This window comes from Vulpes lagopus, chromosome 5 (genome assembly GCF_018345385.1).
Source record: "Vulpes lagopus strain Blue_001 chromosome 5, ASM1834538v1, whole genome shotgun sequence".
In the NCBI taxonomy this organism is placed as follows: Eukaryota; Metazoa; Chordata; class Mammalia; order Carnivora; family Canidae; genus Vulpes; species Vulpes lagopus.
This window is the reverse complement of record NC_054828.1, coordinates 120,938,859-121,083,037: the sequence shown is the minus strand read 5'-3', so window position 1 is coordinate 121,083,037 and position 144,179 is coordinate 120,938,859. Positions and strand designations below refer to the sequence as shown.

At 37.6% G+C, this 144,179-nt stretch overlaps 1 long non-coding RNA gene across 2 annotated transcripts; it reads left to right on the top strand.

The window, feature by feature from the left end:
* The first annotated feature begins 36,186 nt into the window (after positions 1–36,186).
* LOC121490459 lies at positions 36,187–130,074 on the top strand. 2 transcript variants are annotated; one of them, XR_005987686.1, is made up of 4 exons: positions 36,196–36,291; positions 114,585–114,645; positions 129,282–129,365; positions 129,935–130,074. It is a non-coding gene; the product is annotated as an uncharacterized LOC121490459 (long non-coding RNA). The 2 variants fall into 2 exon arrangements; XR_005987685.1 differs by lacking the exon at positions 114,585–114,645 and having other exon boundaries at positions 36,187–36,291.
* Positions 130,075–144,179: the final 14,105 nt, after the last annotated feature.

Genomic DNA, 144,179 nt, shown 5'->3' with positions numbered 1-144,179 from the left:
ATAGTCATCATTTCTTCCTTGTTTCTGAGAAAAAGGAAGTATTTTTTTAATTGCTAGAAGAATGTATAGATTCTACAAACACAATGACTGAGGTCTATATCCTGAAACTCCCATTTGACACTTAGTTGTCTTAAGGTGAATGCTTTGAGGATATAGTTCTCTCTCTAGTGGATGAGACTTTTTACATTTAGATGTTATTTTTCTTTTAGAGAGTTAAGAGAGAGTGGAGATTAATGACTGACAGGCCAAGTCCTCAAAATTGAAGAGGTACATTCAGTCCAGGTGATTTGCTCAAACTCCCATCAAACATACTTCATTCAAACCTGTTCCCACCTCACCCGCAGATAACCTACCTTCTCTCTCTCCTGCCAAAAACTCAAACCACATCAAAGTTTGTTCTACCCCAAACTTTAATTACATAATCTTTTCCAGAACTGCATGTTATTATTTGTCCCTCCCATTTAGGTAAGTATTTTATTTTACCTGTCTCATCTTCATAACAAGATAAGAAAAACCCAGAGATCTGGTGGTATACCTTCATCATTTTCAATGTCCCAAGACAACCTTCCATTCATTTATTAGTGAATATGCATAATCATTGTCCCTTAATAGGCACTGAGATAAGCCTAGACAATGAAAAATATTATAGAGTATCCTCTCCTGGTCAGGGGCTTACATAACAGAGCTCATAATATTATGGGTCAAGTTCGACTCTAGATGCTGGGGAGTTGGCAGTGAACACAAGATATAAAATCCCTACTCCTGTACAGTTTATATCATAGTGAAAAGCTTTAAAAATAAATTATACAGTATTTTAGAAAATATTAAGTTCTATGGAGAAAAAAAAAGGGAGGGAAGCCAGAAGAGTACAAACTTAAATAAGACCTGGAGAATGAAGCTTCATTGATGTGGTCACGTTGAAGCAAATATCTAAAAGGAGAGCAAGCTAAGGGGATCTGCAGGTAAAGAGTGTTTTGGGAAGAGAAAACATTGAGTGCAAAGGCCCTGAGGCTGGAGCATAATTAGTGCATTTGATGAACAAAAAGAGAGCCAGTGGGGCTGCATCAGAGTGAGCCAAGGAAGAGAACAGATTACGTATGGTTTTTAGTCATTACAAGTGACTTTTAGACTAAGATGAGGCTTCACTGGGATAATTTGAGCAGAGGAGTAGCAAGATCTGTCCTTGGCTTTGAAAGGCTCACTTCAGTTGCTCTGCTGAGTAGAAACTATAGGGCAGGGGTAAAAGCAGAAAGTGTTTAGGAGAGGATTGCAACAATCTAGGCAAGTGGGGATAAAGGCCAGGATTTGAATTAAATGGAGGTAGAGAGAAATAAATTCTGGATATATTTTGCAGATAGAACCAACATGATTTCAATATAGATCGGATGTGGAGTGTGAGAAGAAAAGGAAGAGTCAAGGATGACTCTGAGCGTTTGGCCTGAGCCAGTAGAAAGATGGTATTTACATTTACTGAGATGACACAGCTTGTAAGCAGAGCATCTTGGGTGGGGATGGGGGAAGATCAGGAGTTCCATTTTGGATTTGTTACTCATCCTGATGGAAATGTCAAGTAGGCAATTGGACAGGCTGAGTTCAGGGGAGAGGTCTGGGCTGAAGAGATACATTTAGAAGTTGTTGGCATTTGGATGGAATTTAAGGACGTGAATCTTGATGATATCATGGGAGTGAGCATACTTAAGAAAGGACGTGTCCAGCTCCAGGAGCTGCACTGCCTCTGAGATGTATATACATGTATATGTTTGTGTGTTTGTGTGTGTATCTATTTATATCTTATGTTCTATATATATATATATATATATGTTTCTAACATATATATTATGTTCTAATCCATTGCAAACTGATATTTTGCTAAAAACAAATAAAAGAAAATTACTAGAAAAGGGAAACCAAGTAAAAATAAAGGCATACATAACACAAGCCTATAGTTCGTTAGATTAAAAAAAAAAGAGTATATTTCAATAATATAATCAGAAAAAAACGCAATCAATAAAAATTGACCAAAACTACCCACTGCTCATTGAAATTATGCATATAGTGATTAATAGGAGCATTGCATTTGTAACTTTTTATCCTTTTGCAATTATAGTTAAACAAAACATGAATTAAATACTGATTCCCCATTTTCAAAGTCTGAACATATACTGCAGATATGATACCTAACTTTTCAAAATGATAAATGAGCTTGTTTCTTGCTTGCTGATTTATCCACTCGGATGGATTGATGACAAGAGCACTTATTCAGGGTAATATATACCTAAACTGTTTACATATTACTTATGGTAGATAGGCGGGCTGATGGGAATGGAAAAAAAAATTTTAAAGCACTCTCTGGGTCTCAGAATATTCTTTTTTTTTTTTTTTTTTACTTTTACACAAAATGAAATAAAGGACATCATATTTTTAACATTCATCTTCAATCCTTCATTAGTAGTCACTTTCAACAATTTATCTGATGTTTCAATGATTTAAATTATCTTTCCATAAAAGAAGTAAATTCAGATTTTATGAAGTTTTCAGTTGACCAATTAAACTTAAAATACCACACGTTGCAATGTGATCCTATTGTTCATACCTAGGATTCAGATTGCATCAGCTGTGACTTACTACTTGAGACCAACAATGCTGAAACTATCCCCTATTAGGTGGTGAACAATGAGACAAGTCGATGACTGCAGCTATAGATGTAACAACAATGTCACATTGTTCTAAATGTTTCTAGATGTGTTCTGTCAATATCTGTCCTAATCTTAGCATGAACTAGTAAGAGTGTACAGACCAACATCGCACACTCTATGATCATGCTACAGTACATACTGGTCTATGTGACTAGCTGGGCACTGCACAACTCCAAGGAGTACTGAGGATATGGAGATCTCTGTGAAAGCGCCCTCTGGTGTTCATCGGTGTAGCACCTAACAAAACTAAGAACCAAACACTGGTAGAGGATAGTGTTTAGAGCTCAGGTTGATGAGAAAGAACTCCATGAAGCAGAGCAACATATGTAGGATGAGTCAATCCAGGAGACTATTGTGTCCTAGAAGGCAAGTAATCTACTAGGTCAAATGCTACTGATAGGTCAAGTAGGACAAGCCCAGAAATGATATATAGAATTTGCATCATGGTCATTGATGACCTAATAAAAGATGCACAGTATGATTAGGAAGCTCAGAGAAGGGCACCACCAACAAGATCAGTTCCACACTATATTCTTCAACAGAAGCTATTTACATGGACTTTAGGAACCTTCACTATTTTGACAATGGAGGGATGAAAAACCTCCCAAAAGGAAGTAACATCATGTCATCATGTCCAAGGCTACAAAGACACAGAACATAGACAGCCTACTCAATCCCTAGTTTGCACTGATCACCAGGCTCAGATTTCACTCTCCATCATTGTCCTCTGCAGTGAGGGTTTTCACTGCCAACATGCCACTGGCTCACAGGTACCCTGCAATGTTCTTATTTTGAGACAATGAGAGTGCTGTTCTATCACTGCACCCAGCATGGAGCTTGGCATCTAGCATCTATTTAATTTATATCGACTTCCATGATGATACAACCATATGTATTGTGGGGGGTTGTTTTTGCTTTTAATTATCAGGATAAGGACAACTATTTGAAATGAAGTTAATTGGGAGAATACCTCTCTGAAATAGAAACGGCTCTGGGGAATTAAGCTCTTTCAATCACAGTGTTACACCCACCTATTAATCATGTTCAAACATTCCTGTGTGTAAGCATCCATTGTCTCATCTTGCTACTTCTCCACCCTCTCAAAACTCCTAGCTGCTGCTGCTGCCACTGCCGCATGAAAAAAGAAATCCAGAAAACAGTTCATTGATTGAGTCAGGTCTCCTGGTTCACTAGAAACACAGTGAAGGCCTTCCTAGAAGAGTGTGCCTGCCTGAAGGGTGCTGCTCTCCACGACCCACTTCAAGATGGCTTTAAACAGCTGTATGTTATCTTGCTACCTCCCACCAGCAAGAAGTGAATTAGGGTGTGTCTGGTTTGACAGGACCCAAGACAGTGTGTCCTCAAGACTCAACATCCTTTCATCTTAGCAGATGGAAGATGTAAGAATATTTTGAAAATAAAACAAATTAAGATTGACGGTTTCATGAAGATAAGATGTTGAGTATGAGTGCTTATTGGTCCTAGATGTTACCTCATGAGAGGTCATTGGGAGCTGACATATGGAGCCATGCAACCCAGCACTGCCCCCTCTCTGCTCTTCACCTATGAAAGATGTAGGCTGGACTCCATGGCCCTGAAGGTCCCTTGCAGCATGGGCAGTGGTGATGGCTCATTTCTGTCCTTTACATAATTATTTATGGGGGTGTGGGCTCGATTATCCTGACATTTAAATGCTGAGTAATTTTCTCAAAATACACACACTCTCTGAGGGATGCAGGCAGTTTGTGTTGTGTTCTAGACAGCAGTGTAAATGAGGTAACAACAGCATGTGGGGGCCTGGACTGGGTATGAGGGAGGTCTGGGAGGCCTCTGGGGCCTCAGAAGGCAAAGGTCAATAGCTCCTTTGATAAATTCAAATGTTTTGTGAACCCCAAAGTGAGAAAACTGGAGATCATTCCTTGGTGGAACCTGAAGAGAGAATAAGCAGAAAGGTTCTGAAGGGAGCAGGGCTGTCAGGAGAGCCCCCTAGGAAAACCTATCACTGCCTTGAATGAAGGAGAAGGAGGGCAAGCAAATGTCTCTCTGTTCTGGATTCTGAAGTTAAACACAAACCCATCTGTTTGACTTGAGAAGTGTGTCTTGTTTTCAAGAAAAAGTAGAAAACAGCAGTCTCACTGACAAGACTTCTCAGCAGCCCTAACCCTGGTGCCTGCCCAAGCCTGCTGGAACTAGTATAAGAGTCAGCGTCAAGGCTGACTGCTAGAAACACAACCCTGAAAGAGCACAGTGTTGGAGGAATGGACGTGTCCTTGCAGCAGCAAGTCTGGACACGGCTATGCTTGGAGTAGTCAGCCATCTCACCATCATGCCAGGGGCTAGAAGTGAAGGACAGGAGAAGATGGTGCTGCAGTGCCTTAAGATCACTTTGCATCTGAATCAGGGGGAGGGATTTCAACGAAGTCAGAGTTCTAATCAACTGGGAGCATGGAAAGAAAACAGGCACCAGAAAGTGTCCCACATTGTTGAAGAAATCCTTATCATGCAAGTCTGGGAGTTCACCTTGAAGAGCTCAATGAAATCTAGTGGGAGAGGCTTCTAGAAAGAACAAGTCTGTTCAACTCAGGGCTCATTGTCAGATTTGGGTTTGTATTACAGGAACCAGCCAACTCTGGGGAACCAAAATGGCATCTAGTGGAATCTTCCAAAGGTTCCTCTTATTTACCCACATAATCTGCCTAGACGTCTTCACAGGGAAATAGCTACCAGCATTCCCTGGTGATTTCAAAGGTTCTGATTTGTTGTGATGCCTTGTGATTTTATTTGAAATGCCTTTGTCAATATAGTTAGACAATAGGACAAATTAATTCCATTATTTTCTTCCAAGTAGGTAAGCACTTTATCTCCCAAACAATGACTCCATAGAAGGCACCAGGTCAGACACTAATGACATCAATGACTGAGACTTAGGGATGCCTGTGGAGACTTCAGTCAAGTGCAGGAGAGAGAAACAGATATGAAGACGGTCTTCAGTGTGCATCATGTTAACTACAATGCTAGAGGGATCTACGTGGTACTCTGTGAGCTTCGAGGAAGTAATGAACTGTCCTTGAGGAGGACAAATGTGCAAGAATGCACAGAGAAGGAAATATGTGAGCTGGATCTTGAGGCAAGAGGAAGATTTCACCGGGTACTGAATTGGGAAAAGAGGGCATGGAGTTGGGAGAAAATTCTATGCATAGGGATTTGCACATGCAAAGTAACATTGGCCTGAGATCTTAATATTTACCTGTGCTCATTAAAAAGAAGTAACTACCATGAGCTCCGATTGATCAATTGTCAATCAGCAGGAACCAGGGTTCTAGCTCCTCAGAAATGACAAAACAAAAGGAGTGAATGGGAGCAGCTAGGCTCCAGGCCTAGAATCCACTTGTGTCTTCACTGTCAATCCTCCAGTCCACAAATCCCCCTTCTGGACAGTAGGGGCAAGAATAGAGAAGTATAAATAACCAAGGACATCAAAAACAGAAACATTTTTCATCCTGATGTAAATTATAGACTGATTACATTCCAGAGGATCTGAATTGCTACTTTGCTTTTGGTAAATCTATAAGAGGAAATGAAACACTTATGGATTGGAGAGATGAGAATAAGAAAAAAAAAGATACTTGGCTTTTCTCAAGCCATAGAGCACACAGCCCAGAGTGAGGGGCTTGGCAGAAAATGAAGTTGGAGGCATAAGCTAAAGCCAGATTAAGGCTGAATGTTCTATGCTAAGGAGCACAGACTTCACACTGTACAACTGAGAGCTTTTGAAGAATTTTAAGCAAGGAATTGGCATTACCACCTTTGTGTTTCAGGAAGATTACCTTGGCTTCAGTGCAGTTGGATGGATATGAGGGCAAAGACTGAAATCAATAAAATGAGACTGCTCAGTGTTGTTTCTATAATCCAGGCAAGGCACAACTGGTAGTTAAAAGAGGAATGGGGACTTTGAAAGGCAAAATTTGGTGCCTGACCTGATGTCTGGGGTGAACATGAAGAAATCATGGGTGCTTCTGAGGTTTCTGGACTGAGCAACTGGATACAAGCTGGCGTCATCCACTGAGCTAAGGAGCACAGGAGGAGGAGAAGGTGTGGTAAGGCAATGTGCCATGGACAAGAGCAGGTCAGTCATGTTGATTTGAGAGACCCATGTGGTATTCATGTTGGAAGTCCAGATGTCCAGAGTTAGACACATGTGGCTGGTGCTCAGAAGAGACATGTGGAGTGAACAAAGGAGATTTGGGAGAAGTCAGAAGATGGAATAGTGACAGCACCAAGTGAAGAGGCGATCATGTAAGATATCACGGTAAGGAGAACAGCAGAGAAGAACCCAAAGTGTTGCCCAGAAGTGAAGGAGGAGTTAGGTTTGGGACTCTGGGAGTGGTTCAAAGTATCAAGAGTAGCAGCAAGGATAGGAAGGCTAGAGGTGAAAAGTGCTGTTGGCAAAGCTATGGTTATCTCTGACCTTGGTATGGGAAGTCTGAACCAGGCTGTGAGGACAGGAGAGCCAGACTGAAGTAAACTGAGGAGTGACCAGGAGGGGAGGGACTCTGAGGGAGGGAAGACATGGAGCTGTGACTAGTGCCAGCTGTTGAGCTGCAGGAGACATTGGTGACTATTGCTCCTCTTTTTTTTAAGTGGGAGAGATTTGTGCATATTAACAGATATAACAGACATATTAACATATAAATAGGTCATATTTGTGGACTTTCTTAGGTGGAGCTTTGGACAGATCCAAGTCCTGCAGGAGCATATTCCAGAGTACAGGCAGGGAGACTTCCCTTGTGAGGGAGAGAAGGAAGAGAAGGATGGCCATGTGTACTGGTAGTTGAGTTTAGCAAAGTGGGAGACAGAAGGCTGAGGGATGCACAGCCTGATTTTCTTGAATTTTTAAATTAGTCACAAATTTGCCATATAATGAAAAGGTTTCATTTCCCACTAACTTTTATTTTTTGAAGATTTTATTTATTTATTCATGAGAGACACAGAGAGAAAGAGGCAGAGACACAGGCAGAGGGAGAAGCAGGTTCCATGCAGGGAGCCCAATGTGGGACTCAATCCCAGGACTCTGGGATCACACCCTAAGCCGAAGGCTGAAGCTCAACCATTGAGCCACCCAGGCATCCCTTTCCCACTAACTTTTATCCAGATCTTATAAAAGTATCACAAAATGTCACAAAACCTTTGCAATCTACTTTTTATTTAATTGTATTTGAGGAGGTCTTGTCATGAATAGCAAGTTGGTATGAGTAAGTAAAAGAAATATTTCAGGTATTTGAGAAAGCCAAACTCCATACCCTAATATCAACCCAAAGCAAACACATGCACACACACACAACTCTAAGACACTGCAGAAACTACAGGAATCATAGTTAAGTGATAAGAACTACCAACCACTATCAAAAATGAATCTGATCATACCAATGCAGTCCCCATTCACGCAGAGCCTTAGCCTGTGGCTCTCTCAAAACCTCTTCCCGTTAACAGGGAATAAGTAAAAATCAAAAAACGAGAAAAGAGTCCAGCAGAGCCTTTCCTATGCCAGAAGTATGTCTTTTCCTTTCCCTCATTCCAGGGGCAACACAACATGAATGTGCTTTTTGATGTTCATTTACTAAAGAATGAATAATTTATAAAACTGGTTTTCTACCAATGCAGCTAAGAAATGATAAAGTCTATTTAGGTGAAGAAGTGGCCACAAATTTCAGAAATATTGAAGAAAAGATAGAGCAATATATATATATATATATATATATATATATCATAATATATATATATATTAACGTAGGCCCCACGGTGGGGCTTGAACTCACATCCCTGAGATCAAGACCTGAGCTGAGATCAAGAGTCAGATGCTTAACTGACTAAGCCCCCTAAGCACCTCAGGAGAATTGATATTCTGGGGACATTTTCCAGCTCAGGATGTTTGAAGTACTCCGAATGTATGCTGTATGGTTACAAAATCCAAGGACATAATAACATTCCATAAGCCAGCATGAACCCTTCCAGCAATGGCAAGCTCATTACCTCATAAAGCAGTTCATTTCCTTAAGTGAGACAACACACTGCCTTCCAATGACATCCTTTAATTCATAAATCTAGAAACATTAAACAAAAAAAGACCATACATTTTTAAGAATTAAAGTTAATTGTTCCATCAAAAGACTATTTCTGGAGTACAAGTCAAAGACAGTAACTCCAACAGCATTGATTTGAAGTTTACATGTGTAATTATTTATTCAATATGTCTCCTTCATAAGACTGCAGAACCTCTGTCTAAATTGGTAGATCTCATGCATCTCTCTTTTTTAATCATAATTCAAAAATTAAATATCAGTCACAACCAGAATTCCAAGAGTAACATTACAAAAATCTTTTCTAAGGTATTTTAGAGCAAGAGTATCATAGTAGATACGGATATGAATTCATTTTAATATGTTTGATATGATGAAAGATTGGAGCCTCCAAAAATAAGAAAGTCCAGCATGTAAGGGAGCCCTTAAAATGCTCTGGGTAGAAGGAGGTTCTATTCTTTGTTCATCAACAATGTCCACACAAATTGGTGTGACCTTCAGAAGTCAATATTGGGTGAGAACAGAACAATCAGAAAAACTTAGCCTGAGTTTTTTTTTCCTGGCTGAGGGAAAAGCTCATGATGTCCAGAAGCAGAAAACAAAGGCACCCCAGCTATATAAAGGCTGGTGAGGACCCAGGGGGAGGAGAAGCCCAGCACGGTGCCTGATAATTTGCCCCAAACCTTATGGCTACAGCATGAGTTAAGTCTGACTGTTGTTGGGAGGGTGACATTCTCCTCAATTATTTGTTTTTTCATGGAAATTTAAGATAAATATATCCATGCAGCTACTGTTCATTTATTGTACACACTACGTGCCAGATAACATGCTGAGTATGGCATATTATTTGTTCCCACATAGAATTTACAGTTTGAGAGGATACAGAGTATAAGGAAGTCCACAAATAATCCCACAGTTCATTGTGGTGAGGGTTCTGAAGGTAATAAACCCAGTACAGTAATAGAAAATATGCAGTGTCAGGTAAAACATTTCCAAGGAAGAGATACCTAAGATGAGAAGCAAACAGCCATAAAAGCAGGCAGAGTGGCCTGGACAAGAGGGGCCATCTGGCATAAGAACTTCTGCTCTAGAACCCAAAAGCAGCCGAATGGGCAAGGCAGGCAGAGGTCAGATCACTGAGACCTTGGCAGGAAATTTGAACTTTATTCAAAGTACAGCAGGAGACTGTGTCTCTCTTGCACATAAGTTGTCACTCAATAAGTATTTGTTAAATGATGATCACATTAATGAAGTTGTTTTCTTGACCTCTATTAGCTACCCCCCAAAAAATGGGACTTGGTCCATGTCTCAGAAGCCTGCAAGGAATGGAGAAGGCAAAACAAAACATCTGGATGTGGAGCAATCACGTTGGGCACCAATATAAAGCACTAGGAGTGAAGAATCAACAGTCCAGGAACAAAAAGGCAGCTTATAAGGCCCTCATAAAGGGAGGGCTACTCACATTTATGGACACCCTCTCTTCATGACTCTTCTAAACACAACTTCCATGAACATATTCAATTATCACAACAACTATGATAGGTAGGTATTATGGTATCCATATGTTACTAAGGCTTAAAGAATTTATGTAATGTCACTGTCAGGATTTGAAGCCAGGATCATCAGCTTCTAACCACTTGATCTTCCCATGCACCAGAGAAAATTAATGAATATGGAACAAAGTCATCAAGAGGTAAAGGACAGCTTAGAGCAGGTTTGACAAGACCAGGCATTAATAATGACTACCACTGAGTGCGTTTTATGTACTAGGCCCTGTTCTATGGGCTTCATATGTATTCACTCAATTAATTATTATAACAGCACAGTAGAGCCCTGGAATGTAAGTGCTGTTATTACTCCCTTTTTATAGGTGAGGAAATTGAGGCACAGGCAGGATAAATAACTTTAAGGCTACAGAGCTGGAAAATGATGGATCAGGATTTGAGCACAGACTGTTTATGCCAGAGCATGTACTCTCCACCATGACGCAACACTCCTTTTAGTAAGTACCTACTGACAGCTAGTTTGTAGACACATCTGTTATACCAGGAGAGCTTTCTAATTTATATTTCAGTAAACTCCAAACATTCATACTCAAATATGAACCTAAGAAGATATTCCCCAAATCAACAAACTATGTCAAAAGAGTTTGATAAAAGGATGCCATGTCTCTGCGTGATCCATCTGCCCAGAAACTCCAGCCAAGAAATAAATCATGGCCATGACATTAATCTACTCTAAGAAAAACTTTTGTTCCAAATGCTATGCCATTTGTTAGTCAAATATTCACAAGAAAATGGTCCATTCCTCAGTGATGGGAACATTAATATCCTCTGGTTTTTCTTTAGGGTTGAGATTTTCACTAAAACGAATCACAATTGTCCTGTGAGAATGAAGAATTCAACGGTACTTATTAATGAATATTGGTGCCTCAGCTTTTCTGAGAAACATAAACATTTAACACAGTTAAAAAAAAGAGATAGTCAAGGGCAGAGGATTCAGAGCGCCCACATCAACCATCTAAGCAAGGGAGATGCTAAGTGGATAAACCCAGAGAAAGGGAGAAGCCCCCCTTTCTTCTATAAATCATCACATTCATGTCCTGAACCACAGATTTTATAGGACATTAAACATAATCAATAGGACTCCAGAACAAATTTTTATTTACCATAAACTATAGGAGCAAAATACATGTTTTCACCATTCCTACCCATCTTCAATCCCTACCCATGTTCCCATAATTAGTTTCATAAAATTACTGCCTGGGTGTAAAACGAATTTTGTCCATTTCCTGGTGAGAACAGCTGAGATTTGCTATAAACATTCTTATCACAAAAATATATCTAGATGTTTCATTAATAAACAATAAGGAAGTATAAAGATCATAAACTGCATATAAATCATAACATCCGTCAGCAGCCTCAAATTTCAAAACTCATTTCCCTGACTCATTCTCATTAAAATTTACTTATTTTTCCTAGAAGTGGAGATTCTAGAGAGCAGCTTCTCAGATTTTCTATGCCAGTGCGATGCTGATCCTTAGAAGTTAGAATATTTTTCTCAGTACCACTGCAGTTCAATGACTACCTTATCTGTGGCAACTTCATTACATATCATAATCTTTATTCTGGAAAACTTTACATGTATAAATAACCATTTCCCATGTACCCATCACCACCTGATCATTGTTGTCTAAGTTAGCTCAGATTGCAATAACAAATTCCCATAGACTGGGTGGCTTAAACAATAAGCATTTATTTCTTTAAAGTCCCTCAAATCTCTTCCTCTAAGGTTTTGATCCCATTCACACAATCCAGCCTCATGACTTAATTGCTTTCCGAAGGCCTCACCTCCTAGTACCCTCACTCTAGGGGTTAAGATTTCAGCATGTCAATTTGAGGGCACACAAACATTCAGACTATAGAAATTATAAATTTATTTTTCAATCTTATCACCCCTGCCTGTCCCCTCTGTATTAGTGTGAAGCAAATTCCAGATTGCTTTAACAAAAGAAATACTATGAAACGTAGCCACAATACCAGTAGCATAGTATAAAACATCAACAGTTCTTCAATACCATCTAATATTTTCAGTTCAAATTCCCAATTGCCTCACAAATGTCATACATTTATTTTAAAGTTTGTTTGCAAAAGGATCTAAATTTGGATCCACATATTACGATTGGGTTATACAAACTTTAAATCTCTTGTACTCTGTTTCTTTTCCATCTCTGTCTTTCTTCTTCCTTATAATTATTTTCTGGAATAAATCAAGTCATTGATCCTGCAGTCACCTGTTCAGATTTTATTGATTGTATTCCTGATTAGTTTAACACATTCCTCCTTTCTTTGATTTCTTGTAATTAGGATTAGGATCTCAAGACTTATTCATAATCAGTATCCATTTTATGGTAAAACAGATAGCAGTATGTTCTTCCACTAGAAGGAAGATAATTGTTGGCTCTCTTTCAGTGATATTAGCAGCCATTGATGTGCAATGTCTAGCTCCATTAATTATGGCACAAGTTCTTACAGCATTAGCTGGAGAAAGTGTAGGGAGAAACTTCCTTTATCTGCTATTTGGTTGGCCAATAGTGTAATTTACATAGAAAAACAGGATAAACATTTTACTCTTTTCCTTTTTTTATTCAATTTGATGCTATCAAAAATCCTTTTTTTTTTTTTTTTTAAAAAATCCTTTTTAAGGAGAACTTAATGACTTCTTCTTGTGGTTGCCATCCTGTTTCTTTTGCCATTTTGCTTTTCCTGCCTAGACTAAAAAGTCATTTTCTATCTTCATGAGGTTATGCAGCACTTTTGCTAAATCATTCCCACATCCTTCCCCCTTTCTATTGAAACTCTGTGTTATTATTGTACACCTGTATCACAGTCTTATTTGACCATGCTGGTGTTAGAAATAAGAGGCCACAGTGCATTTCCTTTTTCCTTCAATTCTAAGACATTGTAACATTATAAATATCACTGAAAGAGAGAGACTATGAAAGAAAGTATGCAGTGCCCAAGATAGTTGAAATAAACAAGTCTAGTCTATTTTGTTTGTCTAAAACAAAGAAACTGCAATTTCTTTGTCTTTAAGGAAATCAAATTTATTGTATTTAATAGAATAGAATGTAAAAAAATGACTGCTATTTGCATTGTCTGTGAAAAGCAGGGGTCCTATGTTTTGGTTGGCATCGCTGACTTCCCTGGATGCTTCTTCTGTCACTAGGCAGCTACTCACAGTTGGTTGCCCCATTGTCTAAGATAGAGCCAATTCTGGTATCAGAGTGAACTCAAGGGAAATGTTTTACATAAACCCAATTTAAAATTTCAGCTTTATCCTGTGGTTTGAAATTGTCGCTATTTAAAATCTGAGTATTCTCTTCTGTAGAATGAGAAATAACACATGCTTTCAAAGATATTATCAAGATTAAATGAGATAATAATGGTACAATGCCATTAAGTACTTATCAAGAGCTGCCATTAAGCAGTAGTTGTAAATACTATTGTATTCCTAGCTTGTAAAAAAGTAAACGTTTCAGAAAGCAGATAAAATATTCACTTCCCTTAGGTCTTTAAGATCCAGTGAATATAATAATCATTCACTTTGCTGAAACAAATTCTAAAATCTCTCCTACAGAGGACACTCACTAGGCTGAAGACTCCTCCCTCAGATTGTAAACTTCCTGAAGACAGGCACTCTTTGTATCTTTGAGTCCTAAACTTATGGCACCTGACATATGCCACATGTTCCATGAGTAGCTTTGAACTGAAGTAATCCAGCTTTAATGACAATACTAGAGTGCCTCACAAAGCTACAGCATTAGATAAATATAATATCCCTTTCCTTGGAAGGTTATGAGAATTCTAGAAGACGTCTTATGGGACCCTGCTCTATTTCACATAGCTAACATATGGTGGGCACTCAAACAACGCCAGCGGTCATTCTGAGAGTTTCATGAATTCTAGCTCCTGCTCTCATCCCACCTTCAGGCCATAGGAATTCAGCATGCTTCTGCCTGCCTGTCCTCAATAGGATAAAATGCTTCATCTGTCCTAATCTAACTACAAGGCCATAAAAATCTGTGACTTCTCTCTCCAAACTTATCACCAAATCCGGAACCAATTCATCCTGGTTTGCCTGGGATAGTCTTGGTTATGCCTGTTACTCATTGCATTTATTCATGGTGCTTCTTTCATTCTCAAAAATGCCCTAATTCGATCATCCTAATGACAATTGGTGAGGCATGCCCTGGGTCTCCGTGGTATCCCCAGGTGCATGATTTACTCTCAACAGATGTTTTCTGGTTGAAACAAAGATAGTGCTTTGCTAACCAGTCTAAGAAGAAGCAGGTGTTCCCATCTCTGTGTGCATTTTCCCCAAAGAAATTCTGAATGGAATTTCTTCTCCAAAAGACTTTATTTTTGACATATTAATAATGCTTCCTTTGCCCCTAAATAATTGATGGGTTTAAAAATATCAGTCAATAAAAACAGAGTGATCTGGAGTGGAAGAAAACTGAACATTCTGGCAGGAAAATAAAAGCTGCATTACTGAGTATATGAAGTAAACTTCACTAATGGGACTTATTGGCATTTTCACAGAATTTTCATTTTCTTTGTTACCAGAACCAATAAATCCATCACATGACTGGTCCAACTGCATATTCAAGACTGACACTAAGATTCCTATAGAAATTCATGCTTCTTCAACTTGTGCTGGCAGGAATGTGGGTGACATGGACTGCCTCAGAAAAGAATGCAGAGCATGAGGGCACCTGGGTAGCTCAGTGGTTGAGCATCTGCTTTTAGCTCCGGTCATGATCCCAGGGTCCTGGGATGAAGTCCTACATCAGCCCCTCCTCAGGGAGCCTGCTTCTCCCTCTGCCTATGTCTCCACCTCTCCCTCTGTGTCTCTCATGAAAAAATAAATAAAATCTTAAAAAAAAAAAAAAGAATGCTGAGCATGGCAAGACTCAGCCATCACTGGACAGGAAAGCTTTCTAAATGAATTGGCCTCGATTATAGCCACACAGAGAAAAGTGTATTTCCTAATGCTCACTGGCCTGTTTTTATCACTTGCAAGGGATTCAGCTACTTAGCATAGCTACTTCTTTTTTTTTTTTTTTTTTTTTAGTTTTTATTTATTTATGATAGTCACAGAGAGAGAGAGAGAGAGGCAGAGACACAGGCAGAGGGAGAAGCAGGCTCCATGCACCGGGAGCCCGATGTGGGATTCGATCCCGGATCTCCAGGATCGCGCCCTGGGCCAAAGGCAGGCGCCAAACCGCTGCGCCACCCAGGGATCCCAGCATAGCTACTTCTTAATGAAGAGTCAAGGAGAGACTCAATCAAGTCAAGAACTAATTGCAAGCAATTTCATTTTATCATAAACATCAATCATGTTGACTAAAACTCTAGTATTCAAAGTATGAGAATATTGCTATTATTGACATAACAAAATGCTGTCTCATACAGTACAATATTAGTGGATCTCTTCTGGGAGGGATTTCTCTCCCCATGGACATTTGACAACAACGTCCAGAAACAAATTCTAATGCCATGACTGGGCCTCTGGCATGCAGTAATCAGAGGCCAGACACATATGCTCCTAACCATTCTATAATGCGAAAGATAGCCCCTAAAACAAAAGAATTATTCCACTCAAAATATCAATAGTATCATTATTGAGAAACCCTGGTCTTTATCAATGAAAACACATGGTATTAGAGAGGGGACAATCATATTCAATGGCCACTTACTAAGAAACTAAGTTTGTCTTAGATTCTGATAGAGATAAACAGAACACAGTTCTGAGAGATCCTACTCTGGCAATTAGAGATCTGGAAAGCCTCCTGTAATACAATTATGGGAATTCTCCAGGTACTATTAAGAATATTCTTGTAAAAAATGGAATGGGGCTATAAGGGGAAAAAAAGAATTCTGTTCTTGTCAAGAAGTCAGAATACTGAGACCAAGAAGGGAGCCACAGACTGCACCACCTCTCATCCTGAGAGTTAATGGAATTCTGTGTGTACTGAGCTTCTGCAAACTTGGGGAAAGGGGCAACAGTTCTGCCTTTTGAATCGTATCAGTGTTTTATATATTCAGAAAATAAAATTAGCTGTACAAGAAGAAAATGCAAACCCTAAAAATGAAAACAAGTAGAAACAGAAGTATATCAAATACATAAGAGTATATCAAACTAATAACAAAATTCACAAATAAACATTTCAGGTGATTTTGAAAATGAAACTACATTCTTAGGGGGATATATGTTATAAGCAAAATAACTTAAAAATCTTAAACAATGATCAGTGATTTATTTCTGCTGGTAGAAATGTCAGTCGTGTTCATATTAAGACTATTTTATGTGTTGCAGTTAGAGGTTGCCCAGGAAACAAAAAGTACATTGTAGGATACAGAAAATTAAACAATGTTCAAGCTATTAGGAATCAAATGTGCACTGTAAGAGAATAGGAAATATAATTTAAGAAATCTGATAAAGGGTGCCTAAGGTGAACTTGAATTGAGAATATCAATACAAGCACATGATCCTTAAAAATGCCTTTATTACTTTCCTCCAAAAGGGGCTAGAAGCCATGATACCCTGACAGCATTAAATACAAGTTATTTTATCAGAACCCAGCAGGGGAGCCATGAACAGGAGAGAAAACAAAATTGGAGTGCCCTGTGTGAGCTGGGACTACAGAGGGATGTCTGGAGAGAGCCGAAGTCATGATGAGAGGCCACCACCATTAGAAGGGGCAGAACAAGAGGGAGGTGAGTCCTGGTTTCATGCTGCCTTGCCCTCTCGCCTTCCAACAGTCCCTCCTCCTGGCTGACCTTCCCTGGAGGCCACTTGGTAAGGAAGCCTGGGAAATTGAGTTCATCGTACACTACAGTGAAGATCAGAGCAAAGGAATGGTTGGAGAAGGCATATGATGAGCACCGTAACACTTGCCTCCATTGGAGATAACTCTTAGACCAACTCCTTACTCCGAAAATCAGTAGATAGAGGGAAAGAATTATCCTGTCTTCGTAAGAGAATCTGTAGTTGATCCTCGGTTATAAAGCTCTTCTTTACAAAAGAATGCCAAGTAAATAATGAAAGAAACCAATAAAATCAATCAATTACCATTTTTGCCACATTCAATGAATATTTGATTTTGACTAGATTCGTGAGTAAATGTTAAAATCATTAACTACGATGTTGGGAAACAGAATTTTTACACAGTGGCAAAACATCACAACACAGAACACTTGCTCTTTGTTAAAGGGAAAATGTTCTCTGACAACAGAGCCACACTCCTGTTGGTAATAACCATACAATAATCACCACTTTAATCAAGTGATCACACTCAGCACTACCTAAGATCAGCAGCCTTAACTGTGCTTCTTGAAATAAGATGAAATACAAAACATTGCCTTTGGAATATTATTGCCAAAAATAACCTACATACTAAAATCTTTAGGCATAATATCCAATTTACAGGAAATTCAAGGAAGCAGTTAACCACCATAAAGATATAATCAGGTTAATTCAGAAAATGAGATATTTTATTAGACTACTACACTCTATGAGAAAAAATGGAATATAATAAAACAAAAGAGACATATCTCTTTTTTAAAATATTTTTTAAATTTATTTATTCATGAGAGACACGAGAGAGACAGAGAGAGAGGCAGAGACACAGGCAGAGGGAGAAGCAGGCTCCATGCAGGGAGCCCCATGTGGGACTCAATCCCGGGACTCCAGGATCACGCCCTGGGCTGAAGGCGGTGCTAAACCGCTGAGCCACCCAGGCACCCCAAAAGAGATATATCTCAATAAAAAGCATGAACATTGATTTGAACCTGGCTTTCAAAAAGTTATTGAATAATGCCATGTAATTACTGTGAATTCTCATGTGTGACATAATAGAGTTGCAGTAATATAAAATAATATCTTTATTCTTGGGAGATTATGTTGAAATATATAGGGATGAATCACCATGATATCTGCAACTTGCTTTCAGATACATGAAAACACATATATGTATGTAAATATGTACGTGTGTGCAAATATATATGTGTAAGCAAATGTGTGTATGTATGTGAGGTCAATTGTAAATAATTACTGAACATAAGAAGTGAGTATATGACTGTTATTGTAAATGTTTCAAACTTTTCTTTGTTTGAAGCTATCATAGTAAAAATGTGCAAAACCCACCACATATTAACATTTATAAAGGACAGTGTAATCACTAGCACATACTTAGGCTTTTATAATTATCATATTTTTAAAAAGAGATTTACTAAAGAGTAAACTAACCCTCAGAATGTGACCTTACATGCCTATATTACAGGGTGAACTGTTCCCCTGGCTGAGAAATCATCAATGGCAAACCTGCTTTTTCTGTTTTCTACACATTAACAGGTTAAAATACTGCTCTGCAATTGAAAGCTTCTCCCTTATTGCTTCTTAGAAGCTAAAAGCAACTACTTCTGCATTCCTTTGTTGTGGAATCTTTTTTTTTTAATTTTTATTTATTTATGATAGTCACAGAGAGAGAGAGAGAGACAGAGACACAGGCAGAGGGAGAGGGAGAAGCAGGCTCCATGCACCGGGAGCCCGATGTGGGATTCGATCCCAGGTCTCCAGGATTGCGTCCTGGGCCAAAGGCAGGCGCCAAACCGCTGGGCCACCCAGGGATCCCTGTTGTGGAATCTTAAACTGTTAGTTAAGACTTTAGATATTAATTTTTTCCAGGAACTGGTTTTATGACTATTTTTAGAAATCAAACCAGAAAAAATAAAATTCATTTTAGTATTCACATGATAGTAAGTCATCATTCTGGAATTCTTGCCTAGCCAAGGGCATATTCTAGAATAGTTTTTGTATCTGCAGCTATCTCCTAGAATCTCACTCTTAACAAATTCTCAGGAAATAGTGAGTAAGTGTCTGAGTCAGTATGAATTGAGGAATGAGTCTGCTAAGCTTATTTACTTACTTACTTATTTGCCACCTGACAAGTTAGGCAATTATTTGTAATCCTTTTTTATTTTTAATAAGCTACCATTTTAATGTGCAGGGGAAATCAGTATTTTCTTTGCTGTTTGTCTCTTTGAAATTGAAATAATTATATTTGGTAGCTGTTCTATTTTCACATCACGCCATCTTAAATAATAATTTGATTTTATTAAGAAAATTTTGTGTTATTTTTATGGATACGTGTGAGATGTGAGAAAGCACTAATACATGCATTAAAATGTTAAGTAGTAACTATCAAACTAGATATTTTTATTCCTCAGAATCTTTTTTTATTGAAGTACAACTGACCTGTAATTATTTCTATTGTTCTATTTGTTCCATGAGTACAACATAGTGATTCAACATTTGTACACATTGCAAACCAATTACCCCAATAGTCTAGTTACCACGTGTCACCATATTGATTGTATTCCCTGTACTATATATCACAAAATTACAATTTTTATACTATGCAAAAATATCTTTCAAAAATTAGAATAAAACAAAAACATTTTCAATTAAAAAAATAAGATATTAACTCTGAATAGTGTCAACTAAGGGAATTTCTTTTTTTTTAGCAACATGAATTTTCATAGTTTTATTTAGAAACAAGGAAATAGCAAATTGTCTGATTTGAAGTATAGAGCTCCTACTTCAATAGTCATTAGGCAGGGATTTCATGTTCACATACAAGGTTGTTAGTGAAGCTAACCTGGCTCTTCCAGCTAACCTAGAAGGTTTTAAACTTTAGCTAAAGCCCTTAGTCACGTGATTGATTAAATAATCTTCCTTTATCTATAGATCATGCATTGTTTCTTAGAGCACTCTTGCATGTCACAAAATAGGAAACAACCATGGGAATTTCTAAAGGATGAGTGAAAATAACCACAGAGGGAATAAATGAAAAAATGAATAAAATGAATTACACTTCTAGATTTTTATGCATAAAATATAGTCTTAAAACATAAAAAGCAAAAGTCAACAGGATTATACAAGGAAATTGTATATGATAAAATAAGCATATGATAAAATCCTAATTTTGGAATAATTATTAGATAAGCATATGATAAAATCCTAATTTTGGAATAATTAGTAGAAAAAACTAAGACTATAATAGATTTCTATATGTTTAACAACATTGGCCTAATGGATAAATGCTGAATATTTCACAATACTATGCACCAACATTCAAATAACCACAAAGCCTGAAAGAAAAAATATATTTTAAAAAAGATAACATTAAAACTATGCCGTCTATTCTCTGATGAGTAGGTCATTAAAAAAATAAATAATACAAAGATGACTAGAAAATGTTACACTTATTTTTTTATATATTAGAAATAATTCATGGGTTAGAAAACATTAATTATTGTGGTATTAAGAATTTTTTTAACTGAATTATTGTTAAATATGAGAGCTTGTGTAATGAACCCAAAACAGTATTTTGAGGGAAAATGATAGCTTTAAATTCCTCACGTGAGAAAAGAATGACTGAATAATTAACAAGCTAAGAATTCATCTACAAAATGTAGAAAAGGAACAGCGAAACAAATCCAAAAAAAAAAAAATAAAATGGAAATAATTTGACAAAACCAAAAGTATTTATTTAAAAAGAGTAATAAATTGGCTGTTTATAAGACAGATGAAGAAACAAAGGAAGGTACAAAAATAGCATTATGACAAAAGAGACATATCTAAGATCCAGAAAATTTTTGAAATGATAAAGAGGATACTGTGAACAATTTAGAGACATTCTATGCTGATTAGGAGACGTTGGTTGTATAAGATCTCTCCATTCCACTTTATCCATTCATCTTTCGATGGACACCGAGGCTCCTTCCACAGTTTGGCTATTGTGGCCATTGCTGATAGAAACATCGGGGTGCAGGTGTCCCGACGTTTCACTGCATCTGAATCTTTGGGGTAAATGGATAAAGAGGATGTGGTTTATGTATACAATGGAATATTACTCAGCAATTAGAAACGACAAATACCCACCATTTGCTTCTACGTGGATGGAACTGGAGGGTATTATGCTGAGTGAAATAAGTCAATCGGAGAAGGACAAACAGTGTATGTTCTCATTCATTTGGGGAATATGAATAATAGTGAAAGGGAATATAAAGGAAGGGAAAAGAAATGTTGGGAAATATCAGGAAGGGAGACAGAACATAAAGACTCCTAACTCGGGGAAATGAACTAGGGGTGGTGGAAGGGGAGGAGGGCGGGTGTTGGAGGGGAATGGGTGACGGGCACTGAGGTGGACACTTGATGGGATGAGCACTGGGTGTTTTTCTGTATGTTGGTAAATTGAACACCAATAAAAATTAATTTAAAAAAAAATAAAAAAAATAAAAAAAAAAAAGATCTCTCCATTCCAATCATGAGATCTCATCATTCCTCCCATGTACTTAATTCTATCCCTGGCTCTATCTATTTGTTGCCCACCACTATGATTTGTCTTTTTTTTTTTTTTAAGATTTTATTTATTTATTCAGGAGAGACACACACAGAGAGAGGCAGAGCCACAGGTAGAGGGAGAAGCAGGCTCCATGCAGGGGGCCCAATGTGAGACTGGGTCCTGGGACTCTGGGATCACCCTGAAGCCAAAGGCAGGTGCTCAACTGCTGAGCCACCCAGGCGTCCCATGTCTCATCTTTAGGTCGCTAATTCCTCATTTGGTTTCAGAAAACAGTGTAAAATATGGAAGAGTATTTTGTCAAATATCAACCTTGGCACGTGAAGTCCCTGGTCCCACTTGCAAACAAACACTTGCTTAAGGGACAAATTAATCTTCCAGGAAAAGCCCGAGATGAATGTACATTTCAGACAGAGCTAAGGAACATATTTAAACAAGTGAAATCAGACTATACTCACTATTTAGAAACTCTTTTCACATAAATTATCATTTACAGGAATGTTCATCTTACTAAATTAGGTCGATCTCCTTTCGTATGAGCATAATGTTAACAAACATGTCACAGTTGGGACTGTTTACATTCTGTGGACACAGTGTGTGTGTACATGTATGTAGATGTATGATTCCTCTGTTATGCTCTCGCATGGCATTCTACACTTCAAGGAACCAACACTCATGGTTTAATTGTGCACGACATTTGGCTATTGGGATTCTTATTTAATATCTGTCTGGCCAAGGAAAGCAGAGTACTGATAAGATAAGCAATTTATTTTGACCACTATTGTATACCTTTTAGACCAGTGCCTAGTACAAGGTGCATATTTGACTCTTTCAAAGTAAATTCTAAAACTGTAAATGCTAGATTAAAATATATTATGCACTTAAATTGTTAGATACTGTGAAATTGCCTTCTAAAGGTTTTATTCCAAGTTAAAGTTTAATAATAGAGGATGAGTGAGTCATATTTTATTTTTTATGTGAACTTTCTGTTCATATACTTTTTTTTACCCTATCTAATCCTTTTTGCATGAGGATTAGAATTTGTCGTTTCAAACTACGTTTTTGAATTACTTAGCAATAATGGTTCATAATATTCTCTTTTCATCTTTTTAATTCCTCTAGGATTTGCATTTTCCCATATTGGTAGTTTCTGCTTTCTCTTTTTCTCTCTTATTTTTTTCTTAATTAATCTGGCCTAAAGTTTATCTATTTTATTGATCCTTCAAAAAGCCATCTTTTATATTGTTCATCGAGTCTTTCTCTTGTTTTGTTTTTTGTTTTTTTGTTTTTTTCTATTTTCTATCTAGTTGATTGGATTCCCTCTTCCTGTAATACAAGCTGGAAACTCTTTAGATGATAAGATGGTCAATTGTGGGTCTCCCCTTGCTTATTTTCCTTTTCTCAGGGATCATAGTCTTGTACTGCCTGTTCAATATCTAAGAATATTTTTCTATATATTTTGTCCAGGAATTTAGTTATTAAAGGTAGAAAGGTAATTCAGTACCTTTTAATCCATTATGAGAAAAAGTGAGAAATCTTTTTGTTTTGTTTTAAATTTAAAAAAAATTATACTTTTCTCCTTCTGAGTGCAAATTATATTAACAGATTTCCTGAAGTTTAAATATCTTAGCATTGCTGACATGGCTTAGTTGTTCAATTATATTTATGTCACTTTAAGGCCCTGTTAAACAACATGCAAATTCACTGCCAAATAATATTTTATGTACATATTTGAATCTATATTCAAATTATAAGTAGTCTAAAAACTTTCCCCTTTTGTTAATCTACTTTGAGTATCAAAAGGTTATAGCTTGGGCTCTATTTAATAAAATGAGAAGTTCATCTTTTTTTCATGCATGGAACAAATTTAAACATATATGTTTATAATATTTCCCAGTAGTCAACCTTAAAAAAACCCTGGGCTGCATTTATTTATGAGGGATAGATCTTTTGAAAAACACTGCAATTTTTTTAAACCAGGTAATACTGTTTTGTATGACTTCTTGGGTTAATTTATATTTTCCTAAAAAACACTGATTTTATCTACATTTTCCAACATATTGTATGATATCATACAAAATATTCTACTTTATTTTTATTCCCTAACTGTAAGTATACTATCTTCCTTATTCCTGATACTGTTATTTATGTTTTCTTTTTTTTTTTTTTAGACTTGCCAGCTTTTAGTTACTTTATTGGTATTATTGATGAAGTTTTGAAATATAGGTGAGGTCTGTAGCCCATGACCAAAAAAAGGATTCTTGAGATGTCTTTGATGCAAAATGGTGGTTTTATTAAAGCAGGAGGACAGGACCAAGGGCAGGAAGAGCTGCTACCCCGGGCTTGTGAGGGATGGCTGATTGTATACCTGTAGAGTAGAGGGAGGTAAGGAAAAGGGAGGTTTCAAAAGGATTTTCATATGCTAAGGAAAACCTACAAGATACTAGAGGCCTTGCTATTGTCAAGTTAAAGATTGTTTTTCCCTCTAGCAAGACATTAAGACAATTGGAAACTTTCTGAAGATGATACAAATCCCACCCCACACAGGGGTCCTTTGTAGGATATCAGCTGTGCTTTGTTCTCAGCTAGCCCTCTATTCCCCATCATTATCAAATAATTGGCTTTGATTTTATTTTTCTTAAACCGTATTATTTTATATTACTCTTACTCATTTCTTTGTACATAGTCTTTGTTGCTATTTTTCTTTTCCTTAGTACAGTATCCAGGATGCTTTGAATTTTTCTGTTAACTGCATGAAAGCACTTTACATTCTTAATGTAAATTTCCTCTAAGTACTGCCTTGGCCACAGCATGAATTCTTTAAATGAATTCTATTTGTTAGGAAACCCTGATAGAAACATTTAACAAAGCATTAAGCTGATAATTCAAATGACAACATAAACAAATCTATTCATTTTCTGACTGCTCGGTTCAGCAATTCTTTCCTATTATCTGCACTTCTACTAGGCATTAGGTGCAAACATGGACTCAAAAAAATTGTTTAAAAGCTACCATAATAGATCATTACCCACAGAGGTCTCTTACAATACTAGTTACTCTAGATCCTGTATCTGATCCCTGCTTCACTCTTGCAGCCTTTGTTTTTGTTGGTTTGGTTTCATAGTACAACTTATTTTTTAATTGATTTGTTAATTTAAATTTTAGGCAGTTATCATACAGTGCAATATTGGTTTCTGGAATAGAATTCAGAGATGCATCACTTACATCCAATACCTAGTGCTCATCATAACAAGTGTCCTCCTTAATCCCCATCACCCATCTTGCAGCCTTTCATTTCTGATTTGACAATAGACTAATGTTACCCACTCAGATGTGGAGCTCCAGTTGAGCAGTATTATGGCCTGGGTTGAGTCAATGAGTTTGCTTTGGCTTCTTTCTCTGGCATCTTGTCAATGATATCTTGACAGTAAATCCTTAGCCTGCTTCTAAAATTTTCTGTGCAACCCCTGTCTTCATTACAGATTATACAGCCTTCCACTTGGTTACACAGCCTTAAACACACACGCGCCACTGATTTCAAAATTACCACTACATTTAACTAAACTTTGCTGAGAGCTAGACCCCAAGCCTACCAGAGGCTGTTTTTATAAACGTCTTCCCATGCCCAGAGTTTGGCTTGCACAGCCAAACCTGGCTCAGTAAATCCCTCATCCATTTCCTAACTCCTTTCTGTGTAACAGAGGAACAACATTCTTAAAGTTCTGCTACATTTTGATTAAGTCTCTCTAGTCTCTCCTGGGTTTGCACTATGAAAATGTTATTCCTGCCCTACAATCTCATTTACTTCTCTTCTTTACACTTATGTTCTCTTCTTTTAAATGTTCAAAAATTATTAAAGTCATACTTTAACAGTAAATGTTATTTGAAAACATTCATAACAGATGAGTAATGGATATGTATTTATAATGGAGGACTGTACTCTAAATAAACAACTTTTATATTGTTTAGAATATCCCTTTTCATTTCTCTGTACGTTCATTTTTTTCTTATGGGTCTCTGAATAATACTGTGTAATATATTACCTGAGGTAAAAATTATAGGCAAAAATATGGATATTTTAAGGCTCAATCCATAGTACTACATACTTCCACTGAAATGTCACAGTATTTACAGCAACAATTATATATGTTATATTCCTCTTTTTGTTTTTTTGTTTGTTTGTTTGTTTTATTTATGATGGTCACACAGAGAGAGAGAGGCAGAGGCATAGGCAGAGGGAGAAGCAGGCTCCATGCACCAGGAGCCCGACGTGGGATTCGATCCCGGGTCTCCAGGATCGTGCCCTGGGCAAAAGGCAGGCGCCAAACTGCTGCGCCACCCAGGGATCCCTGTTACATTCCACTTATTGCACTTTTAAAATCATTGCTCTCTTTTTTACTTCTTCTGTTAAATAAGTAAAAGTAGTATCATTTCTTTTAAATTTGCATCTGTAATAACTAACAATTTTGTAGATTTTTAATTGTGCTTATTATCAACTTGTATTTCTCCTTCAGGAAATTTTTTGATATACTTTTTTTTTTAGTTTTAGTTCTTATTAGTTCGTAACAATGCTTCACAAAATGTATCGACTTTCATTTTATGCGATACAATTATTTTTAATATATTAAAGTTAAATTTTAATGTAGTCAAATACATCAGGCTTTGCCTTTTTTTTTACCGTTTATATCCTTTTGCTAATTGTTTATATCCTTATGCAGTTCATGTTCTTTGCAAAATAAATTAATAATCATGTATATATTTTACAGCTTATAATTTCACCTTGTTAAAAACACTTTTACAACTGAAATTAATTATGGTGCATTATAAATTATAATGACTTGTGGAGAATTTTTTTCCACTAATCAAACTCTTTTAATATAATTTGTTGAATAATTTTCATAATACCCATGGGTTTGTGACTCCATAGTTTAATTGGTCAAAATGATTCACTCAAACAATTTTTAGTCTAGATTTGGTCATATTTTCAAGTATATACCTGAAGAATGGATAACTGAATTCTTTTATGGATTCCCATGGATAGTTTTGCTATTATTTTCCAAAATTCAACATTTCATAAAATGAGGAATACATGCTCCCCAGTCTTTTTTCTATATTCAGAATTCAAAAAAATAAGAGAAATTCATTGAACATCTCTTCTACTCTCAAATTCCAAAAAATAAAATAAAATTCCAAATTCTCTAGAGATGAGAATTTGAGTAAGTTGTAGTTGAATTCTCAATCTCCACCTCCCAATTAAGAGTCTTGTATTTGATAGATTTTGAATGCATAATGCCCCAAATACTGTCATTAGAGCTATGGTGGGTTTATAAACTTAGCTTCTCTATGACTTTGATGAAGTTTTGGAATATAGGTGAGGTCCAGAGCTAACAACCAATAATGAATTCTTGAGACATCTTTGGTGCAAAATGGTGGTTTTATTAAAGCACAGGGACAGGACCCGTGGGCAGGACCTGCTGACCTGGGCCTGTGAGGGGTGGCTGATTATATACCTGGGAGTTGGGAGAGGTTTGAGGATAGCACACTCTCTAAGGAATTTTAAGCAAGGTTTCCAGGACCTTGAGGGGGCTAGCTATTGTTGGGAAGAGGTCACTTATTACCATCTAATAAAACCTGAGTCATGAGAGGTGCCTGGGTGGCTCAGCGGTTGAATGTCTGCCTTAAGCTCAGGGCACGATCCCGCGGTCCTGGAATTGCGTCCCACATTGGCTCCCTGCATGGAGCCTGCTTCTCCCTCTGCCTGTGTCTCTGACTCTCCCTCTCTGTGTGTTTCTCATGAATAAATAAATAAAATCTTAAAAAAAAAACCTGAGTCATGAGACCCTTCAGATGTGTATCAGTGGGCCATGTGCTTGGAGGATGATTACTAACATGTATCTTGGGGGTTTAGAGATAAAGGAAATTTCTAAAGGAATTTTTATATGTTAAAGTAGACTTACAGCCTCCTGGAGGTTGGGCTAAGATTACCTTCTGCCCTTAGCAAAGTATGAACATCGAGGCAGTTGAGTCCGTAGAGGAATGTCCCTTTGCCTGTTTCAAGGACTTGTCAATATGGTGACCCATGCTCATGCCTTGCCCTCAGCTAGCCTTGTGCTCTCCCATTAACTTGAATCATGGAGTAAGAGATTTTTATCTCTCATCAATAGAGACTGGGAACAATGAACCCATAATATTTTTCGTGTTACTCCACCCAAACCCTCCCCGATGCCATCTTCAGAGCAACAGTACACTATCTTATAAGATCAAGGTACCAATACAACCAAAAGTAAGTGATCTAGCCTCCACCTCAGCTCTCACCAGTAGACTGGAAAAAAAAGTTTCATTTATTGATCAGAATAGCTATAATTTTGAAGTATATATTTTAAGTTTTCAAGTTGTAAAATATGTGCATATGCAATTATATTGTAAAAGATCCCATGGACACCAAAGGGAGGAGCTTTTTAGTTTAATTAATCTTTTTAAATTAATTAATCTTTTTAGATTAATTCCTGTTTGTTTGTTTTTTCCTAATCCAAACTACCATTCTTAGACTGATTGAAAGGATCTATTGGATGAAGAGAATTCACATAAAAACTCAATGGCCTTCTACATGATTATTTTACATTCTACAGAAAGGAGGGACCTAAACATAATTACATTTTCCACTGATTTTGTAGGTCTATCTTTCACTTTCATGCTCTTTAAGACAAATGCACATGTATGTTCCTGAGCTTCAAAGTTATTATGTACGGGATCTTGCAAACAAACTTCACACTATGTCACTATAAAGGAAAATCTAGACTCCTTAGGATGTCAATTACCTAGTCTGATACTGGCATCCTGGAGATTTATGAAGGCCAGATGGAAATTTGAACATTTTTGTTCATTTGCCTTCATATTTCATTCCTGTTTTGCCATCACTGTCAAAGCATATGGTATCTAAATGTACAAAGCCTGGTCTTTTTGTAGGCCAGTGAGTTGGTGAGTTGTTTAGTTAGTTGCCAAGTTTCATGGAGCAAATTACATTCCTCACACTCCCCAAAGTGATAAAGTATCAGAATTTACATTGATATCAGCTCTGCTCTCCTATCCATAAATGCTTGTCTTATGAGGCAGCATTTCCAACCAACATGTTTACATATATAGCTGACATCATATTGAGGAGCAATAAAAGTGTTTGCTTTGCAATTGCAGGCATGCCCAAGGTGAAAACATGGTGGTCATTGGCTAGTCCTGCTCCCAACACACATTAAAATTAGGAGAAGGAAGACTGGTTAGATTAGCCAGAGTCAAATTGCCCATATATGAGATGAGGTTATATATCTGGACCCTCATGTCTCCATTCTATCTCCTCACTGCTTTTATCCTGAATTATAAATCCAGACTCTCATCTGGTAACTTAATCTCAATTCTAGATTATGCTCTTTGCTGCTTGTAAGATTCAACCTTATCTGGTCCTGACCCTGGGCTCTGCAGTAGACTAATCTCCTTACCCTACAAATCAATTATATTATATCTAGTATGTTCCAAAAAGTTAATCAGAATGCTATTTTGCTTCCAACAGAATCTCTTGTAAACAATAAAATAGCACAAAGATTGATTTGATCAATATTTTGAGTTAGAATGAGCTGTCAGAGTGCTCAACACTATTTTCAGTCTTCTTATTTTCATTAATTTTAAGGAAGATAAATCATATTAACTAAATATGCTGTTCTAAATTGGATGGTGTTATAGACTAGGGAGAAAGGACTCAAAGAATGCAATTGGAAATGACTGGGTAGCAGTGGTAAACAAAACACACAGGATTCATCTCAGAAAAGAAAAACAAACCTCCTAAAAGAGAGTTTATCTGTGTATTTTGGCTGCACTTTAAAGAGAAACTACACAAATATAGTAGACCCAGAAACTGACATTGGTGAACCTATAATTTACACAGCCTACCAAAGGGAAGCGACAATTTGGAAGGAAAAACTCAGTTCATTAAATCCATCAAATCATGTTTGATCATCGGCTCTCCAAATTGTAGTACTTAGAAAATGGGGAAACTCAGGTGTGAACAATTCAAGTAACTGTGTTAGACACACTGTTCATGCTCAAGTTCACTACTCTGGGCCCCAGGAAACATGTCACTTCGCCAGTTACTATCTGTGTGACTTTGGGGAGGTACAGGTACTCAAATTCTCTAAATTGCAAATGCCTTATCTGTACAATGAGGATAATACTAATTTCTACTTTATAGGGTTAAGAATTAGATTTAAAAGTGCATGTAGGGGATCCCTGGGTGGCGCAGCGGTTTGGCGCCTGCCTTTGGCCCAGGGAGCGATCCTGGAGACCCGGGATCGAATCCCACGTCGGGCTCCCGGTGCATGGAGCCTGCTTCTCCCTCTGCCTGTGTCTCTGCCTCTCTCTCTCTCTCTGTGACTATCATAAATAAATAAAAATTTAAAAAAAATAAAAATAAAAGTGCATGTAAAAGCCTGAAACTTTTCTTGTTATTTAGTAAGTGCTTGATATCTGTTCATAATTTTTAAAGGCTTGGGAGTTTTGGTTTTTTGTTCTGTTTTATTTTGTTTACCAGGCCCCACAAGTTGTGTATGGTGCTGTTTGAAGGTAAGAAAAATATACTATTAAAAATGATAAGAAATATATAGACAAAATAAGATCTAAATCTGTCAATGCAGATGTAACACTATAAATCTACACAGCATGAAGGGTGAAGAGGCCATGTCATAGGCAAAGAGGACTAGAAAAATAAGAATACCTGACCTCTACAAGTTCACAGACTAGAGAAAAATACAATTAAGTATAAGGAAATACATCGATTTCAACAACAGAAACACATGTTAAGTGCTATGAAATTCCCAGGGAACCTATCACTAAATCTGTATTGAGGAATTAGAAAAGCTTTCAGAGGGGAAATAACATTTGAGTTGTTGCTTTAAAGATGAGTAGGAGTTTTGCAAGTGGAGAACAGTATTGGAGCATCTTGAAGATTGGGAGCAATGTTTCTGAGGCCAGAAAATTAAAAAAAGAAAAAAAGGCAAAAAAGGCATGGGTGAGTTGTTTGATACAGCTAACACAGAGAGAAGTAAAGCAAGAAGTAGAAGGAAGAGAAAGAAAAGATTCAGCAGAGATAAAGAGAAGTCCAGTTGGCCAAAAACAGAGTGACATGCTAGGAGTTTAGACATCATCCTGAAGATGATGGTGAGTTGGAGGACAAGACATTACTCTAGGGAAAGATAAGTCTTCGGGTGCAACCATGAAAAGGACTGCAAGAAACCTGTAGGGCAGAAATGAGGTGGATGTTTATCCTGGTCAAGAATATCTCCAAAGGAAGAAAATCTCCACAGAAGATACGTAAATGTTCAATTGGGAGCATCACAGTTCCTGGAGCTAGGCTCTGAGGAAAGAGAGAGAACCTACCAATGACAGATCCTAGAGTTTATTGTGCTGTATTCTTTGAGAATTTGTCCAGATAAGAGGCCTACTTGTTATAGTGAAAGGCTGACTCTCTGATCCATTGGTCAAGAAGAGTTTGTATAGAGTTTTCCAAGGATCCACAAAGCCAGGGCCACTATGGTCTAGGAGCTGAATCACTCTTGAAAGATCAAAGTTGCTGAGAAGTAACTTTGGAAAGGAAAACTAGAGCCAGTAAGAAGTACTGCCTTTATGACCCACAGAAGAGTTCTCTTTCTTGAAAAATGTCTGCGAGGGGTTCATGAGGAAAAGGAAAAACACATCTATCCAGGACCAAGTTTGGAAGGACTAAGCTTGGATAGGCAGGACAACAAAAATGGGCTTTGCATACTTAATACTTGACCCTGAACTCCAACTCCATTATTGAGTGACTATATGATATTGAATCCATTATTTAAATTGTCTTAGGTTCTGGTTCCTCAGCAGTAATGTTGGGATCATGGCTGCCCATACCACAAGGCTGTTGTGATGATGAAGCATGACAGAGTATGTCAGGCACGTAGCAATAAAAGATGCATACACCGAAGCCCAGACACATTAGTTCCTCTCCCTCACCTCCACCCCCGACCAACGCTAGCAGCCTGCAGGTATCAAACACACGTATCTTGATAACTTTATCCCAGCTCTTGGCAACATTCAAAAGCACAGGAGAATTGAGGCATCTAGGCCTCAGACATGAAGAAGATCACCCAAACTTGCCCTGGTTCTCTCAGTTGCCCTTCTAGTGGTTTTGTTTTGATCATTATTTTCTGTATCTTTAGAAGAAGAGTTTGTGCTTATGTTTAGTGCAAGTGCTTTTTGATTAGCTGCTAATTCCATGGGGCTCATCATCTATGGCTTTAAAGGAGCAACAGTATAATATAGATTCAAAAATTACTCTCTGGTTGTTTTATTAAAACAATACTGGTAGGGGCACTGAGGTGGCTCAGTGGTTGAGCATCTGCTTTCGACTCAGGTTGTGATCCCAGGGTCCTGGGATCGAGTCCTACATCTGGCTCCCCAAGAGTAGCTTCTCCCTCTTCCTGTGTCTCTGCCTTTCTGTGTCTCTCATGAATAAATAAATAAAATCTTTAAAAATAAATAAATAAATAAATAAAACCATATTGGTAATGGATAGCTACAGTCTTGCTTGATAGCCTTTGACCATCAGATTTCTCAAGGGGCAGTTCAAGCAAGTATATGAATAATCCATTTTAGTCAACAGGTATTGGGAAATTGCAGCACCATTTAAAAGCCACTGGAAAAACAAAACTCACTGTCATTATTTCCTGAGTTCCAGACTATACTATCAATAAGAGATGAGTAATTTTCCACCTCTATTGGACCTCAACTATACCCTGATTTCCCATCAGCTTATTAGCCTAGCATTCTTAATAAGAAAAAAGGTGTTATCATCTAAATTTTCAGAATTTATCTAATATCTTCTAGAACACAGACCTGTGGCATTATGAAGATTCATAAATTATTAAAATTAAACTATGGTCAAGTCTTGATTTGCTCGCTGAATACATAATAAAAGTGCTCTCATCGTTATTAAGGGGACTGAAAATGCTTTAATGCAAAGAGCTGATAAGAGTCAAGTGAGTTGGGCTCTTTGTTAGTTTCTCTGGGGCTTTGAAAAAAGTCACTTCACCCTCCATTGCCTCAGCTTACCCGCCATAAAGCCAGAGAGATGGTTGCCCTGGTAACACTCTGAATTCTTGAGAATATATTTTTTAAAATGTTATTGAAAATTATAACACACAATGTAAAAGTCTGCTGGAATTATTGGTATTGGAAATGGTACAATTTATGTTGAATTTTAAACTGTCAGTTTATCAAAGACTTGTTTCCAGCATTGAGTTCACTAATGCCTGACTCTCTCTAAAAATAACCAGCAATTTCAGTAAATTGTGAAAGGGGAACATTTGCACGGCTTCCTGTCAGTAAAGACCATTTATGTGCTTGAAAGAAATGCCATTTAGATATGACAAATATAAACCCTGAAATTCTTTATAACTAACCTTGCTCAGCAGAGAGAATATTCCCTTAGAAACTTACCATGTCAACAGGATCTCCTGGCAAAAGGGAGACTTTATTCCAACATGGTGATGTTGAAGACAGTTTATAATGCTCACTATAGTTTTAAAACTTTTCTTCAAAGTCTATTTATTACTACCTTTTAATTTATAAATGTTATCCATATGGTGATGATTCCTCAAACTATTCTGGTGACTCTATTGACCTTAAGCTCCATTCATTCAATAGCCAACCAGACATTTTATGCTCAACATATTCTTGACTCAACATTTCAGCCTCTACATTAAACCTGGTCTTTCTCCATTCATCATATGGTCATGACTGATTTCCTTTTGCACATGTCAAAACCTGTTCAGCCAACTGAACCAAGGTTCTATGCCACCCAGAACCTGATTGACCTTTATACATAAAACATCCATCTTTCATACTGTGTCTAATTCCAGATGTGCCTAAAACTATTTTGCTCCACCATTTCCACACTCTAGGTAGAGAAAGAGCATGGAGTAGGGAAATAGAAAAGAGGCCGGCAATATTTTTGCTTGATCCTAGGACTAAGAAGTTATGTTTGATACGTGTACAGATGTTGAATTTGACTGTCTTTCCTGGCATTGAGAGAAGAGATTTATCTTATTATTATTTTTTTATTGGAGTTCAATTTGCCAACATATAGCATAACACCCAGTTCTCATCACATCAAGTGCCCCCCTCAGTGCCCGTCACCCAGTCACCCCCACCCCCTGCCCACCTCCCTTTCCACAACCCCTTGTTCGTTTCCCAGAGTTAGGAGTCTGAGAGAATAGATTTAAACTGAGTTCAGGGGGATCCCTAGGGGGCTCAGAGGTTTAACGCCTGCCTTCGGCCCAGGGCCTGGTCCTGGAGTCCCAGGATGGAGTCCCACATCGGGTTCCCTGCATGGAGCGTGCTTCTCCCTCTGCCTGTGTCTCTGCCTCTCTCTGTGTGTCTGTCATGAATAAGTGAATACAATATTTAAACAAACAAACAAAGAGTTCAAATGCTGACTCATCACTTACTAGCTTATTACCAGGAGAAGGAGAAGGTCATTTGGCCTATCTGACTTCATGTCTGCTATAACCTATCAACCAAACAAATGAGCATATCCATCTATGTCTGTATCTCCACCCAGTTCCAGGACTCTCATCAAAGCCACTATAATGAGTGGTACCAACTACCATAAACACCTTCTAAGTTGTCTCCTTTCTATCACTTTTCCCCACTTCAACCCATTATCCCCAGAACAAAGCGACCATTTCAAAGATCTGCTACATGTCATTCCTTTTCTAGGTTATAGCTTATAAGTAGCTCCCCATTATTGAAACTGAAATCCAGATCTGGGGAAGGCCTGCCAGACCTCACTTTTTGTGCATCAACACTCTTTTTCACTACGCTGCAGGAGCACTGACTTTCTCCTTGTCCTCTAGGCATAAACACTTTCTTCCCACAGGTGCTTTGATTAAGTACCCTTTCTACCTGGAATGCCATTGAATGGATGGCTCCTTCTCCACAGCCAAGGTTTCACAGTAGATATATTTTTTCTAGAGAGAACTTACTTCTCTGATCACCCAGTATAAAACAGGTGCTAGTCAATAGGTTTGTTTTATACCTTCTCATTAGAATGCAAAGTCTAAGAGGATATAGACTTCATCTATTTTTGTAGACAAACACCTATCCAACACATGTGCATTCTCTGTTTTGAATGCAGGTATCAGCATCATGATAATTATATGTTTTTGCTCATTTGCCTTGTTTATTTGTTTAAAGGAACTATCTGTTCCTCCAATTTTGTTTATTAGCTGTGAGTTTTAAAATGATATTACATTTAGATGTAGAAGAACCTCGGTTTTAAATAAGTTACAGTTTTTTGTTTTTCTCACAATTCATTAGTGATTTCTTTATGATATAATATATTTGTTTATAAATATACAGAGAGAGACAGAGGGAGATGAACTAAAATGGCAGATATTTATCTAGTGCTATCTTTGGATTCTATATTTTTATTTTTTTAAAAAAATGTTGAACTAGCCTCATAAAATGATCTGGGTTGCTCTCCATCTTATTCTATATCTGTCCTGGATGTAGACAGTCTATCCATTTATTTCGTGGGAATTTTATATTTTGAAAGGTGTCCTGTGATCATCCACAAAATCTTTAATACCTGCTGCACTCTCTCATAGTTTTAGAAGCCTATTCTTTTTTTTACAGATATTGGTCGAGTTGAGCTTCTGCATTTTTTTCTCCATCGAGGTAAATTTTACATAATGTTCCCAGTTAAAAATACACTCGTTATTAAGATATAATGTTAATACATTGAAAACTACAGTTTCTAATGTACAGTTCTACAAATTTTGACAAATGCATACAGTTGTGTGACCACCATGACTAGAACATAGCATAGTCCCAGCCCAAGGAACTCCTCTGCCCAGTGTTGCCAAGTTCTCCCCTAGTCCCCAGTTCTGAGCAACCACTGATGTGTTTTCTATATCCGGAGTCTTGCCCTTTGCAGAGTGTCAAATAAATGGAGTAATACAATACGCATCCTCTTGAATCTGGCTTCCTTAGCAAAAACTTTTTAAATGTATTCCTGTTGTTGTGTGTTTATCAATTCATTTCTTCTTATTTTCTGAGTAACATTCCATTGCATGGATTTATTACATTGTATTTATTCATTCACCAATTATGGCAGGCAAATTAGTGACCTCTAAAAGTAACCATGCACCTAATCCTTAAAAACTGAGTATGTTGTGTTAGGTGGTAAAAAGAGACTTTGCTAATGCGATTAAGTTACAGGCCTTGAGATGGGAAGATAATCCTGGGACAAAATATCACATGGATTGGAGAGACAGCAGTGTCAGAAGGATCTGCTGCCCTTTTGCAGGCTCTGGAACGCAGGGTCCAAAGGCCTTTAGGAACTAAAGTGGAACCCAGCTGACTGCCAGCAAGAAAACTAGACCCAGTCTTATATCACATGGAGCTGGGTTCTGCCAACACCTGAATAACTAAGGAAATACATTTTCACCTAGAATCTCCAGAAAGGAATATAGCACTGCCAACACTTTGATCTTAGCCTGAAGGACAGGTAAGCAGACACCAGAAGTATAAGATGATCAATCTGTGTTATTTTAGGTCACTAAGACTTTGGCAATTTTTTTTGCAGCACCAGTAGAAACCTAATAGACCAGCTGAAGGACATTTGGGTTTTTTTTTTTTTTTCCAGTTTTTGGTAATATTGAGAAAGCCACTATTAACCATGGAGTACAGTTTTTTATGTAAACTTAAGCTTTCATTTCCTTTGAGTAGAATTTCTGGGTCCTATGATAAGCACACAATTATTAGAAATTGCAAAACTGCTCTCCAAGTGACTAAATCATTTTTCATTTTCACAATCAATGTATGAGTGTTCCCACTGTTCTGAGCCTTCACCACCACTTGGTATTTATAGGAAGTTTCTCATTTGTTGGTTTGATAAATATTTGGTGGTAACTCCTTCACTGGTGATTTTAATTTGCATTCTTAATGATTAGTGATGTTGACTTTAGTAGAGTATTTGTTCAAATCTTTTGCCAAACTTTAATTGGGTTATTTTATTATTGGGTTTTGTGCATTTTTCATATATTATAGTGTATTAATTTCCTAGTGCTGTGTATATTACTACTAACTTGGTGACAACACCCATTTATTACCACTCAGTTTCTATGTGTCAAAAGTCTGGGTTCTCTGATCATAGTCTTACAGGTTAATTCAAGGTGTCAGCTACTGCATTCTAATCTGGTCTCATCTAGAGCTCAGGATCAACCTCCAAGCTCATTCAGGTTGTTGGCAAAATTCAGTTTCTTGCTGCTGTAAGTGGGGCTGAGATCCTGGTTCTCTGCTGGCTCCTCGCTGGAGTTCCCTCAGCTCCTAAAAGCCACTCTGAAGCAGGATCCTAACAACCTGGCTGCTTACTCAGAATCCCTCTCTATTCTCTGTAATGGGTTCTTAGCCCTAAAGTGATTCTCCTATCACATTTCCCTTATAATGTCATCTAATCCAAGAGTGTTCCATTATATTAAGAGGCTCTACCCAAGGTACCTGGGTGGCTCAGCTAAGCATCTGCCTTCAGCTCAGGTCATGATCTCAGGGTCCTGGATAGAGCCCTGCATTGGGCTCTCTGCTCAGTTGGGAGTCTGCTTCTCCCTCCTCCTTCCCCTCTCCCTGCTTGTGCTTTCTCTCCCTCATTCTCACTCTCTCTCAAATAAATAAATAAAATCTTTAAAAATATAAATAAATAAATAAATAAATAAATAAATAAATAAATAACTCTTCCCATACTGAAGGGAAGGGATTATATAGTGCAAGACATCTTGGGACCATCTTAGAATTTTGCCTACTACATCTGAATATAGATCTGCCTTAGATTTTTGCCTACTACATCTGAATATAGCAGAATATGTGTTTTACAAATGTTTTCTTTTGGTCTTTCACTTCTCATTCTCTTTTAAAAATATTTTTTGAAGAATAGAAGTGTTTAATAATGAAGAAGCCAGGGATGCCTGGGTGGCGCAGCGGTTTGGCGCCTGCCTTTGGCCCAGGGTGCGATCCTGGATACCTGGGATTGAATCCCACATCGGGCTCCCGGTGCATGGAGCCTGCTTCTCCCTCTGCCTGTGTCTCTGCCTCTCTCTCTCTCTCTCTCTGTGACTATCATAAGTAAATAAAAATTTAAAAAAAAAATAAAATAATGAAGAAGCCAATTTTTTTATTTTTTTCCTTTTCATGTATTGTGGTTTTGGTGGCGTACCTAAGAAAGCTTTACCTAACCCAAGGCACAATGATTTTTCTCCTATTTTCTTCTTGAAGCTTTATACTTTTCCATTTTCCATTTGAATATATGATCGATCTTGAGTTAATTTTTGCATATGGTACATGGGTATGGGTCAACATTTTGTGGGTTTTTTTCCTCTTTTTTTGCATATCAATATGTAATTAATACCATTTGTGAAAACATCATCTTCTCTCTATTGAGTCTCCTTTGCACCTTTGTCAAATACCACACACACACATACACACACATATATGTCTGTTTCTGGACTCCGTATTTGCCACTGTTTTGGATTACTGCAGCTTTATACTGAGTTTTAAAATCAGAGTGAAGCCTCTAAATTTGTTCTCCTTCAAAACATTGTGACTTTACATTTTGTATTATGTTATATTTATAAGACAGAATATATTGCCCTACCAGATACATTTTAGAATCAGGTTGTCAGTTTCAACAGTAACAAAAAAATCTTGCTGGGATTTTGGTTGTGTTGAATCTACAAATAAGCTTGAGGAAAACTGATATAGTAACAGTAATGAGCCTTCTATAAATACACATGATATACCTCAACATCTATTTAGATATTCTTTCATTCCTTTTCCAGGGTTTTGTAGTTATCAGTATATAACCCCTACATGTATTTTGTTAGATATATACCTGAGTATTTCATGTTCATTGGTGCTTTGTAAATGATATTTTCAAAATTCAATTTCTGATTGCTCATTACTAGTATATAGAATGACCTACAGGTTGACTTTCTGGCTTGAAACCTTACATTTGTTAGTTCTTGTAGATCTTTGAGAATTCTTTGGGATTTTTCTATATAGATAATCATGTCTATGGAATTTTTTATTAATCTATTTAATTTAATATCCACTATTGGTTTCATTTCATACATTTTTAAATGCTTTAGTTGTTGCCCTTGAGTTTATGTCATCAGTTAGTCATAATAACTTCAAATAATAATCATTTCAGTCTATATAATTATAAGAACTTTACAATACAATGATTCTGTCTTGCCTTTTGGGATGCTTTTATCCTATATTTTGCTTCTGAATATAGCATAAATCCAAATACATTTCTATTATTTTTCCTTTGGAGAGAATCATTGTTAAAGCAAGTACAAAGAAAGAAAGAAAGAAAGAAAGAAAGAAAGAAAGAAAGAAAGAAAAAGAAAAAAAGAAAGAAAGAAAGAAAGAAAGAAAGAAAGAAAGAAAGAAAGAAGAAAGAAAGAAATCAAGTACAAATAAGAACAAAAAAACATTCGCTCTTATTTTAATTATTTATGGGGAACTTTGTAACTTTTCTATAGAGACAGGTTTCTATGTATTACTGTATTCTTCTGCCTAAACAATTTCTTTTAATATGTCTTCTAGTGTAGGTCTGTTGATCAAGAATTATATCTTTTTTAGGTCCTATCTGTGGAAGATATTTTCATTGGATGTAGGAATCTGTGTTGGCCTTTTTCTTCTCAGTACTTTGAAGACATCCCTTCTTGTCTTCTAGTTTGCATAATTTTTAATGAAAAGTCTATCATATTTCTATCTTTGCTCTTTGTGTATGTTTTGGTTTTGGAAGGTTGTGTTTGTTATCGCTTTTTTTTTTGAGCTTCCTTAAGGATTGCCTCTTTTCTTTGGTTTTTAGCAATTTGAATATGAATGATGTGTGTGTGTGTGTGTGTGTGTGTTGATTTTATCACACTTGGTGTTCAAATTTTCTAGATTTGGGGCTTATTTTTTATGTTATTTTTAGAAAATTATCAATCATTATATCTTCAAGTAATTCTTAAGTTTCATTATCTCTCTTCTTGCATTCTAGTATTCAAATCACACATATAATACTTAGACCTTTGGATGATATTCTATAGTGCTTGTATGCTTTGTCTTGTTTCTATTTTTCTATCTTTTCTTATTATGTTTCATTTGATTTCAATGGACCAATTCATTGATGTTTATATTCCTTAGGATTGTTTTGTCTACTAATGAATTAGTCAATACCATGCTTCAGTTTTGTTACTATATTTTATTCTAGCCTCCAATATAATCCTTTTTTTATAGTTTTCCCCTCTCTGCTGAAATTGCCCATGTGTTCATACATGTTTTCCACAAGATTTTTAAACATATTAATTATAGTAATTTTTAATTCCCTGTTTCATAGTTCTAATATCTGGTTCTTACCTGAGTCTGGTTCTGTGGACTATTTTGCCTCTTAATAGTGGGGGTTGGTTTGTGTTTCTTTTTTCCCTGACTTTGTGTGTGTGTGTGTGTGTGTGATAGATAGTCTTTGTTGGAAAGCCACACATAAGGTATGGGACAGTAGACACTGAAGTAAACAGCATTTATGCCTGACATATGAATCAGAACCTCTTATTCTGTTTGGTCATTAGTTAAAAGTGTTTGTGTCTTCCAGGCCTGCACTGCAAGGTAGGCTTTCTATGATCCCTTGCCCAGTGGTTAATGTTTTCCATGATTTCTTGGTGAAAATCCAGGAAGAAGGACCTATGAAAGATTGAACTTTGTGAACCAGTGTCCTTTGTGAACTTTGTGAACTTTGTGTCCAGAACTCCAGAAACCTTGCATTATCCTATATAGAGACTAACAATTCATTAAACATGTTAGCTAAATTTTTCCTTCCCACTTAAATGAAGGACCAGTCTTCCTCCCCTGCTTTGTAAAGGTTAGTCATTTCCTGTTCTATTTCTCCTTGAATATACATGCCTTTCCTTAGGTCTAAGGCTAGGTGCTTACTTTGTAACTTCACCTCTTTGAATTTGATAAAATTATGATTATTTTAATATGACCTCGGTTTTCCTTGTTGTGATGGGAGTAATCATCTATCTAACATTCTGTACCCTAAGTGAAAGTTAGAAGTCCGCAATTTCTTAAGACAAGAAAAAATCATGTGTATTTGCACTACATACTAATCAAACCAATCCAGAAATCAATGGGAACATTAGTTGTAATAAATGAATTCACCTTAAATGATTCTAGAAATTAAAATGTGTCCAAGTCAATTAAGGAATTACAAGTAAGAGTCAAAATCCATTCATGTTTTTAAAGAGCTTACAATCTATTGGGAGAGAATAGAATGATAAGGAGAAAAGTATAAAAATTCACTGTCAAATTCTTTCTGCTATTCCCTTCTATTACCTTTAAACAATAATGATAAAATGAGTTTTCTGCTATCAAAAATTGAGGTCTGGGTCTAATCTCATGAGAACTCGGACAGCCATCTCTGAGAGGCATTAAGAAGATTGTGGGGAGCACAGAGCCACCTGACTATAAGTGTCTTGTCTTAATAAATCACTGTAACAACTGACTATACAAAACTTGAGAGAGTAGGTTAAGATAATTTAGAATTAAATGTGGCTCAGAAGCAATGCTGAGGTGTGCCTGGGTGGCTCAGTCTGTTAAGTGTCTGCCTTGAGCTCAGGTCATGATCCCAGGATCCTGGGATTTAGCCCCCACTACAGACTGGGGACTCCCCACAGGGAACCTGCTTCTCTCACTCTGCCACTCCCCCTGCTTTGTTCTCTTGCTCTCTCTCTCTATCAAATAAATAAATAAATAAATAAAATCTTTTTAAAAAATGCTGAAAATGATAGTCTGATCCCTATTTGTCTTCTTTGATGGCATTTGTATATATTTTCGCAATTAATTACTACTTTTCATTGATCATGCCAAGGTGGGAAAAAAAGATAAAAAGGAAGTAGAAGTAGATAGGAACAAGGAAAGTGTGAAATCATAAGAACCCAAGGGGTAGTTCATATTCAAATATATATATGGAAATAGAGTTTTAAAATCCTCTGCAAAACCAATCTTAATCTTGGGTTATATAACATGGTATAAGGACAAACTTGGCTTTTGAAGCAGAGCAAAGAAGAGAATAGAATCAACCAGATGTTCAGACAAATTGCTGAGGCCTCACAGCAGTTTTACTTAATGCCACCCTATCATCCGCTTTAGACAATTTAAGATCGAGAGCACAGTCAGACTGACAAATACATTTGCTCAAGACCTTCTCCATTATAATTCCATTAATATCTCTGGGCCCAGAGCCAGAGAAAAACATCTGGTAGGGATTATATTTTTGCAGAGATAAACTTGCAGATGTTCAAAATCATTTTTAAGAAAATTTATCTATAAAATATTGTGATAGACAAGATGAAAAAAATGGCAAAAATGAGATTGGGAATTATATATTATAGAAGTATTTTGGAGTCTTAAAATATTTTAATATAATAAAATCAATATATTCACACATTAAAAGTAAATCCATAAAGATAAGAGAGTATTTAAAATATTTCACTCCAATTCCTTACACTGTCACTCCCTATTTAATTTCCCTTACAACAGTCTTTATTTTGATAAAGATGATAGCTCTCACAATTACAAAGAGTATACTCAGTCAGCGCCCATTCTTAAGCTAGAAGAATTGTTTAAATATTGGCTGCCTATGTAAAATGGGAAAAAACTAGTTTATTTCATATTATTCCTCCTCTATCTACTCTTCATATTTATGTTACTAATTTAAATCTTCCAGTTATTATTTCACAGTTAAAAATAAAATCCTTGGAGGACACCTGGGTGGTTCAGTAGGTTAAGTGTCGGACTCTTGGTTTCAGCTCAGATCATGATCTCAGTGTCCTGGGATCCAGCCCTGAGTTGGGCTCCACATTCAGTGGGGAGTCTGCTTGAGGTTTTTTTTTTCCTCTCTCCCTCTCCCTCTACCCCTCCCCTTGCTTGCACTCTCTATCTCTCTCAAATAAATAAATAAATCTTTAGGGAAAAAATAAAAAATAAACAAAATTCTTAAACTTATATTTCTTCATCCGTTATATCATTAGCTATTAGATTAAATATAATACCTTTCTAGTGCATAGAACAAGGAAAGGAAAGTCCTTTACTTCTTCTCCCACGCTAGTTCCACTTGCTAGCTATTGTAAGCTCTAATATTATTCCTATATTCACGCATTTATAACATTCAAATTCTGCTTCCTGACTATTGTTAAGATATCCAGGTATTATCTGTAAGAGAATAATAATATTGAAAACTGAATAATTTAAAATATTATAATTTTTAAATATTATATACTACATATTCAGTAGTGATTGATTCCTGGAGAAAGACATGGAAGCCTATTTTAAACTCTTGCCACTCAAAGACTTCATGCTTCAAGGTTAAAAGATTCTTAATTTTTTTTTTCTACAGCAATTGATAAAATACATGGCACAATTCTATTTTGTCCATAATTGGATGACTTTTTATGTAGTGTCATGGGTTACTATTTAAATAAATCATCCTTTACATTTTTAATTATGATTATTAAAATTCTCTATTGATTTGTTTCTGGAGCCTGAGATTTTCATTGCCCAAGAGGGGAGGAAAAAAGAGTTCACAATATGAGTGTTTTATTTTTTTAATCTTAAAGACAAGCTTTTAAGCTTATTTGAGGAAAAACAGTTGTTTATGAGAATTTCATACCCCAAATCTTTATTTTATGAGAGTAGAAAAAAATATTAGTGAATAGGAAGAAATAGTAGCCTAAAATAGTGCCCTTTGCCAAAACATGAGGTCATGAAGGTGCAGAAGTTGCCAGACAGGTCAAAAGAACTGAGAGACTGAAAGAGGTACAGCAATGAGACAGGGAGTGAAAGAGCAACCACAGCAAAGAGGCAGCAGCTGCCTCTTCTAGCACATCTCCTGAAACAGTTTTCACACATTGCATCACAAATGACATGGCTGACACCCAAAAACCAGATAGGATGAGGTATCTCAGTGAAAGGCCATTGAGAATACATTGGATAACAAGTGGATCTGAGTAATTAGTAAGAAGTAGGAAAAAAAAATGACTATAGGAAATTTTAAAAATGCAGCATGACTTGACCTGATGCATTTAGAGCACAATGCACAAAACAACTATTAAACACATTTCCTTTTTAAGTGCATATACCAAGAGAGTCCATATGTTAACCCATTAATTATAAATATATTTCAAAAATTAAAATCTTACAAGCAGAGCACTTGGATAGCTCAGTCAATTATCTGACTTTTGATTTCAGCTCAGGTCACAATCTCAGGATCATGAGATTGAGCCCCTAGTCAAACTCTGCGTTGGTTGGGGAGCCTGCCTCAGATTCTCTCTCTCCTTTCCCCTTCCACCCTCCACCATTAAAAGGAAAAAAAAAATCTTACAAAGCATATAGTGTGAATACATCAGCATTAAATGAGAAGCCAATATAAATAAGATATATTTTAAAAGTCCACACATTTAGAAGTTGAACACACTTCTAAGGAACCATGATGAAAATAGTAATTTAAACTGAAAAAATAAAAATAAACATATCAAAATTTGTAGATACAGCTAGCAGATTTCAGTGGGAAATTTATAAATGAAATGCTTGTATTAGAAAAGAGAAAAGATTTGTAAAAAAATTTTTCATTTTAAGAAGCTAGAGAAAAACAAATTAACCCTAAAGGAGGAAGGGAGGAATTAAAAGACGTGGTAATTAATGAACTAGAAAACAAAGAATAACAAGATATAAACAAATAATAACAAGATTATTAAATAACAATATATAAAATATATTCCTAAATCTCAGCAAGACAGATTAGGATTAATAAAAATGAAAAAATACAAGTTATTAATGACCAGGGGATAGTAACATATAATTGTAGCTATAAAGAGACCTTAAAAGGATTGTAGAGGCTATTATGAATAATTTTATGCCAATAAATTTTATATCTTGAGTAAAATAATCTTTTTTAAACAGATTTGATTATTTATTCATGAGAGAGAGGCAGAGACATAGGCAGAGGAAGAAGCAGGCTCCCTGTAGGGAGCCTGATGTGGGACTTGATCCCAGGACCCTGGGATCATGACCTGAGCCAAAGGCGGGTGCTCAACCATTGAGCCACCCAAATGCCCCCTTAAATAAAATAATCAAATTAGTAAACAATTTATAAGAAGCAATAGAAAATATAAATAGCACTAGATTTAATAAAAAGTTTAAATTTATAATAACTTTCTCATGAAGAAAAATTCAGGCCCTGATGTTGTCCTGGTTAAACTCTATAATACTTAAGGAAAAAAAAATACCAAATACTTAAGAAAATATCCCAAGAAATATAGAAACTTTCATCCTAATAAATAAATTTAGCAATGTCAAATGATAAAAGGAAAAAATTAAAAATTCACTGTATTTACATATTCAAGTATCAATTTGAAAATGAATTTTAGAACAATTTAAACATCAGAAAAACATATAAAACCTCTAATACAAACTATACAATGTTACAAGAAATGGAAGAAGATTGAAGTATGTTGAGGGATATACTATTCTCATAAATTAAAAAATTCAATGTTACCAAAGTGTCCACAGATTCAGCAAAACCTCAGTTGTCTTTTTGGTACAAACTGGCTATTCTGAAATTTCCATGGAAATCAAAAGTATTTACCTTAGACAAAATAATATTTTAAAAGAAGAATACATTTAGAGGACTCACTCTTTAGTGTTAAAATTTACTGTAAAGTTACATTATCAAGACAATGTGATATGGTTAAAAGGTAGAGAAAAAGCTCAATGGAACAGAAAAGAGTCTAAAAAAAGACACAGGCATATATGATTAAATGATTTTGAAGAATTAAAAATACCAGGGCAATTAAGTTGGAAAATGCAAGTTTTTTTCAAAAACTTCTATTGAAATAACTTGATAAATTTATGGGGAAAAAAGTCCCAACTTCTCCTCAGCATTACACACAACAATCAATTTGGGATGAGGGTAGATCTAAATTGTAAAAGCTAATGTTGTGGTAATTTTAGAAGAAAATGTAGACTATCTTCCCAAGTTGGGGAAGGTAGAGATTTCCCAGAGAGTACACAGAAAGGTCCAAATGGAAAGTTAAATAGTGGTAAGTTGGACATCATTAAAATTTAAAACTTCTTGCAAGTTTGAAACCAAGTTCTTGCAAAACAAAGTTGTGATAATCACAGTTATAATGGGTATAGGAATTGTCCAAAGGATATAAATGCTAAACAAATGTATTTGCCTCCAATGAACACTCTTTATACCCTTGCATTTATAGTTATTCAGTCAACAAACCTTTATTAGTACCTACTATGTCCAAGCACTAAGCTAGGCTCTAGGAATAAAAATTGAGCAAGTCATTGTCCCTGCCATCAAAGAATTTGCTATCTAGTAATTTACATTGACAACTGGATGTAAGAGGAGCTGTTCTGGGGGTAAGTAGAGGATGTGCCTGCTATTAATTGAAGGTTACATAAGTCTATTTTAAGACTCAGGGACTGGCATCCAAAGGAAACCTAGAGGCTAAGGAGAAATTACCCAGTTGAAGAAATGAGCAGTCGTGCTTGGGAGGTGGGGGACTTCACAGAAGTCGAAGTGGAGAGGAGATGTTTGAGGCAGGAGGAACAAAGACCTGTACAGAGGTTCTGGGGAGAGAGAAAGATGGAGTATATTGTGGAAACCAAGTGGCCTTTAAAATGACTGAGTGCCCAGCACAAGAATGGAATGGGGGTGGGAGGAGAGAGGTGAGGAATAAAGCTGCATATAAGAGCAGGGATTTCATCTTTGTCAATTATACTGAGGGGATGTGATTTTATTCTGAGGGCAATGAGAAGAGAGTCAGGTGTTTTGTTCGCTTGCTTTTATCAGGGAATGACTGGATGTGCTAGGAATTCTCTAGCTGTGGTGTGTGCAACAATTGGGTGGGTTGGCGGGGTTGTGGTAGACTAAACTGGCATTGCAGATACCACAGAAACTGATGAGCACACTCTGAAGTGGCAGCAGGTAGGCTGGCCAGAAATGGGCAGGATAGGTTTGAGAGAGATTTGAGAAAATGTGGCTCTAGACATAGAGACAGGGGAAGGATGCAGAGTTAGAGAGGTCATCTATGGCTCCATGTGCTTCAGGTTGGAGAGGTTGCCCCCTCTTATCCTACTCTGTGGAATGGTCAACAAAGACTAGCAGTCAAAAGTGTCCATGAGTCTGAGCGAGAAGGAGGTCTCTGGTGGAGATGAGATTTCCAGTGTCACAAAGGGGCACAAGATGAATTCCAGGAGTTTCAAAGAGTAAGTAGGAAAAACCAGGTCACCAATCCTAATGATATTTTTTAATAAACAACTATGAAGGGGGGGGAGTCTGCTTCTGAGAGAAGCAAGGATAGAGATTTTTTTTAAGTTGAGACTTGAGCACATTTAAATATATTGTAATGTATAATTGAATCACTATATTGTACACATGAAACTAATATAACACTATATGTTAACTATACTGGAATTTAATTTAATTTAATAAATAAATTTTAATACTGGAATTAAAATAAACAATATAATGAGGAAAAGAAGATAAGAAAGAGACTAAAGTTACAAAAAGGAAGGGAATGATCCACATGGTGATGTCCAAAGGAGTGTGTGCAGGAGGTAGAGAGAGAGAAAGAACAGGGAGATGAAAGCAAAGTCAAGGTGAAGGTTAGCTTAACCATGACGAAAGGACATCTTTCCACTTTATTCAGAAGGAGTGTTTGCAGGTATGGAGGACAACAGTTGAAGGAGTTGCTACAGGGCCGTGTGTGTGTGTGTGTGTGTGTGTGTGTGTGTGTGTGGATGTGTGTGGATGTTTGTCTAATAAGAGTTGAGACCACCTACTGACAGTCTCTGAAGAGAATTAATGAATTATAGGAGGAAGTTTTGAAATAACCATCTTAAAAATGTTAAGGGCAACTGGAAGCATAGAAATTTGTTAAGAGTCCTTGAGGTCCTATTTTGTATTGGTGACCTTGCATATGTGAGGCATTGAGCTACATGGCTGTGTATTTTGATTCAGTAGTTTTCACAGACATAAGCTCGTGCACAAAGAAGTTGGACCATTGCTTCATTTTAGTGATTTTTCAAGTAAATGTGCCAGGATATAGGGAGGGAAGCCCACGCTATTGGCAAGGGTGATTGATGTGAAAGACTCTGGTGCATAATGAGCTGGATACAGAAAAAAAAAATTGGATGAAGCTGAGAAATAAAGAACATATATGGAATTTTGCAGACCATAGATCTTGATAAGGTCTAGGATTCAGTTACTCAGTGAGAATCATTGATGGGATGCACTAGGAATGGTAGGAGATTCTTGTTAGAGAATAGCGGGTTTAAACATAAAATCTTAAAAGTTGGATCATTCCTAGGGGGTCCCAAGTACTGGAAGGGCATGATTGAAGTAGGGTGGACATACAGGGCATTTAGAACCAATAAGGTCAAGGTTTGGAACAGCTGTCAAAGTAAACATGGAAATGACTCATCATAGCTTGAGTGGGAATGAAGAGAAATATTCAATAATGATAAGATGAATAGTAGTGAAGAAAGCAAAAGTAATGATGCATTGAGGTTATTAAAAGTAGACAGAAATCTGTGCAAGGTCACAGACAGCCAGAAGAACGTAGCAAATGTCACAAGTCCAAATGGTATTGCCTTGAGTCCCGGGCAAAGGAGAAAGGCAGAATGGGGCAGCAGAGGTCTTGGATTCATATTTTACTACAAGGAACTTAGGAAGGTGTGTTTATTTACCAACAGATAAAGAGAATAAATATGCTTACAAACACATCTGTTCAACCTCTACGGATTTAAGTAGCAGGTTGGATGACAACAGGGAAATGAAATGGCACTGTCATTATATCTGAATTGAAAAAGTCACAGAAAGCTGTAAATAGTAGTTATTATCTTTCCAAAATTTACTCTCAGTCTCTAGAAACCTTCTAGAACCTGGAAATTTGATGAGGAGGTGACTTAAAAAGAATAAAGGTGTTTGTGGGAAGAAAAAAATACATAAAAGAGCTGCTGGTGGAGAGAGACAGAGATGGTCCATAATTAATATGAACATCAATCTTTTTGAAATGTCAGGGTGAAAGCCTATTCTTGCTGAAATAATTTGATTCACTATCTCTTAAAATAGCACAGAAAGCAAGGGAAAAGGGGCATTGGCAAAGAAGAAGTTGATGAAAACAATAGTACCTGGTTTCTTCCCATCTTTCCTTGGTGTGCAAGGTCCCAGGGGTGGGGGTGGGGGGTCAGCTGATGTTACATGGCTGGGTCCTGGCACTACTCCTGGCCTCCAGTTACTGCTTTGAGCAGTAGAGATAACTGCAGAGTATGGGAAGTTCCTTGATTTATGCTACAATTTTTACTCTAAATGAAGTCAAGTTCCAGAGGTATTTTAGCCTAAAGTGTAAGCTTTCCTCATCATTCATTCCAGAAACATCCCCTCCAAACTGCTGACACTGTTTTATATAACACCAGTATGGCAATAAAGCATTATCATTCCCTTTTTTTTATCATTCCCTTTTATTAAGTGGCTTCTGTGGGGAAGCATGCACTTTCAATGTATGGCTTCTTCCAGTTCTTACATTGGCCCTATGTGGTTAACACGATCCCCATCTTGGAGAGAGGAGAAGAGAGACTCAGAAAGGTTAAGAGTGACATAATACATTTTTAGATACAAGTTGTTGGCTCTGTTAATTCCCCCCCTTCCCCCCCACCCCCGATGACCTTTCCACCGTGTCACACAGCCTTCTGAACAAGTTTCTCTGGCCACTGGCTTTTTCTCAGAAAAGGTCTGGAAAAGACATAACAAATTACACCTTGTTGCTCCTCAGACCACTACTTGTTTCAGCTCAGTGGCTCCAAGGTGATCAGGGATCAGATCCAAGACCCCATGAGAATATGATGAATCCATGCCATCCTTTATGTCCACACCTCACCTCTGTAGGAAGCACAGATTTTTGTCCTTCCCTAATGCTGGAAGGGGCTCAGTCCCTACAAGAGAGAGCCAACACATCCTGGTGATGATCTTAATTTAGGCATTTTTTCATCCAACATGCATTTACTGAGTATCATCCATGGACTCTATCTGTGATGGGCATTTGGAATATATACATCAATAAGACATTGCCCTTACCCTCAGTGAGCTCACAGATCCATGAGGGCAAAGCCATGAGGGTAAATGGTTACAAGGCAACAGGGCATGGGTAAAGATAGGATTATGCAAGCAAACTCCAAAGTAGGCAAATGGAGAGAGGCAAAGATGAGCAACCACACCATGGTATTCTCAACCACACCTGTGAACCACACTCAGGCTTACACTCACTGCCCCCAGGGATATTTAGTTTTGTCAGTATTACCACCTTAGCCATATCAAAAAGAAACAGAATCAGGGTCTTGAAGTTAATTCAGTTTCCAGCCATAAGTCAACCCAGGACCAAAGGAAAACTAAATAAAAATTGAAAAACTTACTTCCCAAAAGGGCTAAATGACATTTTTTTAATAATGAAAATGTGTTTCTTCTTAAAAAAAAAAAAACTGTGACTGTAAGACCAAAATATACTGGCTCGTGCATTGCTGGTTTCCAGACGTCAATCTTTTTCCAGATTTCTGAAGATATTTTTATCTAGAGATACATTTTATCAATTAGTTTGCTCCCTCTGGGTAACAGAAATCCTGGCAAGTGGAAGAAAGGTAGCTTTAGTCCCCTTTTGCCTCACGAAACTACAAAATCTGGTAGCAAGCTGTGGTTAGTATTGGTTCAGAGGCTCATCAAAGTCTCTGGGACTCTCTGCTTTTTCCTTCCAGGCTGTGTTAAGAGAGCTACTGCTGTTCCCTAGCTGCTGCTGTATTCATGGAAAACTTAGTTGATGTGTGTCCTAGTCAAGGAAAAGGGGCATGAGCCAACTAAGTTTGCCTTTCGTTTCTGGAAGCCCTACCCAGTAACTTCTGTTTATATTGCAAAGAGCACCGTTCCACCACAGTGGATGTCACATGTGTTATATCTCAAAGACAAACACCACTGCTGTGTCATCATACCATCTGCAAGGGAGGCTGGGATTTTTCATATACACACATACACACATGCATAAAAATATTATATAAATATGTATTTGTACTGGTTGCATCGTTGCTTCCCCCTTTGTAGGGCTCTGTTAATAAGAAAGATGGAAGAGTGTCTATTGAGGATGCGAATATTAATCTCCACCATAATCTTTAACATTTATTTGCAGAAAACAGTATGGCTTTGGTCTTTCAGGAAAACTTTTATAAATCACTCTCCCTTAATAAACTCTAATGGGGCAGGAAGAGAAACAAGTTAGTGTGCTCAGCTACACTACCAGTACCACCGAAATATTTATAGCTCTCAAAACACAGATCTGCACACTGGCCGTTAAGGTACTCCTGATTCATTTGTATCAACTGGTTGAGTCTATATACCTGAATTCTTTTTTTGGTTCTAATTATTGCTTCGTAACTTTATATTAATATGTTTAAACACTGGTTCATAAATTATGTCTTCCTTAGGAAAGAGATGCAAACTGTCAAAAGGAAGAGTCTTACATTTTTCTGCTTTGATATCTTGAGGCTTAGGGAAAGAGAAAATAGAGCATGAAGCAAAAATGCAATGTGATTTGAGGTTGGTATTCTTGGCTCAGAAATTCCAGCTAGCAAAGCAGTTAGCTGATTCAAAATAGTACCCTTCTTAAAAGACAAAACTAGTATCTGTATATATGCATATGCACATATATGTGTATATATACATATTTAATAGGTGCATCCTTGCACATATGTGTATTTAACATCCCAAACACATATTTTCTTCTGAAATGGGACTCACATATTTTAGGTTATTTTATTTGTTTATTTTAGTGTTGCCAAAGAACAAAACCACTCCCCAGAGCAAATCCTGCCTTCTACCAGGGGATTTCTTAATGTTTCCTGTTGCGAAAAACTTAAAAGACGTCTCCTAATTGCAAGGACTATATTAGCTGACCAGCTTATTCTGCTCCCTGTCATCTTTTTAACATCTCAGCAGCTCCATCAGGTTAATTTATTAACTTCTGAGTCACTACTATATCCTGGACAAATATTACCAGGCATATTAAAATACATTAGTAAATCAAGTAGTCTTGTCAGCTGAATAACTAATTAATCATATGATAAAACATGTACTTACATCTATTATGAATCAGGACCTCTGCTGGACCCTAGCAATACTAGTAGGATCTCAGATGTCATGTCTCCAGTACTGTGGCCAGGCAGTTACAACAGCATACAATGAGTTCCATGGAAAAGCATGTGATCTTTAGAATGTTTTTCCAAAATATTAGTTGAATAGAGAGAGCTAAGGGGAAATATTTTTAACCAAACCCAATATCTTTATCTTATACTGGTACATAAATGCGTAAATATACTTTCTTTTTTTTGTAAGAATGCAATACTCTAGCATCTACTCAAGTGGATAACAATTACTATTTTTCCTAAACTAAGCACCCTTTATATGCCTTAGTAAGTACTTACGTGAATTATACTCATATTCTTTTTCAAAAGGATTTATCTAATTATTTAAGAAAGAGAGAGAGAGAAAGAGAATGCATCCATGAGCAGAGGGAGGGGCAGAGAGGAAGGAGAGGGAGAAAGAATCTCAAGCAGACCTCTGGCTGAGCACAGAGCCCAAAGGACCCCGAGGTCATGACATGAGCTCAAGAGTCTGATGCTCAACCCACTGAGCCCCAGGTGCCCTACACTCACACTTTTTTTTTTTTAAAGTTTTTTTTTAGATTTTATTTATTTATTTATTTATTTATTTATTTATTTATTTATTTATTTATTTATGATAGTCACACAGAGAGAGAGAGAGAGAGGCAGAGACATAGGCAGAGGGAGAAGCAGGCTCCATGCACCGGGAGCCCGACGTGGGATTCGATTCCGGGTCTCCAGGATCGCGCCCTGGGCCAAAGGCAGGCGGCAAACCGCTGCGCCACCCAGGGATCCCCACACTCTTTTTAATAGGCTTTGGAATCTTATTCATTCTTGGGAAAAAATATTTAAGTGATGTTTTCCAGAGATATCCCTAATAAATTAACACAGTCTGCTGATTTCAGAAAACTAAGACCTAAAAATAATTTTTATTTTGGTAAAATAGTACAGGTAAAACATTTTATTTTTCTGACTTTGGAAGAGTAACTGTACTCTTTATAAAGCTGATATTCAGTGTGTGTGTTTGTGCATGTGAGAGAGAGAGGGAGGGAGAGAGGGAGAATATTTGTATTGAAGGCTGGGGAAGGTGAAGGTTTCCATTTTCTGTTCATTTGTCTTTATAAATTATGTTAAAATTTTGGTATAAATGGGATCCAACAGCTATTGTTTGTCTTTGCGGCTCTTATCTAGAAAGAATTGGGAGCTTCTTCCTTGTGCAAGGACCAAATTCTAGAGACATTTTTAATGTCCTGGCAGATGCTTCAGACTTTTCTATTCAAATATTTAGTTTCTACTTAAAGGGAGGCAGTATCCACAGTGGATATGAGCACAGGCTTTGGAGACAGAAAGGAGTAGGTTTGGGCTGGATGGTCTGAGTAGACTGCTCATCCATAAAATGAAGCCCTAATGTCTTTTTTACTTTAAGATTTTATTTATTTATTTATTAGAGACACAGATTGAGAGGCAGACACACAGGCAGAGGGAGAAGCAGGCTCCCCTCGGGGGGCCCAACGTGGGACTCTGTCTCAGGACCCCGGGTCATGCCCTGAGCCAAAGGCAGATGCTCAACCACTGAGCCACCCATTAGGATGGAGCCCCATCCTAATGTCTGTTTTATTAGGGTACTGCTACTCAATGTATGTGAAGTGCCCATCTTAGTATTTAGTAAATGTTCCATGACTAGATGCTATCATTATTACTATCTAGTTATTTCAAACACCTTTGCACTTATTCTCCTCATATTAATTAAGGCTATTTAATTCATATCAGCTGAGGTATAGTAAAAGCAGCTGTTTTCCAGGATGACATGGCAGAGGCAGTTGAAACAGGTCTTATTTCTACAATGTTATTTACTAATATATGTTCGAATGTCAAGTGATTTGTATTCTTATCCAGGATACTCATAACTCAGAAAATCATCAGTTCAGTAGGTAGAACTGCCAAGATATTAAATGGATGATTTAGGACTAAGTAAGTTGGCCAAATATTATCACAATATTCAATATGTTCCTTCAGAAGAGAATTGAAATATTTATGACACTATGTTTCCTGACAAGCTGTTTAAAGCATATTTTTGCTTTCTACTACTTCTTTGCAGTAAAAAGAGAGAGAGAGAGAGAGAGAGAGAATATTCATGAATAAACCTAGTGAGAATAAGGCATGACCTCAATAAGAAAAAGTACAATTACAACTGGAAGTTATAAAAGAACACTTGAATAAGTGAACAAATGTATCCTGTTTCTAAAAGAAAATTAAATATTCTGAAGGTATCAATTCTCCATATTTAAAATCTAAGCCCAACAAAAGTGCAAGAGTATTTTTTCTTACTAGTTATTTAAAAAGCTGTAAATTCACCTAAATATATACATAAGTTTATATATATAGAATTGAGAGGGATCCCTGGGTGGCGCAGCGGTTTGGCGCCTGCCTTTGGCCCAGGGCGCGATCCTGGAGACCCGGGATCGAATCCCACGTCGGGCTCCCGGTGCATGGAGCCTGCTTCTCCCTCTGCCTGTGTCTCTGCCTCTCTCTCTATCTCTCTGTGACTATCATAAATAAATAAAAAAAAATTAAAAAAAAAAGAATTGAGAAAAATTATCTTAAAATATATTAAATGTAGCATAAAGACAAAATGATGACATTATCAAATTAATCTGTGGATCCGGATGGAGAAGGGTAAATATTCCAGCAGTAGACCATTTCTTGCATTAAAATTTTCCATGGAATTAAGGCAATATTGGGATGCCTGGGTGGCTCAGCGGTTGAGCATCTGCCTTCGGCTCAGGGCATGATCCCCCGTCTGGGATCGAGTCCCACATCCGGCTCCTTGTGAGGAACCTACTTCTCCCTCTGCCTATGTCTCTGTCTCTCTCTTTGTGTCTCTCATGAATAAATAAATAAATCTTTAAAAAAATAAGGCAATATAAAAAATCAGTGAGAAACAAAGATTTATCAAATTTTTAAAACTGAGTACCAATTGGGACTTAAATTCATTTAGTTTCCTCTGACGCCATAACTATAAAATTACTAATGACTTAAAAAATAAAAATTTGGGGGATGCTTGGGTGGCTCAATTGGTTAAACATCTGCCTTCAGTGTAGGTCATGATCCCAGTGCCCTGGGATCAAGCCTCAGCCGACTTCTCCCTCTCCCTCACCCAACTCATGCTCTCTCTCTCTCTCTCTCTCTCTCATTTATTCAATCTCTTTTAAATAAGTAAAGCCTTAAAATAATTTTTAAAATAGGTAAAAATGTTAAAAGAAGGATATATCAGAACACATTACAAGAAAAGCCAAAAAAAAAAAAAACCCAAAAAACCAAAAATCTCTAAAATGAAAGAAAAAAACCAGCAATGTTTAAACCTGACTTAAAAACTGAGCTCTGTGCCTATCATTACTTCCCATCCTCTGCTAGACTGTATCATCTTATTCGGGATATTTCTCTTATACATGCAGATGTGTCTTTTGTCCTTATTTATATTCCTCGGTACATCTCTTAATGGATATTAGATATTCTAGGGTAAATTCAGGAAAGGGAAAAAATGGAAATGATAACCTTTATGGATGGAATGCATGTCATTTGTTTGTAACTACTTCCTAGCATAATCCTTGTACATAACAGGTATTCATTCAGACTTGCTGAATAAATGGATAATTGGATAAGAATAAGAATACCAGTGACAAGTCACAGTAGCTTTGAAAGAATCTAGAAACAGAATAGCACTGCTGGAAAAAAAAGAGTTGAAGATTGATTTAGTTGAGTCTTTTAATTTGCAGACGAAGAAATTGAAGCCCAGAATAATGAAATTACTTAATCCAGATCACGTGGTTTGTAACGAGCAGAAGGTGAATAAATTAAAATTAATACTTCCCTTTGATATTTTTCAGTCTGCCAGGACATCCAAAACATAACTGAAGTTGTGATTACAGACCTGTGATCAGTTAAGAAAGATACTTTCTCTCCACATTTTAAAAATTTAGATATCTCATAACTTAAGCAGAGAGGAAAGCTGAGGTAAATATATTATTATTTTTTTTTAGAAGCACACTATGATAGTTAATTTGTTCAAGGGCTCACATTGCAAGCATTAAACCAAGCATGGGCTTTGTTTGAGTCCATGAGTGCACATTTGCTTATTTAAGGAAGAGAAAAGTGAATGGTGATCCATGAATGTGGATGAAAACTAAAGACTCACGGTTAGTCATATTTTAGTTTTTCTAGGTCTACAGCTTAAAGGCCAGAAGTTATAGGTCTTTTAGGTCTTTCTGGATGTCCCACAAGGTATGTGCACTTTTCTTGAGCTAAGCCACTTCATCATCGTTCAGCTTTCAGTTGATAACACCTGGTTAATCCCCAAACATTCAGGATATAAGGAAGATTCAGGAAGACTTCCTTCCCCATGGCATGCATTCCCTTCACCATCACTGACATTGCATGAGCACTGGATAGATTTTCAACATGAAGTGGATGAGATCAACCACACTTAATCCAAAAGCCCCAAGGGTATATCCTTTTAGTTTGATGACTTCATAGGCACTTTCGACCAATCTTAGGCACTCTCTTCCAATTTTCACTATCATTGTCTGTTCCCATTTCTGGATTCCATTCCTGGAGACAAATTGCTGTTACATTCACTCCACGCTACAGAGCCACACTTGAGTTGCAATGTTCTCCTGAAATCCATCCATGGCAGCTGCTAGGATGAATGCCAAGTTTTTCAGCCATTAGATAGTGAAATCTAGCAGATTCCAGGTTATGCCCACTTCTAATCACACAGTGCTTGAGTAGTTCATTTAGTTTCCAGGTAACATATGTGAGAATATCCACTGGGATGAAAGCCACAATTATGATACAATCAGGACTGTACTTGACTATCTGAGGAATAATGAATTTGAGGACATTAATATTCCTCTGCACCAGGTTGAGAGGGCCTTCTCCTTCCTGCTAGTTACCAACACAATCTTAGAATTGGCAGTTACAGAGTAATCCTTGTCTGCCACAGTTTTAGGTGTCTGAAGAAATTAGCTCCTATGTTTCAGAACTACCATTTCTTCTCTGAGTTTTTCTTCCAAAACGTCCATTGCACAAGTTCATCTGCCAGAGATTTTTCCAGAATGCTAATGGCACATGCCACACCAACTTGCACAACATCCACTACAATGATTTTATTGTTTGGGATGGTTGCTTCTTCTTCTGCAACTGGTGCAATCAGTTTTGTTGGGGTTATTATTATTATTATTATTATTATTATTTATTTTAGAGAGAGAGCAGGGGAGGGGCAGAGGGAGAGAGAAAATCCAAAGCAGACTCCTCACTGAGCATCGAGCCTAATGTGGGGCTGAGTGTGGAGCTCCATGTGGGGCTCGCTTTCACAACTCCAGGAGGATGACATGAGATGAAACCAAGAGTTGGACATTCAACCAACTGAGCCACCCAGGTACCCCCAGTGCAATCAGTTTTTCCTGAAGAGTTACATTGTGCCCAGGAGGGAGATAGCTATTAGACTCATGTGAAGAAGACAATGAGGTAAATACATTCTACCTAGAGACCAGAAAGAATTTGGGAAGTTTTCTGAACTCTCTATCATTGTTACCTTTAATGAGGCCTAGAGATGAAACCATTTTTACCAAATATAAGGTCGGTTGTTAGCAGAATAGGGTAGGAGCTCAGCTCTCCTGTGTTCATGATTAATGCTCTTTCCACCATACTCTTATGCTAACCAAAACCTTTCTTACTAAAACAAGTAAGGAGAGAAAAACAAGGCCCAATGGTGTTAAATTTTAAGAATACGTGGGGAAAAATTTATGTTTAAATAAACTTGTTAAAACTAATACTTCAAGAGGATATGTAAAATAGGATATTTTTTTAAATCAGCATTTATTTGATTAGCATACATTTATTAATCACCTACCACATGAAGACACAATAGAAGATGTAGGAGATGCAATGATGAATAGATCAGAAGTTGTTCCTGCCCTCATGCAATTTTTCAGTTTAGGGACTAAGGGTCAAGAGTGAGACTGAGATAACACAATGTACCACTCTAGGGATGGGTTACTATGACCTTTGACCACCTACCTGGACCATTCTGGTTAACTAAAGTTAACCGAGGAACTGAGATTTTATATAAATATAACTAAAAAAAAATAGTCTCTGAGAGAAACCAAATTTATTCAAAATTCATTCAAATAAACCTCTGAAGTTCATTTCTCAATTTTTACATAGAAAGCCTGCAGCTTAACAGCCACAAATCCAAACCAGTCTTCAATCTCTAGATGAACTATCAGCCCTCATTAAAATGTACATAAAGCTGCCTCCAATGACTTCTACTAAATAGAATCAATCTGAAATAAAAATAAGATCTTCAAGGGAGGTAAAAGTAGAAAGTTTTAGGAAACTTTGAGGAATAGCAAGTATTTCCAATTTGCCAAATAAAGATCCAGGCCTGTATATGTATCCACACTTTTCAAAGAGTTTTTAGGTCAATGACATCACAAAGGTTCCAGGATTTGAATGGTAACATGTTGGATATCACTCTGAATGGTGATGAAGGCACTGGCTTTCCTAAACCCATCTACTGAAAAGGAAATTCTTTTGCACATGCACTTACAGTAGAATCAGTTGACCCTGGAATCCAGCAGCCTGGTTTACTGGGAAATATAAATAGCTCAGAGAAGAGAGCCACATATAGACATCACTTCCTGGTGGTACTTCATTAAGTTGATTCCTGGGGGTGCCTAGAAATTCCTGTATCTTCTTTTCCTCTAAGTCTCTATTTTCCTACCCTGGAGAGAGAAGAAAGCAGATCTATGGGGAACTGAGTTGCAAAAGGAAGCAGGATGCTGGATCAGCCTGAGATGACAAGGTATCTCTGAGTAACAGGGCAGAAGCAAAGGTGCCAAGGCTAAAGCTACTACATAAAGCCAGCACCCAAGGAAAACTTAGGAAGGATGACCATTCTAGGAACCAGAATCCTGCCATGCTGTGATGAGAACTGTTAGTGGTTGGTAAGGTTTACTGTACACCAGGCACTATGCTTACTGCTTTGCATTTCTGTTTAAATCCTCACAGCTCAATGAGTTTCCTCTATTCTATCCCTGACAATTCATCCCACACTTGATGTGCCCAAACATCTGTACTATCCTTGACTCTCAGATGTGTCTCTACAGCATGGACCTCCTTTTCCGTCAACTACCTAAATCTTAATGGAGTTATTTTCATATTTAAATAAAACTACTTCTTCCTTTGTTCCTCTTTCCTATTTATGAGTTTTCCAAAAGGATGACTGAAATCTAAAATGTCTCCTTGTTAAAAAAAGAGGGGAGATAAGATATTTACCCAGAAGGCACTTTTTACAAAAGTACCACTGTACACATCAGTGAATATAAAACTGGAAGTAACCTTGGAAGAAGGCCAAGGTCTTGGCTAATACTCCTTTCTCGTCACCCTGTTTGGTAATCATCAAAGATCTAGTGTATGGTCTCCACAGGGCAGCCAGTAAAGAACACTCAGAAGCAAGAACTATGATGTCAGATGACAGAGAAATCTATGATTCCTGGCCTGGTTGCTTTTTACAGTTTCTGCAGACATGTAAGGCTGCCTTACTCATTAGTCAGTCCAAGCATGTGATAGCAATTGCTCATCCAGTCACTAAAACCAAGGAAGATGTGTGAAAGCAAGATAGCAGCAAAGGTTGCTATTGACTGTTAACATTGTAATATTGCTTAGCATCACAGCAAACATGACAAAGAAAAGGGAAAGTAGAACAAAGAATCTCTAAATAACAACAAAGGGCCCAAGAAGAGAGTATATTCCGGGTAGTCTTGTCTCAGTTGGTTCTTTGAACCGAGTATTTTAACCATTTTCTTGATTACAAAGACCATCTCTGATTAAAACAAAGAGAAAGAGGCACCTGGGTGGCTCAGTGGTTGAGCACCTGCCTTTGGCTCAGGTTGGGGTCCTGGGATTGAGTCCCTCACTGGGCTCCCCATACAGAACACACTTCTCCCTCTGCCTATGTCTCTGCTTCTCTATTTGTGTCTCTCATGAATAAATACATAAAAATCTTTAAAAAAATAAAACAAAGAGAAAGAAAAGTATGTGCCTGTTGTTTATGACAGCATCGTGTCTATATGTGTGTGTGTTAGGTGCACATCCTGGTACGTAACTCTCTGTGTGTATGTGCATGTCCGCACGTGACTGTGCTCCGTCACACTAAGTGCTTGAAATAAGCTCTATCATGAAACAGCTCTAACGACAAGCACACCTCAGACACACACCTGTTTGCCTCCTATTAAAGATCCCTCACTTTATACCCAACTTTTATGACTTCCTCTGCCTCTCCTCATTTTTAAGTATCCAGAACATTTACCTCCTAAAATAGAAGCTTTGGATGTTCCCTTTGCCCTCTCCCTTTTCCTTCTCCAAAGAGTCCTCTCATCACTTTGAAGGAGTTGGCAAAGTCCTCAGGGGAAGGGAAATTTTTTATAAAACACCTGGGGAGGCTTGAGGTGGACAGACAAGGATACCTGGATTTACAGGCCAAAATACAGACTTCTGCTTGGTCTTGCCTATGAGTTTTAAAAGTAAATTCCCTGCTTCTGTGGAAGCCCAACCTTGCCTTATCCATTTGAACCATCCATATTAACAAGCCTCTATCCAACATAACATTGCCCTGAAGATATTATGGTTCCTGGCACTTTTAATTAAGAATCCTGATCTCTAAGAAGAATATCCACTCAGCAGCATCTGGAAGGAGAAATTGACAGAGTGGCAACAAATCGCTCCAAGCTGATGGCAGAGAGCAGAATTGCTATTAATGGGAAATCATTGAATTTTGGCTCCAGTTAAGCCTGAAACATTAAGCTTTTTCTAATGTTTCTCACCATGGTAGTAAATTGACTGAAAATTGTGATTTTTTAAAAAAAATGGAAGATGTGATGAACCATTCAGCTACAGCCCCAGCCCCAATTCCAGCTCTTCAGCTGAAATCTCCTCTTCTACTGTTTATTTGCTATTTTATTACTCAGAGCTTTAGAAATACTCCTCTTTTTAAGAGTTTTTTATTTTAATTCCAGTTAGCTAACATGTAGTGCTATGTTAGTTTTACGTGTACAATATAGTGATTCAGCAATTACATGCATCACCCTGTTCTCATCACGGCAAGTGTGTGCCTTCATCCCATCACCATTCCACCCACCCTCTCTGGACACTATTAATTCTCTACAGTTAAGAATCTGTTTCTTGGCCTGCCTCTATTTTTCTCCTCTGTTTTCTTTCTTTCTTAAATTCCATGTATGAGTGAGATCATATGGTATTTGTCTTCCTCCGACTGCCTTCCTTGCTTAGCATTGTCTGGCTCCACCCCTGTCATTGCAAACATCAAGATTTCATTATTTTTTGTGGCTTAATAATATTCCTGTGTGTGTGTGTGTGTGTGTGTGTGTGCATGTGCCACATCTTCTTTATCCATTCATCAGCTGATGCACACTTGAGCTGCTTCCATATTTGGCTATCACAAATAATGCTGCAATAAACATAGGGATGCACGTACCCCTTTGGGTTTTTTTCAAAAATTTTATTTATTTATTCATGAGACACACACACACACACACACACACACACACACACACAAAGAGAGAGAGAGACAGAGACAGAGACACAGGCAGGGAGAGAAGCAGTTTCCATGCAGGGAACCTGACATGGGGCTCGATCCCGGGACTCCAGGATCATGTGCTGGGCTGAAGGTGGCACTAAACCACTGAGCCACTGGGGCTGCCCACATGTACCCCTTTGAATTAGGAAACATAACTCCTCTTAAGCAGATTTTTTCCCTGTAAAATTTGCTACAAATCTAAGCTGAGTGAGTCATTATTCAGTGTCACTTTCCTCAAAGTTTCAATTTAACTTTATACTAGTTTTGAAAGTGATATTGATGTTTATTGGTGTGTCTCAGCTCATTGGTTGTGAACATGAAAGGGTTTTATTTTTTTCCAAAAACCATTTCCCAACTATGCTGTGTCTCTCCTCTTCCTTGCTAGGCGATATTTCCCTTAGTGACAACTTGGTCTGACCTCTTGACTTTCCAGTAACTTTAAAATTATTAAAGGAGTCTTATTCAGGTATATGAGACTTCATTTGAAGGGATAATCTCAGTCTTAATTGAAACATATTTAGCATGGAGGAAGCAGACTCACGGTCCATGGTATTTGTGTAGGGGAGAAAGGGGGGCTATAATCTCTGCCTTTAAACATTTGGGGAGTGTTGGGAGGAAGAGACTGTAGACTTGGATGCTGTAATTTCAAAAGCTAGGTCTCAGATCAGTGAGAGACGTTTCCAGGAGACAGGTTTAAACTCAATATATGGAAATTCTGCCTACAAATTAGTTGTCCAAAAATAGAAAATCTGACTTATAAAGTTGCCCATATTCTTACATCAAGAAAAAGTTTGCTCAGAGAATTCTTCATGATTTCTTTTACTCCTCTCCACCCACTCATACCCACCAGTCCAGCCAATATCTCATCCAGTAGCCAATCCTGCCAGGCCAACCTTGGCTCTCCATCTCTGCTAGGTCTGCCCTTCTACAACTACCATCATTTATTGCCTTCAATACTGGAGTAGCCCCTGATCTGGAACAGCCCCCAATAGGAATAGCCTCCTGGTGCCTCGTTCACCCTGGCCTCCCTATATCTTCCAACAACAGCCAGACTTGCATTTTTTAAATAGGAATTATCTTATGTCTGTCTCTCTCTAAAAAGCCTCTATGATCTCCCATGGCATTTCAATAAAATGCATGTTTCCTACCATGACCATGGAGACCAAAAATGGTCTTGTCCCTGCTGACCTCCATCTGAGGTTTTTGCATTTCCCTTGCCCCTGAGGTTGGTCCTCACCAGCCTCTCCTGCTGCAGGGCACCTTGCTGAGTCCTGAATGTGCTAAGTAAACACATTTCATGTCCTTTGACCTTGCCATTCCATTTGTCTAGAAAGTCAACGTGCGCATGGTCTACTCCTTATTATGTGCTGCATGGCTCAAATGCCACCTCTTTTGAGTGGCCTTCTCTGCTTCCTTATCTAAAATATGCCCACACTACTCTCCTGGTCTCTCTGAATCACATCATTCCATTTTATGTCGCTTTAAAATAGCGCTTAATACAACTGGCTTTTTCCTTTGTTCAGAAAATAATTCTTAAGTACTTACTATGTGTCAGATGCTTTTCTAGGCAGTGGGAATAGGTGAACACAAGGGCAAAGTCCATGCCTTCATAGAAGCTATGTGAGAACATCCTCCCTTACAGTCTGAATTACCATCTTCACTTTTTGTTTATCACCACCTGTCTCCTTCCACTAGACCCCCACAAGGCAGTGACCTTGGCGATCTTTTTGACCACTGTATTCTCAGCTCCTGGAAGGGTACCACTAAATAATGTAGCCCAATGAGTATTAGAAAGAATGAATAAATGGATTGAAACTTTTAAAAACATTTAAAATCCGTAGATTAATGAATTCTAGCTATCAAAGCACCTAGTTTCCTTCTCTTCTTAACCCAATGTCAAAGCTAAGAGGTTTTAAAGAAAATCTGGTCCCATGCTTGGTGGAAGTATGGACAGCAGTGCATCTGGGGCGTAGTTACAAATGCAGAGTCCCAGGCCCCACTCCAGAACTTCTGAGTCCGAATCCACAGTTGATGAGATATAAGGTAGTTCCTATGCACAGAGTTTGAGAAGCACTGAGAGAGTCCATATACCTTCTGTTAGAGAGAATAAACTGAGGCCAAGAGAGGACAAGGACTGTTCAGGGAATAAGATCCTGTTCTAATCTGGATCTTCTTTCCTCTAAACTGTGAAACTTTGCAGGTATCATATCTGCATTTCAGGAGGGGCTGGAGACCAAATAAATAAATAAACAGACAAACAAATCAATACAACCTGAGAAGTGACCCTGAGGGTGTTTCCAGAAGCCTGTCCCTCAGGACTCCTGGCATCTGGAGGCACATGTGCCTGCCATCCTCTCACATCCTATTCTTCCCAGCACCCACTGCTGAGTGGTTTCTAGAGGTGAGTGCTTTTTCTCAGGGGTCATTCCTCGGTGTGCACTCACATCCTGCTTTCTCAATATAAGAATTTATTTTTGTCATTTTATTCTCCACCATCAGGAAGTTCTCATCTGAAACCTTTTTTTTTTTTTTCCCCTGAGGGAGGGTTGTTTTCTGCTCATCTTATGGGAGAGATGCAAATGTTCTCTTTTCATTATTTCTGTGCATACACTCTCCCTGCGTGTCTGGAAAGGCAGCTGCATTTTACCCGTTTGCCAGCAGAGCCCTGGCTCACACTCTCTTGGCTGTTGTTTTCCTTCCTCTAGCTCCTCGGACTCTGCAATGCAGTAGAAGGTGTTTCTGTGATTCCAGCGGCTTCTGAGCTGTCCCATTCTTCCCCGACTATCAGGCTTCTTCCGCAGACAAACTGCTGGTGATGCTGCTCCATTTCTAACGTCTCCAGGACATGTCTAGCAAATAGTATTACTTTGGTCTAACAACTAGCAGGGAAAGGGGGACTTCAAAAGGTTGTATTTTTTCTCTTGTCTTCAAACAGTTGCATTTGGAAACCAGACTTGAGCCTGTGCCTGAGGATGGTTATGCCCCCTGCGTGGCACACCAATTCACCTGGCCTCACCCCAAATCTCTGCACTAAAAGAACGAGAGAATGAATATGACATATGAATAATAAATATGAAAAATCATTCTCAAGTCTCACCTTGAGAAAAGGCAAAACTGTCTTCTCTCCTGCAGACAGATTTGAAATACTGCAACTAATACTGACCTGGCACAAATAATGAAAAGACATAATTTGCCTTTTCTTAATTTTAGAGGAAGTAGCAGGGGTTTGGGAACCAGCTGGATTTGGATTTGAATCAAATCTCTGCTGCTTCCCAACACTGTGACCTTGAGCATGATACTTAATCTCTCTGAATCAAGGATTCTGTGTCACAGTAAGGAATTAATCCACCTCCAAGGGACACTTTAAAGCCTCCTGAGGCTCCTGGCATGTGGTAGCTTCAGTAGACAGTGGATGCTTCTGCAGCTGTGATGATTAGTAGTGGCAGCCTTCAGCGGTGCAGGTAATGGTGGTGGTGGCAATAAATATATCGTGTGCAGCCACTCAGATAAGTGGCTGTGGACCTGGGATTTAAATTGATTTAAAATGTGTCCAAGTATATACACAATAAATGTGGATAATCAGTCAACAGGGAATGGTAATTAGTAAATTCCTGAACCATGGCTCTGCTTGCAAGGGCCAATAGACAATTACCTGCTGGCTCAGAAGGCCACATCATCAGGTGACAGTATTGGCTAACATGGCCCTCATATGAGCAGGACAGGGGCCCAAGCTGGGGTGGTGGGCTGGGCAGGACCTCAATATCTCAACAGACATTAAGCAGAATTGAAATTCTGAATCAGGATCTCTGGGCTTAGAATCCTGCAATCTGAGCCTTTCCATGTGATTTCTATGCACTCTAATTTTTCATAATCTCTGGTTTAAAAAAACCTTCCAGTACACCCTCCATTTAGATAGTATTAATCCCACGAGAAGGAGGCCTTGGTCAAAACAAATAATTATGAGACAAATACACAGCCTGAGTCAAAGAGTTTCCCTATATAGCATCCTATATCCATTTCCAGGCAACATATATACAGGATTAAGAATTTTCTGAAATATGCAGAAATTGCCTATCCCTTTTATGGTTGAACTTTATCTGTTTTCCCATTTTGTGAAGTTCTAGAAAACTCTATATAGTATGTAAAACATTAGATAAAATTAGTATCAGAGAAATGGACAGGAATTTACTCTCTCAATTCTACATTTTTAGTGACCATGTAATTGCCTATCAGTTACCCTCAGGGAAAAAAAAAATTACCAAGTGTTTACTAGGCACCTATACCAGTCAATTGCTTAGGGAATCCAAAGTCCAAAACCTTTCTCCAGGTGTTTTTACAGCCTAGTATAGAAAAAAAAGAAATGCAAGAAAAAAAGTGGGGTAATACTAAAAATGTTACTATTGTAAGCAAAAGTAATGATAGAAGTAATAGCAACCACAATATCCATTTACTGAATGCCTCCTATAAATCAGGGGCCATGCTGGATATTTATACAAATTATACCTGACCCTTTCAATAGCAATACAAGAGAGGAGCCATCTCCTCATGTTGCGTAAGAAACTGAGGTCAGGGAGGTTAAGAAACTGGCTCAAGGTCATACGGCAAATGAATGGCTGGGGTTCAAACTTTGGATTATTACCAAGCTCTAAAGTCATTATTTTTTAAAATTAGGAGTCAGAGAAAGAATTCTCAATGACACAACTATGTTGCCAAGTTCTCTCATCCATGCTGACATAGGGGATGAGGTTAACAGCTCGGTCAAGGGTATAAAGCTAACAAGAACTCAGGTGTCTTTACTACAAACTGTGAGCCATTGGGTCAGAAGTGTACAGTGTCACAATCATCTATCCAGTCCCAGGCAATCACAACTCAGCAGCTTGCTGTCTACTTCCTCACCTCTTCTCTCCCAACCCATACCCCCCACCCCACACCAGTCAACAAGCCTCAAAACAGAATATATTGAAACCAATGATTCTGAAATCATCACTGGTGTTTGATCCATGGACCATGTCATCTGGAAAGTGTGTTATCCATTTTTATTCTGCTCTGCATCTTCAGAGGCAATTAATGCACTGCGTATAATGCCGGTCATGCCTGTCTCGGGTGGGTAGGTCTCATTTCATGGCCTATCCAAATAAGCGTCTCTATATGAAGCCTTTTACCTAACACCTAAGCCAACTTAATCATTCCTCCATCTGTGCCCTCACAGCTTCTGCTACTTTGCTTCATCAAAACACTAGATTTGGAACTCCTTGAGGGTAGAAACTATTTTTGATTCATTCTTTATCCTCAGCTTCTAACTCAGGACAGAGAATGAATCTCAAAAATCTAGGTAGATGGCAGATGGAAGATGGGTATAGTTTTGTCTCAGCCTTTAGAAGACCCCAGAAGGCCCCAGCAGTACAGAAACGATCTCCTCCTGCTGCACAATCAGCAAAGTCAGCCATTTCCAGGCCTGTGGAGAGAATGAGAGGAGATCATGGCCATGGGAAAATACCATTAGTCAGAAACCCCAAGGGAGCACAAGTGGCGATCGACAGTATTATAATTAATTAAAAGATTTTATGGATTATGACTGTGGCAGGGAACACTTTTGCCATTAGAAAATAGATATCCTACAGGTTTCTTGGATGGAATTTCTCATAAAGCCAGAGTGTTTTCAAACAGCCTGACCTTTTTCTGTTAACTTCAGTATAAAAGCTCCTGGCCTCTCTATTTGACATTCGCTCTCCAAACACACTCACATTATATAGACCATCTTCCATTCTGGCTGATCATTCTTGTGTGCTTTCTCTCCTTTAATAACAGCTGTTCTTGGGATGGGATGTTTTATCAGTTATTAGTAACTTAGCATGGATTGGAATAACTCATTCCTATTGGATCCTATGGGATCCAATGGGATCCTCATTCTTAACTTTCAAGACTGATTTTACATCAGTCAGTAACAACATGGCATGAACTTAGGGTAACCTGGAACAAATCCCTGAGGAGCTGCCATCGTGAAAAACAGGGCTTTTCAGTCCTCAGAAAGGGATCAAGGCTGGGGAAAAGAAGAATGGTGAGGAAGCTCTCCTTGGAGTGTCACAAAATATCTGAAGTGGGCAGTCACCTAGCCCAATTTTATTGTTTTCACTGTAACTACTGATGATTAATATGTCCCAGGCACTGTGCTAGGAACTTAAATAAGCATAACCTATGATCCTCACAATAATCCTATAAGGCAACTGATCCAATTCATCCTTTTTGTCTCAACTTTAGGGCTTCATCACTACCCTCCAAAACTGTGCTAGAACCCTCTCCAAACATCTTGTATGATTTCTCAGTAGCCTTTATCACAATTTTAATTATACAACTGCGTATTTAGCTATACAATATCTGCCTTCTCCACCAGAGTCTGAGTCCATTAAGAAAATGCTTATGTCTATTTTATTTTTAATCTATGGCTCTATCCCTAGCAACTAGGATAATGCCCTACCTCATAATAGGTATCCAATAAAAATCTTTTAATTCATGAGTGATTGAAATGAGTATCATGAAATTGTTACTAAACCCACTTTACAAAAGATGTCAAGATCAAGACCAAGTTTTGAAAGCTTAAAAGTAGCTGAACCAGTTCCCCCAGGTGTGCTTGACTTCCGAACTCATGCATTTTCTCCTACACACACTGCCCCTCTTTCAGCTTCAGGTAGGAACATACTGCTTAATGGAGTATCAGATGTACATTCACATTTTTCTTTTAATCCTTCCACACACAAGTCTAGATAAACATCTTCTGATGTTTGCATTCGAATCTTACTCATAAGCTTTGGATGGGCCATCTACTAGGATCAGATCAAGTGGTCTTCTGAAAGAAAGCCAAATTAATTACTAGATTTTTTTTCTGTTGTTATCTTTCTGGATAAGGAATGACAACTGGATTTTAAAATAAAAGGAAATCAGGATGAGAATCGTTATATAAAACATCCATCAAGAAGGCACTGTACCAGCCAGAAACCATTTTGTGGCTTGAAGATGAGGCATCACACCTATAAGCAGTAACTGCAGGAAGAATTCTGGAAAGATAAGAAGAAAACACTGACACTCCAGAGGCCATGTGGTTGGAAAACAAGAGCTGGGCATGGGGAATCAGATGACACAAGGGAGCCCCAGAGCCTCCTCTGTCATAGTGATAAAACCCACCGAACAAAGTTGACCTGAGAACTAAATGATAGGCTATATTTGGAAAATGCTTAGAAAAGCCTTCATAAATGTGACAAGTTGAAGGCTGACAAAACAAAGACTGGGAAATGCCCATCATATTTCCTGGAACTGACTAAACTCACAAGAAACCCATGACATGTTTGAAGAGAAAGAACCAGGACTTATAAAGAATCCTGACATTTTAGTACCTGGGACCAGTGAAGCTGTACAGTATATTAATCTAAGAGTCATTTTCAGTTTGATTATTGCAGACTTTGCCTGCTGTAGAAAATAGCTCTCCCAGAACCTATTAGCCTCATGGTTAGCCATTGGTATCATTTGCAGCACAAACTTAGATTACGCAATTTATAGGCAGAAGAAAATGTCTAATTTGCACGTAACTGATGGCAGGAAAATGAAAGATAAGTTCATAACATTTCAGCTGACTCTGCAGTACTAGCTTGGCTTTTTTTTTTGTTTTTCATTTCCTTACAAATTAAAAGAAACAGAAATACAAGCACAATGATTTCACTGCCTGTGGACGGGACTCTTTACCCTGTACTCAAAGCCCTGGATGATCTGGCTCCAACCTCCTTGACACTCCAGGGTCAGTGTGAGGGGTTTACCGATGGAATTACCCACACATGCTACCCCCCTATCCCAAGGATACATTTTTCATTCTCAGCTCATGATGTCTCTTTTATCCATACACTAATGAATTCACTTATTCTTTCATTCAGATGAGTCACTTTCTGGTGTTGGGATCTGGGGATGTGCTGATCAATGAGACGGGCATGGCCACTTGGCTTAGAGACTACATACCTTACAGACAACTGCTATAAACATCTCTTCCCAATTTCCATCAGTTGATATTACTGTCTCTCTTTTCCACATGTTACTTATTTTTTCACACCTTTATGAAACATTCCAATGGGTACAACTCTCCTATGTGCTCTGTGCCTCCCCCTGACATTTCATAGCTACTGTCAATGAAATGCTATATGGCTAGTGCTGGACTAAGTGCTGCAGACAAGATATCAGATTTAATTTTCAAAATAACATTATGAGGTAGATAATGTCATGAAACTCAGGTTTACCAAAGATGAGACTGAGGCTTAGAGATGCACTCTGCCCAAGGTCACTCTACTCTAAATGCTGATGCCCAGCTTCCACACCAGGCAGCTTGACCCCAGCACCTGGGCACTTCATCATTATGGCTTACTGACCCCACATTTTATCACCCTCATTCTTGTCTCCTCCCGCTCTTTGCACCCTAGGCTGAGAGTCTCCTGAAGGTCTCATTCTCCCCTGCCCGTCACACCCCACCTCCCTGCTAATGCAGCCCCGTGGGACAAGATACAGAGTCAATATTTGCTGGATTTAATTGAATTCTATGGATATCCAATTTAAATTCTGTGATCTATTCTTGAACGATCTAGATGACCTTTTGAGTTCTTATAACACATCAGTTCACTTTGTACTTTAATATTTTGTGGTTTCATTTGCATAAACTCCTTGGTGTTTCTGTCTCCAGATATTTTATCATGCTAGAAAGCTGGCTGCATTTGCTTTTATTCATGCATCTGCTGTTATAGAAAATGAGGAGGGAATCTGACTTGTCCAGGGGGCTGAAAAACATTTCAAAGAATAGATGGCTCTACTAAAAAGGTGGCTGGGTTTTGCCGGGAGGGCACAAGTCAGGAAATACTTTAAGCAGAGGTCTCTGCAGACTCATCTTTCTCAGTGACAGGTCCTGGGATGGCTGCCACTGTCACCACCATCAGAAGGCCTAATGGGCAGCACCCATCTGCAAGCCAGTTTCCCTCTTAGCAATTCTTACTCCAAATGCTCCATAGAAAGTCTACGGTAGAAGTTTTAAGTCGAATTGCCGGAGAGAAATTTGAACATTGATCTTATATAATAATTCCTCATCTCCAGTGAAGGCCTTCACTAAGACAGAAAAGATGTAGCTCCCAACAACTATGTGCTCTCCACAGAGACTTCAAGAAACTATATCCTATGGAAGAAGGTGGGTACAAGTGTTGGGGTCCTATGCAATAGTATTGCTCTTAAGATTTAAGCAGAATCATGTAGAAGTCAATCTTTCATCCATAATTTTGGTGGAACTATAAATTTCCTGGATTCCTGGAATTAAATTCTTAAAGATACTAAAATTATATGGTTATTGACTGTATGAAATTATTTTATTATTGGCAATATGAATAGGTAGGTGTTCACAGTGTGAACCTGAGCTTAAACTGCATTATCCTTACTAACATAGGCGTCAAAGCCAAAGGAATGAGCAACAGAATTGGGGCACTGCCTCCCAGTTTCCCAGTATCAAACTCATATCTTATTCATTTCTGGCCAGAAGTGGCTCTCGGGAATTATGTAAGATCTGTGAGAGAAACAAATGTGAACTCGTTAACATAGGGCAACATGATGAATACTCGAGTACAGAAGAAATTGGCCAATACTAAGAAAATAAATGGATACCATTTAGCATAATCACACAGTAGAATATTACATCACATTGAAATACATGAATACTCCTCCATGACAACATAAAGAAATCTCACAGACAAAATATTGAGTGAACCCAGCTGACAAACAAAAGAATACACATACTGAATGATTCCATTTACATGGAGTTCAAGAACAGTAAAACTACACAAGAGAGAGGATGGGAAAGAATGTAGCCCAAGGAAAGGATATTGAAGCATTAGGCTTGCTGATGAATAATTATATTATTTCATATTTCAGTGTTTTGCATATGTTCTTTCCTGCCTGGAATGTGGCCCTCTCTCTCATATGCCTGGTAGGAATCTGCTCCTTCTTTAGGACTTAGCCCTGGGAAGACATTCAGAAGACCATTCCTTACCCTCTGGGGAATATCTCTGGTAACTGGTTGCCAAAAACTAGTAACAGATTTTCTTTGGCAAGACAGAACAGATGTCTGAGAAAAATGAATAATAAAGAACTTTACTTTTTTTTCCCTTTTTCTTTTTTTTATTATTCTTTTTAAAGATTTTTATTTATTTATTTGACAGAGAGAGAGAGAAAGTACAAGCACAGGGAGCAGGAGAGAGAGAGAGAAGCAGACTCCCTGCTGAGCAGAGAGCCTAATGTGAGCTCTTAATGTGCCTAATGTGATCCCCAGGACCCCAGGATCATGACCTGAGCAGATAGCAGACGCTTCCTTAACAGACTGAGCCACTCAGGAGACCTGAGGTTTATTTCTAAATGGATACTTTTTTGTTGTATGAATTATCTATTTAAAATAGAATTTTGGGGGAAAATTAAGTACAAGTGAAAGTTAAGTGCCTGAGCTAGCAGTTTAATATAAATTAGGAATAAAGGGGCAAACTCCCTCTAAACCCCTTAGGAACTTCCTTCATCTCACCTACCCCAATCCAGAGACCACTTTTTCTTTTTTAAGAAGACATATAACAGGGATGCCTGGGTGGCTCAGTGGTTGAGTGTTTGCCTTTGGCTCAGGTCGTGATCCCAAGGTCCTGGGATCAAGTCCCGGGCTCCCTGTGAGGAGCCTGCTTCTCCCTCTGCCTATGTCTCTGCCTCTCTTTCTATGTCTTTAATGAATAAATAAAATACAATCTTAAAAAAAAAGAAGACATGGAGCAAAGTTAAATTAAGCTGGAGAGATAGCAAGTAAAGAGGGAGTTAAAATCTGTAAGTTGGGCATAGTGACTTTCTAATACAAAGCTCTAGTAACGCTCCTATATGAGAGCAGAGATTATGAAATATAAAAGTCAAAAAGAACAGAATTTACTTGCTATCCAGGTTAAAACAATGGTGGGTCAAATCTCCCCAGACAAATTCTCCTCTGCTTGCATTCCGTGGTCCATCATGTCTACACTGTATGTAAGATAAGGCATCCTTCTACAATGAGACAGGGAAAATTGCTATAAAATAACATGCTTTTCACCTTGAAATCAGAGGATCTGACTTTGGAGAGCCGGGATATTTTTTCTGAAATAGGATCCACAATTGATTATGGGTAGCATAAATTTAATGTTACCATCGACTACAAACCACAGTAAGATGTTGTTTTCTGGAATCCATTTTAATCTTAAGCTGCTCTAATAACAAAACAGGCAAACTGTTTTCATTCAACCTAGCAGCAGATATTTATTTCACATTTACTCTATGTAGGATATAAACATAATAAATGGTCCCAGTTTCATTACATTTATGCTCCAATAAATTATGAACAGAAGAAAAATAAAACAAGGGACTAATATGGGATTTCACATGAAAGGATTGTGGTTGAAGCCACACCTCTACTATATTTTGCAACACAGTATGAAGCAAGTCACCGTATCTCTCTAAATCTTCATTTCCTCATCATAGTATTGATTAACAAGACTGAAGAACACGATTTTTAGGAGCACCCAAGCAATTACAAATTACAGCACATATTATATAGCAGATCCTCAATTTCTTTCATGTATTTTCTTCCTAGGATATCTCAGCATGGCACGTACTAATCATGAAACTACTACCTTCCACTTAGCCAACCAATCAACCCGTAGAACATAAACAGTGTCAATATGATGTAATTGTTAAGTTTGGGGTGGTAAATAGCACAATTAAAATCTTCTCGGTTACTTACTGTTTGTCCTCAGGAAAATTTTCTGATCTCTATGAGTTTTAGTTTTCTTATTTCTAAAAAGGGGGATGAAACCATCTTCTCTTAAGGGATGACGTGAGGCTAGCCCAGGATACACCCTGCTTACGAAGTCACTGAGTAAGCATTTGTTTCGCTGCTTCTTTCCCTTAAAAATCGGTGTGTTTTGCATTTTTAAAAATAATTTTCTGAAATCCATTGAGATAATTGGAGACACCTCAGAATAGAAAGCCATCAAGAAAGCCATCTGAAGTAGGAGGGGAAAAAGGAAGAAAAGCACAAAGCTAGAACATGTGTTCCTTGATTCTGTTTTCTGAAGCAGAAGCACCCTCACCAAACTCTTGCCAAACACACAGCCATGCTTTGGGGACCGGTCAGTTGTCAAATGGCACCATGTCACTTATCCAGCCCTCAACACATTACAGGATTCCTCTTAAGATGTAGGCTTCCTCATCCTTTTTTCCAGTGGACTCTTTCAGCCAAGACAAGGCACTGTTCCAACACCCACTTAAAGAGCAGTTGCTCCATCTCAGGAAATGAACACATAGACCTCGTGCCAGTTTGATCCTATCACTGCATATGAGCTTCAGACCAACTCCCAAGTTCTTTTTGTATTCTTCATGACTGACCCAGCCATTCATGCTTAAGCATCTACTGTACAGAAATTCTTGAGCATGCACACCAGGAAATATGTTCAAGAAAGTTCATCCTTAGGGCTGAATTATGTCCCCTCAGAATTTGTCAATGTCAAAACCCTAACCCCCCAGTACCTCAAAATAGGAACTTATTTTGAAATAGGGTTGTTGCAAATGTAATTTGCTATGTTAAGATGAAGTTATCCTGGGGTAAGGTAGGCCCTCTAAAACAGTAAGATTGGTATTCTTATAAAAAGAGTGCCACGTTAAGAGACAGACACACACAAAAGGAGAACAACATGTATGGGGGTCACAAACCAAGGGAGAGGGGCCTTGGGTCAAACCCTCTTCTAGTGCTTCAGAGGGAGCACCACCCTGTGACACCTTAATTTTGAACTTTTGGCCTCTCCAACTGTGACATGACAAATTTTTGTTATTCTAAGCCACCCATCTGTGCTATTTTGTTATGGCTACTCTGGCAAACCAATATCGGCTGATAGTCAATATGCACTGGTATAGCTTATGAGTTGTCAAAATACTGAGCTAACTTTCCTCCAGTTAGCATATAGATGCTTATGTCACTGTTCTGAGACTTCTATGCACCCCTGGCCTCCCTGCACACCCTTTCTTGGGAAACATGGGCTTTCATTATGATACAAAACTAAAGGTTTAAGGCCTCAAACTCAGCAAACTCCATCTTTAAAGCTTCAACCACCAGTTCAGGCTGGTTTACTCTCTCCCTGCAAGAGAGGCTGAAGAATATGCCCATTCTCCTCAGCGCACCACGGCCTCATTGCACCTTAAGAAAAGGCCACATTCTCTTACATTGTAAGGATTTTAGCACTAAGTTCTCTGGAGAAGAATATGTTTACATATTAACCATCATGGGAATGTATTAAAAATCCCAAATCTATACAATTCTCTATAGTTCCTGGTTCCTATCAAAAAGGAGATCTTAAGTTTGAGGATGAGTTTGATTCACCTATGCAATGTTTTAGACTTAAAGATCCAACAAAATATTCTTAACTTACATCCATTCAATGATTTCCCGTCTCGAGTGGTATTTTCCATCCCTTGTTTCTGCAGCCCCACCCAGGAGTCATTCCCACACAGAATTCCTTTGCCAAGGAGCCTAAGACATACATGCTTCCCCTGTCTCCAGGCATCTATAGAAAGCACAGATGGAGTTACTACCTCTGTTAAACTGTGGCAGGGAAACTTTGATGCCATCTGATACATGAATAAAATGCTACAGGCTATACCTTTATTGTAGGTGGCCCTCTCATGAACTGTTGTGATCCTGTGATCTCTCCACACTAGATCTATCAACAGCTCCGTATGCTCTAAGGGGAGACTGCTATGTAGACGTGATGTCATATGAAGTCACTACTGCCTAGTTGAAACAGTCATGCATGCAGGCCTGTGATAACACCTGTGCAGGAAGGATGTGGATGCAAACTACAGTTTTAATAGAAGCCCTGAGTTTCTAGAGAGATTATATTTCAGAACCCGTATTCATGCATTTCAGTTGCCATGGGCACAGGCAGCTGTGTGGTTATGAAGCAGCTTTTAAGTTAAGCAGCCAAAGGAGACCCATGATTAAAGTAGATCTCAGCTTGCTTAATGAGTAATAATAGACCCTAAATCCAATACACCAGCTCTTTGAGGGAACTGTCAATGTAGTTTATTTGCTTCCAATAACATTTCTGAAGTCACGTCTGTTACATGAATAAATGAATCAGAGAATGAATAAATGGTTCATTTAATGGTTATACATTGAGGGATTACATGTGGCAAGTATTATGCCAGCTGGCAGAGATGCAAAATGAATAAAATATGGCTTCTGCCCTGAAAGATTTCCCTCTTTAGTGAAGAAGGATGGTATACATTATGGTAATTTTCAAAGTAGACAAGCTCTATGTCATATAAGGCAAACCATTCCTAGAAGAGGGCAGTGTCAGTAAAGGCTATATAGGGGGAGGTGACACTGAGACTTAGTCCTCATGGATGAGTTGGCTTTGCTCCAATATGTTTGAAGATCACAAGCATTCCCAGCAGAAGGAAGAGTATGTAGAAAACACAGTCATGAAAAATCAAGAATTTTAGGGACTGTGAAGAGTATTTCTCCTTCAGACAGCTAGTTCTAGCATCCCCCAAGTACCAACCAGTCATGTCTTCAACATTTAGCAATTATGATACAGAACATGGTCCCAATTCTGCAAAGGGCTCCTCAGCATGGATACATACTACTGTTTTTGTGGAACAGTGACATCATCTTCAGAGCACAAACCGGGTAGGGTTAATGTTTCATGTGACATCAAGTATGGCCATTTAACAAACACAATTTCCAGTAGTCTTTTGGGAACACACACAGAGAAGAACAGAAGAAGAACAGAGAAGAGAAGAACAGAAGCTGGGAACAAGAAAAATCACCAGAAAAATGCAGAAATCTAGGAATCACCTTTTTAGCCCTTCTCTTGCCCCAACAAAAATGCATCCAGCTCCCAAAGCACTTGCACATAACAGGAAAGTGTAATAACCGATATTTGTAAAAATCCTTCTGACTAAGATCCTAAGTTTATACTTTATTAAAGGTAACATGCAATGACTCCACAGTTTCAGATTAAAGCCACTAAAAAAATCCTGGTTCTTCAAAGTGTTAGTTTTTGCTCATTTTTAAACATGTTCGTGGAATTATCCATTTCTGAAAGGCCTGACTGGAAAACTGAGATGTCAGGATATTTTCACTTATCTCATAATTACAAAGTGGATGTTGCCCTCCTTATCCAATTCTTTTCTGTGATGAACAAAGTCACTAGGTTAATCAGAAAACGGTTCATATAGTTGAAATACATATTTTATTTAGATGGACGGAGGCAGAAATATGATTACAGAAAGCTACAAAACTGAAAATCAAGTGGAGTCATTAAGTAGGATTTTAAAGGGATAAAGCTACGCTCCAACCCTGGAAGAAGGCTGTTCTTGCAGAGACAGGGGCTGAGAGTCAGGCTAATGGAAGGTTTTGACTATCCTTACATATTTCTCAAAAATGCAGAAAAGCACAAGCATATGCAATATTAAGCACACACAACGAATTCATGACAGCTAGGATCTGGCTTACACCCAAAGAAAACAGAACTGTATCTCAACTGTACTACCTGTTAAAATTGTAACACATCTGAGAGTTTGCCTTACTCTGAATCACTGTTTAATCTCTAGAAATTTATCTAGCTAGCTTTCAGATACCTTTGAAATTCAAATGAAGTAAGTCTGTATAAATGCAGCAGTCTCATTCCATGAATCTTTTCTTTCCAACAGGAGTCTTTAGAGAGTAAAGATGACACCTGGGAGGACTATTGCTGTAAATTTTTGCTCTCCCAAGTTGTATGGGGCTCTGGGGAGATTAGAAATCATGGATGGTAATTGCTGGCACATATGTAAATAGTAAGTAGTGACTGTTGTTATTTTATGCATTCAAAGCTCCAGGAAATAATTGCCATCTTAAATTGTCTTTCTATAGGAGGAGATCATTAGAGAGCATTTCTGATTTAAAAATAGGTACATATCTGTTCTTCAGTTAAAAACCTGACTCATTCCTCAAGTTACAAATATAATATCCTCATTACATTTGGTGGTTTGGTTTCTGCGATGACAAGACTTTCTGCTCAGAAGCAGATTTAGTATAAAGTTTAATCTTTCAGGGCTCTCACTTGAGCAAGTCCCCTCAAGGTTCTGGAGGAAGTGAACAATGTATTCAGTCGGCTATGTGATTTTACAAAATTTGCAGAATAAATGTGTTTTAGCAGCAGACAGTTGAGACTGTTGACTTTCCACTTTATCTCTATCACACTTGCTCTCCTGTCAGGTACAGAGTACCTAGCTAAAAGGAACACAGTAAGGGTGCCTGGGTGGCTCAAACTGTTGAGCCTCTGACTCTTGATTTCAGCTCAGGTCATGACTCAAGGTCATGAGATTGAGCCCTATTTTAGGCTCTGTGCTGAACATGGAGTCTGCTTATGAGATTCACTTTCCTTCTCCCTCTATCCCTCCCCCTGCATGTGCTCTCTCTCTTTCTCTCAAATAAATAATTAATAAATATTTATTGTTTTAAGATTTTTTTTAATTTATTTATGAGAGACACAGAGAAAGGCAGAGACATAGGCCGAGGGAGAAGCGAGCTCCTTGCAGGGAGCCTGATGTGGGACTCGATCCCTGTACCTGGGATCATGACCTGAGCCTAAGGCAGGCACTCAACTGCTGAGCCACCCAGGTGTTCCAATAAGTAAATCTTTAAAAGAAAAATTAAAGGTACAGAGTACCTAGCTAAAAGGAAGGTTGAACTTGGAATACATTCAGTTTGGTTTTAAAGAAATATACTAATGTGGCTCATAATCACTTCCATGTGTGGGTAAGTGTATGATAGCCATTGTGTATATGAATGCCTTCCAGGAACACTACTGCCATTAACTGTGACAAGAGGCCCCACTTCTTGACACGAAGGAATAGGGCAGAAGCTGCAGGCTGATAGATTTGGTCCTGGTGCTAGAATTAAGTGGGTAGTGGAAAAGAGACAAGGTTTGAAACATTCACAACTGAAAATTCTTCCAAATCCTATAACTTAATATGAAAGATCACAGAAATTTTTCCTAAATTTAACAATGACCCCCCAAATTTAAATATCATTACTAAAATTATTATTGACCAATTTTTTAAAAAATTAAATTAACCAGGATAAAAAACTGAATAATCTTTTTATTCTCTCTATAGATAATATTATAAAGTATCCTCATAGGAAAATATAATCAATCAGAGCTTAACCAAATAATGATAGAAATGATATCACAGAGGTAATAAAAGCAGTTAATGAACACTGTGATAGCTCTCAACTTTTAAAATTTTTCATGTGTTGGCATTTTGCATTTTTTCATGTGAATATTTTTCAGTCTAAATTAATATTTACTTTTCTTAATATTTACTTTTATATCTTATTTTGTTCTTTTCTAAAAGGAAGATCCCTAAGATAGATATACTTTTTTTAACTTTATCAACCTTACTTCAAACTTTATTCTCAAGCTGCTTTGGCCTAATTAGCTGCAAAGAATGAATTGTGTCTAAGCAAAAACTGAAAAGAGCTGCAGGATCTAAGGGGCTTGGGCTTAAAAATAATAGAGATCTAGATTTTATCAGATCCATGAACAAAATTTTAAAAATCAGTCATACTATAAAATAGCAGCTTCCAGCAACTTCTTCAAGTTTTATCTTCTTCAGGAGAAGGATTGGGGGAATAGGGAATAGCTCAGTGGGTTTTCAGCAAACCTGCTGAGATTAGGTGAAAACACACAGAGAGGCAAGATGGCAACTCCCCAAAACAAATGTTTTAAGTCCCATAAAACCTGCATCAGTCAATCCCCCGTCTGCATTCACTCAGATTCTGAACTGTCTATATATACAGGACTTTTAGGGGTCCAAGTGGCAATGAATCATCCTCTTGACCTCCAGCATTTAATCAGTAGAAAAAAAGCACCAGGAATAAAACAGAGATCAAATACCATTTTTATTAATAGATGCCCAATGACTATCATAAGGTTCCAAAGCATGCAACTGAGACCTGAGGCCAATCTGAGTGGTCTATTTTCTCACACATGTGAAACAGCAAGACATATTCATATGCCAGTCAATCAGAATAAGTGGAAAATATCTGATGTCTTCCTCAAATTGGGAAGCCTGTTCCACGGGTTCATTTAACAGAAACTGGAAACTTATTCAATGCATCTGGGCACATTGGATTAAAAGAGGACAAGAAATAATAGAAAATCCAACATCCACATTGCCTTTCCAATAAAATTACTCTGGTGACTAAAAAAAATGCTTTCCAAAGTATATAAGGATGTACCCAATTAAATTAACTTCACCTCTTTTTTGGGGGAAATGTGTGTATATGGTGGAGTGTGGTGATGGAGAGGAACATAATAAGTGTTTCTTTATATATCCCCTCCCCATGGATGTTCTTTCCTATGAAAAATGAAAAGGGGGTAATAAAGATTTATCATTGAAAAAGGTCTTAAGACTGATTTAAATAAAAGACTCAAATTATTTTTTTAAGATTTATTTATTTGAGAGAGAGAGAGAGAGAGAGAGAGAGAGAGAGGGAGAGAGAGAGAGAACTCATGGCAAGGTGGTTGGGGGGCAGAGGGAAAGGAAAAAAGAGTCCCAAGCAGACTCCACACTGAGCCTGAAGAGCAAGGTGGGATTCAATCTCACAACCCTGAGATCACAACCTGAGCTGAAACCAAGAGTCTGATGCTTAAGCAATGGCACCACACAGGTGGCCCAAGACTCACATTCTTTGAACTGATAGCAAATCACAGTAAAAGCCAATGTGTATGTATTAACTTTATTACAGAGTACACCTGTTAACCTAAGTTCTTTGGGTCTTTGCTAAATCTTGGAACAAATATGTACATTCACCTGCCTTATGAAAATTTTCCCAAAGCCAATAGATAACCAACAGATATAAAACAATCATTCTATAATATATACATAACCTAAAGCTGCTACTAAAGTTTAGTTTGCTTCAGGGACTTATACAATTCCCAGAAATTTTATTTGTGTAGGTGTATTTTTGCAGTATGAAAAGAAGCATATTTTGATGTACTTGTAATGTCAAGGGGGAAATAACCTATAACTCCCAAACAAAAGGACTATAAAAATTTACCATGGGTTTACCATGAGAAAAGAGAAAACCTCACTAAGTCTGCCTCAGGGAAGCATAAGAACCAGACATGGAGTCAGGAAGCAGGAACCTACTGAGGGATGTCAGTACCACAGTGAACTGAACAGAATACTGCAAGTGTTCTCACCATAATTATGCTGCTACACAGCCATATGGTCTCTAAAAAGTGAACTATAGGGGATCCCTGGGTGGCTCAGCAGTTTGGCACCTGCCTTTGGCCCAGGGCGGGATCCTGGAGTCCCGGGATCCAATCCCGCATTGGGCTCCTGGCATGGAGTCTGCTTCTCCCTCCTCTTGTCTCTCTCTCTCTCTCTCTCTCTCTCTCTCTCTCTCATAAATAAATAAAAAATTTTTAAAAAGTGAACTATATTCTTTATGGACCTCCATACCTCCAACCCCCCTCTCCCATCCCATACACCAAGAACTCATCCGTCTGTTAAGACCTGTGATGTAGTACAGTATTTAATTCTTTTTTTTAAGATTTTATTATTTATTCATGAAAGATAAAGATACACACACAGCGAGAGAGAGAGAGAGAGAGAGAGAGAGAGAGAGAGGCAGAGGGAGAAGCAGGCTCATGCAGGAAGCCCGACTTGGGACTTGATCCTGGGTCTCCAGGATCAGGCCCTGGGCCGAAGGGGGTCGCTAAGCCGCTGAGCCACTCGGGCGGTCCTTATTTCCTTTTTTTTTTAATAAATTAATTTTTATTGGTGTTCAATTTACCAACATACAGAAAAACACCCAGTGCTCAGTATTGAATTCTTGATGCAGTGCTTCCCAAAGAGCAATTTTCTCAATTCCAGTCCATGAGACAAGTTCTGAAGGAGAGCTTTCCATGGTCAAGTAATTTTAGAAAATGTTGCACATTTCCTCCATTGATACATTCAGTGTGCATTTGCCTTATGTTAGCTCTAAGACATACAAGAGTAAGAAAACAGTTTTACCTTTGTTTAGGATAGTGTTTGAAAAACGTATTTGACTGTGAAAACCTCTTAGCACAATATCTATGTCCTATTATTTGGGAATGTCCTCTAAGGCAATAGCTGAGAGTTTCAAATAAGTTCTTTAGAGAGACCTACAACACAGTACTGCATTTAGATAGCATAGTCGGGATCCAGTCGGGAGCTGTCCTCTTGTGATAGTGCTGAATTTGTTACTTGTAACTCCAGCAAACAGACACACAAGACTCCTTTGATATAAAATATAAAATGGAGGGGAAGGGATGCTGCGGAGAGGTAGGAGTATGTTGATCTTTAGTGGTATTTTTCTTCCTTTTCTTTTTAAAGATTTTATTTACTTATTCATGGGAGACACACACACACACACACACACACACACACACAGAGGCAGAGATACAGGCAGAGGGAGAAGCAGGCTCCATGCCGGGACCCCGAAGTGGAACTCAATCCTGGGACCCCGGGATCATGCCCTGGGCAGAAGGCAGTCACTAAACTGCTGAGCCACCCAGACATCCCCCTGATATTTTTCTTAATGGAGAGAAAAACTATTTTTATTAGCAGGAAATCATGTGGTCTTGGAGATTCATTGACTGTAAATACAAGTTTGCTACCATGTTAGGACCTCATTTGAGAAAAGGAAATATATAGCAAGAAAGGGAAAATCACAAGTTCTAACTGTGAACTATATTCTATGAAAGATACAAAAGAGAATACAAATGTATGGTCTTTATTTTAAAAGGATTTAGATTCTAATTAGGGAAAATAATGCAAATATATGTAACCCCCAAAAAGGCATTAGAAGTAGATTTAAAAGATAAAGCAGAGACTGTGGAGCTGTAGGTATTTGCAGAAGGGATAGATCCCTCTGTGTAGTCAGGAAAAGCCACATAAAGGAAATGGGTGGTGCAGGTCTTCTAATTCTAAGAATGATTATCTTGAGGAAGGAAGGATGGATGGATGGACACATGGATGGATGGATGGATGGATGGATGGATGGATTAAAGAGAAAAAATCAGTAATGGTTAGTTAGGGAAGTGATCATGTATCAGAATACCTGGGATGGGATTACCACCAATAATAATACCTGATAATGAGAAATTTAAAGAAAGCACTATCAAGCCCCAAATAGATGGCATAGATAGATATAGATAGATTTTTTTTAAGGCAAGGAAATAAAGGCCAATATCTGTCTCTAAAAGCTCACAGGCTTCTGGAAAATAGGTCAAGTTATTTCAATTCAGTAAACAACCATAGCCTAAGCCCTTAGATGTCAAATAAGTGTTGAAGGCATAACAATAAAAAAAAAGAATTTTTTTTAAAAGACATGACCCTTCAACCACAGGAGCTCAGAATATATTGATACAGAAGAGGAAGAAATAGGTATATACACAAGTAACTTAAGTAAAATAAAGTAGCAATTCAATCTTTAACATAAGTTAAATCTCAAATTATAAAGCGCGAAAGAGAGAGTTAAATTTTGACTGTGATATTCTATAAAGATTATATAAAGGAGGTGACATTTAAGCCCAGTCTCTAAGAATAAATTACACTAAATGAGACAGAGAATGAAAAGAGAATTTCAAAAAGTCCAGACCAATAAGCAAAGGAATGGAGATGGGAGAGGAAATTGGATGATTAAAGAATGTTAAGTAGCAAATGTGCCTATGAGGTGCAAGTAGCAGTGGATGAGACTGACAGTATACTTCAGGCAGAACTGTGAAGGATCTTAAATGCCATATTAGCAAAGGAGCCATGCAGAAGAACATTTTGATCTGTGCATTAAGAACATTATGATTAAGTCTGTTTTAAAACAAAACTTTTCCAACCATTCTGTTAGGATATGCAGTGGCCACTAAGGAGCCAATCCAGAGAAGACAAGGTCAGAAAAATGTTAAAGCAGCACTTGCTTCCAAATTCTATATCCTCAACTCAATTTGAATAGCTCTACCCCATATCTTATTTCATGTTCAGCCTCCACTTAAGATTTAGTTTCAACAAAAAGATCTACAAGTTTTAAAAATGTTTACTAGCCAAAGATTTGGAAAAACAACTCTGGTTGATAAGTACAAGATACTTGGGATACCCGGGTGGCTCAGTGGTTAAGCGTCTGCCTTCAGCTCAGGTTGTGATCCCAGAGTCCTGGGATCAAGTCCTGTGTTGGGCTCCCTGCAGGGAGCCTACTTCTCCCTCTGCCTGTGTCTCTGCCTCTCTTTGTGTCTGTCATGAATAAATAAATAAAATCTTTAAAAAATACTTTAGAAAGGCAAGGATACTTTAGGAAGATATTGTAACAATTTAGGTAAATATGTTTAACCTTTATTAGAGAAATTAATGCTAGTAGAAAATGGAAATATTAAAAAATGCATCTGAGATATAATAAGGAGAAACTGCATCCTGAATGTTGACATTGAGATACAAATTGGACACACAATGATGACCCCAAGGTTTATGCTCAAGGGTCTAGAAATATGAGGGTATCATTCACTGAGATAAGGATCATAAGCTGAAGAGAAGATAAGCTGTGGCACCTGTTCAATTTTATATTTGCTGATTTTAGATCCAGGCTTGCAACTGAGTACAGAGATACAGTTAGGTGTTTCAGGAGACAAATATGGGTTAGAGATATGTATTTGAGTGTTTTACTGCTAAAGAGTGGATATATGCCCCAGATATGAACCCCCAAGGAAAAATAATTAACAATAAGAGGAATATTAAGAGGTTTTATTTAACATTAGCTAAGCATTTAATTTAGCAGTAACTCTGCCAAGCGTTTTACATGCATTATTTTAATTTATTGCTATGTGAGTTCTATGAATAAAGAACATCACTATTGAGAATAATGTAGAAATTAATATCTGAAGTGGAACTAGCTATATTCAGATCCTGACTTGGTTGGCTATTTACCATCTGTGTCATTTAGGGTAATACTTCCTAGGGCTGTGATGAGAATGGATAAACATTTAATGCATATAAATTGTTTATCACAGTTCCCGTGTTCGATAAATGTGAGCAATTATTTTCCACCCCATTTTACAGATAATGGAAAGTAAGTCATAGAGAGGTTAACTATTAAGGACACATTGCTGAAAAATGGCCAGTGCCATCTATTCCCAAATCCACTTTAAACCTTTATGCCAGCCTGACACATGTGCAGAGGAAAAAAGGTCAAGATGGTAACCTTGGGAAATACCTACATTCAATCAGTAAGAAGAAATCAGAGCACTAGTTAAATAGACTTAGAAGGCATGGTCAGACTACCAGGAAAGCCAGGGAGGATGGAGTTGCTATGCTATTAGAGAAAAAGGGTAGTCAGTAATTTCAAAAGCTTCAGAGAATTTGACAAGGAAATGCAATGAGAGACTGCTAGATCTAACAATCAGACAATTCCTGGGAACGATTAACAGAGGACTGAGCAGAGTAGGTAGGATAAGCCCCAAGCAGCCATTTAAGAAATGAATATAAGGGAGGGAAATAAAAACAATAAGTGTAGAAGTATAAATGGAGAATGTCAATTTAACACACAACTTAAGAGAAAGCTTAATGTAGGTGTTCACAGCATGGAGAAGCCTTCGCCATATTTCCACATAGCAACAGGAACCAGTAATGGGAGAGAGGGTGTAGATAATTAGGAAGGGCCTGATGAATGTATCATGACCAAAGAGGATGTCAGAGCACATGGGGAAGAGAGCACAGTGGCACATTTTAGTCTTGGAAAAGAAAGACTCAGATTACTTTGAGTCAAGAGAGACAGGAAGATGTGTTTAGCACTCATCATGTGAGGGAAGCAGATGGAATTTACCCCCTTGTGGCTTCAGATTTTTTTGCATGAAGGAAGAAATTCATGTATAAGCATCGAAAGGTATGGTATTGGGACCTTAAGAAAGAATAAAAATTTTCCAAGAATAAGAGAAAGATGGCTGAGCAACCGCAAAGGGTCTGCTGAGTTTAGAACGAAACAACTGATGAAGCAGCTTGTACGAGGAAGCGAACGAGATCATGAATCTCCCATCCACAGAATAAATTAAAGGGAGATGGAGGGATACAAACCCCTCATATGAATGGAAATGGTGCTTATAAGTCATTATAGATTTCAGAGAAGGAAGAGACAGAGAATGCAAACAAGTATTTGAATAAGGTATAAGACACAAATGTATGCAGCAGGCTGTACGGTGCATGTCACAGAGCTGTGATAGAGGAGCGGGCTTTGCAATATCATTTTCAGACATGTTAGTCACATGACACATGTGTGGCAACTTGCAAGACTGATTCTAGTTCTGACTGTTGCTAATAACTCATTAATGGCCTAACCCAGTCAAAATACATGTCCACTCTCTGGGCTTCGATGTTCTTGCCTACAAAATGAAGCTGAACTAGAAGCTCTCTAAAGATGACTCCAGTTTTACGATTGCAGGACTCTATATTATAAATAATAATATTCACTGGCTTCCTTTTCCACCAGCTGTGCCTCCAGGGATCTGTTTTTTGAACAGGATGTAGCTCTTAAGCTGACGTTAAAGGGCCATATTAGTGCTCTTGGGTTACAGGCACTCCTCACTGCCAAGGGCAGGTGTGAGGGGAAGACTCAAAAAGGAGCTGCCATGTTCTAATCACTCTCTGCAGCTTCCTGTGCTACTAAATCTGCATGAAGATGAATGCACCACAGCTCCAGGGGTTTAAGGGAATACTTCAAATGATAAACTAGGATCTTTGAGTCCCTATTTCAACTGGCTTTGATGGACCTGAGAATATCTTCTACTTCAATATATTCTTGGATAAAGGGGTAATCTCACTATATGTGTGTGTGTGTGTGTGTGTGCATACTCATATCTATTTGTATATATGTATGTATATGTGTATACATACATTTCTGGAGGCCCACATTATGAATCAAGGACAGTGATTAAGTTGTACAAAAATCTATTATAAGGGGTTAGATCAAAAGGTGGCAATGTAAGCATGATAAAAGGGTGGAAAGGTCCTCAAATATTTTGGTCTCAAGATCAGCAAATTGGGGCACCTGGGTGGCACAGTTGGTTGAGCAACTCACTCTTGGTTTTGGTTCAGATCATGATCTCGGTTGTGAGATCAATCCCACATCAGGCTCCGCACTCAGCTCAGAGTCTGCTCAAGATTCTCTCTCCTTCTCCCTCTCCTCCTCTCTCTCAAATAAATCTTTAAAAAAAAATCAGCAAATTGTTTTGTTGCAACCGAAAATATGACACCCCAGAAAATTATGTGTACTGTCCTCTTCACTGCTCCCCTTAATAAGATCCATATCACTAGTTATTTTCCCTGTTGGGTCAAAGAACACCTTTCAATCACTGGTAGTTTCTATTCCCTCCATTTGCATCCTCAAGGCAGATAGGAGAAGCATGTGAGTGGACTGTTTAGCATATTGTTGGCATTTAATAAATACTTGTTGAAAAAAATGTGGCAGGCTAAATCTTGGCCTCTAGATGCCCAAGAAGGTTTTACTCAAGAGAAAGCATAAGAATCCTTTTCTGCAGTTGGAATAAATTGTCAACACAGGGAGACATGGTACCCAGATCACAAGGGTCAAACTATTCTGATAGGGATTCTTGGGCAAGCCCACCAACTGATAACCACAGATATTTGGTAAACATACTTGAAGCTACACTTATGATATGATTCTTATGTGTATGCCTTCCACCAGCCTTGTTACCTTACCCATAGGAAAATAAGTCAATCTGTAGATCTAATAATTTTAATTTCATTAGAAAATATTTTTTACAATGACATTAGTAAGTAATTTCACTTGTTAACTATGTCTCTCTACTTGAAGCAGATACTCAGGCATAAACAAATGCATTTGTAAATATTTTCTCAAAGCTCATTCATATATCCATTGAATACATGTGCACTTACTTTCTCTTGAAACTGCAACCACAAATTTCATTTACTTAGAGAGGTATGTGAATTAGTATGAGAAAAAGGTCCTTCCTCAAAACAAATCAAGCAAAAATGTCCACTCATAGAAATGCTAATTTTAAGAATTACATGATATGTGTAAAAATAAAAACACCAAAATTAAAATGGAAAAGAGATATCAAAAGACCACATCTATTTTATAGTAAAGCCATAATAATTAGGAAAAGGATTGGCCTTTGCAAAATGAATATTGCCTCAAAATATGATCATAATCCCCTTGTGGATAACCACTGGAAGACGTACATAAAATATTGATTACATGTTTTATCAATGATCACATGGTTCTTTATTATTGATATAAAATTCTGTAACAACAAGCCACTTTCTACATGTGGCCTGAAAGCACATTATCAAAAGTCTCCATTGTAATCCCAATAAAGTAAAAATCCACTAAGACACCTGTATTTAAACCTAGATCTTAACCCAGATATATGTATACTGGAATAATACTGACATATAAATATAAACATATACACATAAATATTAGAAATTATTTAATAACATTTATACAGTACAGTAAAGTTATCACCATTTGCAATTTGATTTCTTTCTCCACTGTTGCTAAGAAACTATTATAGCAAAATTCAAATATCTTGAATTGTCAGAATTAATCCATACTTGTCTATAAATAAAGATAAATCTCCCCAGCCAGCTTGTAACCATATAATCAAAAACACTTTGATGGCCCCTTCTATGTTTAAAAACAATTCAATATCCTTATTATGGTGTGATATGGTCCTCACTTACCTCTCCTGCTTATTTCTCTCTCTGTACTCTGAGCTTGCTTCTGCCTCTATGTCCCTGTTCAGGGCATTCCCTCTACCTAGAATTCCTTTTCTCATGTCTTCACCCATTGAAATACTATCTGGACTTTCAAGTTCATATAAATACTTTTTTTCTCTATGAAACTTACCCAGAAATCTCAGTGAAAAGTGTTTTGGTTCCTTGACCTCCTATGGCATTCTCTGTTTCTATGATTGATCCATTCCTACCAATCTGCCACTTCTCAGCCTCATGATTTTCCCTCTCTAACCTTATGGCATCAACAGCACAGCCTCAGGTAGTTATTTGAGTACTTGGCTATCTCCTTGCTCAATTACATCTTGAAGGCAGGCACTGTCTTTCCTCCCTTCTTATCATATCAGTTTTCTTCGGACTCTGATCCACTTTAGGTATGAGGCATGTATTTGTTGGATGAAAGAATAAAAATAGTACTTGAAAAAATCACCTACATTGTGGTGAATTAGGAGGTAATCCTTTAATCTTTTTAATCTTTAATCTTTTCAGGATATTCCACATTGTATGTATAATTTTTAATCAGATTAAAATAATTTCATAATACCCAGCCACTCTGAAACTAATTCTGTTCACCATAAGAAAATACTCTAATACATCTAAACATGCTGAGCTTTCCTCAGTACACACCCATTGAAATACTTGGACTTTACCACCACTCAAATTGGCCAAAAAGAAACACCATTAAAAAAAAAAAAATCTTTGGAAACATAGGAGTTTATGCTATACCATGAGAAAAAGAGAAAACATGCAATCAAAGGGCTTAGACAAATATAAGTAATTTTTAATACTATGAACATATGGGCAGAAAAGAAGATTAATTAGAATGCTTCCTTATAATGGGACTACTTACCTGCTCTTACTAACTTTTAATATAGGAATCTATAGTCTGAGGTCTGATCAGGTTTATTGTTGTAACCTTCTATATATCCATCTGTATCTAAGTCGAGGTAGCTAGCAATCTAGCTATAATGATACCTGGAGGGAATTCCCTAACCTAGAAAAGTAAATAACAAATAAAAGAACAACAATAGAATTGAATACATCCTCTGGATTGAGAATATATATAGTTTACTACGCAATGCAGCAAAAGTGGACATGTAATGGGCTTCGTGTCAGATTCTTCATCACTAGGAATCTAATAAGCATGCTTAAAGATTTAAGTGCAGCAACATAGACTTTTTGGGGCTCATGTAAAAAATTTGGGCAACGTCAGGTATATTTTTATAAAAGGATATTCAATATTCCAATTTTATACTTTGAAAATCAAAATGAATACTTAATCTTTTGCATACAATCTATGAAAAATAAAGCTAAACAAAATTTCTTAGGCTATTGAAGTTCTACTTTGACCACCTGATCTACAAAGGGACGGTGGAGGGATGCTGCATCTTCCTCCTTCCCCACAGTCCTTGCCTGAGTGCTAGACCTTCTCTTGCCAGCTATGTTCTCCATACTGTGGTCATACTTTGCACTCTTTGGATATGAAAAAAGCCTTATTTCCCCTTTTTGTTAGGCGAGCCAAACCCTGTCAGGATCCAGAAGGAAAGTGAATCTTGATTTGGACAGTTGGCATGACAGTTGCTAGAAATATGACTGCCCTGGGCATTACTGTTTAATCATGCCTGTCTAAAACCATGTTGGCTGTGTACTAACCAGGAAGAAATATCAGCATTTTCAGAAACAAAAGAAAGCTGAGCTTCTGTCAACAAGCTTCAGATGTTTCCTCTTTAGATGCCCATCCGGGTCACTAGTATCCAAAGGCAGGGATTAGTAGCAATGAATATAACATCCAGTTTCATCCTGCTCAGCTGTTTGGGAGTAACCCAGATATTCCAAAATGGGAAGAAGAACACCCACTTAGGTAAAAACATTTTTATTCAATTAGAGTGATTATTTGGCAAAAGGGTTAGGTAGGATAAAGATTTGAGTTTGTGTTCATGTACACATAGGTAGAATCCTCTATGACCTATTTTCTTCGATTCTGATAATTCCAAGATGTGGGCACTAATCATGAAAGTCTGAACTTAGCTTTTATGCAAATCTTTGGTCATGAACGTTTTCTTACGGTGGAAAATATCTTTATTAAGCACTGCAAATTATACAAGATGAGTGTCAGCCATCATCATCACCCTCCATGGACCTGACCTGCCTGACCTCTTTGAACTGGTTAGGTTGATTGTAAATTCAAGCTTCATTATAGTGTGATATGAGTGCATAGTCTCTAGCTCTCCAAAACACCACATCTGTCTTGTGAGCAAAAAAGGGTAACATACATGTCTCCTTGAATGATTATTAGGAAAATTATAATATGTGAAATCTTTTGATATAACACCAAGAGAATAAAACACTCAAAATTACAGATTCCTACTAACTGCATCTTACGTGTATCTCATCATCAGTACTTTGTACTTAACAAGTATTCAGTGAACATTTGCTAGATAAATGGATGAATAGATTGCAACCATGTCAAGGTATAAAAATGACCACAATCTACCAGAGAACTTGAAAAAGTGAAACCACTGTGGTGTTACAAAAGTGGGATTTGGGGTGATTTTATTTCATTTAAAAAGATCTTTCAATATCATAGCAACAATGCCTTAATAATAACCACAGCTTAAGTTGGCATATAATTCAGTTCATCCAAGATGGTCCAAGTGAGCATATGCTTAATACTATAGAACATACAAGAATACCTAAGCCAAGGCCCCTGTCCTTGAATACCACGTTATGTCCTGGAAGATAGGAGGTAGGATAGGAGGAGAAGTTTCTAGACAGATCATGACTTAATGGAACTCCCAAATGAGCAATACACAGAAGCCTTGGAAGCAAAAAGAGCTCTAGCTCCTACTTGAGGAAAATCTATTAGAGCCTTAAACACTCAAAAGTGAAGCATTTGTTTTGCCTGCTGCAGCAATCAGAAGCTGGAGCTGGAATCAATGCAGCACCACCTGAGCAATCTGCAGCTTGGGGACAGAGTTACTTATAGCCATCAATTTTCCATTGCTTTGGGGTTTGGTTCACCTCACTCCTATCACTTCAGATCCTCTGTGGCTCCAAGGTGTCAAGCACAGTCATTGCTTCCTTGAAAATCACCCAACAATCATTACTGTGCTCCAAATCTGCAAGAGCCACAGTAAGGGAAAAGTCACAGAAAGACTTTCTGACAATTGCCAACAATTGCTAAAATGTCACTGCTCTCCCTGGTACAAACTTCAATCTTATTTAAAGCAAACAAACTGGCTCTTACTTCTAATCCTAAGACTCAGAACTCTCCACCTTGAGGGTGTCCTCAAATGAACTTCTAGCTTCATCTCTTGCTACACAGTCCTCTCCCCATTCTCCTTCCATAAATTCAACCCCATCAGTCTATTTGACATTCTTCAAATATGCACTAAACTCTTCAACCCATGGAATTTGGCGTAAGTCTTTCCTTCTTCAAGCATATCCTCAAGACCTTGCTCAAGTACTACCTAGCCTATACCATGCATTCAAACTAACTTCCCCTTCTCTCTCCTCTAACTTAATATATCTTAATTATAGAACATTAAATATTTTCCCAGGTATGTCTCACTTACTCGAGTATTAGTTTCCAGAAATTCACTCACATTTTATCCAACACCACGTCTTGTATTATGTACCACACACATGAACAAAAATAAGCCAGGCTAATGTAGCATTGTGCAGCACCCCCCTCAAAAAAAAGTGCGTATCAGAACACCAGGATCATGGCACCAGTAGTCACTTATGGTCCGCAAGGTCAAGATATATATTTATAACCATACCTGAAAGGAGATCATTAATCTAATTTTGAAACAATGATAAAAGGATTAATTGGGGGGCACCTGGGTGGCTCAGTTGGTTGAGTATCTGCCTTCGGCTCAGGTCATGATCCAGGGTCCTGGGATCAAGCCCTACAGCGGGGAGCCTACTCCTCCCTCTCCCTCTGCCTCTCCCCTCTGCTCATGCTTTCTCTCTCAATAAATAAATAAAATCTTTTTTTTTAAAGGATTAATCGGGAATAACAGGAGCTACATTCTGAAGCTTCTGGAATGAGAGCCGTTAGGAGTGTGTTACATGAGTACTAACAATGCATGATAAAGAACAAAAATAGGGTCTGAACTCAATCTCTGATGCTTCACCAAGAGCAAACGTGGCCTGGACTAGCCCATCTGCTTTTGAACTTCAGAGTGCTTATACTGCCGACCATATCAGTAATACTGCATTCTTGCATGTCAACCCTAACAGGCTACGGAAGGTGCAGGGCTGCAAAGGACTCTGCATTAGGTTACTCTTCCATTATCTGCAAATTTTTACAAAATCTCATTAAAGGATAAAGCCTGGTCTCTGCAGACCAACAGGGAGTTAATTTTAGAGTAACCCATGGGAGAGTAACCCACAGGAGAGCAGGGTTTTCTGTCTCAGGACTTCAGTAAAAGCAGCAGCCAGCAGTGGCAGCTGCATGGCAGCTTAAAGAAGAAGCTCAAGAGACAGGACAGAACCTGAGCATAGGGAAAGCACCATATGGAACGCTTCAGAAATCACTGGAAAGGATAAAGATGTGGTTTATGTATACAATGGAATATTCCTCAGCCATTAGAAATGACAAATACCCACCATTTGCTTCAACGCGGATGGAACTGGAGGGTATTATGCTGAGTGAAATAAGTCAATCGGAGAAGGACAAACATTATATGGTCTCATTCATTTGGGGAATATAAATAATAGTGAAAGGGAATAGAAGGGAAGGGAGAAGAAATGGGTAGGAAATATCAGAAAGGGAGAGAGAACATGAAGACTCCTAACTCTGGGAAATGAACTAGGGGTGGTGGAAGGGGAGGAGGGCAGGGGGTGGGGGTGAATGGGTGACAGGCACTGAGGGGGCACTTGACGAGATGAGCACTGGGTGTTATTCTGTATGTTGGCAAATTGAACACCAATAAAAAATAAATTTATTATTTAAAAAAAAAGAAATCACTGGAAGGTGCTTCAAGGAGTTTGATAAATGTTTGACAAATTTATTTTGATCTTGTGATAGAATGTGGATTACAGAACAATGCCAAAAAAGCCTAAGAAATTTCCCAGTGTAAGACTTCTATTCCATTTAATAAAACAAGTTATTTAAAAATATATACTTCTATGGGTCAGTTACTGTATTTGATAAATCCTGGTGAATTTAGATCTTAAACCTAGTAACTATCTCAAAACTCCCCAATCTTATATACACTGCGTCAAGATGAGTTTAAAATCCAAACAATGAAAGGCATTGAATGTGATCGGTGAGGTCCCTTTCCACTCTGGTATTCAAAGGATATTATGCATTTTTTCCTGAATATGGTTGAACTGATGCTTGAGAGGATACTAGTGAAGTATGGGATAATAAGCTCCACGTATTTGAAAAAAAGGTGGAGGATTATTTTGCTCTGAGCAAGAGGAGAAACAGCCTGTTTGCAGTTTAATTCATCTCAAAACTCTAAAGAGTTTCTGATCTGTTTCCATATCGTGTTCCAGACTCAAAATACGTGATGCCCTTTATGTTCAAGAAACTTCAGTCTAATGGGGGAAGCAGAAACAATAATTTTCATTTAACATGGAAATGTTATGATAGTGTTAAATATAAAATATCCTCATGAAGCAGAAGTATAGCCACCACATTTGAGGGAATCGGGACCTTTTTAGGGAAACCAAGATCTCAGTTTGCACTGGAAGTTTAGCTAAAAGTTGGTCAGACAAGGAGAGAGACAAGGACAATCCAAGCAGCTGTCACTGAAAAAGAAAAGGCGTGAAAGGAAAAAACAACACAGTGTGTTCAGGAAAATAATAGCACGTCTTCAATTCTAAAGAGTATAAAGGAAAATGACTAACTGTCAAGGAAGTAGAAGAAGTAGGTATGACTTTCCTCTAACCATGTAAAGGAAGGGGGTTGTTTATAAAAATATGTGACAAATTATCCAGAGCCTTGTGACTAATTCAAAATTCAGCTGTGATGATTGTACTTTCCTGTTTCACAGAGGACCTGTCACTCTGTAGATACCCAGCAAATATTTTAATAAATAAATGAAAAAAAAAAACCATACAACGATTTTGTTCTTTCAGTGACAGGAAGAGAAAACTTACCTTTGCTATTCATTATTTGTTTTTCCACCGCAGTTAGATGGCTAAAATAGAAAGCAGATGTTGCTAGATTAGCTCTTTGGAAAAGTCCATCTTCCAGAATGCCATTCTTGGGCCAGGCAAGCCACCTCATAGCCATATCACTTAGCCAATCTATCACTATGTTGATCAAAGGATCTGGAGAGAAACACTGCATTTTCCTGAATAACACATTCCTACCCTCATATAAGGGAGACCTCAAATTACTAACCTCATTGTCAGGCGATGGAGGAAAAATAAAGTAACAAACAAATCAATCAATAAATGAATAATTAAAATGGTGACATCACTAGAACATTACTAATTCTTTTTGAGCAAAGATAGGTCTAGCAATAGATAAAGATATCAAAAAAGGCATAGAAGAAGATATGTAATAATAGTAGGTACAGTGGTGTTCTTGGGTTGATGACTAAACTCTGGGCTATACCACATATTTATCTTTAGGGAAGTCTGGATATTTCCAAGCCAAAGACCATGCCAAGCAAGATGAATATCCTAAAGCTGAGTCATTTGAGATTTACTTTGTGATGTGACAGTTTGATATATTTTATGTCATTATACTAAATTCTCTATTTCCTAATTTAATTTTATGACTACTGGTATTCTGAATTTAAAATGTTTTCCCCATTTTAACAAGCAATCCTGTTCTTCATTGACTGGGAAACTGTAAAGAAATTAATGTCCTACTGTTCCAAGCCTCTGCAGAATATTTTCAGATTTCATGGAACCCCAAATTTGCAGTTTAAAGTATGCTTTGAAGGGAGGACAGATGGGAGGCAGGCAGCCACATGTTGTTTTGGACTAAGAAAGAAAATAATAATGGAAAAAGGGCTTAGAATAGTGGGAAAAGACCAAGTCAGCCATGCATTTGAATGTCAAATCAAGGAATTTGGACCTTTCGAGAAATCTCATGAGGTAATCCTTATCTAATAGTGGATTTATGGTTATCTTATAAACTGATTCTAATATAGCCGAGCTTAAATGTGATCCCTCTTTTAGATGATGAAGCAATAAACTATTGGCTCACACTATGAAAGCTTGATGCCAACTTAGTTTTTCGTAATGATACCGAATCCTTTCTGAACCTCAGGATTTGGAAGTCATTCTATTTCCTATAATTTTATGCCTTTTCATTTGTAAAACAAATCTGGATATATAATGGAAAGTGATTACCAAACATTAATATTTCAGTGTGAGCCTACTGTCCATTTCTCCAATATAAAACAAAGAAATTTTACCTTAAAAAATAATCATGCCATGTTTCTAAAATAATTAAACAGGCTAAAGGATTATATGATGAAGTACCCAGCAATTACGTCTGTATATGTGTTTATACACATACAAGACACACATGCAGAGTCAAATCTAATCAGGAGTCAGAAACCACATTCTTCATTAAACAAAGAAAATGTAATAAAAATAATTTACCAGGTATAAAAAATTGTGACTAGATGACTGATCCTACTAGAGTGCTCCAGCACTCTGATTTCTCTTTTGCGTTCATAAATTACTTTATCCTGCACACATTTTATCCCACAATTAGTAACATCAAGATTCTGTTCCTACTTCAGAGAGTTGCACTGATATGCCTGTATGGTCTTACAACTACTTTTGCACATTTATAGTCTGGCAGAATGAGATTTTAATTAAATTTACCATACTATGATTTATTTACTTATTTTTAAAGATTTTATTTATTTATTCATGAGAGAGAGGGAGAGAGAGAGAGAAAGGTAGAGACACAGGAAGAGGGAGAAGCAGGCTCCCTGCAATGAGCCTGATGTGGGATGTAATCCTAGACCCTGGGATCACGTCCTGAGCCAAGGGCAGATGATCAACTGATAAGCCACCCAGGCATCCATATCATACTATGATTTGTTTTTATAAATTTATTTTTAATTGGTGTTCAATTTGCCAACATATAGAATAACACCCAGTGCTCATTCCATCAAGTGCCCCCCTAAGTGCCTGTATGATTTAACTGGATATCTTACTTTGGGATTCTTCATGACCCAATTGAATTGAATTGAATTGAATGTCTATCACAAGCAAGGCCAGAGAGTCACTTCTGAGGAAGGATAAGATCAAATTGGAAAGAAAATCCTACATCCAGGTAAAACCTGAAGAAGCATTCTTTGAGTGCCTGGGTGGCTCAGTCAATTAAGCATCTGCCTTCCACTCAGGTCATGATTGCAGGGTTTTGGGTTCAAGCCCCAGCATCATTGTGCTCCCTTAGCAGGGAGCCTACTTCTCCCACCCCTTCTGGCTCTCCCCCATCCACTTGTGCTCTTGCTCATTCTCTCTCTCAAATAAATAAATAAAATCTTTAAAAGAAAATAAAGAAGTATCTTTCCTATTGTTTTAGGCTACTCAGCCTTCTTCCTTCTGAAAGAATTTCTCAACAAGAAAATTAGCATTTCTGGCTCCTAAAACAACATGGTCTCTGATTTATCACACAGGAAAGAGGGCTATACCTCATTATCCAAGTGAAAAACACACAGTCGGGTACCAATGTCAGTCCACTGGTTTGGGGCTGGCCTCCAAACCACCACCCTCCATACACACCCAACCCTGTATTCTGTCTCAGTGCATGCTACCCAGAACACCCTACTTCCTTTTGAAGCTCCCATGCTACATTTAAAAAGTCTACCACATCTCAGTTGAAAAGATTAATTTAAACTAAGAATCTATTTTCTCAGTCACTTATGGGTGCTGACTGCCTATTTAGATATATCACTGTAGGAACCAAGCTCTTAGCAAATATTATTTCCTCCTTCCCACACACAGAGAGATTGAAAACTGGAAGGAGGAGCAAAGCCCTGGGTACTCGGATCTGGTTCTCTTACTTAGGCATGCAATTTGGAGGAAGTTGTTTTATCTTCCCACACCTTAGAATTCTTGTCCTTAAAATGCATATTCTATATACTTTGACATAATAAAGGCCATGTATGGCAAGCTCACAGCCAACATCATAATCAGTGTGAAAAGCTGAAAGTTTTTCTTCTAAGATCAGGAGCAAGATAAGGATGACCACTCATGCCACTTTTATCCAACATAGTATTAGAAATCCTAGCCAGCACAATTAGGAAAGTAAAGAAAGGGAAAGGAAAATAAGAAAAGACATCCAAATTGGAAAGGAAGAAGTAAAACTGTCACTATTTGCAGGAAATGTGATATTATATACAAAACCCTAAACATTCCACCCAGAAAATTGTTAGAGCAATAAACAAATTCAGAAAAGTTGCAGGTTATATCACCAATATATAAAAATCTGGGATCCCTGGGTGGCGCAGTGGTTTAGCCCCGGCCTTTGGCCCAGGGCGCGATCCTGGAGACCGGGGATCGAATCCCACGTCAGGCTCCCGGTGCATGGAGCCTGCTTCTCCCTCTGCCTATGTCTCTGCCTCTCTCTCTCTCTCTCTCTCTGTGACTATCATAAATAAATTAAAAAAAAATTAAAAAAATATATAAAAATCTATTGCATTTCTATTATTAATAATAAACTATTAAGAGAAGTTAAGAAAACAACCCCAATCACATGGCATCAAAAAAACATTTAAATACCTAGGAATAAATTTAACCAAGGAGTGAAAGATCTTTACACTGAAAAATATAAGACACTGATATAAAAAATTGAAGAAAACATAAATAAATGGAAAAATATTCTATGCTCATGATTTGGAAGTAGTAATATTATTTAAATGTCCATACTTCCCCCCAAACAATCTACAGATTCAATGCAATCTCTATTAAATTCCAATGGCATTTTTCACAGAATAGAACAATCAATCCTAAAATTAGCATGGAACCACAAAGACCCCAAATAGCCAAAGCAATCTTGAGAAAGAAGAACAAAGCTGGAGGCATCAAACTCCCTGATTTCAAACAATATTACAAGGCTACAGTAATCAAAACAGTATGCTATTGGCATAAAAACAGACACAGAGATCAGTGGAACAGATAAAACAGATAAAAACAGACACAGAGATCAGTGGAACAGATAAAAACAGACACAGAGATCAGTGGAACAGAATAGAGGGCCCAGAAACAAACCCATGCATGTGTGATCAGCTACTTTCTGACAAAGGAAATAGGAGCAGATAGTGGGGAAATGGCAGTTTCCTCAACAAAGGATGCTAGGAAAATTGGAGAGCTACATGCAAAAGAATGAATATGGACCACTATCCTACACCATATACAAGAATCAACTCCTAAAGAATTAAAGACTTAAATATGAGACCTAAAACCATAAAAATCCTAGGGGAAAAAAAAAACATGTCAGTAAGCTCCATGACAACAGTCTTGGTGTTGATTTTTGGGATTTGATCCCAATAAAAGCAAACATACACAAGTGGGACTATAATAAGTTTCTGTATAGCAAAGGAAATCATCAACAAACTGAAAAGGCAACATTTTCAAATGGAAGAACATATTCACAAATTATATATCTGATAAGGGGTTAATATGCAAAACATACAAGCAACTCACAGAATTACATAGCAAAAAAACTCAAACAATACAATTTTTTTAAATGGGCAGAGGATCTAAATAAATGTAAATTGATACAGTCACTATGGAAAACAGTATAAAGGTTCCTCAAAAAATTAAAAATAATGGGGATCCCTGGGTGGCGCAGCGGTTTGGCGCCTGCCTTTGGCCCGGGGCGCGATCCTGGAGACCCGGGATTGAATCCCACGTCGGGCTCCCGGAGCATGAAGCCTGCTTCTCCCTCTGCCTGTGTCTCTGCCTCTCTCTCTCTCTCTCTCTCTCTCTGTGACTATCATAAATAAATAAAAATTAAAAAAAAAAGAAAGAAATTTTTTAAAAAAAGGAGGTCTTGACATTTGTGACAATGTAAACAGAATGTGAAGACACTGTGTTAAGTGAAATAAGTCAGAGAACGACAAATACCATATGATTTCACTTTAGAATCTAAAATAAAAATGAGCTCATAGATACAGAGCACAGGTTTGGCTGTGGGAGCAAAATGGGTAAAAGGGTCAACAGGTATACCTTTCCAATTACAAAATTAATAAGTCATGGGGATATAATGTACAGCATGGTGACAATAGTTAATAATATGTATTATGTATTTGAAAGTTGCTAAGAGAGTAGATCTGAAAAGTTCTCATCACAGGAAAAAAATTATAACTATGTATGTTGACAAATCCTAACTAGATATTGTGGTGAACATTTTGCAACATATACAAATATCAAATCATTATATTGTACACCTGAAACTAAAAGAACATTATTTCAATTATACTCAATTTAAAAGTAAAAAGAAACCCAAACTTTGCTGCTGCCTCACATTCAAATTCCAGTTTCAGGTCTAGCATTGACTAATTATATGACTTTGAGTAAGTTATTTAACCTTTCTAAGACTTATTTTCCCAAGTCTTTAAAATAGAGAGTTGGTAATCATCTGTTAACACACCATTATAGATACATTTTTTTTTAAATGTTTATTTATTTATGATAGGAACACAGTGAGAGAGAGAGGCAGAGACACAGGCAGAGGGAGAAGCAGGCTCCATGCACCGGGAGCCCGACGTGGGATTCGATCCCGGATCTCCAGGATCGCGCCCTGGGCCAAAGGCAGGCGCCAAACCGCTGCGCCACCCAGGGATCCCCAGATACATTTATATAAATAAAATTATCTGTCTAAAATCCAAGACATATAACATGTGTTCAATAATTAGCTATTAAAGTTTTTGTAAGAAGAAATGTGTGGGAAATATCAGAAAGGGAGACAGAACATAAAGACTCCTAACTCTGGGAAACAAACTAGGGGTGATGGAAGGGGAGGAGGGCGGGGGGTGGGGGTGAATGGGTGACGGGCACTGAGGGGGGCACTTGACGGGATGAGCACTGGGTGTTATTCTGTATGTTGGTAAATTGAACACCAATAAAAAATAAATTTATTATTTAAAAAAATAATTAAAAATAAAGGGTTAAAAAAATGAAAAAAAAAGTTTTTGTAAAAGAACAAGATGCATTAGCAGACATTTTACCTCACTAAATATTTTGTAACTTCATAAATACATTTTGACTCTACATCCTACAGTGCCTAAAAATCTGCCTACATATTAGAAATTCAAGGCATATACTGAGTGAATAGAAATAATGTCAGTGTTTCAGGACCAGATTATTCTCCTTTGTTCTCCCTTCCTTGAGTAGCCCTTCTGGCAATAGTATTTACCCTTCTTGTGTTCATGGCATTAAAAAAAAAAAAAACAGGAGTTTTTAGCAGAACATATTAAGAGATTAAATTCCTTCCATCCATCCATCCATCCATCCATCCATCAATCAATAAAATGCACATTACAAAAATTCTTACCACACAAAGGCCTGTGCTATGCAGAATTTTGGTCCCCATTATCTCTGTCCTATGGTGTTTCTCTCATGATTGTTATATTATATGAAAAATAGGATTTTGCAGATATAACTAAGGTTACTAATCAGTTGATCTTAAAATGGTAAGATTATCCTAGATCATTTGGGTGGGCCCAGTATACTCACATGGGCCCTCAAAAGCAAAAGAGGAAGGCACAGAGATTTCATTCATGAGAAGAACTCGATGAACCATTGCTTGCCTGCAGAGGGAGGAGGCCAGGTGAAAGGCATAACAAAAAAATGAATTCTTCCAACACTGAGGGAGTGTGGAAGATCCTGATCTCTACATAAGAACCATAGCTACATATCTACAGAAGATACCTTGATTTCATCTTAGTAAGACACCAAATAAAAAATCCAACAAGGGTGCCTGAGTGGCTTAGTTGGTTAAATGTTTGACTCTTGACCTTGGCTCAGGTCATGATCTTAGGGTCATGAGATTGAGTCCCATGTTGGGCTCTATGCAGAGTGTGGAGCCTGGTTAAGATCCTCTCTTCTTCTCCCTCTGCCCCATGCCACTCATGCTCTCTCTCTAAAAGAAAAAGAAGAAGAAGAAGAAGAAGAAGAAGAAGAAGAAGAAGAAGAAGAAGAAGAAGAAGAAGAAGAAAGAAAAGAAAAGAAAAAAATCCAACCATACTGTGTTGCACTTTTGACCTATAGAACTATGAGATAAATAGTAGTGGTGTTTTAAGCCACTAAGTTTGTAGTAATTTGTATAATCTGTGATGAAGCACTAGAAAGCAAATGTAGGGCCAATGTGAGAATTAAATAGTACATGTAAAAAGTCACTGTAATTAATTCAAAGCTTTGCAAATATCTTTTGTGTACTAGGGTATTCCAGAGAAGCACAACCAATAGAAAATTGTATAAATCTATCGTAAGGTATCAACTCACATAATCATGGAGGGTGAAGAGTCCTATGATCTGCTGCCTGAAATCTAGAGACCCAGAAAGGCCTATAATGTAGTTTGAAGGCTTGAGAGCCAGAGGGCTGATGGTATAGATTCCAGTCCAAGTCTAAAGCCTAAGAATCAGGAGTACCGAAGGCAGATCAGTGTTGCAGCTCAAGCCATCAAGTGGAAGGCAAATTCAACCTTTCTGTATTCAGGTTCTATTCAGGTTCTTTTTTATTTTTTAAAAATATTTTATTTATTTATTCATGAGAGACAGAGAGAGAGAGGCAGAGACACAGGCTGAGGGAGAAGCAGGCTCCATGCAGGGAGCCTGATGTGGGACTTGATCCTAGGATTCCAGGATCACGCTCTGGGCTGAAGGCAGGCACTAAACCATTGAGCCACCCAAGGGATCCCATCTATTCAGGTTCTTAACATACTGGATGTTCACCACATTGGAAAGGCCCATCTTCTTTACTCAGTCCCCCAACTCAAAAGCCATTTTTTTCCAGACACTCTTACAGACACACCCAGGTATAATGTTTAACCAGATATCTGAGCTTCTTATGATCCAGCCTAGTTGACACACAAAATAAAATGTCATACTTTGTTTTTGATGTGATCATTTTTTCCCATTACTAGAAATTCCCTATGTCTCTGATTTCCAGGGGGTTTGTAGTCATTGGCTTTTGTTTTTAAGGTTTTTTCCACAGCTTTATTAGGGAATTATTGACAAATAAATTTACAATATAGTTAAAGTATACAACATGATGATTTGATATAGGTATACACTTCGGAATGATTACCACAAATCAAGTTGATTAATACATCCATCACCTTGCATACTTTGTGTATGTGTGTGAGAATGCTTAAGATCTACTCTTAGGGGACCCCCGGATGGCTCAGCGGTTGAGTGTTGGCCTTTGGCTCAGGATGTGATCCTGGAGTCTAGGATTGAGTCCCACATCGGGCTCCTGGCATGGATCCTGGTTTCTCCTCCCTCTGCCTGTGTCTCTACCTATCTATCTCTCTGTGTCTCTTATGCATAAGTAAATGAAATCTTTTAAAAAATCTACTCTTAGAAAATTTTGAGTCCACAACACAACATTATTAAGGCAATGAATAGGCTGTCCATGAATTCCTCAGAATTTATTCATCTTATAACTGAAAGTTTATACCCCTTGACCTCTAAAATCAGGAACAAGACAAGGATATCCACTCTTGTCACTACTATTCAATATAGTACTAAAAGTCCTAGCTAGAGCTATAGGCAAGAAAAAGAAATAAAAGCCATCCAAAATTTGAAAGAAAGAAGTAAAATTGTCTCTCTTTATAGGTGACATGATCTTATATAGAGATAATCCTAAAGACTCCACCAAAAAGCTGTTAGAACTAATAAATTCAGTGAAGTTGTAGGATACAATATCAACATACAAAAAATCACTTTCTCTGTACTAACAAGGAACTATGTAAAAAAGAAATTAAGAAAATCCCATTAACAATAGCACCAACAATAATAAAATATTTAGGAAGACAATCAAGGAGGCGAAAGGTTGGTAAACATTGAAGAAAGACTGAAAACTATAAAACACTGATGTAAGATGCTGAAGGAGACACAAATGAGAATGGGAAGGCATCTGTACCCGGTTGGTTGGTTTTAACCCAAGAAGCATCTTTAAGAAAGTTACCATTTGGGGGATCCCTGGGTGGCTCAGCGGTTTAGCGCCTGCCTTCGGCCCAGGGTGTGATCCTGGAGATCCAAGATCGAGTCCCACATCGGACTCCTCCATGGAGCCTGCTTCTCCCTCTGCCTGTGTCTCTGCCTCTCTCTCTCCCTGTGTCTCTCACAAATAAATAAATTTTTAAAAATCTTAAAAAAAAAAAAGAAAGTTGCCATTTGATAATCCTCTTTATCTGAAAAAACTTTGTTAACTTCTCTCAGGGAAAACTGACAATGTATGTATGACTCACTAGGTCCATCTAAGTCCATGTTCCTGCTGCAAGGTGAGCTCCTGGACCTCTTCTGACGGCCTATTTTGGCTGCTGTTCCCCTTAAGACTCTGCATTCTTCCATTTCTAATTACTCTGTAGGTAAGATCGGTTCACCCATCTGTAATTCCACATTGGCTCTGGGGTTGCCTATGCCCCTGCTGCCCCCTTTTTGGCCCCACATGGTAACAAATGCCAGATTGCTCCATCATCCTTTTTCTCCTTTGTCTCTCTGAGGGCTTCTCACTGTCTGTGGCCATATTAGCCTGGAGGCTTCATTCCATTTGCTCATTCAACCAACTAGGATGTAAGCAGAAACAGTCTAATTTTGAGCTAAAACACAGAGATTGGTTCTTTGTCAGGTACCATTTCATATATTCCCCTCTCCCTATGAAGACATATCAAAAAGAAGGGTCTTACCGAAGAGAAAAACACAAGATCTGTGGCTTTTCCCTATCACTTGTACTCCTATTTTTTAAAACACCATATTTCATTTCTTACATCATCTGTCTCTCAAGCTTTCTCCAAAAATAAAAATCCTTCTTTATTAAAATATTTTCCATTTCCCTCTATGATTTTCCAGTAATTAGATATCATAATGAAAGGCATAATTTTTGCCTGTGGTAATATAGCACACACAATTACCTCGAAAACTGAGAACTTGCCCTGATTGTCATTAAGAGTGTTCTTAGTTACAAAGCAATTTGGGGTTGTAAATATTGCCAGGGTGTTTTTGTCTGTATTCTGGCTCAACTAAGTATGCAGAGCATAGAGTAGTTGGGAGCTCACACTCTGAAAATCAACCACCTCAGTTTTATGTTTCAGCTCTGAGTTATTGGCCATGACTTTGCACCAGCTATTCAATTCTCTAAGCCTCATATTTTTCATCTGTAAAATTCATCCACTCATTACACATACTTATTGAGTTCCCACAATTTTCATTATCATTATAATTATTGTCATTCTTTTCAGACTCACATGAGATACTGGTGTCACTGTGTTTAACTAAAATGATCACAGAAGATTCAAGTGGTTGGCATAAAACATAAACAACAAAGCCATAGCTCAGATGGCAAGACTAAGATCAATCTGAGGGCAGCGTGCCTTCTTTCAATATTACATCATAAGCACTCTGTGCTTATGAGCTTGGTAGTGTTTTTCAAAATGTTTAGTGTTTATAGATTATGCCCCCTCTTCCTTGCCTTGAAGTCAGGGACTGTATTATACATCTCTTTATTTCCAGCTCTTGCTAAAATACTATGTATACTATGGTAGAGCTTAATGAATCGTTTTTAAGTGAGTAAATGAATGAATGAATAATGAAGCATTTATTGTAAGAGATAGGAAAACAATTGGAGAAAATAAGAAGACAATTAGAGAAAAATATCAGACAGCTTCTAAAATTTAAGTTCATGATAAAAATACTCATGTTCTTTTCAACATTTGAGGATATGTCATTGTGATTGAATTAGTTTATTTTTTGTTGATTCCATCTTAGAATTGCTGTCTACTCATAACCTAGAGGGAAATACCTTAATCTAACAATTAATTCAAATTTATAATGTAGAGCTCTGTATATTACTAAATTCTATTAAATATTAACCCTTGAGACTCTGTCACCCAATCTTTTCCTTCGATTCTATAGATAATATTTTGGTTTTGAAAATTTTTTTCTGCTGACAATAATGTATCTTGATACTTTCTTTCATTGCTTTTGTATACTTTATGGTCTAGGTAATACATATTTTATAAGAAAATGACAAATTTAAACTTTCAAATGTCTGTTTTGACAGTCTATGCTGTATTTCATTCAAGTTCACTAAAACTAAATTTAAAGCTTCCTAAAAGTTTCCTATATTATATAAGATGTCAATATCTATTTTTTCACCTGGCAAAAATAAAATTGGATATTCATATAATTAAACAATCTAAGCCTGGGTATTCATATAATTCAATAATCTTAACTCTGTATATATCCTGCCTGCTGTTAAAATAAGTCAGTTATTTTAGTTCCTCTAGTTAAAGTGACAATATGATATATTGCTCTTATGATTTTTTCACATAATCAAGCAAAGATATCACCTATTTTGACGCATAGAAAAACTCTATAGCTTTGTTCTCCATTAATTTTACATCAGACTGCACATTCTACCTCTATAGGACTTTGACCCAACTAATAGAATAAAGACTCAAAATTATAGGCCATACTATTTTACCAGGATTTCTTATTATAATAGAATAGCTTTATGAGAAAAGAAAGTAATGGAATAGAAAATTAGTCATTCTTTGCACATAAACTTTTAGCAATACATAAAAAATAATTTCCACCAGAACTCACAAGACTTGCATTGAACCCAAGCTAACATGGTGGGTACAGTCTCTCATAATACCTGTAACCCCCTTGTGCTTAGCCCTTTTCATGTCAATAACTGTGAGCCTGTTGAGGACACCATGTGCAATTTATTGTTGTACACTGTAATCCAACAAAGTGTATAACACATAAAAAGTGCTTCATAAATATTTGCGATACAAATGTCCATTAGTTCTTCCACAGCACATTTTCCCTCTCTCTGGAAATTTGTGATCTCCTTCTGTGCCCCATAACTTAGCAAATTTACCAAAACCTAAAGAGAAGACTACTAAAAAAACAGACATGGAGCCTAACAGCCATGTGATCACTGAGAGAGATAAACTCAAACCTCAGCACACTTGTTATAATAGTTTCAGAGTCACCCAGATCTTGGCTTTGAGACTGAAATATATATGCTGGAGAAAGACTGAAGCCTAATAACTAAAACTGTAAAATCACAAATCTAGATACTGTCCTTTTCTTCCCTATAGTGCAAAGCTTTGAATTAATTTAACTCAACTTTCTCCAGTCCTCCAGTCTTTTAAAGCCAAGAGGCCAATGGGGACACAAAGAAAGTTATTAAGAATACATTCAAAGAAATATCTTAGTCTAGATGCCCTGAGCATAGCAAGCATTTATGCTCTAAGATTGAGTTCCAACTATAGACTAAATATGTCCCTCAAAAATTCATATGTTGAAACTTCATGCCCAGTGTGATGGTATTTGTGGAGGTGGGACCACAAGCCATAGGCTAGAACCTTCATGAATGGGATTAGTACTCAGAGAAAGGGTCCTTCATCCCTTCCATCACATGAGGACACAGTGAAAAGACAGTGGTCTATGATCCAATTTACAAGCCCTCACCAAACAATGAATCTGCTGGTGACTTGATTTTGCACTTATCAGCCTCTCTAACAGCGAAATATAAATTTCTGTTATTACAAGCCACCTGGTCTATGGTGCTATACATATATGTATGTGACCTTATTTTTACATTCATCATATACTTTGATATTTAAAATGTTATACACACTAGAAAGGTCACTTAGATTATTTAGAACAGATTGGATCTTATGAAAACTTTTTTCCTTAACAGCAATCAGAAATAATGAACAACAACAACAAAACATAACAATGGCCTGTTCTCTTATTACAATGGAGGGATTGGAATCTCTGTCAACCATAATAATTATAATAAAAATGAATCATGTTTGGGAGCCTGGGTGGCTCAGTGGGTTAAGCACCTGCCTTCAGCTCAGGTCATGATCCCAGGGTACAGGGATCGAGCCCCACGTTGGGCTCCCTGCTCAGCGGGGAGTCTGCTTCTCCCACTCCCTCTGCCCCTGCATGAGCTTGAGTTCTCTTTCTTTTTCTCCCTCCCTCAATAAATAAAATATTTAAAAAATCAATCATCTCATTTATTATAGTCTGGAGCTAAATAATCTACACATAGATTGGAGAAATTATATCTCATGCTTCCATTTTCAAGAGCAAACTGTATCTTCATGGGGACAAGCCTCAAGGGAGGTGATGTGACATCCTCAGTGTAATAGTCAGACAATGACTGCTCTCAAATATGCTGTAAAGAGAATCCTCACTCAAAGTGAAAGCAAAGAGAGAATGGCAAATTCCGTATTATCTCACTTATATGTGTAATCTAAAAACAACAAGCTCCTAGACACAAAGAAGTTTAGTGATTGCCAGGGGTTGGCAAAATGAGTAAAGGTAGTCAAAAGTACAATCTTCCAGTTACAACATAAATAAGTTCTGGGGATATAATGGTCTTCTCCCTTTTTGGGCATTATTTGTTCCAATGGGTAATTCTCTCAAAAAGATCTAAGATGGCCCAGACCAGCTCCTTTCTGGGGACACACAGAGTTCACTCTCTGTATAGTCCTCTAATTTGTCCTCTGACACAGGGTATTTCTGCCAGATTCTCCTCTAGAGACAAATTTTGGGGCATAGCTTTGCATTGCTTGGTACATTCCCCTCAAAAACTCTAAGGAACCTAATTCGATTATTCTGTTTCCTCCAAAGTTCCTTATGTGCTCTCCCCTCTTGTATGGAGGAGGAAGAAGGTGACAGCAAAACACTGTATGGCAACACCTCTCTCCCTAAAAAAGCCTTCTCATCCAAAAAAGTTTCCCTTCTCAACTTCCTTGGCCTTAAGGGATTTTAATATCTGAATGTACCTTTAGGTAATATTGAGATCTCAAAATTGAAAACTAAAATTTGTGAACTTCCTTGACCAGCTGATCTATCATCTTTTCTTTGTGTTACTCTCAGTCTTTGGGACCTTTAGCCCAAAATAAAATACAAAGAGTCCCATTTTGCCATTCTATTTTATATTGTTTCAGCACTAGTTCTCCTTCTTGCTGTTTGCCAGAGAATACCACCAACCTTGCCCTGAGTCACACTATCACTGATGAGTATTTGGGATGAAAATGTGCCTTTCAGAAATGGTGCCATCCCCATTCCAATCAACTCTTATGGAAGTCTAATCTACCTCTCAATGATACTGGACCCAATTAAGTATCCATCATAGGTGTCTCAGACACCTCTGGGGATGATAAAAACATAAGGAGAAAGCCATCCTAGAGTAGATATAAACCCAACCAAGAGCTGATGTAAATGGAATCAGCTGGCGACTATCCAATTTATATTTTTAGCACCTAGCATATGGCTGGCATAGAGTAGCTACTCAAAATGTTGTAGTTCACTTCTCTACTGAACCTCATTTTTCAAAGGAAGAAACAATATCAAAATTTTGCCCCCTTTCTCCAATCACTTTGGAGAGAAAAATCATGAGATATTGCAAATGTAAGAGCCTTGTATCACCTCTGCATCTGTACATGTATTCCACCCAGGAAAATTTCATGAAACTAAATTATCTCATGGAATGGGTTAAATGCTAATTTTGAAAACGGTGAAATTGGAATTTACTTCAATCATGTGAAGAATTCATAGATGAGAATATATTCATTTAATACCAGAAAATAAGAGACTAGAGTGGTAACACTCCTTACCCAAGGCCAAGCAAATCAGAGGCAGAGGGGGTTAGTCAGTTCTTCCTAGGTCTCCTCGATCCAGCACATAAAACAATGAGGGAAGCATGATAAAACAGTCTTTATTCCAACTTTAGGAGAAAGGCTAAGAAGTAAGGCTGAAGCCCTGGTGATCCACTCTCCTTCTGATAAACATTGCTATCTATCAAGGCACCCATGAGCATAACTCCTTTCTGAGACAACAATGCAATCTGTTTTCATCAAAGAAAGAAAGAAAAGATTGCCAGGGATTTGTACATAACTCAGTATAGCAAGACATTTGCTGGGCCTTTGCAGCAATGCCATTTTACTTATAAACAGTTTAGAGGAGGAATATTTATGGCCCTTCGACCTCTCCCACTGGCCCTGAAAGAAATTGGATTTCCAACCAAATCCATTTACAAGGAGAGTGCTATTCATTCTAATAAAACCACATGGTAAGTACATTAAGTAGGAAAAAAATGTCTTTTGATGAACAGAGACATTATACCCACAGGAGTGGCAGCAACCTCAGTGAAAGTTAAGCTTGGCTGCTTCTGGTCTCGCTTGAAATTTTTCCAACTCTTGAAACATGGCAATACTATACAGACTGCTTCAGAGTTGTACAAGTTCAATTAAGCAATGGACCCAGTTTCAATCTTGATACTCGGGGTGTGAGACAATATGTATGAAGAAGAAATACACCATGGACTCCTTAAGAGGGACTGCAACTTCTAATCTATATATTTATAGCTCCAGCACCAAAATTAACAAGAAATGAGTACCTTTGAGAAATATTTTATCTGTTTGGAGAGAAAAGACCAGCATATGCAATGTAGAATATTGTAAAATTAAACACAATTGGGAGTTAAAAACAGACCATTGGGGTGCCTGATGGCCTCAGTTGGTAGAACATGCAACTCTTGATCTCCAGGTTGTGAGTTTGAGCCCCACACTGGGTGCAGAGATTACTCAAAAAAAAAAAAAAAAAGACTGTCAACTCTTAGAGTAGTTTGAGCAAAGTCAGTGAACTTCCTTATAGCATGACAGTGAGAACTGTGAAAAGAATATAAATTCAAAAGTTTGGAAGAAATATTGACTAAGCTAAGAAACTGGTAAGTAAAGGGCACCTAGGTGGTTCAGTTGGTTAAGCTGTTGCCTTTGGCTCAGGTCATGATCTCAGGGTCCTGGGATGGAGCCTGGGATAGAGCAACCTGCTCAGTGGAGAGTCTGCTTCTCTCTTCCCCTTTACCCTGTTCATGCACTCTCTTCTCTCTTTCTCTCTCTCTTGTGCACATGTGCGTGCACACTCTCTCTCAAATAAATAAATAAAAATCTAAAAAAAGAAATTGATAAGTGAGAAAAAAAAGGGTACTAATAATTACATCCTTGTTCTCTACAGAATTCATGAATTATGGAGACATTCACTGTGATGTGGAAAACAGAAGAAGAATTGGGAGGAAATATGTTGGGTTAATTTAGATGTGCTGAGTTTGAATGTTCTATGGGGTATTCCAAAATATCCAGCAGTGGTCTGGTAACATATATGAAGTCCAATATGTGTATGCTAGAGGAAAGAGCTCACAGTTGCTAAGGTATTAAGATGAGCTCTAAAAATTTAAATCTTTGCTTTTTGTTTTTCAGATTATATAAGTTATTCTCTTGTGACTGCACCAAATTTTAACCTTGTTTTTAAAGAAAGATGTGTTACATTTCACAATACACAGAATTAATACAGCAATAATTCATATATTGCTTAAGGAAAGGCATTCTAAATTCTACCCAATTGTCCAACCATCTGTAAATGCCTCTTCAAATTCATTTTTAGTTATCTCTGGCAAGACTTTTGGAGTAAAGTCCTTAAAAGGAATGAAAACTGGCCAGGTAGCATATAAATCTAGGTTTTCCAACTTGGGAAATGGCAAGATTCCATTTTATTGTGCTTGCTGATTTAGGGGCTATTATACTCTGGACCTGGGGTCTCTCATCCAAGTACTAGGCAGCAGAGTCTAGGTAGTGATATTTCTGCTGAGTGAGCCACAAGCAGCCCCAGAAATAAAGAATATAATTAAAACAAAGAGACAAGCAACACACACACACACACACACACACACACACACACATATATACACACACACAAACACACACAGATTTCAACCTTTAGTGACTAGGTTGTAAGTGGTCATGGAAAGTTCCAGCTAAGCTTGGAGAAGACGGGGGAAAATATCATACATCAGGCAGAAGATGGGACTGTGAGAATACATGGCAATAAGTAGTTGCTTCTTTATCTTATACAAAAGTCCCTCAATTTCCCTAGGTGCTAGAAACCAAAACCATGTTCCTGGCTGGTCAACAAAATGAAAGAACAAGTCTACATGTGAGAATTTGAGAGAAAAATTCTAGTTTTTCTCTATAAATATAAGCAATTGATGAACTAGATTAAGCAGGATGAGTTGGGGCAGCAGCTACTAAGTATCTTGAGAAATACCAACATATAAGACATGTCCAAAAATAAGATGCCTACAGAGGTATTCCAGATGGAGAAAATAGGACTTAACTGAAATTAAAATAATAAAATACAGGTTAAAAAGAAGCCTTAGGGAACTGGATTTAATTTATGGATAAGAAAGAGTGCTATGTTATTAAAATATTATTTGTATATAATTAATGCAACAAGACCATAATTTAGTGTGTGAAGAAAAGGATGGTACTGGAGGGCTGTTTGTGCAGAAAATAAAATGACAAGATGAATCTTCCCTATTTCAAAAGGAAAGAAGAGGAACATAGGTTCCTCCAGTTCTGGGGATATCGGAGAAATATCTTTTTTAACTAACTTCCTTCCTTCCTTCCTTCCTTCCTTCCTTTCTTCCTTTCTTCCCTCCCTCCCTCCCTCTGTTCTTTTTGAGAAAGAAAGTACACATGCAAGGGAGCACAGGGGAGGGGCAGTAGAGGAGGACAAAGCAAAACTTAAGCAGGCTCCATGCCCAGCCCAAGCCTGACATGGGGCTGGATCTCATGACCCTGATAACAACCAGAGCTGAAATCAAGAGCCGATGTTAAACTGATGGAGTCACCCAGGTGCTCCCAGAGAAACATTTTTTAGTTCAAGTGCTTGGATATATCAAAGTTTAAACAAGCATTATTTATGATAATGTATAAAACCCATGATTCTTGGCAAATGGAATGTCAGATGCTAGCTCAATGAATCTGGAAGCGTTGGTACCAAGGGATGTGGAAGATGTTTGTGTTATACAACAGGGAAATGAGAAAGAATATTTGAAAACAACCAAGACTCTTGAAGATTGAAATGAGTTATTGATAGGAGTAAGGATGGAACTTTATTTCTCTTCTTATGGAGAAGTAGGGAGGCCATTGGTCAATGTCAAATGTTCAGATATGGGTCAATATGTTTTTCTACAAGGTCTCAATAAGCCAATAAAGCAACATAACCCTGTGTTCCGGGAAGAGGGTGGAATTATTGAATTTGGATACCCATTTCTTTCTCCCACTCAATGATACTATATAAACTAGAAAAATAAAGCGATAAAGTGACCTGGTGGGCAAAGATGGCATTCAAAATATTTTTTAGCCTATATATCATGGACCCCAACCAGTCAGAAAAGGCCAATAAGAATGCACATAAGCCACACCCATATCAGTGAGGACCAGCAGAATTTCTACCCTGCATATGAATTTGATTTGCTTTTTAAAGTCACTATGAATGGATGAGACAGTTAATATGCTTCTAAAGGAGCTTCTGCTTCTAAGGAAACTAAGTAAACTGTGCTGCCACATTATTTACTCTATTACTATACTTTGGAAACTTCATGTTAATAGGATTGTGCAACAGCAGAATTCTTCCCAGATCAATGACAACAAATCTGCTGCCAGGTCCTGACAAATACATCTCTGAAACTTTTGCTCATTCCTTATATCTTTATTTGCATTTTTCCCACTGTCATTACTTCCTTGGACTTTTCTACTCGTATCCAGCTGATTTTTCTATCTACATTTCTTATCTCTTCTGTCCAGCCTTCATACTGCCACCAGAAAATAGTGCTAAAATTATTAGTGATCTACATAAAAAATAATTAGTCATTTTCTAAAAATAAAATGCACATTTTTCTTCATGGTACTCAAAACTTACTTCTTTTTTTAAAAAAAGACTTTATTTATTTATTCATGAGAGACATAGAAAGAGAGAGGCAGAAACATAGGCAGAGGGAGAAGCAGGCTCCAAGCAGGCAGCCTGATATGGGACTCGATCCCAGCACTCCAGGATCATACCCTAAGCTGAAGGCAGACGCGCCCAACTGCTAAGCCACCCCAGGGTTCCCTCAAAACTTATTTCAAAATTGGTCCCAACCAATCTTTTTCATGTGCAACCTTTATTGCTACTCCATTCTCCATCTCCCCAAAGCCCAATCATCTTTCCCAGATTGAGATCTGGATATATCCTAGCTCTCCAAAGACTACTTCCTTATACATTCATGTAATCTTGATGTTGACTTATGGTTCCCGCCCTTAGATATTTTTGAAGCTTCATGACAGTTCTACATTATTTACTTCCCCTTCCTGTAAAAAGATTATTCTTTCCTGCCATACAGACAATCAGACTTGGCTGTGTGACTTATTTGGCCAATGAAGGTGAGCAGAAGAAATATTTCTTTGCAGAAACTTTAGAAGCTGGGACATCATTTCTGAATCACTCTTTCCTTTGCTATGAGACTAGCATGTTACAATCTGGGTGTGCTCCCTCAGCTTAGATGGCATAATAAAACTATGTGGAACAGGGTTGCAGTGGACCCACATACAACATGAAGCCGATGCTAGACTGACTTTGCAAGTTATGCAGCAAAAGCAACTGATGCAGTGATCTCATTAAATAAAGTCCAAGTATCACTCCCCTGGCTGTGGCAATTCAAAGAGCTCCCTAGCTTCTAAGGCCTTCCCTCCTCTTACTTAATCCTCTCTGCCTTCACTCCAATGAGTGCGACCTGGATTATGTCCCATGTAAAACCTAGACCCGAAGCCCAGCCCCTCATAGTTGTCTGGGACAAATCTAATCATACATTCAGTAGTCCATGAGTTCGGTGACATTCAGGAAGACTTGGATGGCTGAGAGATTGAATTAACATTTCACAGTGCACAGTCTTCTGTTAACATTTTTCAGCTTCTCCTACTCCACAGCCTTCCAAAACCTTGCTGCAACTCAGGACCCTCTCTACCCCAACAATGCTTCCCTGAGAAGGTAAGTCAGCACCATGCTCCTATGGCATCTCTGACTGGGCATAGCCCCACAGAGCAGCTTGTCTTCCCCCCACATCTATTCCCATCATTTATTGAAACCAAAATTTCATTTGCTATGAAGTCATATTTTAATGCTATCACTACTAATGTCCTGCCCTAGGAGATAATACCTAACATCCTATCAGACTTTTCCATTGTAAAAGCACTTTCAAGTCCATTATCTTATTATATCATCTCTATTTCCCTCAATCTCTGTGAAGGCAAGTGCCACAATGTATATATTAGATGGAGTCTGTAGCTCTCAGAACAGTACCCACCACATCGTGGATGCTCAGCCATTATCTGTGGGCGAATGATGAATAAATGAAAGCATGAACATAGCTATTATGCAGCAATCCAAGGATCATATCTTATAGGGACAGAACTGGGGTTTCAGGTCAGGTCCCTATGGCCTAACTGCACTGTGCTTCTTCCATGGACTTACAGTCTGTTCACTATGGAGTGGGTGCAGAGAGAGGTAAAGTGTGCACAGTCTAATGATTTCAAAGAGAGGGTGAAAGTACCACACATGAATTAGACTACAAGGTTTTTAAGGTTTCTTCCTATCTTCAATTTTAATGAGAAATCTAAGAATACTCCAAGAGTTGCTATAAGTATCTATAAAATGAATTTTTCCTCTAGAGCTTATTTTGTTTACATACATGAAACTGTGTGAATGCAGATCAAATAAATTCATCATACCTGGGTATTCAAAAGGGACAATCTAAATTGAGATGTCAAAGTCATAAATTCTCCCAGCAAACGCTCCTTTCTTTACTCTACAATGATAGACGACAAGTTGTTTCTATCTGTTAAATAATTCATTCTCTTCAGTGTTTACAAACATGAGAAGGATTTACACTTTCATAATTACAGTAAACCTTTCATTTTGAAAGCCTAGAATCAGTTTCTATAAATGCATAGGTTTATTATTCTCTAGCTGCTATTGTCACAAAGTGAACAGAATCATCATTCTCTCTTAGAAACACATAATTTGGAGTCCTTCAACCCATGTGGAGGTTTTAGCTCAACTACTTGCTGATTGTTAGACTTGGAGTGAGACAAAGTTTTAGGTTTGTGATTTCTAAAGTTCTGTTAATATGTTCGTATTATGAACATATGTTCATAGTTTGTATTAATATATTTGTAATAAGTGGGCAGTGAGGATCAAGTGAGATAAGATGGTGACTTTCAAACTTTCAGTTTATAGAGATTCAAGGCTGGGGAGAGGCCAAGCCAGAGAAGCCACAGACTCCTCCCCATCCTCCTCTGCTGAGACCGGAAAAGTCAGCTTTTAACTGCAGATCTCAGCTGTGGGCCATCCAATTCCCGGTTCAATTATTTGTCGGCCGTAATCAGTGGTTGCTTCCATTATGAACACTCCTTCACAAATATCCAATATTGTAGAATTCACAGAGCACATCCACATACATTATCTCATACTTAATCCTCACCGTGATACCAGAAAATTTTTCCCATGTGGATGCTGAAAGACTGAGGGCCTAAGAGATTAAGTGACTTGCCATCATTCCCATGACGAGGCAGCATTAGCTCGCAACCAGGGAGGTGTGCTCTTCCTGTAGCTCAGGGCAGCCTTCACATTCTCGATTTCTCTAATACATAAGATATCATCTTTAATTTGAAACTGTTTGCCTTTTCAGATGACCTATGTTCCCACAATAAACAAGCCACATTCTCATTTTTCTTCAAAGAATGAAATTTTGGGCTTATCTTAAGGAGACGGTGAAAGTATCAATTCAAAATCTGATATAATTTAGAGCACAGCCAATGTTTGTGTTTTGAAGGCCACAAAGGACATGTTGTCCCCAGAACATGAAGATAGTCACCCCAGCTCCAGCAAAACACACTAGGGAAGGACAATTGTCCCTAGATGGAAACAATAAATATACTGGCCACAAGTACCACCTGATTTTCTTGTTGACGCTAACATATTCTTCTCATTTGAGAGGAGTAACTGTTTGGATTTTTTTTCAAGGTAACATGTTCTATCCATTTCCCCTGTAATTCCAAATGCCTGCCCATGGATATAATGATACATTTCCTCTACTCACTGGATTCATTAACTCATCTGTTCATCAAACAAGCAGTGACTACCTTTCCTATGCTGGATTTGGGGCTAGGCATTGTGAATACCAAATTGATAAGAATCAGTTCCTGCCATCAAGGCGTTTGCAATCTTGCTTGGAAGAAGTGACTTGTATAAATACAAAACAGAATGAGATAAGGATATGAGAAATGTACAAAGAGTTATAAAAATTCAGTGAGGAGAGACCACTTGGACTCAGATTTTCAGCAGCAGTTTCTGGGATGAGACAATCTGAGTGTTGCAAGTTCATGAGTATGTGGACTCCCAGCAGGTGAAAACGGGGCCAAGGGGACTACTCATGCTGGAAAAAATGACAAGAAGACCAAGGAGACAGTCTGAAGAGTTTGAAAGCAGAAAAATATGATAGCAGAAAATTGGGGTGCCTGGATGGTGCAGTTGGTTGAGTTTGGCTTAGGTCATGATCTCTGGGTCATGGGATGGAGCCCCATGTCTGGCTCAGTGCTTGGGGTGGAGTCTCCTTGAGATTCTCTCTCTCTCTCTGCTCCTCTCCCCATTCACACTCTCTCTCCCTCTCAAATAAATAAATCTTTAAAAAAAGAAGAAAAAAATGTGATATTATAGAAGTTAGGGAGTCTGGATTTCATTTTAGTTCCAACCTGTTCCTCAGCTATATCATTTTGGACAAGTTATTTGATCTTCTTTTACCTTAATTCAGTAATTTTAAGATAGAAATTAAATTAGATGTCATTATAAGACTATGGACCTTTAAATATTGTTTTGCTCAAGTTTGGGGTTGAGTTCTAAAGTTTCCTGACAATACTTATTATTAATTGAGACACATTCTTGACATAACTGTAGGCTTCAAAAAAGTTGGGCTGATATGTGTGAGCTGATAAATAACTATGTTTAAAGAACCTTTAAAAATTGAAGTTCCATACTGAAGCCCACTGTTATAAATAACAGAAAAGATTACACTAGTGCTCATGAAAATAATGAATTAAATAAGAGTTCAAAACCCCAAAGCTTTGTATTTACATAATATCATTCCTTTTATTGCTCTAGTGGCCAATTGAGGAGAGTGAAATTTTCTTATCTCTTTTAAGATATGTGATTCATATTCTTATATTAGGAGGAAATAGTAGTTGCATTTCTATAGTGAAAATTGAATTATAAGCATTAGGATTAAAATAAAATCAAAGAAAATTTTCTTTGGGGAAATTGACAAGCTGACGTTGAGGTTTATCTAAAAGTTCAAACAGTCAAGGGTAGCCAAGATAGTTTGAAGACTTTACTCTGAAGGATGTCAAGATTTGTTATAAAACTACAGTAATTAATACATGTGTTGGTGTCAAGATGGACAAACAGACCACTGTCATACTGCAAGCATAAGCTCTAAAATCTCTTTCTCTGTCTCCACACTCCCTCAGCCACCACAACAGGGGATATGGTTGTATAGCACAATAATTAGAACACAGCTCTGAAATCGGTTTCCCAAGATTAGATGCCAGAGAGAAGCAGAATGCTCTCATAGCCTTATCTAAGGCTTTTCCTGTTATGCAGCAATGCTCTTTGAATGTGACACTGACTCTACTTCACACTCTCAAAGACATCCTTCAAATTAGAATAGAATTGTTCTAACATAATATAAAATGATTCAATATAAAATCCCTTATTTTGATGCAGATGATGTGACCCATACAGTAATGGGAGGTGTTGCAGGAGAGGAATTGTAATATCATCACATAGCTAATCAAAGACTCAGTTTTAGTATCTAAATATTGATTCTTAAATAATAGGATTTCTTTCTTTCTCTCCCTCTCTCATTCTCTTTGCCTCTCTCTTCCTCTTCCCTGGCCTTTTCTGGCTACCTCTCTACAAAAGAGTAAAATTGTCAGAATGCTCATTAATCTTGGGAAAATAATCTCTTGGTGTCATCAAAATTATCCTAAATTATTCCCTATGGTCATCAGCTCCCTACCCATGTAAACTTGCAAAGGAAAAGTGCTCCACTTTGAGACAAACTGCTATTTCCAATATCCTCATCCAGGACAGGAGGTTTAATGATACAAAAAAAAAAATGAACCTCTGGAAGTATCTTAGGAAACAATTAATGGTGAAAATTTTAAAAGAGAACATAAATCATTTACTAAGAATTTGGGGGAAAAAAAGGAATAATAACTTGCCATTCCTTTAAGGCACAAGAAGGGAAATTTGTTCCACCACAATGATCTAATTCAATTGTAGCATCTGGTTTCTTCTGAAATGCATAAATAAACTCCAGAGAAAGAATAGAAGGAATATATAGAATTGAGAGAAGGAGCTGATCAGAGTTGTACCAACACCTTTGAAAACCTGCTATTACAACAGCACTGTATCCATACAACAAGTCTGCTATCAACAATGAGCAATGGTGATACAAATGACTACAGTCAAACATAAACTGATCAATATTATGTTCTCATTATTCCATTTTATGCACTCTACATCCTGGCCATCCACAAATACTCACTGTTCTATACATGTACCCCACAGCATTTGTTCCACACACTTCTCTTGTCTGAAATCCTCAATATTCCTCTTTTGCATTTATTTAAATACCAAGTCCAGGCCTAGGTAACCTCTCCATTTACTTAATTTTAAATAGTTAACCTAATCACATGGATTAAAGCTAAATCTTCCCCTATTTCTGTTCCCCAGTCACCATTTACCTCCACAGAAATGACCAAATAAATCTTTAAAAATTTTAAAAAGTCAATCGGAGAAGGACAAACAGTGTATGTTCTCATTCATTTGGGGAATATGAATAATAGTGAAAGGGAATATAAAGGAAGGGAAAAGAAATGTTGGGAAATATCAGGAAGGGAGACAGAACATAAAGACTCCTAACTCGGGGAAACGAACTAGGGGTGGTGGAAGGGGAGGAGGGCGGGTGTTGGAGGGGAATGGGTGACGGGCACTGAGGTGGACACTTGATGGGATGAGCACTGGGTGTTTTTCTGTATGTTGGTAAATTGAACACCAATAAAAATTAATTTAAAAAAATTTTAAAAAGAAGAAAAGATGAAATTTCAGCAGCATTAATGGTCATGTTTTAATGGCCTTTAAGTAGAAATTTATGGGCAAAACCACAACATGAATATGAATATGGGACAGGTGAGGCTAGGTAGGGAGAGACAGGTAGGGAGCAATATGAGTGGGGTCATACAGGGAGCTATGTAACCAGGCTCATAGAAACCCCAGGTGTGAAGAAATGCTATAGACAAGGTATTAGCCAGAGAAAGGGGAACATAACAAATCCACCTTGTTTGTCCTAAATATAGATGAGATATTTTCATATTATTTACAAATCCACCTAAATAAGATGTTTAAGACAAGGTCTTAAATGTTAGAGACAAGATATCTACCCAGTTCACTAGTCATTTTTTTTTTTACAAAAGACTTCAATGGCAACCCATTCAGGACCCCACTCACTCTAGAGAGCTTTCCTTTCTATTCCCATGTTCCTTTAATAAACTTTCACTTCATCTTACCCTATTGTGTACAGGATTTATTCTTCTACTCCATGAGAGAAGAACGCTGCAACCCTACAACAAATAAATGCAAGAACTTCCTCTCCAACTTCAAACCACCAGAAATAGATTTTTTTTAATTGCTAAAAAAAAAAAAAGGAAAGAAAGAAAGGGAAAAAAAAAAAGAGGTGGGGATTTTCTAGGTCCTGGGAGAGGAAAGGAAACACAAGTGTAATAGTGACCAGTGCTTGAAGCTAGGGAGTTCACTAGGACACTGAAATCTGAAATACACTTTAGAGAGTAGAGCTTTAACTTCCATATGGAAACTATAATTGGGTCAGAAATCTCACATATTAGAGGAATCCGGCAGTAGACACCATCTGAACTGAAAAATACCTGCCCATTTCCCTAGATCACAGAAATAAAAAGCAAGTTGCTTATTCCAGGCTGTTAATGGAAAAAGAATCAACCACCAGAAATCAGTAACCTAGCTTTGCTTTCAAGTTTATACTAACTGAATATTTCAAAAACTCTGGAGTTAAGAACCTAGCCTAAAAGCTGATTAACAGTGGAGAATCCCACGAAACTTGTACAAAGTCATCTGTGAAATCTTTGAATCAGGAAGCTTCTAATAGCCAAAGCATATACAGAAATGCTATGAAGTATCTCCAATATTAGTTACAAAAAAGCATAACGCCAAGAAAGACAGCCTGTGGATTAAACAAATAGAAACATTCTCACTGTAGAATTGGAGATGACAAAACTTTAAAATGAGCATATGTGAAATGTTCAAGGTAATAAAGAATAGGTAAATATTCAAAAGACTAAGTAAAATATTATAAAACAAAAGAAATCAAATAACATAGTTTAAAAGAAACAAACAATCCAATCATGAAATGGGCAAAAGACATGAAGAGAAATCTCACAGAGGAAGACATGGACATGGCCAACAAGCACATGAGAAAATGCTCTGCATCACTTGCCATGAGGGAAATACAAATCAAAACCACAATGAGATACCACCTCACACCAGTGAGAATGGGGAAAATTAACAAGGCAGGAAACAACAAATGTTGGAGAGGATGCGGAGAAAAGGGAACCCTCTTACACTGTTGGTGGGAATGTGAACTGGTGCAGCCACTCTGGAAAACTGTGTGGAGGTTCCTCAAAGAGTTAAAAATAGACCTGCCCTACGACCCAGCAATTGCACTGTTGGGGATTTACCCCAAAGATTCAGATGCAATGAAACGCCGGGACACCTGCACCCCGATGTTTCTATCAGCAATGGCCACAATAGCCAAACTGTGGAAGGAGCCTCGGTGTCCATCGAAAGATGAATGGATAAAGAAGATGTGGTTTATGTATACAATGGGATATTACTCAGCAATTAGAAACGACAAATACCCACCATTTGCTTCAACGTGGATGGAACTGGAGGGTATTATGCTGAGTGAAGTAAGTCAATCGGAGAAGGACAAACAGTGTATGTTCTCATTCATTTGGGGAATATGAATAATAGTGAAAGGGAATATAAAGGAAGGGAAAAGAAATGTTGGGAAATATCAGGAAGGGAGACAGAACATAAAGACTCCTAACTCTGGGAAATGAACTAGGGGTGGTGGAAGGGGAGGAGGGCGGGTGTTGGAGGGGAATGGGTGACGGGCGCTGAGGTGGACACTTGACGGGATGAGCACTGGGTGTTTTTCTGTATGTTGGTAAATTGAACACCAATAAAAGTTAATTAAAAAAAACATAGTTTAAAAATAAGCTTATTTTTAAAAGTTTAAAATAAAAAATTAATTTAATATAAAGATAAACATTAGGGGAATTAAAACACAGGGCAAGAATCATGAATTTGGAAGGCATATCTGAAAAAAATAACAAAACCAGAGTATTAAAAGTTAAAGAGGGGGAAAAATGTGAGAAAGAAGTTAAGAACATGAAGAATTGGTGTAATTTCTAACACAACTTTAAAATGAGTTCCAGAAATAAAATGGGAGAGAGATAATATGAAGAAATTTGAAAAATAATGGTTGTAACTAAAAGAATACCTAAGTCTTCAGATTTAAAAGGCAGACCATAAAACAGTATAAATCACATAAATGTACCTCTATGTATATTTAGTGAATTAAAGAAAAACAGAAGGACTTCGTTTCCAGCTCTGCACATAAGGAGCTTAGAAGTTGCCACCCCAACCTAACAAGTAAAAAGCTGAACAGATTGAAAAGTCAACAACTCTTATTGGATACATAGAAAGGGCAGGACACGAGGCAAAGTTTGTCAAAGGCAAAATACAGGGAGCCATGGCTTACCAACGTAGAGACTCAGGGGTGCAAACCACTGTGAGAAGAGGATCTAGGGGAAGAAAACCTGAACTGTAATTGATGAATTTCTGGAGGCTCAATGTAGACAATTCTGAGATATAAAACCCTCTAGGAGGACCCTGTCACATGGAGGACCCACAATATCGTGAGATTTACTTGCAGCAACTCAGCCAGATTTCCACAGTAAATATTAGAGAAAAAATTTCCATTTGCTTCCAGGACCATTTTTAAATACATCACAGCCCTCTGTTCTTACCAGTCCTTACCTTCAAGAGAAACTAACCAGAGCCTAACTTGCTGGGGTTCTATCAGAACCTAACTGATCTGGGGGAAAGGAAATGACTAACTCCAGTTCCCTCTCTCTTTTCATATGGAAAAAGGAAAATAGTCAAGTCCAGCTCACTCTAACCATCTGGTCAACTTAAGGAGCAGAGGGAAAAAAAATGGGAAACGTGTTTAAAGTCCAGAGGCATAGGCTCACTAAAAGACTGAGATCTAGTCATAGGATTATAAAACACTTGCCCTACTCCCACACCTCAGCACCACATTACTGAAGACCTATTTAAAGCAGTTACTTTTTTTTTAATTGGAGTTCAATTTGCCAACATATAGCATAACACCCAGTGCTCATCCCATTAAGTGCCCCCCTCAATGCCTGTCACCCAGTCACCCCCACCCCCCCGCCCACCTCCCTTTCCACCACCCCTTGTTCGTTTCCCAGAGTTAGGAGTCTTTATGTTCTGTCTCCCTTTCTGATATTTCCCACTCATTATCTCTCCTTTCCCCTTTATTCCCTTTCACTATTTTTTATATTTCCCAAATGAATGAGACCATATAATGTTTGTCCTTCTCCGATTGACTTACTTCACTCAGCATAATACTCTCCAGTTCCACCCATGTTGAAGCAAATGGTGGGTATTTGTCATTTCTAATGGCTGAGTAATATTCCATTGTATACATAGACCACATCTTCTTTATCCATTCATCTTTCGATGGACACCGAGGCTCCTTCCACAGTTTAAAGCAGTTACTTTTAACCAGTAACCAAGAAAAAATTACAAGACATACCAAAAAGCAAAAAAGACAGGTTTAAGAGACAGAGCAAGCATGAGAACAGGCATGACCAGGATGTTGGGATTATCAGAACAAGACCTTAAAACAACCATGATTAATAACCTAAGGGCTTATGGATAAAGTAGAGAGCATACAAGAACAGATGTACAATGTAAATAGAAAGCTGAGTTTTCTATGTATAGTATCATGTCATCAGCAAAGAGGGAGAGTTTGACTTCTTTGCCAATTTGAATGCCATTAATGTCTTTTTGTTGTCTGATTGCTGAGGCGAGGACTTCCAGTACTATGTTGAATAGCAGTGGTGAGAGTGGACATCCCTGTCTTGTTCCTGATCTTAGGGGAAAGGTTCCCAGTGCTTCCCTATTGAGAATGATATTTGCTGTGGGTTTTTCGTAGACGGCTTTTAAGATGTTGAGGAATGTTCCCTCTATCACTACACTCTGAAGAGTTTTGATCAGGAATGGATGCTGTATTTTGTCAAATGCTTTCTCTGCATCTAATGAGAGTATCATATGGTTCTTGGTTTTTCTCTTGCTGATATGATGAATCACATTGATTGTTTTACGAGTGTTGAACCAGCCTTGTGTCCCGGGGATAAATCCTACTTGGTCATGGTGAATAATTTCCTTAATGTACTATTGGATCCTATTGGCTAGTATCTTGTTGAGAATTTTTGCATCTCACCACTGCTATTCAACATAGTACTGGAAGTCCTCGCCTCAGCAATCAGACAACAAAAAGACATTAAAGGCATTCAAATTGGCAAAGAAGAAGTCAAACTCTCCCTCTTCGCCGATGACATGATACTCTACATAGAAAACCCAAAAGCCTCCACCCCAAGATTGCTAGAACTCATACAGCAATTTGGTAGCGTGGCAGGATACAAAATCAATGCCCAGAAATCAGTGGCATTTCTATACACTAACAATGAGACTGAAGAAAGAGAAATTAAGGAGTCAATCCTATTTACAATTGCACCCAAAAACATAAGATACCTAGGAATAAACCTAACCAAAGAGGTAAAGGATCTATACCCTAAAAACTATAGAACACTTCTGAAAGAAATGGAGGAAGACACAAAGAGATGGGAAAATATTCCATGCTCATGGATTGGCAGAATTAATATTGTGAAAATGTCAATGTTACCCAGGGCAATTTACACGTTTAATGCAATCCCTATCAAAATACCATGGACTTTATTCAGAGTTAGAACAAATTATTTTAAGATTTGTGTGGAATCAGAAAAGACCCCAAATAGCCAGGGGAATTTTAAAAAAGAAAACCATATCAGGGGACATCACAATGCCAGATTTCAGGTTTTACTACAAAGCTGTGGTCATCAAGACAGTGTGGTACTGGCACAAAAACAGACACATAGATCAATGGAACAGAATAGAGAACCCAGAAGTGAACCTCAACTTTATGGCCAACTAATATTCGACAAAGGAGGGAAGACTATCCATTGGAAGAAAGACAGTATCTTCAATAAATGGTGCTGGGAAAATTGGACATCCACATGCAGAAGAATGAAACTAGACCACTCTCTTGCACCATCCACAAAGATAAACTCAAAATGGATGAAAGATCTAAATGTGAGACAAGATTCCATCAAAATCCTAGAGGAGAACACAGGCAACACCCTTTTTGAACTTGGCCACAGTAACTTCTTGCAAGATACATCCACGAAGGCAAAAGAAACAAAAGCAAAAATGAACTATTGGGACTTCATCAAGATAAGAAGCTTTTGCACAGCAAAGGATACAGTCAACAAAACTCAAAGACAACCTACAGAATGGGAGAAGACATTTGCAAATGACATATCAGATAAAGGGCTAGTTTCCAAGATCTATAAAGAACTTATTAAACTCAACACCAAAGAAACAAACAATCCAATCATGAAATGGGCAAAGACATGAAGAGAAATCTCACAGAGGAAGACAGAGACATGGCCAACATGCACATGAGAAAATGCTCTGCATCACTTGCCATCAGGGAAATACAAATCAAAACCACAATGAGATACCACCTCACACCAGTGAGAATGGGGAAAATTAACAAGGCAGGAAACCACAAATGTTGGAGAGGATGCGGAGAAAAGGGAACCCTCTTACACTGTTGGTGGGAATGTGATCTGGTGCAGCCACTCTGGAAAACTGTGTGGAGGTTCCTCAAAGAGTTAAAAATAGACCTGCCCTACGACCCAGCAATTCTATTGTTGGGGATTTACCCCAAAGATACAGATGCAATGAAACGCCGGGACACCTGCACCCCGATGTTTATAGCAGCAATGTCCACAATAGCCAAAATGTGGAAGGAGCCTCGGTGTCCATAGAAAGATGAATGGATAAAGAAGATGTGGTCTGTGTATACAATGGAATATTCCTCAGCCATTAGAAACGACAAATACCCACCATTTGCTTCAACGTGGATGGAACTGGAGGGTATTATGCTGAGTGAAGTAAGTCAATCGGAGAAGGACAAACATTATATGTTCTCATTCATTTGGGGAATATAAATAATAGTGAAAGGGAATATAAAGGAAGGGAGAAGAAGTGTGTGGGAAATATCAGAAAGGGAGACAGAACATAAAGACTCCTAACTCTGGGAAATGAACTACGGGTGGTGGAAGGGGAGGAGGGCGAGGGGTGGGGTGACTGGGTGACGGGCACTAAGAGGGGCACTTAATGGGATGAGCACTGGGTGTTATTCTGTATGTTGGTAAATTGAACACCCCTAAAAAATAAATTTATTATAAAAAAAAGAAAGCTGAAAACCCTAAGAAACAACTCAAAAGAAATGCTATAGGTAGAAAACACTATAACGAAAATGAAGAATGCCTTTCACTGGCTTCATAGTAGACTGGTTACAGAGGAGGAAATAATTTCTGAGATGGAGGATATAACAATAGACACTTCAAAAATTAAAGCCAAAGAGTATAATACCAAAAAAGTAAAAAAATAAAATAAAATAAAAAGAACAGAATATCTAAAGATTGTGAAACAGTTACAAGAGATATAACATGACTAATGGTGATAGCATAAGGAAAATGAATATTTGACACAATAATGACTGAGAATTTTCCCAAATTAATATCAGACACCAAGCCACAGATCCAGGAAGCTCAGAAATATCAAGCAGAACAAATGCCAAACAAAAAACTACACATAGGCATACCATTTTCAAACTACACAAAATCAAAGATTTAAAAAAAATTTTTTTGAAAGAAGCCAAAGAGGAGGAAAATAAACCTCACAAAATAACAAAGATAAAAATTACCTCTGACTTCACCTCAGAAACCATGCAAGCAAGAAGAGTAGAGTGAGACATTTAAAGTGTTCAGACAGAGAGAGGGAGAGTGAAAGACCAACCTAAAATTCTCTATTTTACAAAATTATCCCACCAAACTGAGGGAGAAATAAAGTCTTTCTCAGACAAACAAAAATGGACAGAACTTGTCACTAACAGGCCTATCTTGCAAGAAATTTTAAAAGAAGTTGTTTACAGAGAAGGAAAAGAATATAGATCAGAAACTCCGATCTACATAAAGAAAAGAAGATCATCAAAGAAGGAATAAGGGAAGGTAAGACAAAAATGAGTATTTTTCTTATTCTTAATTGATCTACCAGATAACAGTTTGTTCAAAATAATAAAGCAACATTACATTTGATTGTATATGCTTATGAATAGATAATATAGATATATGTACATATATATGGATGGATGGATAGATAGATTAGATATAGATATAGATATAGATATAGATATAGATATAGATATAGATATAGATATAGATGATATAGATATAGGGGGCTCAGCGGTTTGGCACCTGCCTTCAGCACGGGGCATGATTCTGGAGTCCCAGGATCGAGTCCCGTATTGGGCTCCCTTCATGGAGCCTGCTTCTCTCTCTGCCTGTGTCTCTGCCTCTCCCTCTCTCTCTCTCTCTCGGTGTCTCTCATGAATAAATAAATCAAATATTTTAAAAAGATATAGATACAGATATATGAACTAACAAAGCTTGGAGAGAATTCTCAGTGACAATGGACTCAATGGGCCCAAGAGTCCTCTTGCCCTGAATTGTGTGTAAAATCAGATGCACCTGATAGCTAGAAATCCAATAGGTCTCACCTGTCCAGGTAGAAAACAACCTAGAGCAGATAGCTGCTGGTGGAATGCACTCCTTTCCCTTCCCTTCAACCTACCAATTAATAGACATATGGGAAACTTAATTCTTTAGCAGAGAAATTTGATTCTTTATATAACGCTTTAGATTTGTGTTTGCTAACATTTCATATGGGGTGGGGGAGGTGGTAAATTACCATAAACAACCCAAGCCAATCTTTCCCTAGCTTTCTGGCAGAAGCAGGACATAGAAGAATAGGTTCTACATATGGGCTTATGCATGCTTAAATAGAAATAAATTGAGTGACAGCAATGACGGGAGGGACAGGAGAGAAAAATTAGGACTATCCTGTTATTACTAAGGTACTCACTCTACTTGTAAAGTGGTACAGGATTATTTGAGAGTGGACTTGGATTAGATGTAATGCATATTACAAACTCCAGCACAACCACTAAAACAAATGTAAGAAAAAGTATGATGAATATCCTGAAAATTTTTTAAAAATGAAATCATATAATGTTGCTCAATTAAAACCACAAAAGTCAGGAACAAGTGCAGTAAAAAAGAGGAGCAAAGAATATGGGCAACAAACAAAAATAGTAAACATATTTATAGTATATAAATATTAATCCAACTATATAATAATCACTTTGAACATCAATGGTCTAAAGGTATCAATTAAAAGACAAAGATTGTTAGAATGGATTAAAAAATTGACCCTACCAGTTGCTGTCCACAAGAAACTCACTTTAAATATAAAGACATATATAAATTAAAACTAAATAAATGGAGAAAAATACACCATACTGACACCAATCAGAAGAAAGTAGGAATACCTATATTAATTTCAGATACAGCAGACTTCAAAGTGAAAAAGTTATAAGGGATAAAGAAGGACATTACATAATGATAAAGAGGTCAATTCTCTAATAAAATACAGTAATCCTTGTGCACCTAAGAACAGAGCATCATACTACATAATGTAAAAATAATAGAACTTCTAGAAGAAATAGATCCACTATCACAGTTGAAGACTTCAATACTCCTCTATCAGAAATGGACAGATCCAGTAGACAGAAAATCAGAAAGAACATAGTTGTACTCAACAAATCATCAATTAACTAGATATAATCAATATTTATAGACTACTTCCTCCACCAACAGAAAAATAAACATTTTTCTCAAGCTCACATGGAATATTCACCAAGGTAGACTATATTCTGGGCCACAAAACACACCTTTACAGGTTTAAAAGAATAGAAATCATACAATATCTGCTCTTAGACCACAGTGGAATTAATATAAATCAATAATAGAAAGATAACTGGAAAATTCCAAAATACATGGAAATTAAATAACACACTTCTAAAGGACACAGGTGTTTTATAAATATATATTTAACTAAATGAAAATGAAAACACAATCTATCAAAATTGGTGGTGGGGGCAGCCTGGGTGGCTCAGTCTTCTTTTGTTTTTGTTTCTGTTTTTTATTTTTTAGGGTGGGGATAGGGAATCAAGGTCCCAGTCTCGTGACCGGAAAGGATGTTGTGGTCGTGGTGAGCTGGGCAAGCCAGTGCAGGAGGTGAGTGATGGGTCTGGGGTGGGGAGAAAGTTCTGGACTGGGATGGGGGAGGGGATCCTCATGAGGGGCGTGGTCAGGGAAATGCTGCTGGGTGGGTGGAGAGGGGGGAGATGAAGCTACTAATGGACTCAGATTTCCAGTGCTGGTGATAGAACCAACCAAAGTCTACCAGCCTTCGTATGTCTCTATAAATAATGAGGCTGAGGAGAAGACAGTTTCTCTGTGGCATGTCTCACCCACAGAAATGCTCATGTCATGATCTTGGATCCTAGGATCAGGCTCTGCACTCAGCAGGAAGTCTTCTTGAGATCCTTTGTGTCCCTCCATCTCTGACCCTGCCCCCATTGACTAAGATCTTTAAAAAAGAAAAAGAAAGGGACGCCTGGGTGACTCAGCCGTTGAATGTCTGCCTTTGGCTCAGGGCGTGATCCCGGAGACCTGGAATTGAGTCCAGGGGAGGTGGAGAGGGGTGAGGTGGGGAGCCCGAGGACGGTGGGCAGCTCAGCTGGCTGGGGTGGCGGGGGGCGGGGGGGGGCAACAGGGGTTAACTATCTGACTCTGGATTTCAGTTCGGGTCATGATCATGATTGCAAGATCAAGCCTGCGTGGGGCTCTACTCTCAGCATGGAGTCTGCTTTAGAGTCTCTCCCGCTGTTTCTGTCCCTCTTCCTGCATATGTGGTCAATAAATAAATTAATAAATAAATAAATTAATTAATTAATTAAAAAAACTTGGAAACAAATGAAATATATTTCAATATGTGAGTGGATAAATAAAGACTGCAAAACAACCAGGCAATGGAATATTATTATCATTTAAAAAAAGGAACTACTCAAAGTATAAAAAATAGAGAAACTGGGATCCCTGGGTGGCGCAGCGGTTTGGCGCCTGCCTTTGGCCCGGGGCGCGATCCTGGAGACCCGGGATCGAATCCCACGTCGGGCTCCCGGTGCATGGAGCCTGCTCCTCCCTCTGCCTGTGTCTCTGCTTCTCTCTCTCTCACTGTGTGCCTATCATAAAAAAAAAAAAAAAAAAAAAAAAAAAAAAAAAAAAAAATAGAGAAACTTTAAGTATATATTACTAAGTAAAAGAAGCTAATCTGAAAATGCTGCATCCTGTATGATTCCAACTACCACATTCTATGAAAGGCAAAACTGTGGAGACAGTAAAAAGATTGTATTTGTCAAAACCCATAGCATATTCAGTACCAGAAGTGAACCCTAATGTAAATTATGGAATTTAGATGATTATGACATGTCAATATATGTCATCAATTTTAACAAGTGTATCACTCTGGGGGATATTGATAATGGGAAAGGTTATATATGTAGGGCAGGGGCAGTGGGTTTATGAAAGGTTTCTGTACCTTTCTCTCAATTTTCACTGTCAACTTGCTCTGAAAAAAAAATCAAGTCTTAAAAATATATAATAAATTAAAAAATAATATGAAGGGTTGGCTGTGAGCATATGTGTGTGGGAATGGAGGAAAATTGTGGAAATTGAATTTTCTGATAAATATGAAAATGTATTGTTTCCTGAATTGTTCAGAAGAGTATACACACTCAACAATAGTCCATTTTATTGTATACATATATTTTTGATTTTGATTAAAATATAAAATTATGTTTATTTGGAAGAGTAATAACTAACTAAATTGAAATGGAACCTTTAGCAGTACCTGGGTAACTCAGTTGGTTAAGTGTCAGACTTAATTTCAGCTCAGGTCATGATCTCTAGGTCCTAGAATCAAGCCCTACATCAGGCTCCATGTTCAGCAGGGATCTGCTTAAGATCTCTCTCTCTCTCTCTCTCTCTCTCTCTCTCCACCCTTCCTCCTGTTCTCTCTCTCTTTCTCAAATAAATAAATAAATCTTAAAAAAAGAAATGGAACTTCTACCTCTACTTATAACTTCTAAACTAGTAAAGGTCAAATGAATAGTAATAAAAAGGTCTATTACTCCAAAATAAAACAAGACTGGAGAAAAAAATCAACAAAGCATGAGGCATGTGTAAATCACAAATATATATAAATATGCTGGTAATCACAATAAATATAAATAGGTTAAATGTATCAGTTAAAAGAAAGACTGTCAATAGTAGGCCACTGGTCTGTCCTAGAAGAATTTTAAAAGCCAGGTTATGAATGAATGAATGAATGAATGAATGAATGAATGAATGAAACTTGAAATCATCTGCCTGAAGACAGCTAAGGCAACAGTAACTAGAGAAGCTATAAACCCCAAGAGATAACCTCTGAAAAATCAAGTTACCTTTATGCAGTGCTTATGAAACATACACTAAAAGGAAAGTAGAGGATATTCCAGAAAAGGAACTTGAAGACTGTTGTACATACAAATGAGTCAATGATAACCTCTATGGATTGCCCCCTAGTCTATTTCTTCACTATAGGCTGAGACCCATTAGCTCAAAAGCTAAATTGCTCCAAACTCAATTTTTTTTACACATCCAATAATTTTTAAAATAGTTGAAATTACCAGATTTTTAGTCATTTAGAGCCTACCTGTTTTGAATACCCCAAAATACCTTCCTGGACTTACTACCCACTGATAACACAGTATTTGTAGTTAAAAGGACCCAAGCTACCTTTTGGAGCCTTCTGACCCAGAGACTCCTCATCTACTCTGAGCCTCCTCTCCAGTTCTTCTGTTCCATTGCCATTTCTCCCTTCTGGATGGTGACACCTATATTACAAGCCTCTGGATGGTCTCATACTATGAGGGACGTCCTATCCCATGTCACCCTATCCAAGGCCACCAATAAAGGTTGTTGTGGGTTACTACCTCTAATGGTCATACCTTTTATTTTACTATTACTTTTTTAGGAGTAGGTATTTTTTTAAAAGATTTTATTTATTTATTTATTATTTTCTTAACTTAAATTTGCCAACATATGGTATATCATTAGTTTCAGAAAACTACAGAATACTTCTGAAAGAAATGGAGGAAGACACAAAGATGGAAAAACATTTCATGCTCATGGATTGGAAGAATAAATATTGCTAAAGTGTCTATACTACCCAAAACAATCTACACATTCAATGCAATATACCTATCAAAATACCAATGACACTTTTCACGGAATTGGAACAAATACTCCTAAGATTTGTATGGAGCCAGAAAAGACCCCAAATAGCCAGAAAATGTTGGTCACACCTTTTAAAAATTGATCAGCCCCAAATCCTTTAAATTACCTACACAGACTACTGCAGACTCTCAGCTAAAGAAACTATAGTAAACTAGTTGTAGGTGCAGCCTTACCACAAAGGGCTCACACTGAGACAGTCCCTGATTAAATTCAAGCAATAATCTATCACTACTAGTTAAAAGAAGAGTGAACCTATTTTAGGAGAAATAATCTCAAAATAGTTTCAGTATACAACTTATGTCATTCAATCAAAAATTAACAGACATACCAAAATACTATAAAACTGGAATCCATGAAAAAAAAAACAGGCACACAACTGATAATGATATCATAATTACTTCATAAAGATTTTAAAATTAAAAAATAGATAAGGAAAAAAAATAGGTAAGGTTGTGAAAATTTACCAGGGAATTTTCATCTTTAAGAAAGAACCAATGGAAGTCCCCCCACTGACAATTCCCACATCTGAAACCAGATTAGATGCAACATATGTGTAAACTAGAAGCCCAGAAGGATAGGATAGAAAGGAGGGGGAAGAAGCAACAGCAAAGACATAGTGGCTAAACATTTTCACCAATACTGATGAAAGATACCATCCCACAAATTCCAGGGTCTCTGAAAAATCCTAAAAAATAATCTGTGCAAAGGAATGTACACCTGAGTACATGATAGTTAAACTGTTGAAAAATAAAGGAAAAGACAAGTGTTTAAATCTAACTAGAGAGATAAAGATGTGTTGTTACCTATAAAGAAAAGTAATAAAACTGATGGCTGACTCCTCCTTAGAAATGATGGAAACCAAAAAAAAAAAAAAAAATGAAAGTATATATTTAAAGTTCTGAAAGAAAAAGAAATGCCAAAGGAAATTCTATACTCAGTGAAAATGTCATTCAAAAATAAAGATGAGATAATGATGCTTTTAGATAAAGAGAGAATCTTCCACCAACAACGTGCACTAAAATAAATCTACTAAAGAGAATGTTCAAACGGAAGGAAAATGATCCCAGAACCTAACATGTAATTGCAGGCTGGATAAAGAGAAATAAAACAGGTAAATGATTAAGTAGGTGTAAGATGGACATTGACTAAATATTGACTATGCAAAATAATGATAATAACTGCCAGATTCAAAATGTATATATCATTAAACTATATGTCAAAAGCACAAACCCACACATATACACTTACAAAGATAAGTGAATAAACTTATAAAAATGGCCAGAAAGTAATACAAAATAATAGCAAGGGTAATTGTTTTGTTTTTTTCATGAGTTGCAAGTAATGGGTTTTGAATAAATGATTTCAATTCTCTTTTATGTATTTCCAAAGTCTGCTAAGCACACAAAACAGAAAAAAAATCCCCACTTTACCTCAGAGAGCTAGTTGGAAAGATGAACATCAAAAATACTTAGAGAAATCAAAGTGAAATCACTCAGAAAAAGACAAAGACCATATGATTTTTATACGTGGAATCTTAAAAACAAAACAAAGAAACAAACAAATAGACTCTTAAACACAGAGAACAGACTCATGGTTGCCAGAGGGGATGTGGGTGGGAAGATGAGTGAAATATACAAAGAGGATTAAAGGGTCCAAATTTCTGTAAAAATAAGTCACAGGAAAAAAAAATAAGTCACAGGGATGAAAAGTACAGTAGGGGGAATATAGTCAATAGTAGTACGATAATGTTGTATGGTGACAGATGGTGACTACAGTTATCGTGAGGAGTCCTGAGTAATGTATGGAATTGCTGAATCAGTATGTTGGACACCTGAAACTAATATAACACTGTACACTAATTATGCTACAATAAAAAAACTTAGAGAAATAAAATATGTAATAGAGCAGATGGCGATAAATCTATAAGATGTATTGCTATTGTAGCCAAAGGAAATACACACACACACACACACACACACACACACATTTAAAGATGCTGATTACCAAGTAGGCCAGCCATTCCTGCAGCTTACTTTACAGAATATTGTTCAAGGAGCCAGGTCTCCCGCCACACGTGCCCACTCTACCTCACTGGAACCTCCCAAGATCTGGGTGCTTCATATGCTAATCTTATCCTCCCACCCCAGTGGATGATCAGTTTTGCCAGAGGACTTTTCTGGTGTCAGTAGTTGAAAGCTCTGTATCCCAGGAATCCCTCAGGCTCAGGCAAACCAGGACAATTTGTCATCCCACAACTTTATAAAAATAAAACCATTTGTTCCTTTGTGCCAGTTAGTTTACAACAAGACTGTCACCCTTGAAACTGTTGTTGCCCTGAAAAGCTGTATTTATTGATCAGAGCATCTGCCTCTGGGTTTGGTTTTCAAAGTCGGAATTAACTCCTCTGCAAGTCATGGAGAATAAGAATAGATATGTCTCCATGGCATAAATGTAAACAGTATAATGACATACATTGGATTGTTACCACTCAGAGTTATTAAAATAATCTCACATATCTCTCACATTATCCTCCGTTTTTTACTCCTTCATGTTGGGTTAAAAATATATACTTATATACTTATACTCCACTTCTTATCAGAATTATACCTCCTGAGAATGATCCAGTATCACTCCTTTCAATGTACCTGTGGTAGTGATGGTCATAGTTAGCATTTTCCCAGCAGAGATCACCAGGGGCTAGACATTTCACACATATAATCTTATTTAATTGTCAAAACAATCCTGAAAGATATTCATTGTAATTATATTGAAGATGTGTTAGCTGGTCTTCAGAGTGGTTCAATAATTTGGACAGGGCCAAACAGCTAGCCAGGGCCAAGGCAGGGAGGGAAACCATGGTTTGCCTAACTGTAAAGTTCAATTTTTAAAAATAATTTACCCTAAAATTTACTTTAAGAAGCTTTATGAGTCATCATACATGAAATTGAGGATTTAAGAGTGATTAATTCTTTTAACCTCTAGTTTTTGTTAAACACCCCTTTCCATTCTGAGCTGAATAGATTCAAATAATATGATCTAAAGTGACTTAAATTAGAGGAATTATTTTATCTAGGCATCCATTTTATCTAGGCATACAAATGTCTCTCTGCTATACATTGCTCTCTAAATAGAAATTGCTTTAGATAAAAAAAATTAATCGCTGAAATAATTATATAGTTTCTAGGTGAGTCATTCTGCAACTTTTAGTCTTTGGGAAGATTTCATATTTCTGGCTATCCATGATGAAATGGTAAAATTACAGTTCACTATTAAGTACATCTTTTTTACTCGTACTATTTTCTTCTTTTTTTTTAAATAAATTTATTTTTTATTGGTGTTCAATTTACCAACATACAAAAGAACACCCAGTGCTCATCCCGTCAAGTGCCCCCCTCAGTGCCTGTCACCCAGTCACCCCCACCCCCTGCCCTCTTCCCCTTCCACCACCCCTAGTTCCTTTCCCAGAGTTAGGAGTCTTCATGTTCTGTCTCCCTTTCTGATATTTCCCACACACTTCTTCTCCCTTCCCTTATATTCCCTTTCACTATTATTTATATTCCCCAAATGAATGAGAACATACACTGTTTGTCCTTCTCCGATTGACTTATTTCACTCAGCATAATACCCTCCAGTTCCATCCACGTTGAAGCAAATGGTGGGTATTTGTCGTTTCTTTTTTTTTTTTTTTTTTTTTTTTTGTATTTGTCGTTTCTAATGGCTGAGGAATATTCCATTGTATACATAGACCACATCTTCTTTATACATTCATCTTTCTATGGACACCGAGGCTCCTTCCACAGTTGGCTATTGTGGACATTGCTGCTAGAAACATTGGGGTGCAGGTGTCCCGGCGTTTCATTGCATCTGTATCTTTGGGGTAAATCCCCAACAGTGCAATTGCTGGGTCGTAGGGCAGGTCTATTTTTAACTCTTTGAGGAACCTCCACACAGTTTTCCAGAGTGGCTGCACCAGTTCACATTCCCACCAACAGTGTAAGACGGTTCCCTTTTCTCCGCATCCTCTCCAACATTTGTGGTTTCCTGCCTTGTTAATTTTCCCCATTCTCACTGGTGTGAGGTGGTATCTCATTATGGTTTTGATTTGTATTTCCCTGATGGCAAGTGATGCAGAGCATTTTCTCATGTGCATGTTGGCCATGTCTATGTCTTCCTCTGTGAGATTTCTCTTCATGTCTTTGCCCATTTCATGATTGGATTGTTTGTTTCTTTGGTGTTGAGTTTAAGAAGTTCTTTATAGATCTTGGAAACTAGCCCTTTATCTGATACGTCATTTGCAAATATCTTTTCCCATTCTGTAGGTTGTCTTTTAGTTTTGTTGACTGTATCCTTTGCTGTGCAAAAGCCTCAGCAATCAGACAACAAAAAGACATTAAAGGCATTCAAATTGGCAAAGAAGAAGTCAAACTCTCCCTCTTCCCTGATGATATGATACTCTACATAGAAAACCCAAAAGCCTCCACCCCAAGATTGCTAGAACTCATACAGCAATTTGGTAGCGTGGCAGGATACAAAATCAATGCCCAGAAACCAGTGGCATTTCTATACACTAACAATGAGACTGAAGAAAGAGAAATTAAGGAGTCAATCCCATTTACAATTGCACCCAAAAACATAAGATACCTAGGAATAAACCTAACCAAAGAGGTAAAGGATCTATACCCTAAAAACTATAGAACACTTCTGAAAGAAATTGAGGAAGACACAAAGAGATGGGAAAATATTCCATGCTCATGGATTGGCAGAATTAATATTGTAAAAATGTCAATGTTACCCAGGGCAATTTACACGTTTAATGCAATCCCTATCAAAATACCATGGACTTTATTCAGAGATTTAGAACAAATTATTTCAAGATTTGTGTGGAATCAGAAAAGACCCCGAATAGCCAGGGAAATTTTAAAAAAGAAAACCATATCTGGGGATATCACAATGCCAGATTTCAGGTTGTACTACAAAGCTGTGGTCATCAAGACAGTGTGGTACTGGCACAAAAACAGACACATAGATCAATGGAACAGAATAGAGAACCCAGAAGTGGACCCTGAACTTTATGGTCAACTAATATTCAATAAAGGAGGAAAGACTCTCCACTGGAAGAAAGACAGTATCTTCAATAAATGGTGCTGGGAAAATTGGACATCCACATGCAGAAGAATGAAACTAGACCACTCTCTTGCACCATCCACAAAGATAAACTCAAAATGGATGAAAGATCTAAATGTGAGACAAGATTCCATCAAAATCTAGAGTCACTAGAGGAGAACACAGGCAACACCCTTTTTGAACTTGGCCATAGTAACTTCTTGCAAGATACATCCACGAAGGCAAAAGATACTCGTACTATTGATACATCAGATGTACAGTTAATGTTCACCCGAATTACTAAAGATTATTTTAAAATTTATATTGGGGGGGGGGACTTTCAATAATCTCATCAGGTATTTTACCACATTTAACTAGATAGCACCTTGGAAAAAGACTGAATTTAGAAAAAAAAGATCTGAGGTGCCTGGGTGGTTCAGTCGTTTAAGTGTTTGTCTTCTGCTCAAGTCATGATCCTAGGGTTCGGGGATTGAGCCCACATCAGGTTCTCTGCTCAGTGGGTAGCCTGCTTCCTCCTTCTGCCCCTCCCCTTGCTTGTGTTCTCTTTCTCTCTCTCTCAAAAATAAATTAAAAATATTTTTAAAAAAGAAATCTATTGATTAAATTTAATTGAATTTCACAAATATTTACTGCTTTCCTCCTTCCTATACAACAGACATGCAGTGTGCTGTGAAAAATACAGAGATGACATAATTGCTTGTCTTCAATTTGAGCAATCGATTTGAGTATCAGTAAGCAACTGATCACATGGTGTGGTGAATGTCCCAGTAGACATGTGTAGAAGGTGTGGAAATGACAGAACAGGAAGCTATTCTGAAGGTGGGGAAAGATTATCAGGGAGGCCTTCTCATCGGGGTTGCCAGAGAGGAGGTGGGTGGCAGGATTGGGTGAAAATAGATGTAGGGGATTAAAGACACACTCATCCTGAAAAGCACTGAGAAATGTATAGAATTGTTTAATGTCTAAGCTCAATTTTGAAGGGTGCTAGAAAACTTTGCGATTTGGAGAGCCTTAAGACCGGTTCTAACTGATTTGATCCCTTTCCTTCATTTTACTTTCAAGTTTGGTCAGTTAGAGTAATCCAGATGTCCCACGTAGTCTTCATCCATTCTTACGGATTCTTCTCTCTATTCAATTCAGAAGTGATCACCATCATCCTGCTCTGCCTATGTTGTATGCTGCCTACTAGGCCACTGTCACATGTTACAACTATCTGAAAACTTCCCCTATCACAACTGGGCATAAACTTTCCTTCCCTTTTGAAACAACACTTAGTTGCTCTGTTATGTCATTATCAAAATTCTAGTTTGTGTCTGGGTTACTGGAGTAATGATTCTACCCTACGTAGGTGGTTTGCTTTCTGAAAACACAAAATAGACTTGATAGTATCAGCACCTCCTTCTCACATTCCTCCACCCGTCACTGACCACAACACTGAGCCCAGTGTCTACAACAAAATAGGGGGTTCCATAAATACTGCCCCTTTGATAAAGGAAGTTTTGCCTGAGAAATGAGCCATGGCATCCTTGACAGGAAAACAGGAGAGGTTTTCACTTGCTATAATGAGCATACTCCTCTTATGGAATATAAATGGGATTTTAATTAAAATCCAACGTTGAAATGTACTAAGATGCCATCCATTTAAATGGATCATTTCATAAGAAACTAATCTTTCGTTATTGATTAGTTTATGATTTTAAGAGATTAGAAAAACTGGAAGAAATTTTCTTTCTCGATTTGTCTCCAATGTTCACTCTGAGCACTTGGCTAATTTTAAGTTCTAGAATATAGATTAGCTGTATATCTATCTAGGACTCTCTCTGGGATCAACATAGATCCCAAAAACAAGTCCTGAAAAATGTCAAAAAACCCAAGGAAAGAAAAAGAACAAAAAAGTTTCAAAGGCCTCTGAGTGGTCAAGAAAAAAAGGGCTGAGGGAGGAATCAGGTTTTAGGAGGAGAAATCATTTAGCAAAAGCAACCAAACATGACAACAAATTGATGTCAGCAGGGAAAGAGGGAAAATAAGCATTTTTGGAAAGATAAATAAGTTCAGAAAATCTCGAACAACTCAAAGGTTATACTATTTAAAGTTAGAATGGGATATGAAGCCCAGGAAATAGCTTGGCCAGTATTTCCAAGGATCCCATAAATGATTCATGTCTCATCTCTAAGGGATCACAGTGTCCATTTCTTTTCACAACTTTAGCAGTGAAAAAAGTAAGGTGTTCTCATTTCCCTAATTTATTTTCTTAAAAATGGAAATTTTAACTGTAAGAATACTGCACATTCCTAAATTTTCCTTAATATTATGCAGAATCTATAATTCTTACTTCAAGTCTTGACAGTCTGCCAGGAGCTAAAACAAAACAAAAGGAATGCTAAAAGAATTTCTTAGTGAACTTAAATTATGCATGACACTTTCCTGCATGGAACAGTTCCTTGTAAAATTGAAGATCTCACTAAAGCTAGCAGGGAAGTTTGATGAAAGATATATACCCTGTATTCAAGGTCATTTCTTACTTTATCCTTTTGATTATGTTCTATTCTTTTCCATATCCTCATACAATCTTTTAAATGAGAAAGATGGAGAATTATTTAGAAAAGAGTTATACTTATATCCATCATTAAGCCACTTTAAATTTATGTTTAAGAACTTTGACCGGAAGATCTTACAAGATGAAGACAAGTCCAGAGAATTGCTTGAGTAAATACTGTGGGAGCAGCCAGTAAAAATCATAGATGACCAACTATAGCTAGGAAGTCATCTCAGGAAAACTCAGGGAGATTGAATTACTATTTTTTTTTTAATTTTATGACATAAAGAACAATATCATGTTCAGAGCTTGGAGAATATCAAAAGGTAAACTTTCCAATGCCAGTGTTTAGTTTTGGTAGACCTATGACTATGACAAATAAACCTTAAGGTAAATAATAGTTTAAGTACAATAGACCCTTTTACCAGTCCTAGGCTAGTGTAAAAGTCAGGGAATGTCCTCTTTCCATGCAGTCTTCCAAACACCCAGGCTGTCAGAAGCTCTGCTCTCTCAAACATATGGTTTCCAAGGTTACTCTTTCCACTGAGGGCAACAGAAGAGAAAAAGAAGGAACACAAGTGTTTACAGGTCAGGTCTGGAAGCGATAACAGTTTACTTTGGCTCATCTTTGCCAGTCACTTGGCCACACATGGAGATGGGAGTGTGTTGGCAGAGTTGCAGTCCCAAACACAGGAGCCACTTCCCAAGAGTCATTCCACAATGTGGAGGAGGAAGAACATGCATTTGGTGGACACTTTGCCATCTCAACTACAATCCTGTAAGTTATAGGAAGTAGTACTAGGAGCAACCACTTGTCAGGGGATCTGATACTGTAGGTAGGCAATCTAGAACCAATTAAGTTCATAATATGCCTTTGAGTTCCTCTATCTCTTGTTTGTAGATGCAAAGTTGAAGCTTCTTGAAAAATAAAAATGGAAAAATCTATTCATATTCCTGAAGCTTTGAGCAGGTTTTAGGAAGGCTTCCAATGCAGAAGCTAACACAGACTCAATCACAAAACCACAAATGATCAATTTTGGGTTAAAGATGGTGCACAAAGCACAAGTTTAGCCTCCCTCTCTTAATCTAAAAGCTTATTAGTGGAAAAAAAAAGGATATGAAATGTTTAGCTAGGATACACGAAGGTCAAAGACAGGGAAACACCAGAATCATGGGTGATGGACACACTGGAAAGCATAGAAAGGGATCAGCAATCCAAACTCTACTACATATGAATGAGTCACCTTTGATGACTTTCTGGAGTTTTGGCCTGACACCTCAGGTTATTACTAATCTGCATAACATCTTTCAATAATTGGTAAAAATGTGATGTGATGAGCACTGGATGTTATACTATATGTTGGCAAATTGAATTAAAGTTAAAATTTAAATTAAAAAAATGGCAAAAACAAAATTTTCTTAGTCCACTTACCTATTTTTACCAAAATGGGGCATATGATGTTATAATCTCCTTTTCCATTTACACTTTTTTATGTCATTAAATATTATTCTAGAGTATTATTTAAATGTTTCATGGTATATTATCATACAGACTTATAGCATATTCATAACATATTGCAGTCAAAACAACAAAATATATATATATATATATATATATATATATATATATATATATATTCTATGATCTAGGCCCCATCCTAATTTTTATATCATATATCCTTAAGTCCTCACAACCATGCTATGCAGTGGGTATTTTGATTATTATCCCCAATTTAAAAATGTAAAAACTGAGATTCTCTGAGATAGCATCCTTTTACAAGATCACACATTGATTCCATTTTTATTTACCTGCTCCTAGAATCTTTGTCAAGCTCAACTCTATTTCCTAAGTGAAATGACTGCATTTCAAGCACTATTTTGTGCTCTAATTTTTAATTCTGCCACAAAATAGGGAAGACAAAAGCAATTCAGTTTTGTACGGGAAAAAATCACATTTATCAGCCTGCACCAGAAGATGCAGTTTATTGGTGCCCCGGAGCCAGCTTTCAGAAAATACTTCCACATGATCTACAGCTTAATCCAGAAATGGCCTAAAAAATTGGACTGCTGCCATGCCATGAATCCAAGAAGAGAGCTATTTTAAAGTCCTCTTTTTGAACAACAACAAAATAATTCAGTTGATTATTTTTATTTCAACTGTATTAAAGTTGGTTGATTTTATTTTAATAAGAGAAAACTGGTTGATTTTTTTTATTCAAATGGTTGATTTTTTTAATAAGACAAAACTGAAAGAAGAGTTCATTTTGCTCCATAATGGTTGATTTTTTTAATGGTTGATTTTTTTAATTGAAATAGTTGATTTTTTAAATGAGATTAAATTGAAAGAAGAGTTCATTTTGCTTCATAAAGAAAGCACTGAGTTTACTTACTTTAGGAGTACATTATTATATTAATAATGCACATTTCTGGGCAGCCCGGGTGGCTCAGCGGTTTAGCACTGCCTTCAGCCCAGGGCCTGATCCTGGAGACCTGGGATCAAGTCCCACATCAGGCTCCCTGCATGGAGCCTGCTTCTCCCTCTGCCTGTGTTTATGCCTCTCTCTCTCTCTCTCTCTCTCTCTCTCTCTCTCATGAATAAATAAATAAAATCCAAAAAAAGATGCACATTTCTCTTGTGTTAACTGCTCACAGATATTCTGGTGTGCAACCTTCAGAGCATCTGCAGACAAAACAGGTCTTCTGTTGTTAGAAGGTATGCTCACAGTTACCTCCATAGTAGTATTAGAACCCTACCCCTCCAGGTCTAAGTTTAAAGTCCTCGCTCTCTCTTTTTTTTTTTTTTTATTTCAAGCAACCTTGCAATTTCTCTCTTGTCCTGCAAGTCTCAGAGAACCTTATTAGTTTTACAGATGTACCTTTCTTGGCTTAACATAGTAAATGAAGAATTTGTGTTTCATACATAAATTCTTGTCCAATGCAAAAATACTGGCAAATATCTTAAACCTTAAAACTTTTCCAGAAGCAGAAATCATTATAGAGTGTTCAGAAAACAAAATTGAAGGGCACCTGAGTGGCTCAGTCAGTTAAGTGTCTGCCTTTGGCTCAGGTCATGATCCCAGGGTCCTAGAATCAAGCCCCAAGTTGGGCTCCCTGCTCAGTGGGGAGTCTGCTTCTCCCTCTCTCTCTGCTTCTTCCCCCAACTCCAGCTTGTATTTTCTCTCTCTCTCTCTCTCTCTCTCTCAAATAAATAAAAAAATCTTAAAAAAAAAAAGGAACCAAAATTGAGAGCATCTTACCAAATATTTAATGAGAGCCCATTTGTGATAAATACCATAGGAAAAAGTAGAGAGGAACAAGATCTCAGGAGTTCAGAAGAAAGGATGAGATAATTACAGATTACTCTTAACACAAGGAAAATTAAAAGGTGCCATAACAGTGAGATATACAACGTGACATGTATGTATGTATGTTTAAAGGAGGGAAATATCATGTTTATTTGAAGAGATGATAAAAATCTTTGGGAGAAAGTTACATTTGAAATGGGCCTCGATGGAATAATATAATTTCTGTGACTGGAAATGAAATGGAACACACAGGACCCATTTCCAATGGGGAGAAAGTTTAATACAGCCAAAGGAGAGTCGCTGTGTAGAAGACCATAAAACACAAGGTCTCGTGTGCTATAGAGTTTGTATTTAAATTCGTTGAACACTTTTATATGAAGAATAATATATTTGATATACTTGGGACTCAGAAAAGATAAATCCTGTTCTGTATTAAGTTGGCTTGGAAGAAGCATCTCTTGAGGATAAGGAGAAAATAGGAGAGTTATATCTCAGTTTTCTAATGTAACAAGGTCTCAGTGGGCAGGGAAAAGGCAGGTCAGGATAGTGGATATATTTTGAATTTGCAAGACACTGAAAATTCACAAATTGAGCCCAATGATTGAATATTAACATACCAGCTTCAAAGAGGACAAACTATTGGAAATCTTGGAAATGGCTACATACAGTACATATTTCTAAGATTTTATGTTAGATAATTTTAATGTTTCTTCATTTATGAACTTAATTATTTTCTTGATGTCC